The sequence below is a fragment of the Zootoca vivipara genome, chromosome 6, assembly GCF_965207765.1.
Source record: "Zootoca vivipara chromosome 6, rZooViv2.hap1.1, whole genome shotgun sequence".
Classification (NCBI taxonomy): domain Eukaryota; kingdom Metazoa; phylum Chordata; class Lepidosauria; order Squamata; family Lacertidae; genus Zootoca; species Zootoca vivipara.
The window spans coordinates 8782598-8884497 of record NC_142589.1 but is presented as its reverse complement, the minus strand read 5'-3'; the positions used below and the strand labels follow the sequence as shown (position 1 = coordinate 8884497).

The 101900-nt window shown below is 50.0% G+C and overlaps 1 protein-coding gene, 1 long non-coding RNA gene and 1 pseudogene across 5 annotated transcripts; 2 read left to right on the top strand and 1 right to left on the bottom strand.

The window, feature by feature from the left end:
• The first annotated feature begins 20950 nt into the window (after positions 1–20950).
• Positions 20951–99437, top strand: RAP1GAP (RAP1 GTPase activating protein). Of its 4 annotated transcripts, XM_060276292.2 has the most exons (26): positions 20951–21076; positions 29042–29077; positions 52313–52412; positions 62508–62543; positions 64205–64252; positions 65160–65198; positions 66480–66665; positions 70654–70757; positions 71614–71692; positions 72406–72459; positions 73735–73818; positions 76982–77082; positions 77270–77399; positions 77653–77808; positions 79045–79116; positions 79621–79707; positions 79886–80026; positions 81671–81802; positions 84601–84678; positions 86895–87004; positions 88415–88528; positions 90081–90204; positions 92053–92155; positions 94938–95041; positions 96620–96668; positions 97381–97470. In XM_060276292.2, exons 1-25 carry the CDS (start codon positions 21033–21035, stop codon positions 96626–96628), a joined length of 2271 nt encoding a protein of 756 aa, XP_060132275.1. In that variant the 5' UTR covers positions 20951–21032; the 3' UTR covers positions 96629–96668; positions 97381–97470. The 4 variants fall into 4 exon arrangements, with proteins under 4 accessions (XP_060132275.1, XP_088527617.1, XP_034976138.2 ...); XM_088671491.1 differs by lacking the exon at positions 96620–96668 and having other exon boundaries at positions 97381–99437; XM_035120247.3 differs by lacking the exon at positions 84601–84678.
• On the top strand, positions 43211–43536 carry LOC148685242 (ATP synthase peripheral stalk subunit F6, mitochondrial pseudogene; annotated as a pseudogene).
• LOC148685241 (uncharacterized) lies at positions 67341–68974 on the bottom strand. Its single transcript, XR_015950428.1, has 2 exons — positions 68589–68974; positions 67341–68115 (listed from the first exon to the last, which is right to left on the bottom strand). It is a non-coding gene; the product is annotated as an uncharacterized LOC148685241 (long non-coding RNA).
• Positions 99438–101900: the final 2463 nt, after the last annotated feature.

Genomic DNA, 101900 nt, shown 5'->3' with positions numbered 1-101900 from the left:
GGTGACCAGGATGTGATGGATCTCTTGATATGTCTAGTGCTTTCCTGTGGCACCTGGTGATATAGATTTGTTCTAAGGTGGAGAGTGAGCAGCCAATACTCTCCGCTGTTTTAATAATTCTGCACAACCCTATCCTATCCTGGGAAGTACAGCTTCCATACCACACGCATAACCCATAAGTGAGCACGCTCTCAATGGCACAGTGATAGAAGGCAAGCAGCAGCTTTTGCGGAAGGTGTTTTTTCCTTAGAATTCTCTGCTGCACTTTCTTCACAAGCCCCCTTGTGTTGACACTCCAGGACACATCCTCCTGTAACTCAATGCAACTCAGGAATCTGAACGTTGTAACCCTCTCCACGCAGATTCCGTCAATCAAAAGTGGCTAGACATCGTTCTTTTGTCTCCTGAAGTCCACCACGAGCTCCTTTGTTTTCTTTGTATTTATGAGCAAGTTATTAACTCTGCACCACTCTTGTCAGCCGTCAGAAGAAATGCCATGGTGTACCCGTAGCAGCAAAATTCTCCCCACCTGCAATAAAATGGGTCTCCTGCATCAGTTTCTACAGCCACAGCAGCCGCTGTAACTCTCCCAATGGTTTGATTCCCCCCCCCAAAGGTCCACTCCATTGTCTCTCGAGACAGATGGAGGTCAACAATGTCTGGGCCTGATGGGAGTTGTACTCTAACATTGAGGGAAAGCCTGGTTTCGTTTCTGCTTGTTGGTTGTAGGTGACAAGGAGACTTGCCTCCAGACAAGTCTTTTTAGACTCTCTTAATCACTCCATCCTAGTAGAAGATTGCATGCATCAAGCGTGGCTCCTGTGCTGCCGAGATGCTTAAGCAAAAATCAAAATGACACAACTTATTCTGTTGGCTGTTTTGCGATGCTGCTGTTGTACCTTGCCGATTGGAGTTAACTGGTTTGTGTTTCGTGCACTTTCCTGGAAAACGTTTTGGGTGTTGTAAGCAACATACATATACATACCCAAGGCAAAGATCACGCCTGAAAGGGGGAAAGAAGCAGCTTCTCTCATCCCTGTCGTCCTGCCTCAATGGTTTGTCAGCCTGAGTTACAAACTGCCATGTGTGGATGAAGCAAAAAAGCTGCCTCTTCTTCTACCGGTATGAATCCCTTTCCAAGCGTGAAGGTCACTTGCCCCCCTCTCTCTGATCCATCCATGGTAGCCACAAGTCAACAGCAAAGCCCTAGCGAGGGGTGGGGTGTTGTGTGGCCAGGATTTGGCACGGATTGGTAGGAGTAAATGCAAAAAAAGGTCATGCTGTCCCTTTTTAATAAACAGAATAACATCCAGCACCATTTTGCTGTCTGATGCTGAAAGATTCCAGCCTCTGGCGCCATTATTTCCTCTTGACATTTGCCCTTTCTAGATGGTACCTTCTCAGAGCCTGCTCTCTCCGTTTTTTTCCTCTCCTCTCCTGCAGTAAAATTCCACTGTGATAGGACTTCCACGGATGACCTGCATTATGTCTTTTGTTGCAGGGGCTGGTTTTTTTTTTTTTTTTGGAGATTAAAAGGGGGATATTTGAAGCATTGTCTGTGTTTGCCTGCACAAAAGAAGCCCCCAGTATCAAGCTGAAAAAAAAAATTACAGTACTATTGACTGGCAGCAAGTGGTTCTCCGGGGTTTCAGACAGAAGGGTTTTTTTTTTCTCAGCCCTACCTGCAGGAAAAACAGGGACATGCTTAGATGCAGAGCAGGTGATCTGCTGAGCTGCAGCCCATCCTTTAAGACAGGAAATTTCCTCATACTGAATCAAGCCCACTGGTCTGTCTTCTACACTGTACTGTCTACACTGGCTGGCAGCTGCACCCCTGGGTTTCTGGCAAGGGCCATTTCCAGCCCTACCTGGTGATCTCAATAGGCCAGAAGTCTCTGCTTTTGCTGAAATGGTGCAGTGCTTAGCCTGTTAGACTAGGCCCTGGGAGGGCAGGGTTCAAATTCCCATGCAAGCGTGAAGCTCGCTGGGTGACCTTGGACCAGTTGCTGCCTTCTCTCAGCCTTGCCTACCTTGCAGGGGGGTTGTGGGAAGAGAGGATGGGGGAGCCATGTACACCACCTTGGAGGAAAAGTTAAGATCAAAATGCAATGGAATAAATAATTTGCATGCAGAAGGTTAAATCCCCACGAGCACAACCAGGTAGAGCTGGGAAAGTGCCCTGCAGGAAACCCTGGTGTGCAGTTGCTGCCAGCCAGCGATGACAGCACTGATCTAGATGGGCCACAGGTTTGCCTCGGTATAAGCAGCTTCCTGGGTTCATTCCCAAGTTGGCCGGCAGATGGTTCAGACGGGGAGCAGCTGGCTGTGTGCCGCAGGGGTGACATGTTCACCCACCGAGGGAGATGAAATGGAAACAGGTCCCTCCTCCTGTTGATTTGGCCCGGCAGCCTTTTTCTGCTTGCGGGTGCCGCAGCTTCCTTGCTTCGAGTGGGGGCTTGCCACCCCTTCAATGCAGCATATTGAGATCAGATGCTTTGGGTTGAAGCAGGAACGCCGCACAGCTGCCTTGGGAACAGTTGAAAGCGATCTGCCCGTGATTTGCATCTCATGAATAAACCAGTGCTCGTTTGCATGTCTCCTCTCCCACCTGACTGTCTCCCTTCCCTTCAAAAGGGCCCAGCATTCCCATTCTGAAAAGCTTTGAAGCTGTTTTTTTTCCCTCCTTAAGCCTGCCAAGTGCTCTCCGTGTGGTTTTGATGGAACATCCAGGCATCTTTGAAAAGACTGCCAGCGGGCTTAAGAGAGGCAGGAGGATATATTTGGCCCCAGCTGAGGCTTTGGTACAGGGTGGAGAGAGGAGGAGACAAATTGACCATTTGCTCAAGAGGAGCCCTTTGATCTGAGGCTGTGGATAGTTGCAAAGTGCGCATCTGCTTCTGAGAGCATCAGGAGTGCCTGGTTGCAACTGGGTCACATCAAATTGGATACCACTTAGCCCAACCTCCTGTTCTCACAGTGGCCAGCCAGATGCCCCAGTTGGAAATCCCCAAGCACGACCTGGGCATAGCAGCAGCAACACCCCATCTGGACCAAATGGCTGGGAGGTTGCCTGCTCTTGATAGGGATACACTCCCTCTGAAAGAGCAAGTGCACAGCTTGGGGGTCTTCTGGATCCTTGGCTGTCACTTGAGGTCCTGAAAGACCTACATGGGCTCCCAGTACGTTTCCGAGCACAATTCAAAGTGTCAGTGCTGACCTTTAAAGCCCTAAACGGCCTTGGCCCAGTATACCTAAAGGAGCATCTCCACCCCCATCATTCAGCCCAGACACTGAGGTCCAGTGCCAAGGGCCTTCTGGCAGTTCCCTCCCTGCGAGAAGTGAGGTTACAGGGAACCAGGCAATGGGCCTTTTCGGTGGTGGCATCCATGCTGTGGAACGCCCTCCCATCAGATGTCAAGGAAATAAACAACTATCTGACTTTAGAAGACATCTGAAGGCAGCCCTGTATAGGGAAAGTTTTAAATATTTGATTTTTTAATTGTGTTTTTTATATTTTGCTGGGAGCCACCCAGAGTCAATGGGGAAACCCAGCCAGATGGGCAGGGTATAAATAATAATAATAATAATAATAATAATAATAATAATAATAATAAGCCATTGTGTAGTAAGGTTAACGCTTACTGGGAAATGATGTACAATGAAATGAAAAGGTTGTTTAAAATAACCTTTGTAAAAACAAGCAAACCCAGAAGCTTTTCTTGTTTTCTTATAGGGACAGAACTTATAGGGACAGAACTACCCAAACTGTATAGAAACGTATTCATGTATGCTACTACAGCGGCAAGAACGTTACTTGCCTCAAAATGGAAAAGAAGCAGAAGTCCCAGCAAAGGAAGAATGGATACAAAAACTTATTGAATTATTGAAAATTATTGAAATGCATAAACCTGAAAAGTATAAATATTTTTTTATTATTAAAGAAAGAAAGAGGACAAATAGCTCAGTGGTGGACCTCAAAAAGTTCCAGGTTCAATACCTAGCACCTCCAAGGAAAACTGGGAAGGAGAGAGAGCTTCTGAAATGCTGGACAGCTCCTGACAGAGCTCAAGACCCAATAATGTGTGCTATGAGGTCGTTTATTCGCAGTGAGGGTTGATGACCACTAGAGCAGGGGTCAGCATCCTTTTTCAGCCATGGGCCTGTCCACCACCCCTCAGACCATGTGGTGGACCGGTCTATATTTTTTTGGGGGGGGGGGTGAACTCATTCCTATGCCTCACAAATAACCCAGAGATGCATTTTAAACAAAATCACACATTCTATTCATGTAAAAACACGCTGATTCCTGGACCGTCTGTGGGCCGGATTGAGAAGGCGATTGGACCACATCTGGCCCCCCAGGCCTTAGGTTGGTGACCCCTGCACTAGAGCTTGTGGGACTGTGGAAAGGGGCAGCTGAGGGTTGGGGGGCAGAGCTAGGAGGGGGTCACTTCAGTCAGAGTCTGCTTATTCGGGTTTTCTCCCCTTGAAAAACAAACAAACACACACACACACATCAATTCTCAGATCAAGAGGAGAGAAAGTGGATACGCAGAGACCTCTCGGGTATCTCGGAATCAGCATTGCAGGGGGTTAGACTGGATGTCCCTTGGGGTCCCCTCCAACTCTAGGATTCTAGGATAAATGCCTACACACACCTGTAGTTATTTGGTTACTGCTTATCTGAAAAGAGGTGGACAGGAAATGCCCCAACGAGTCTCAATATGACTCTGGGTCCATGTTGATTGGTGTCTTCAATGCTGACCTCTGGCAACCCTCCAAGACAGGCACACCCAAACTCTGCCCTCCAGATGGTTTGGGACTACAATTCCCATCATCCCTGACCACTGGTCCTGTTAGCTAGGGATGATGGGAGTTGTAGTCCCAAAATATCTGGAGGGCTGAGTTTGGGGGTGCCTGCTCCAAGATGTCGAGATGGGGAAGTCTTCCCAGCTCAACTGGCAGGTCCTGCAAGGTGTGTGGGTGTAACTGTGGAAACACAACCGGAGCAGGAATCAATAGCCCAGATGGTGCCTGTATAAAAAGCTTAATGGGGATCATTATGATTGTAAGGCGAGCTAGACTTTGTCCCCGTTATAAACCTGCCATGAAATGAAGGGGAAGGAAATCTGGGCAAAGGCCCATCTAAATGAACTGCAGGTTTTCCAGTGGTGGAAGCAAAACTATAAAATTCAGGGGAGGCTGGTCACGAGGACGTGGCTGGTCAGAGCCCCATGCTTGTTTCCTTCTGTCCCCTGCTACTTTTGGCACCCCTTTCTATCCCCAATGAAAGCCAGAAAAGTTCAGAGCCTTGGCAACTTGTTCATACTGATAGTATATGTGGTCCAATTCAACCGATGTCCGATGATGGGGAAGAGCAACAAAATGGAGAAACAGCTTTTCTGCTTGTATATGTTGCTAATATAAATTTGGTCATGGAGAACAAGCAAGATTGTACAAAACTTGTCGAATTTTTAAATGAGAAAGTTTAGAGAGTTTACATGCTGGATGAAAATTGGTTGATTCAAATTTGACACATTGAGAAGGGTATTGTAAGTAAAATACCCTCTTTTGAATAGTAGAGTGCTTGGGGCCGAGTGTCTCTTCTTGTTTCTTGCCTCAGGTTGCTGTATTTCAGGGGTCAGCAAACTTTTTCAGCAGGGGGCCGGTCCACTGTCCTTATGGGGGGACAGCAGACTATATTTTGGGGGAAAAAGAAAAGAACAAATTCCTGTTGTTGTTTAGTCGTTTAGTCGTGTCCAACTCTTCGTGACCCCATGGACCATAGCATGAATTCCTATGCCCCACAAATAACCCAGAGATGCATTTTAAATAAAAGCACACATTCTACTCATGTAAAAACACCAGGCAGGCCCCACAAATAACCCAGAGATGCATTTAAAATAAAAGGACACATTCTACTCATGTAAAAACACGCTGATTCCTGGACTGCCCATGGGCCGGATTTAGAAGGCGATTGGGCCAGCTCCGGCTCCCAGGCCTTAATTTGCCTACCCATCCTGTATTTCAGGCATCCCCAAACTGCGGCCCTCCAGATGTTTTGGCCTACAACTCCCATGATCCCTAGCTAACAGGACCAGTGGTCAGGGATGATGGGAATTGTAGTCCAAAACATCTGGAGGGCCGAAGTTTGGGGATGCCTACTGTATTTCGTTTATCTCATTATATTATTTTGTTACAGTTTTCTTTATTATTAAAGTCAAAGAAAAATTCATGAGTGGGCTGGCCTTGCCTGAGGTCAGCATGGGCACCTGTTTACCTGTAAGCACATACCTTTAGTTTATCTTTTTTAATAATAATAATAATAATACAATGCAAGTTTCTCAATCTACCAGCTTTGCAGAAAACAGCAGCCATGTGTCCCTGGGTGTGGGTGGGTATGTTGCTCCAAGTCAGGAAACCTGGAATCCATGGGTTCACATGTGCACATACACCTTTTGTGATCTACCATGCTTGCACAAAACAGCAGTCCAAAATAAAGGTACTGTAAGCGGTGCCTTACTTCAAGCTAGGCAAGGATGTGGAGTTGTTCACACGAAAGGCTACCTGTTGCTTCATTTCCTCCCCCTTTCCTCTAGCCATGGGCGCAGCCAAGGGGTGACAGGGGGTTCCACAAATCTTGTGGGAAAAGGCAGATTGCAGCCTTTCCCTTGGGCTGATGGAATCAAAATGGAAGTAAGGGGCATGGAGGGAGACAGCACCCACAAAACATCACCACAGGCAGGGATTTTTTTTCACCCTAACTCGCAGGTCGGGCACCTCTCAGGTGGGCACCATTGCCGTTGTAAGAGAACAAGGGAGGCGATTGTGGTGATTTCTGGTACCTCTTATTCTGGGAAAATAGCACTGACCACAGGTACATAAATATTTTTAAAAAACCAATAACTCACAAGCAGGAAGTACCCCAATCAAACAGCTCTTCCCCACAAAACACCCAACTTTCACAACATAGGGGTAGTGTGGGTGGGGGCTGGGTGCATCATATTGGAGACCCCAGGTGGGTGTAGTAGTAGGGGCAATCTCACATCCTTTACTTCCACACTGTAGCTCCAGACCAAATCATCTGTCAGGATATAGCTATGTGGCGGTCATGGTTTCACCAAAAAACCGACGCCGTCCGATTCACTCGAAAGCGGCGCCAAACACTTGCAAAAGACGACCCCTGGAAACATTTGGCAGTGAAAACCCCACGTTCCGCGGTTGTCCAAAAATGAGCCCCCAGCACCGTAACCCTCTGGGTCATGGTTTTGCCCCAAACCCGTCATCGTCCGATTCACTCGAAAACGGTGGCAAACACCTCCTGCAAATTGTCCCCTACAATGTTTGACGGTGCAAACCCTAACATGCTGGGCTCACGATTTCAACAAAAAACTGAAGTCGCCCGATTCGCTCCAAAACGGCGCCAAACATCGGCAAAAGCGGCCCCCGCAGAAACCTTTTGCGGCCCAAATGGTGCCAAACCAAAACGAGCCTCTGGCACCCTAATCCGCTGGGTCACGGTTTCACCGAAAACCTGATGTCGTTGGATTCACTACAAAGCAGCGTGAAAAACACGTGCAAAAGGACCCCTGCTGCATCATTTCACTGTGAAAACCCCACGTTTCCTGTCCCCTGTCCCCTGCCCCCCAAAATCCAGAATTAGAGCCCAGTCCTGTGCTGCTGCTGGAGGAGGGTTGGAACTCACGGGCAGAACACCTGCCTGGCATGCAGAAGGTCTCCGGCTCACCCGGAAAGCCATTGCTGCCAGGCACTAGGCAGAACTGAGCTCAGGTCCACAATAAAATATTTGAGGGGGCCGGATCCCCCAAAGTTGATGGGCGTTGTCATTCAAATGGTGTCCGTGCGCCCCGTCATGTGAACGATTGTGCAAGGCAGGGGTTACTCCCCCCCCCTCATATTTCATTCAAGTTGGCAGCCTACCTCGCAGGGCTGCTGTGGAGATTAAATGACGGGGGGAGGGGGAGGATCATCTACTCCACGTTGAGTTCCTTGGAGAAAAAAGGTGGGATATCAATGCAATACAATGCAACAAATGTGCGCGGCTGCTGCTGCTGCTGCTAGAAAGTGCGCGCGGCGGGCGCGCATCTCCTGATTGCCGCCCGCGATCTGGGGATTTGCCTCCCCGCAGCGCAGCACCGCCCTCCTTCCGCGGGCGGCCAATGGGAGCGGCGCACGGGCTGGTGGGCCACGTGACGCCTCGCCTCGTCTTGCCTCGCCCGGCGCTCACTCGGCTCGCCAGTGCGGCGGAGGCGAGCTGCAGGAAGGCGGAGAGGCGCCGCTCCGGTAAGCGCATCTCGGAGAGCGGGGGAGGCTCGGACGCCTGGGTCCTGCGGTCGAGGCGGCGGCTTGGGCGCCTGGGTCGCTGCGCACAGGTGGGCTGGGGGAGACCTTGCCGGAGAACGGGAGACACCCCTCACCAAGGTCTAGCTCTGTCGCTGTCAGCGTTCACACGTGCAGTCGCGAGCGCGTTCCGCAATCCCGTGTTTTCTGTGGCGAGCGGGGACTTGCAAGGGGCACCCCTCCCTCCCTGCGCTCTCTCATCTAGGGTGCTTCCCTACACGCCTCTCCTGGCCTTTGCCAGCGTCACGTCGGAACGTGCGGGCGCGGGGTGAGCGGGTCCGGTCAAGGAGACAAGCCCGTCGGCCTCTTCCCCCCTCCCCCGCTGCCTTTGAGCAGGGGGGAGGGATCCACTCTGCATCACGGGGCTCATCGTTCCAGGATGGGGTCGGAGGGGGAGTTGGGCGAGAGGGTTCCTGAGCTTGTGCCAACCGCCGCGGTTGGGAAGAGAGAGGACGGGGTTGCCTCTGTCCTCGAGGCCAGGGCTGGCAAGGGGTTGCATCCCCCTCCGAGTGGACCTGAGCGAGTCGTGGTCCATTCACTCCAATAGGTCTACTTTGAGTAGGGCAGGCGTCGGGTACCAGCCAGGGCCTCGCACCCCCCCCCCCTCGCTAGAGATGAGCTCTTGGCCGTTTTCCCATTTACAAATTGCCGAAAACCAGCTTAAGACAATGTCTTGTGTGCGGAAAGGTCTTCCCGAAGCTGGAAATGCGCCAAATGAATCAAATAGCTGGCTGTGACTATGGAGGGGTTGCTTGGAGGGAATGTTTCTATTATACCCCCCCAAAATCCTTCCTCATTTCTTTCTCTTTCTCTCTCTCTCTCTCTCTCTCTCTCTCCCCCCCCCACCTTCAAGTGGTCCTCAAAGTCTGTCAAATCTCATTAAGGCTGAGGGGAGGCCTTAAGAATGAAAGCTCCCCCCTCTTCACCCCCCCCGCCCAGCTCCTTCTAAGCTGCAGTCTCCTTGCTGCAGGGAAGGATGGAGAGAGCTGGGAGGGATGCATTTGGGGGGGGTGAGAAGCTGGCAAGCACTTCTCCATCCCCTATGGGGGTCCGGGGGGGGGGCTTTGCCTGACCTTGATTTGCAGGCCGACCTGCCTTGCTTTCCAGACGTCTTTTGCTTGCAGTGGGGGGGGGTCGATGCTCAGGGGGAGATGGCTCCTTCTTGGACAGTAAAGCCCCCCAGCGTGACCTCCCTTTTGTGGGGGGCGGGCAGCTGGTGGACCGAATGGGGTCTGTGACCAGAGAATAATATTTGTTTTGAGGTGGACGTGTTGTTACTCGGTGGTGGAGCACCTGTCTTGCTTACAGTTTCAATCCCAGGTAGGGCTGGGAGAGACTCCCTTCCGGAAACCCCAGAGAGATGCTGCCAGTCAGTGTAAGCAGTATTAGAAGGACCCAGTGGCCTGACTCTGTATATGGTAGCTACCTGTGTTGTGATGATGATGGGGCAAATTGTATACGGTAGCTACCTGTGTTCTGATGATGATGGGGCAAATGTCAACAGATGTAGAAGCGGGAGGACATTAGTTGTGGTCTCTAGGTGACAACTTCTCCATTCTCTTCATTCTACAAGGGACCCTCTTTCTAGTTTTTTAAAAAAATGTATCACATTTCTACCCACCTTTTTCTCTAAGGCAGCATACACTGTACTCTCCCTCCTTGTTCAAATCTACACAACAACCCTGCAAGGGAGGTTAGGCCGAGAGAGGCAGTGACTGGCCCAAGGTCACACACCCAGTGAGCTTTGTGACAGTGGGGGACTTGAATCCTGGTCTCCCCCAGGTCCTTGTCTGGCACTCTAACCACTATGCCGTCCTTCCCTTTAGCTCTTCCAGCTTCTGGTGGCTTTGGAAGGAGGCTGTTGGGTTGCGGAAGCGACGGCAGTGGCATGCAGGATTCTTGCTGGCTCATCGAAGCCACGTGTGGCTTCTGGTGGTAGCTGCTTCTCGTGAGCCTGTGCAGGCCGAAGTGGCAGAGAGGACAAGCGGGGCCAGCTGTACCATTAGGTCTCTCGCAGCTGATTCTTAGTGTCGTGACTGGGCAGCACAATCAATTCATTCTCATCATCGTTCGTTGAACTGGCTGCATGGGTGAGTCTCTCTAGGGCGCCAAGGGAACCTGTGGTGCTGTGCATTTTGAGGTGCATGTAGAATTGCCCAGGTTATTCCCCAAGGGCAGCATCTCTGTGCAGGGCTCCTGCATGAAACCCTGACGAGTCATTGCTGCCAGTCAGTGCAGACAATATTGAGCTTGATGGACCAATAGGAGGCAGATTCCTTTCCTCCCATTCTAAGCAGCCCGTTAAACAAGGATCTAGTCCTCAAGGTTCTGCACAAAGGGCTGGTTTTATTAGAAAGTTGGAAAGCTTATAGCAAGTTGTGCCGATAGCTTAGCATCGTCAGCAACAATCTGCAGTGTCTTTCTGAGGTTTGGGGAGGGGTTTTTTACCCCAGCCCTACCTGGGGGAGATGCTGCTGGCCCTGTTCACCCCGCACCCCTTCAGCAAAGGTCAGGACTGGATGCTTTCTGCTGCACGGTTCCCCAAAGAGAGCCATTTCCATACAGGTTAGGCTGGGAGCCGTATACGCCTCTCGTAACAGGCAGGTAAGGGGTTTTGCTACACGTGTGTGTGTGTCCCCATTGCATGCTGCAGGCAAGCACACGCCACGGGCATCAAAGCACGTACAGCCTATATTTGGCTGCATTGTTTGGCCTGGGAATGGCAAGAGTCCCCAGTGACTCATGTCTACGACGTGGGCAGGAGTGGGAGACTCAGGGAGGGGGCGGCGTGGTGTTTGTTCCAGCCGATGGCTATGGATGCGGGAGAGATGGCTCATGTGAAAGAGAACTGTGTCTTTCTCTCTCTGTGTGTGTGTCCCTCCATGCCTGGGTTTGCTCTGCCTTGTGCCACCACAATTTTCAAATCCCAGTTGAAACGGGGCTCTCTGCCTCCCCCACCTGCCCTCCTCCCTCATACCCCCCCCCCGGGGAACATAAGAGGAGTCTGCTGGATAAGTCCCCTGTCTCCAACAACCCATAATGTGCCTCTCCAAGGGTTCAGCTCACTTTCAGGCCACTGGTTGGAAGGCACAGAGGGGAGGCTCAATAGGTTTGGGGGCTCCAGAGCTCAGACAAATGTCTGGGCAGAGACACCGTGCTCCATTTCTAAATGGGGGGAAAGACCCGGGGGTTCAGACCTGTGTCAAATCCAGGCAATTTGAGCCAGGGGCCTGATTCTTTAGTTTGCAACACCTTGGGAGGAGGAGGAGGAATTTTTTCAGCAGCAAGGGGGAATGCATTCTGCACATGCACGGAAGCCCTGCCATTTTTTACTAGGACATGTTGCAGGGGCTGATCTCGGTGCCGGAATAAGGTTCCCAAACAGGGGTGGGCTACATCTCTGTGTGTGTGCCTGAGGCCCGTTGGCAGTCATACAGGGGGCAGTGCTTGGTCATAAGAGTCATAGGATTCTAGAGCTGGAACCGACCCCCAGGGGTCATCTAGTCCAACCCCCTGCAATGCAGGAATCTCAACTGAAGCATCCATGACAGATGGCCATCCAACCTCTGCTTAAAAACATCCAATGAAGGGGAGTCCACAACCTCCCAAGGGAGACCATTCTGCAGTTGAGCAGCTCTGACTGGCAGAAAGTTCTTCCTAATGTTTAGCCGGAACCTGCTTTCTTGTAACTTGAAGTCATGGGTTTGAGTCCTGCCCTCCAGAACAGAAGAAAACAAGCATTTGCTCCATTCAATTTTGTCTAATGCTCTTTTAAAGCTGGACAAGTTGGTGGTCACTGGATCTGGTGGGAAGGAGTTCTATAGTTTAACTATGTCAAGAAGTTGCTCTCGGTGAGAGCAATGTTGCAGCCTCTTAAGAATATACCAAGCTGCTTTGGATCAATTCAGAGCCCTGGTCTTGCCATCTCAGTGTTGCCGCTTTTCCAGAGTTCCAGGCAAGGGAGCCTTTCCCAGACGTACCTGGAAATGTCAGTGCTGGAACCAAGGGCTTTTTGAATACTAAAGATGAGTCTTTCCTTTTAAAAATAAACCAAGATTCTAGTCCACATGTTTCTGAACAAAGTGCTGATTTAAAAAAGGAACAGGGAAGGTGTGTTAAATTGGGTCACACGACTGGCTCACCTAACACAGGGTTGTCTACTGCGATTGGCAGGGGTCATTTCCAGCCCAGCCAGTAGAGGTGCTCCCAGGGACTGAGCCTACAGCCTTCTGCATGCAAAGCAGGTGTCCTGCCACCAAGTCACAGTGGCACTTTCCTAAAATGTTTTGGCATTGTTGCCATTTGTAAGTATGTGCCAAGTCTACCTGCGTTGTCCCTGGCTCTTGGAAATGACTGATGTCGCAAGGCCCGTGGCTCAGACGTGGTGGCTGCCTTTTCCCTCGTGTGTGACTGGGTGGCTCGTTCATTGCAAATGACTTTTGCTGGAGGGTTGGCCACTCTACAGCATGACTTCATCCTGGCAGTCCATCTCCCCTGCCTCTCCGCTGTCTGTTTGTTTATTTCAGCTCTCGGGAGTTAGGTTTTTCTCCCCCTCTGAACTGCACATTGCAACAGCTGATGCTGTAATTAATGGCTGGATCCCTCGCTAGCTCCCAACTCTGCCAGATTCCAGAATCTGGCGTCCTCCCACCCACCATCCTGAGCATGGCAAGATCTCGTTGGCAGGTTTTCTTCTTTCGAGAAGCTGGGTGGAAGCTGAAATATCCGTGCAAAGGGAATTGATGTGGCACAGTTGCTCTGTTCTGCGCGAGCCGAGAATGAGTGGCATCTCTCTCTGCACCTCAGTTATTCTCATCTGTGATATGGGAGCGGCGATACTAGCCTCCTTTGCATCGCTGCTGTAAACGTGTGGAAGGGTCACGCCAGAGTATCTGGAGAGAGTGGCGATGCTGGTCTTGCATCACTTTGGTGATCCATGCAGACCAGGGGAAATGGTGCTGTGTTTGAGGAGGTTAGCAAGGGAATTAGGTTGAAACTGCTCTCTACCGTCTGACCAGAGAAACAGCTTGCTATCAGTCCCGGATAGGCTGTGCAAGCACAAATATATATCAAAAGTAGGGGGAGCGAGTGGGCAGCAATAAGCAAGGCCACCAGTAGCCAGGAAGGGGTGGGTTGACAGCAAGCCTTATTAGATTCAGGTAGGTAGCTGTGTTGGTCTGATGCAGTTGAAATATATGCTGCATATAAATTTAAAAAATTGTCCAGTAGCACCTTTGTTGTTGTTTAGTCGTGTCTGACTCTTCGTGACCCCATGGACCATAGCACGCCAGGCACTCCTGTCTTCCACTGCCTCCCACAGTTTGGTCAAACTCATGTCTGTAGTTTCAAGAACACTGTCCAACCATCTCGTCCTCTATTGTCCCCTTCTCCTTGTGCCCTCCATCTTTCCCAACATCAGGGTCTTTTCCAAGGATTCTTCTCTTCTCATGAGGTGGCCAAAGTATTGGAGCCTCAGCTTCAGGATCTGTCCTTCCAGTGAGCACTCGGGGCTGATTTCCTTCAGAATGGATAGGTTTGATCTTCTTGCAGTCCGTGGGACTCTCAAGAGTCTCCTCCAGCACCAAAATTCAAAAGCATCAATTCTTCGGCGATCAACCTTCTTCATGGTCCAGCTCTCACTTCCACACATCACTACTGGGAAAACCATAGCTTTAACTATATGGACCTTTGTAGGCAAGGTGATGTCTCTGCTTTTTAAGATGCTGTCTAGGTTTAGAGAAGTTATGTTTTGCCCAAATGTGATCCACCTGGAGAAGGAACCGGCAAGCCACTCCAGTATCCCTGCCAAGAAAACTCCATGGACAAAGTAGCACCTTAGAGACCAACTAAGTTTGTTCTGGGTATAAGCTTTTGTGTGCATGCACACTTCTTCAGATACACTGAAGCAGAAGTCAATACAGGATCTCAAAGCAGCTGTCTTATTACAAAGGAATTTCAGAAATAGACTTGAAAGAGAAGTTGCTGAATTACAACTTATCACTAAACTGAAAACTATGGAGAGACCTGGTCTTAATAGAGATATTGGATTCCTGTCTCATTACATATGCTGATCATCTGCATACTATCCCTTGCTTTTTCCTGTAGGACTAATTCCAGTCGTTAACAGTTGTCAACAGAATAAAAAAAATCCTTCCAGTAGCACCTTAGAGACCAACTAAGTTTGTTATTGGTATGAGCTTTCATGTGCATGCACACTTCTTCAACAGGTTTACCATACCCATTGAGTCCATCACCCATCTCCTACTACCCTCCTGAGAAAAACCCCACCCTCCCACTATAAAGAAGGGTCTGGTGACTTCTGTTTCAGTGTATCTGAAGAAGTGTGCATGCACACAAAAGCTTATACCCAGAACAAACGTAGTTGATCTCTAAGGTGCTAGTGGACATTTTTAAATATATTTCAAGCCTTGTTAGAGTATGTAATGCCCTTAGTATGCCAGCCTCTGCCCCTGGCCCTTCCTTCCCATCTGGCAATGGATTTAAAGAGTATGATGCCTTGGCCTGTGGTCTTGGATCAGACCCTCTTTCAAGAGAGCTGAGTTGTCTCTTGATGTTTCCCATACAACACACACGCTCTATTAACTTGCACAATACGCATACAAAGTTGCCCTGTTTTTCACAATGTAGTTCCCTACAGCCAGTGGTTCGAAATTAGCCAGGCGCCAGGCGCATTTTGGACCTGACTTGGACCGAATGAAGATGCCTGGGTGCCAGGATGGCGCCTGACATCCCCACCATCTGGGGATCATTGAATCTGGACCGTTTTCACATGCTAATACAGTATTCCATTCTTTAGAATTCTATCAGTTATATTTTATCAGAATGAATTTCTGGAACCAAAATGCCTTTTTTCTGTGCAACCTGAGCAGGAGCAATCGCCATTAGGAAAAAGATGTTGGAATATAGGTCAATAGATATGTGGACTGTCCCTGGATCAAGTGACTTTTCTTCTTTAGGTTCTCAAAACTCTTAACCTAGCTCAAGGCACTCATCAGAACTAGCCAGATGTTTAACTGAGAACCAATCACAGTCAGTTCATCATTTGAAAATTAAGACTTTAGAGCCATCTTGCCCCCAAATAGCAACTAGACATTCTGTTTTGGCAACTGTAACCTTGGTTTAAGGAGCCATTTGGAGCCTGGCTTATATATCTGAGTTTCTAACACTGCCTCCAGCCCAGCTGTGGTTGCATTTTGACTAATTAGCCTTCCATGAAATACTACTCATCTTTTTCTGCAAGGTCCTCCATCACAGCTGTTTGCTGGTGCTCTCCAGATATTTTGGACTACAGCTACCATCAATCCCAGCCTGTGTGGCGGGGAACTGTGGTCCATAACACTTGGAGGCATCTATCAGCGGCTATACAATGGTTTAGGCAATCATCTTTCCTTGTCTTTCCCCCAGAGATGTAGATGCTTGGACCTCCAGCATGCAAAGCACCTGTGCATCTGCTAAAAACACTCCTATGCTCTGCTGCATTAAACCTTTGAGTCCATTTGGCTCTGTGTTGTCAGCACTGATTGGCAGCAGCTGCCACTTTCCATTGTCTCAGGCAGGGTCTCTCTTCCCAGCCCTCTCTGGAGAAGCTGCCTTGGGGATTGAACCTGGGACTTCCTGCAATACAAGCAAGATCCATTCTCTTGAAGATACTGAGCCAGATGCCCGGTCCATTTACTCCAATATGGTCTACACTGACTGGCAGCAGCGGATCTTCAGGGTTTCAGGCAGGAGGTGTTGCCAGCCCTACCTGGAGTTGAAGCCAGCATTGAATCTGGGACTTTCTGTCTGCAGAAACAGATGCTCCAGCACTCGACCCTCCCTTACTAAGAATTCACCTCCTGGTGGCGCATAGCATTTGCCCATCTAGCCTGGCACTGCCTGCTTTGAGTGGCAGCAGCTGTCCAGCAGAGAGAGCCCTTCTCCGTCTCCTCCTACCTGAAATCCTTTTTATCTGGAAGTGCTGAGAATGGGACCCATGCATCCCCCTCCCCATTAAAAAAAAATGCTGCTTGCTTGGTTTCCTAGTCAACGCGGATGCAACTTGACCTTCCAATATTGGCAGTTGAGCAGATGGTTGCGTTTGCTTGCCTGTTCTTTTTCGTGTCTCTTCCCCCCCCCCCATCTCCAATCTCTGAGAAATGCCCAGAGTTGCGGCATCACTCATGGAGCCCACAGAATCTGAGAGGATGGCTGTGTGTTGGGGTGGTGGTGGTTCTGTTGGCTTTGGTTGTACCGTGTTTCTCATATTATAAGACACGTCTTATATTTATTTTTTCCTCAAAAAAAAACACTATGGCTTATTTTCAAGGGATGTCTTATTTTTTTCCTCTTCCTCCTGCCACGGCCGGCATTGCTGCTGCGCCTATCACTATGTCTTATTTTCGGGGTATGGCTTATATTCCTTGAATGCTTAAAAATCCTGCTATGGCTTATTTTATGGGTATGTCTTAAAATATGAGAAACAGGGTATGTGTCATTGCCTTGTGGTTTATTCCAGGAGGATCAGGCCGTGTGTATGTGTGATGTACCCCCAGCCATCTGAAAGGGTTGCCCCACCCCGATCCTTTTTTCTCAGTGGCCCCTCGGATGCCCCACTGGGAAGACCCCCCAAGCAGGACATGGGTGCAACCACAATACTCTCCCCTGAAGGATTTAAGTGACAAGGAAGGAGATTCCAACAAAAACATTAGGAATAGCTTTTCTGATAATAATTTTTATTAGTTTTCAATTACAATCCAATGATGTTGTTGTTGTTTAGTCGTTTAGATGTGTCCGACTCTTCGTGACCCCATGGACCATAGCACGCCAGGCGCTCCTGTCTTCCACTGCCTCCCACAGTTTGGTCAAACTCATGTTGGTAGCTTCGAGAACACTGTCCAACCATCTCATCCTCTGTCGTCCCCTTCTCCTTGTACCCTCAATCTTTCCCTACATCAGGGTCTTTTCCAGGGAGTCTTCTCTTCTCATGAGGTGGCCAAAATATTGGAGCCTCAGCTTCACGATCTGTCCTTCCAGTGAGCACTCAGGGCTGATTTCCTTCAGAATGGATAGGTTTGATCTTCTTGCAGTCCATGGGACTCTCAAGAGTCTCCTCCAGCACCATAATTCAAAAGCATCCATTCTTCGGCGATCAGCCTTCTTTATGGTCCAGCTCTCACTTCCATACATCACTACTGGGAAAACCAATAATAGCCTCGTTATAACAATACCAATTTGTAATACAATTATTAATACCAATAGCTCAAATAGCAAATTATATCATTTACAGAAGGTGGCCCCACACGTGCTAGAATAGGGGCCACCTTATCTAAATTATACTGTATAATTCGGTATTTGTACTATTGGTAGGAATAGCTTTTCTGAGTGTGAATGCCATTTGACAGTGGAACAGATCCCCTCAGAAGGTGGTGGACTCTCCTTCCTTGGAGATTTATTTTCTTTTAAAAAATGTTGGGTGGTCACCTGTCATTGATTTTTTTTTAAAGCTTTGACTCCTGCATCGCAGGGTGTTAGACTATAAGACCCTTGGAGTTCCTATCATTCTTGTGACACCCGCCCCAGCCACAGTGTGTGTGTTTTCCAATCCTAAATTGGGACACGTGTGGCGCTGTGGTCTACATCACTGGGCCTCTCTTGGGCTTGGCGATCGGAAGGTCGGTGGTTCCAATCCTTGCGACAGGGTGAGCTCCCGTTGCTCTGTCCCAGCTCCTGCCAACCTAGCAGTTTGAAAGCACACCAGCGCAAGTAGATAAATAGGTACTGCTGTGGCGGGAAGGCAAACAGCGTTTCCGTGCGCTCTGGTCTCCATCACGGTGTTTTGTTGTGCCAGAAGTGGTATAGTCATGCTGGCCACATGACCTGGAAAGCTGTCTGTGGACAAATGCTGGCCTGAAAGTGAGATGAGCACTGCAACCCCATAGTCGCATTTGACTTAACCGCCCAAGGGTCCTTTACCTTTACCTTTTTACAGTTCTGTCATTCTTGTGACACCCGCCCCAGACACAATGGGCATAGTGTGTGTGTTTTGCAACCCTAAAAGGGGAACCCCCAGGATTGCTGTCCAGAGTGCTGAATAACCTACTGCCTGTTGCCCTGGCGAGGTTCCTGCTGAATGCTGTCCAGTAGGGGGCGCTTTCTGACCATGGCTCAACCACCCATCCTCTCCTGACAGCCCTCTCTCACCCTCCTTGTAAATGAGCAACCAATCCAATAGGCAAAGCTACTTTGGAAATCAACCAGGTACCGGTATCTCCAGGTGCTCATGTGTGTTTTGGTGCTCGTGTGTTTTGGGGCTGGATTGAACTACCATTGGTGCATGCTGGCAGACATTCCTGGCTGTTCTCAAGGCTTGGAGATATCTCTGCTAGTTCACGACGAGCTCAATCCCAAGGAAGCTGGTGGCAATTCTGAGTGCCATTGCCTGTTGGGTTTAGCTGATCTTTTTGGCTGCTCAGTCAAGCCGCAGGCTTGAACCAGGGCACATGTTATTATCTCATTTTTGGGTGATGCTCAGAGTTGGTGGCAGGCCCTGATTTCCAGCAGTAAGTGGCACAGGGGCTGTAGGCTGCTTAGAAGACATGCCGCCTGCCATTGTCTAGATGCACCTTGGCCAACACTGGGTGCTCTATATATACTTTGGACTGCAGATGCCGTCAGTTTCAGCCAGCACATGAAGGGAGTTATAGAATCGTAGAATTGTAGAGTTGGAAGGGACCCCCGAGGGTCATCTAGTCCAACCCGCTGCGTTGAAGGAATCACAGTTGTTGTTGGTAGCCATTCAAGGACAAAGGAAACACACTTTGTGCATTCTCAGAAAACACCTGTGATCTTTCATATGCCTCGATTGAATCCTGGTAGTAAACATGAGCTCTTTGAGCAAAATCCTGGTCTCCTCTGACTCCAATTAGGGCTTGTGGCGCTGTGGTCTAAACCACAGGGCTTGCCAATCAGAAGGTCAGCGGTTTGAATCCCTGCGAAGGGGTGAGCTCCCGTTGCTCAGTCCCAGCTCCTGCCCACCTAGCAGTTTGAAAGGACGTCAAAGTACAAGTAGATAAATAGGTACCGCTCCAGCAGGAAGGTAAACAGCGTTTCCATGCGCTGCTCTGGTTCACCAGAAGCAGCTTTGTCATGCTGGCCACATGACCCAGAAGCTGTCTGTGGACAAACGCCAGCTCCCTCTGCCTATAGAGCGAGATGAGCGCGCAACCCCAGAGTCGTCTGCGACTGGACCTAACGGTCAGGGGTACCTTTACCTTTACCTAATGTTGTTTTACTTATTTGTTTATTGCATTTGTATCCCTTTTTTAAAAAAATAATAATATAATTTTCAGGTTTATGCATTTCAATAATTTTACAGTATTTTAACATTTCAAAACCTGACTTCCTTCCCCCTCTTTCTGCAGTTCCTTAAATTCATTTTGAATATCTTCTGCATATCCAAATTAACTTAATTTGCTCATTTATTCTTCTAAGAACAACTCTGTGAGGTAGGTTTGGCCAAGAGTGAGCGATTGGCCTGATCAAACCACTGAGCTTCAGGGCCTGAATCCTGGTCTCTCCCATGTCCTAGCCCCACACTCTCTAACCACTATGCAGTGCTGTCTCCTACTGGGAGTTAATAATAAACACAACTACATTACAAATTTATTAATAGTTTCCCTCCTCCCTGTTTTATCCTCCCAACAAGCCTGAGAGGCAGAATAGGCTGAGAGGCTGAGTGACTAGCCCAAGGCTGAGTGGGGAGATTTGAACCCGGGTCTCTCCCAGCTCCGAGTCCGGCACTCTAACCCACTACACCACCACTGGCTCCTCCTAATTGCAATGAATATACTCTTGAGTAGAACTTAGTTCAGGGGTCAGCAAACTTTTCCAGCAGGGGGCCAGTCCACTGTCCCTCAGACCTTGTTGGGGGCCGGACTATATTTTTTTTGGGGGGGGGGGAAATGAACGAATTCCTATGCCCCACAAATAACCCAGAGATGCATTTTAAATAAAAGCACACATTCTACTCATGTAAAAACACACTGATTCCTGGACCGTCCGCGGGCCAGAGTTAGAAGGCGATTGGGCTGGATCCGGCCCCCGGGCCTTAGTTTGCCTGCCCATGGATCCACACCCCTCCTTTGCTGTGCACAGATTGCTTTTCAAGGGCGCAGAAGAGGCATGCCTTTGGTCCCCAAAAGGGGCGTTTTGGAACATCTCCATGAAGAGACTCTGCCTCGCTGTGCCCACCTGGCCGGCACCTGTTGGCACGCACTTGCAGGCTGGCACCGTGGCACTAACTAACCTGTCCCCGGGATGGGCGCTGGCACCAGCACCGAGTCCTTCTCCTTGCGCTGCCCTGCTGCCCTGCTGCCTGGCAGTCAATTTCCTGAGCTGCCCCGTGCCAGCTTGTGTGCCTTCAAGACCCACTCGGTTGCTGGGAGCTACCCAAGTGCCCTTCGGGGCCTGCTGGAGGAGTTTTTGCTCCAGCCTGTGCTGGTTGGACAGGTTTGGTGGGGAGGAGGCGGGGAAAATGCAGGGCTCTTCCTCCTTTTCCTCCCCAGCCAGATTCTGCATGCTTTTTGCTCCAGCCAGGCAGTGCCGGGCATCTCTGTTTCTGCTCCATGGCCGGCCTGATCCTCTGACTTCCCCTGCCCTCTGTTGCTGCCATGGGTTCCAGGAAGCGGAGCTTCACCTTTGGGGCCTATGGAGGGTGAGTGAGTGGCTGGGGGGGGCGGGGGCAGCTCTGAAGGCCAGTGGGAGGGAACTGGGGGCCAGTGCCGTAACTGGGAGAAGATTGGAGCAACATGGTGTGCAAAAGTGCATCTCAGTGTAACTTGCAGTTTCCTAATAGTATATATTTAAAGCAGATGAATAAATGAGAAAATTAAGTTAATTTGGATCTGCAGAAGATATTAAAAACAAATTTAAGGAACCGCAGAAAGAGTGGGGAGGAAGTCAAGTTTCGAAATGTTAAAATGACTGTAAAATTATTGAAATGTATAAATCTGAAAATCATAAATATATATATATATATATTTAAGTGCATCTCAGTGTGACATGATAGAAACTTGTAAAAAAGATGCACAGTGGATAGAGGAAAGGTTTTTTTTTCTCCCTCTCTTCTAATACCAGAAACTCCCGCAAAGCTGAAGCTTGGGAGGTTCAGGATATTAATGCAGCCCAAACTGTGGAACTCCCTGCCTCAGGAGGCAAGGATGGCTTTCAAAGAGGATGGCGCAAATTCGCGGAGTAGGAGAAGGCTGTTGATGGCCACTAGTTGCAATGGCTGTGCTTTGCCACCGGCAGCCCCCTTGCTATCTCAGTCTCTAACGACAGAATCGTAGAGTTGGGGGGTACTCTGAGGGTCATCCAGTCAACCCCTACAATGCAGGAATGACAGCTCAATAATTCCTGACAGGCGTCCTTCTAACCTCTGTTTAAAATCCTCCAGTGAAGGAGAGTCCACCCTCTTCTGTTCCACTGTCAAACATACTCCTTCCTTTCTCAGCCTGGAGTGCAAAATTGCTCCAGGTTGCTGGACTAAAAACCCCCACTGTGCAACATGTCCATGTGGAGACTGGCCATTTTTTTTTTTGCAGGATGCAGCAGGCGCTATGAATGGGGGCAGGTGTGTGCTCAGGTGCAGCTGTGCTGGGGATTGAGTGCGAGTCATGACCTCCAGTGCCCATCTGCCTGTTCCTCTTTCCAACTGCCCTCCGTTTTGGGTGAAATGCAGGCTTGGCCGTGTGAACGAATGAAGACTGCCTTGCACTGAGTCCGTTGCTTTGGTCCAGTGGAAGGGAACCTGTAGCCCTGCCCAACACAGGTGTTAGGATCATGGAATTGTAGAGTTGGAAGGGACCCCCAACGGTCATCTAGTCCGGCCCTGGCAATGCAGGAGTAGAATAATTGAATATGTTGAACTCCAACTCCCAGAAGCCACCGCGGCTGGTCGTCAGGGGAGTTGTAGAGAGTCACAAGTTTTTCCCCCACCCCTTCTTTAAAAGAAGGCAGAGATTCCTACATTTCAGGGGGGTTGGACTAGATGACCCTTGGGGTTACCTTTGAACTCTATGATTTGGATTTGCTGATGAGAGTCAGAGCGGAGGGACTTGGATTGGCGGGGGGAGGGGTCCTGGGTTCTAATCCCTCCTCTTCAATGGTCTCCTTGTGGGACTTTAAGTGAGGTCTGCTCTCTCGCCTCCATCAGTAAAATAGACTCTCAGCTAACAGCTTCATCAAGGTGGTTAGGGTTTGTTCGGTTCTGTTACCTTTAGCCTTGACCATGTCTTAGAAACCTGCTTTATACTGAATTAGGTTCTTGGTCCATTCATCCAATACTGTCTACTCTGACTGGCAGTAGGGACTCTCCAGGATTCCATGAAGGGAACGTTCTCAGCCCTACCTGGAAATGCTATTGGAAATTGAACCCGGAACCTTCTGTATGCCAAGCTGAGGCCCTCCTCCTTTTTTTTAGGGCAGAGGGGCTACTAATTCTTTACTGTCACCTGTCCAAAGAACGTGTGTGTTAGAGCAGGAGCATCTGAATGGAACACACACTTATTTAAAAATAGAATTCATAAACTGCTTGATTGTCAAAAAGAAAAATCAGAGTGGTTTCCAGAAGAAGAAGAAGAAGAAGAAGAAGAAGAAGAAGAAGAAGAAGAAGAAGAAGAAGAAGAAGAAGAAGAAGAAGAAGAAGAAGAAGAAAGTGATGAAATAAATACAAAGAAAAAAATAACTTGTAAAAAGTTAAAGTAGCAATAGACTAAAAACAAATTAAAACTCACACCGACCTGACTAAACATCTTTCTAAATGCCCCTCCCACAAGCCTTTAAAATTACAGAGAGAGAGAGATGCATTTTGCAAGCTGAAAGTCTGCATTATTCTCCATTCTGCCCACCCTACAAATCTCCCACCTCTGCTCAACTACATCATGGAAACATTCCCCTGTTTCTGTGGCTGCCTTGATCCTTCTGCCCACGGAGTGTGGGCTACACTCTGCTCCTCCTCTGTGCCCATGGACACTGCTTCCCTCCTGTGGCCGCAGTTGCCCCTCCAGGGCAGGGACAAGGCTGCTTCTGTCCCCCTGGCCTTTAGGCTCCCAGCTTAGGTATTTTCCTTGTGGGAGTAGGTTGTGACCTCCATGCTGCTGTGGCAGAGCTGGGAAGGAAAGCCCCCACCGCCCGGGAACTGTGGATGTAGCCGTGTCCTGGGAAGGGGCCAGCTAGTCCCCTGTGGCTTCCTTCTGTTCTGCTCCCTCTCAGGGAGGGCCTTCTAATGATGGTGTGTCGGGCGCTTCTGCAGCAAAAATTCCTGCATCATGGGGGTTGGAGTACCTTTGGGGTCCCTTCCAGCTCTACAATTCGGTAGAGTTGTAGTGGTGTTGTAGCAGCAAAAGAGCACAGGAGGAAGGCAGGGTCCGCATATATAAGCAGCAGCAACAGCAACAAAGACAAAAGGCAGCCATGAAATGAGAGTGATTTATCGGCTGCCTTCCAGGAAATAATTCCCGGGTTTCTGAAGAAGTACAGAGCGAGAGGAGATCCCAGAGATCTCGTCAATTATCATCGGTATTGTTTTGTAGAAAGGGGGCACAGCTTGGATACATTCTGCACTCTGTGCATGTAGACCCCCATCTGTCCCCACGGATGCTTCAATCATCACTTTCATTGTCTCGCGACCTCACTTTGTCTCTCTGCAACTTAGACCTGCAGCAAAAAGTCTTCTCTCCTCCGAATGTCAAATTTTAATTCATTTCTTGGTTGCATTTATATCCCACATCCCACCCCGCTGCAAGGAGTCAAGCTGCTGTGCACACAATTCTCCTCTTCCTCATTTAAACCCCCAACAACAACAATGAGATTCCTGCATTGCAAGGGGTTGCAGGACGCCTTCCTGGTCTACGCTTCTGTGATTCTACAAAGTGAGGCAGATGAGGCTGAGTGGCAGCGACCGGCCCCAGGCCACACAGTGAGCCTCATGGCCCAGTGAGGATTTGAAGCCTGGTCTCTCCCAGGTCCTAGTCGACGCTCTAACCACTACACCATCAGATCAGAGTTGGATCCACCCGTCACATGTGGCTCTCATTGCCTTCTCTGCATTTTAGATTTCCTTTCCAGAGAATTGCATGGGGAAGAGGGGTTTGTTTGTTTTTTAGCAGGGGCTGGAAAGAGTGCAGCAAAGGTGCCTGCCTGGTGTCAATAGGCAGGGAGTTCCCAAGATTGGGTGCCGCTGCACTAGAAGATCCATCTTGGAGATGCGCCACCACCGAATCCTTGACTTTCTCAATCTGCGTCGGGTATCCGATGCCAGGCGGCATCTTGCCACCCTGCCATTGCGCTCGGCTCTGATTGCTAAAACTGCAGCAGGTGGGAAACAGAAAGTAGAGTTGGACACGATCCCATTGAGTGCGTGTGCGCGTGTATGGGGGAGAGCTGGGCTCCTTCTGGGCTTCCATGGCCACTCCTCCTCCCTTCTGCGAGGCTGTTTGTTTAGATGGAATAATTCAATTAGGGGCTGGGCAGGACGTGCCTGGCACCAGACTGGAGGAGAGAGCCTGAGGAGGAGGGGGGGGGAGCCAGCTTCAGAGCAGCCCCAGCTCAGCTGCTTCCCAGCAAAGACTCCCTTGAGGGTTGAGTCTTCCTCTCCTCTCCGCATCCCTCCTCTGTCTCTCTCCACCTTCTCCCCATCTTCCTCAACACTAGCAAGTGGTTAAACTGTGAGACTGAGCATCATTGCCCTCCCTGACACTTGCCTTTTGCTGCATCCATCTTCCTCTGGAGTAAAGACGTAGGAGCCAGCTGTACCTCATCTGGCCTGTGTGACAGCTCTATGACCTTAAGCCGGGCTCCTCTAAGTGTTGGGAAAACCAAGGCTGAAACTTAATTTGCTCTGTGTTTGTGCGCTTAAGCCTAGATTGTTTTGGTTTTGTAAATATTGAATTTATTCTGCGATTGCCAAATTGTTGATATTTTTTTTGTCCTTTTTTGATTTGCTGACTGTCATGGGCCGGCTGGATGCATCAGGTGGGGAACCCCCAAAGGAAGAAGGTTCAGAGATGGGGGGGATTGGTGATGGGGCGATGATGAGTGGCCACAGGGAGAAGACTGGGGGGAGGAGGAGGTGTCAGAAGCTACAGAGGTAACAGGGTTTAGTGAGCAGGAAGAGGCTATGGCAGAGAGCAGTCCGGAGACAGAAGCAGTAGCAGAGGCTGGAGAGGAGGGGGACCATGAGGCAGGCTGCTGAAGAAGCCAGGGGGTCTCCCACCCCTGCTGCAACCAGCTCCGTTTCCCACTGGTCTCTCGGAACGTATAGAGAAACGAAGAGGGAGGAGCGAGGAGATACAAGGCTAAGGAGCCTGAGATTGCTTGGGAAGTACCCAAGGGAGTAGTGGTCTTGGAGAGCTGTGGGGCAAGATCTACTGTGCTCACTACGCCTGCACTGTTTTGCTTCCTTTGAATAAAGAGGTAACTTCACTGGCACTGGGTCTTTTATTGCTGACGTACTCCAGACTTCAGTTCCTGAAACTGACTTCAAAGCTGGAATCAGCTGGTCTGGACGCTAAAAGGTCTCCCAAGCAATTGCAATTTAGAACATGGAACAAGCCATTGTTGGTTAAGCCAAAGAGGGTCCATTTATCCCCAGTCTCCTGTTTCCAGGAGTGGACAGCCAGTGGGGTGTGAAGACAACAGCCCTCCCCTGTTTTTCCCTCCCTGTCCCCTAGTGGCTGGCGTTTGGGGGTAGACTGCCTCCATTTGGAAGCTTCATGGCATCTCTGATGGATCAGCCCAAAGGCCTCACCAGACCACCTTCCTGCTTCCAACAGTGGTCAGCCATGTGGAAGCCCCCAAGCAGAGCACAAGGTTGACTGGGGCGGACGGCGGACTGTGTTTTTCCCCTTTTCTTTTCTAAAAATAAATAAATTATCCCATAAAAAGTTATACTGAAAGGAAGACAGCTATACAATGCAATGATCTGCTCTACAGAAATATATTTTACACACTTTGAAAAAGCAGTTCTGGCATAGAGCGCTTCAGGGCTGTTGTTGTTGTGTCCTTGGTATCGGCGGTAGCCTGCCTCTGAACATGGAGCTTCCATCTCACTACCATAGGTTCCACAAATTTGTCCCTTTCCATAGGAACCGGGATGAATCAGGCAAAAGTAAATAAATGCTGCAGCCACCCATCTCATTCAGGGAAGCTCGCAAGCAGGGGCCCCCAAGCTAGCAGCCCTCCCTCTCCCAGCAACCGAGAGGCCATCTGAGGGCCACCATCGCGCCCATCCTCCTGTTCACTGCAGACTAGGGGGCTGCTGCCCCCTAGAAATGGCTGCATGAGGGCATAGGGGATGGGGGCCTCTTTTGTCCCCTGGAGGGCCTAGAAGAGCTGTGGGCAATGCTGGCTTGACCTCTCTCTCTCCGGTGATGAAGGGACCTGCTGCACAAGACAGGCCTGCCTTGTTTCAACCCCAAACACAGCAACCGGTTCCCCGGCCAGACAGACAGGTTTTGGACGGCACAGGGTGAATCCCCAAACAAGCCTTGTTTTTCAGTTGCCGCTCCTCACATTTGGCCCACTTTGGGGTTGTGGCTGTTTTTGGTGGTGGGGAGGGGGGACTTGGAGGTGGGGAGAGGCTGGGGGGGCGCGCTAGGGGCAGAGTTGTAAACTGTAGGGCAGAGCTTTCCAATCTGTGTCTCTGTGCTCCTCTAGGGGCTGGAAAGGGGTACAGTTTGTTAGTAAAGCCGAATTACTGCATTGCGGAATGATGCATGTCGAAAAAGTGCATCACCAAAATTAAAAGTTTGGAAAGCTCTACTGCAGGGCTAGCTAACAGGGTGCCCTCTGACGAAGCTGAACGTCAGAAGATTCGGGACAGATAAGAGAAAGTCCTTCTTCGCTCAGCGAAGTTGAACTGTGGGACTCTTCCCCTTTTCTAAATAGACCTGTTCAGGTCTATTTAGAGTTGGAAGGGACCCTGAGGATCATCTAGTCCAGCCCCCTGCAATGCAGGAATATGCAGCTGTCCTGTGCGGGGATCGAACCTGCAGCCTTGGCGTTATCAGCATCGTGCTCTAACCAACTGAGCTCTCCTTGAAGCTCTCCTTTTATTTAAAATGCATCTCTGGGTTATTTGTGGGGCATAGGAATTTGTTCATTCCCCCCCCAAAAATATAGTCTGCCCCCCCCCCAGGTCTGAGGGACAGTGGACTGGCCCTCTGCTCAAAAAGTTTGCTGACCCCTGGGTTAAATAAATGTTGGAAATGTAAAGAAAAAGAAGGTGCCTTTTATCATATGTGGTGGGAATGTAGAGAAGTTAAAAAAATTCTGGGAGATGATATACAATGAACTGAGAAAAACATTTGTAAAAAGAAACCAGAAGCATTTTTGTTAGGGATTTTAGGACAAGACCTGCCAAGGAAAACAAAGAGCGTATTCATATATGCTACAACAGCGGCAAGAGTCTTGCTAGCACAAGGATGAGGAAGTCCCAAAGAAAGAACAATGGCAAGAAAAACTGATGAGCTATGCGGAATTGGCAAAGTTAACATACAAACTACGAGAAAAGGACAATCCTGACTTTAAAGAAGAATAGGAACTTTTTACAAACTATTTAAAAAGACAACAAAAGGACTTGGACTCCTTGGCAGGTTTTGAATAAACATCCACAATTTATTAGTAGAACATAGCACAGATAAGGCAAGGATACGTATAATTTTATAACATGCAGAGAATAACATGTGTAAACAAACCGGGGGGGTATAAAAAGGGGGGGAATTAATTTGCTATATTGATTGATGGTATGTTGTTAAATTTGTTTAATAAAAACTTTTTTTAAAAAAAGTTTGCTGACCGCTGCAGTACCACTATGCCACGCTGTCTCTCCAGGTGGTCCTGTGTGGATCAGGCACTTGGTGCTCATGCTGGACTAAGATGGGCTGCTTTTGTCCTGATCCAGCCACTGCTGAGCTCTTCTGGTATTCTCACCTGTTCACACACACACTGCATTTCCGCCCAATGAAGCCTAGGACTGCGTGCAGATGGGCAGAATAACTGGGGCAATCATATATCCCCTAACAACTTGGGACCAGTTTACCTACGATATCGCAGGTACCCCATTTTCACCTGCTCAGTTGCTTCAATAGGTGGAACTGGCCCTGTTCCAGGTGCCACAAAACACCTGCTCCACATTTGTAAGAACTCGACTGTTTGGAACTTTGGAACTCCCTGCCCATTGACATCACTGTGCTCTTTTGGGTGCCTGCTTAAAAATAATTATTATTACTTAGGTTAAGCCTGTCTAGATGCTTAGAAATTCTGAGGTGGTTTTTAATCTGGTTTTTAGTGTGTTGACCTTTGTGTGTTTTAAAGCATGGTTGTGATTGTTTCTTGATTTTTCTTTATCCGAGTCTCTTATTTTTGCATTCTAGTGATGTGTCCATTTTATGAAATTATATATACACATGCATATACACGCACACTTTCAGAAAGACAGCAGGCAGGAATCATGTGGCCACCCACCCCTGTCACCCTTCCCCGAAAGCTCTGACAGAGGCAAAACTGTCTTTAACAGTTGGTGACAAAGTGAGATGTGTCTGCCTGGTTACTAATCTGCCTGCATCTTTTCTGTTCCCCCCCCTCTCCTCTCTCCTCTCCTCTCTCTGTCTGTCTCCAGGGTGGACAAGACAACCGTCTATCACCGGAGCCTGCGGTGAGTGCAAATTTTGCCTTTTGCCGGGCGGGGCGGGTTGGGAAGCTTGCCGGTGGAAAGCCACTGCCAGCCAGACAATGCAGAACTGCATGGTCTAACTTGGTCCAAGGCAGCTACCAACATCTTAAAGGCTGCAGCTCAGTGGCAGGGCACCTGCCTGGCATGCAGAAGGCCTTGGGTTTAGTCCCCTCTGCCTAGCACCTCCAGGTAGGGCTGGGGATAGACCCCTCTATCAGTCCTTACCCCATATAGTTGAACCAGTGGCAAGACTCATTACGTTTCTGGTTAAACATGAGGACTAGAATCTTAAGCTTTGATGAAGTTGTCGCAGGTCAGCAGTAGAGCACCTGTCTTGCATGTAGAAGGTCCCAGGTTCAGTCCCCGGCAGCAGCATCTCCCAGAATAGAATCAAGAGTTGGAAGGTGCCACCAAGGCTCATCTAGTCCAGGCATCCCCAAACTGCGGCCCTCCAGATGTTTTGGCCTACAACTCCCATGATCCCTAGCTAACAGGACCAGTGGTCAGGGAAGATGGGAATTGTAGTACAAAACATCTGGAGGGCCGGAGTTTGGGGATGCCTGATCTAGTCCCAACCCCCTGAAATGCAGGAATCGCAACAAAAGCATCCTTGGCAGATGTCCATCCAGCCTTTTGAATCGCCCCTGTCTGAAATCCTGGAGAGCCGTTGCTGCCAGTCAGTGTTGGCAATAGTGAGCTAGGTGAACCATGAAGGTCCGACTCCGTATATAGCAGGTTTCTTATGTTCCTGTGTGTTTCTGCCACCACAAGGCTGGTCTCTGGAACTGAGGACTCTGCCACCCTCCTTGGCACATGACTCCTGGGCAACCCGGCTGTGAAACAATAGGAGCCACTCAGAGTCCCTGCTGGCACAGCGCCCGCTTTGCTTGCCTCCGCCTGGCATGCTTGCCAGTCCTGGTCTGAAAGGAGCGTTTGTTGGCATGCAGGGCCCTTGTGTCTGGAGGGCTTCCCGCCCTGCCCTCAAGGGCTCTTTCTCTCTCCCCGCACCCCAAACACTGCCCCGTATAAATAGCAAGGCAGCAATGCTCCTCCACAGATTTAATTTTTGGCGGCACGATCCAGAATGCTGCTGTGAGAGACCCCCGCAAAGCCAAGGAGCTCCCGAGCGTCTCGGGGAAGGGGAAATGGGGAAGCTTCCAGGCGCAGGGGGACATTTCCTTCCCGATCACCTATTATAGAATTGTAAGGTTGTATTTCACCAGATCTTAAACTATTACAGTATTTGTAAGAACGGATTCCAAATATCATTGAATTTGTCCACAGCAAGTCTGCGTTCATATGCAAGCTGTTCCTGTGTTTTGCGAGTTTGTATAAGTCAGGCACCCCCAAACTCGGCCCTCCAGATGTTTTGGGACTACAATTCCCATCATCCCAGACCAGTGGTCCTGTGAGCTAGGGGTGATGGGAGTTGTAGTCCCAAAACATCTGGTGGGCCGGGTTTGGGGATGCCTGGTATAAGTCTTCTATCCATTCGTAGAAGGGAGCTGCATTTTTATTTTTCATCTTTTTGCTGTGGTAAGGGCACAGAGAGTCCGCTCATAGTGTCCTTTTGTAAGGTTCCATGTGCTAGGTATATAATTCAAGGTGAAGTACAATAACAACCTTGTGAAATAAACAGTGTTGGGTTTCTCCCCTCCCCCCCTTTGTTTTCCCTCCTGCGGGGGTTCTGTTTCTCTCTTTCTCTTTCTCTTTTTTTGTTTGCGTCACACCATGTCTGGTGCACATATCATTATGTACTTTTCAAACTTTCAATAAAGATGTTAATCAAAACAAAAGAAAAGAAAAAAAGAATTGTAGAGTTGGAAGGGACCCCCAAGGGTCATCTACTCCAGCCCCTGAACTTTTGGCCAGTTCCTGGATGTGAGTGGAAAGTTGGGTGCAATGAGTCCCTCAGCTCACATGGAGTTCCAAGGGCAGAGAGGAGCCGCGAGGCCTGCCTTGGGATGGGAGACTTTACACGTATGTGTGACATCCACTCCCCTGTGTGAGAGTGTGGCTCAGTGGTCAAGCACCTGCTTTGCATGAGAAACGTCTCGGGATCAGTCCCCAGAAGCATCACCCGGTAGGGCAGGGAACGTCCCCTGTGCTCGAAACCCTGGAGAGATGCTGCCAGTCAGTGCAGACAATACTGAGCTAGGAGGACCCTCCGTATAAGGCAGCCCCCCATGTTCCTCAAAGGCAGAGATGACATCTGGATAATTCAATGCCCAGGTAGAAAACTGCCTTATACCGAGTTGTTCGGCAGTGGAAAGGGGCTCCCTCGGAATCCGGCTGCCTGTTCTTCATTGGAGGTTTTCAAACGGAGCTTGGAGCGCCATCTGTCATGGATGCTTCAGTTGAGATTCCTGCATTGCAGGGGGTTGAACTAGATGACCCCTGGGGGTCGGTCCCAGCTCTAGAATCCTATGGCTCTTATGACCAAGCACTGCCCCCTCTTTGACTGCCAACGGGCCTCAGGCACCCACACACAGAGATGTAGCCCGCCACTGTTCGGGAACCTTATTCTGGCACCGAGATCAGTCCCTACAACATGTCCTAGTAAAAAAACGGCAGGGCTTTCGTGCATGTGCAGAATGCATTCCCCCTTGCTGCTGAAAAATTCCTTCCTCCTCCCAAGGTGTTGCAAACTAAAGAATCAGGTCCCTGGCTCAGATTGTCTGGATTTGACACAGGTCTGAACACCCTGGTCTTCCCCCCCCCCCCATTTAGAAATGGAGCACGGTGCCTCTGCCCAGACTTTTGTCTGAGCTCTGGAGCCCCCAAACCTATTGAGCCTCCCCTCTGTGCCTTCCAATCAGTGACCTGAAAGTGAGCTGAGCCCCTGGGTGGCACATGATGGGTTATGGGAGGGAGGGGAGGGAGGGCAGAGGGCAGGGACCCCTCTCTGATGCCCAGAGGCCGGCTGCAGTGAGCACGAGCCTCTTCCTCCACTTGGGATAAGAATCCTGCCTTTGCAAAGCATGATGCCCTGGGGCTGAGCTTCTGCCCGGGGGCTCTTGGAGGGGGGGGTGTCTTCCGGCACAGGCATTGCCCTCCTTTCAGGTTGGGGAAAGGAGAGAGTGAAAAAGGCAAAATCCACGCGAGGGATCATTAAGAAGGGAATTGAAAATAAAACTGCCAGCATCGTAATGTCATCACATACCTCCCTCGGAATAATGCTGTGTGCCGTTCTGGATGCCTCTCCTCAAAAAAGAGATTGTGGAGTTGTAAAAGGGCAATGGAAATATCAAGGGGGTGGAGGGACTCCCCTGTGAAGGAAGGGGTCAGCGTTTGGGGCTTCTTAGCTTAGCTTATGGTGCTGGAGGAGACTCTTGAGAGTCCCATGGACTGCAAGAAGATCAAAGCTATCCATTCTTAAGGAAATCAGCCCTGAGGGCTCACTGGAAGGACAGATCCTGTAGCTGAGGCTCCAATACTTTGGCCACCTCATGAGAAGACTCCTTGGAAAAGACCCTGATGTTGAGAAAGATTGAGGGCACTAGGAGAAGGGGACGACAGAGGACGAGATGGTTGGACAGTGTTCTTGAAGCTACGAACATGAGTTTGTCCAAACTGCGGGAGGCAGTGCAAGACAGGAGCACCTGGCGTGCTATGGTCCATGGGGTCATGAAGAGTCGGACACGACTAAACGACTAAACAACAACAACAAGCTTAGAGGAAAAGTGACTCGGAGGAGACAATACAGAAGTTTATAAAATTATGGAATAGAAAAAATGGAGAAGGAAGAATTTTTCCTCCCTTAATAATAATAATTTTTCCTCCCATAATAATAATAATAATAATAATAATAATAATAATAATAATTTGTTGTTTAGTCGTTTAGTCGTGTCCGACTAAATAATAATAATAATAATAATAATAATAATAATAATAATTTATTTATTTATACCCCGCCCATCTGGCTACACTTCCCCAGCCACTCTGGGTGGCTTCCAACAAAATATTAAAATACAATGGTCTGATAAACATTAAAAGCTTCCCTAAACAGGGCTGCCTTCAGATGTCTTCTAAAAGTATGGTAGATGTTTTTCTCTTTGACATCTGGTGGGAGGGCTTTCCACAGGGCAGGCGCCACCACCAAGAAGGCCCTCTGCCTGGTTCCCTGTAACTTGGCTTCTCGCAGGGAGGGAACTGCCAGAAGACCCTCGGCGCTGGACCTCAGTGTCCGGGCAGAACGATGGGGGTGGAGATGCTCCTTCAGGGAATACTGGACAGAGGTATACTGGACTAATGCTAGCACTTGCCTGCAATGAAGCTGAGTGTTGGAAGATTCAGGACAGATAAAAAGACGTCCTTCTACACAGGACACATAGTCACATTATGGAACTTTTCCCCGCAGGAGGCAGGGATGGCCACTAACTTGGATGGTTTAAAATGAGGATTAGGCCAATTCATGGGGGAGGGCGGCTATTGATGGCCGCAAGCCACAATGGCTATTCCCTGCCCCCAGAGTCTGAGGCAGCAATGCTTTGGAATACCAGTTGATGGAAATCTGGCAACATCTGGTTTTCAACAGTGTGATATATCACCAGCTAAACAGGGACATGCTGATGTATTACGATGTCTGAAATAAGGATGGAGGCTGTGGAGAGGCAGTGGCTGGCTCTACTTTTTCTTTTCTTTTTTACGCCAGCACTTGCTCTTGTGATTTTGTGCTCCCTGCATGAGGCCGGGGGAGAGCTGAGCCCACGGGGGCTGCAGGAATCAATAGAAGCATTGGCTGGCTTCACGGTCCCCCCCCCATTGTGATAGCACACAAACACACACAATAATTCATGATATGTTGCCGGGTCAAAAAATTATGAAACCAATATCACGATATGGACTTCAAACTGGTTTGGGGTGATGTATCGATATATTGCCCAGCCCTACGGGTTGGCCAGTGTGAGAACAGGATGCTGGATTAGAGGGGTTGCTGGTCTGATCCACCAGCCCATTCTCATGTTAAAAAGTGGCCTGAATTAGGGGCTGGTTTGGGCTCCCCCTCCCCACATTTGCAAAAATGCACAATCATTGATGCGCCAGCTCAAGGCCTTTTTGCTAGTTGCCTTCCTGGCTTATGCTTCCTGCCTTTTTGATCAAAGCACCCGTGGCAATTATAACCTGAAGCATGTGTGTGTGTGTGTGTGTGTGTGTGTGTGCGCGAGAGAGAGAGAGAGAGGGGGGTTTGACTATCTCAGCTATACATCAATCAAACCCACCTGCCAGGTGTCTCCAAAAGCAGCTTCTTCTCACGCGAAGGAACCTAGAAAGCTGCCGTATATCAAGACAGGTCACTGCCCCACCGAGCTCAGTAATGTCTACACTGACCGGCAGTCAGTGGCTGTCCAGGGCCTGAGACAGCATGGGTCACACCTGGAGATGCTGCTGCAGGTTGAGCCTGGGACCTTCTGTGCACAGGGGGTGGGGAATACTCTGCCACTGAGCGTTGGCCCTCTAGAAATAAAATAAGTTCCTAGTCCTCATGGTTCTGAGTAAGGGACTGATTTAAATGGGCCTTCTAGCAGCTCAAAGGATCAGGCCAGCCAGCCAGCCAGCCAGCGGGTCCCAGAGAGAGAGATGCTGCGAGCCTGAGACCTTCTGCATGCCCAGATGGTGCTTGTATCTACTGAATGGACTCTTGCCCAAAACTTCTCCACTTCCTGCTCCACCTTGGGCAGGTGCAAAGGAAATGGCCTGGGCAGGGAGGTGTGGGTGGGGTGTCAAATGCTATATTCAGAACCAAGGACAGCTCCTCTCCCAAGAGTTGCCTGTACAGCTCATGCAAACAGCATATACATAAATATATAAAATGTATTGCATTTCTATGCCACCTCTTTCTCCAAGGAGACCAAGGTGGCATACATGGTTCTTTCCCTCCTCATCTATTCTCCACAACAGCCCTGTGAGGTAGGTTAAGCCGAGAGATATAGCGTGGCTGGCCCAAGGTCAAACAGTGAGCGTTGTGGCAGAGTCGGGATTTGAACCCTGGCCTCCCAGGTCTTAGTCTGACACTCTAACCACTACACCATGCTGGTGGTTTAAAGTACAGTCGTACCTCGGGTTACGAACCACTCGGGTTGCGAACAGTTCGGGTTATGAACTCCGCAAACCCGGAAGTGTTTTCGGCGCGCGCGCGTTCCGCACATGCGCAGAAGCTGGGCGAGCGCTTTGTGTATGCGCAAAGCGCGAAAAACGTGCTTTGCTCATGCGCAAAAATGGCGCTCGGTTTGCGACCTTTTCGAGTTACGAACTGCGACCCAGAACGGATCGAGTTCGTAACCCGAGGTACGACTGTATTTGGCACCCTTTTGCACATGTTACCTCCACAGTCCTGAAAACAACCCTGCAATGTAGGCCAGTGGTATTTATCTCCATGCTGCAGGCACAACTCTATGAAAGAAAGGTGGCCATGTTTGGGACTTTTTGGTTTAGAGAAAAGGCAAGGAAGAGGCTATGATAAAGGCCTGTAGAATTATACACATCGTGGAGAAAGTAAATAGTGGAAAGTTCCCTCCCTCTCATAACACTGGAACACGTGACAAAGCTGAATGTTGGAAGATTCAGGGCAGATTAAAGGAAGTCCTCCTTCACACAGTGCAGAGTTAAACTATAGAACTCACTGCTGCAGGACCTAGTGATGACTACCAATCTAGACTGCTTTAAAAGAGAATTGGACAAATTCATGGAAGAGGAGAGGGTTGGCAATGGCTATTGGCCAGGATGGGGAGAGTTGCTCATGTGCTTGGATCCTGCTTCCTGGTTTCCCGCAGGAAACTCTTTGGCTACTGCGAGAACCGGATACTGGGCTAGATAGGCTGCGGGCCTGATCCAGAAGGCTCTTCTTGCATTCTTAGGTGTGGCAGTTTGGGGGTCCACTTCTGCATCGGCAGCCAAGGAAAGAGTTTGTTGAGAGGCTCTCAGAAACCAGCTGTGTGGCGCATTGTGCCCTTTACGCATGAGGAGCGGTTGGGATTGTTTTCAGATCGGCTCAGTGGGTTCTTGGATGCCAACTTGCATTGTGACACTCTGCCTTCTCGCTCTTGCCGATGCAGGCAATTGGCCGTCCAAATCTCACTGCTGCACCGGCCACCGTGCGACAAAATTGGCTGCCCTCTCGTGCTGTTTTGCATCGCTGGCGCACTCAGGCGCACTGGAACTTGTGTATGTGGGCCAGCCCGCTTTGGCAATGCACAGGTGCCCTTTTGCTGTCGCTTCCGCTCCTGTGCACACGCAGGGAGAAGCGGAGGGGCGGGACGGACCCTGTTGGTGCCCCAGTGGCAGCCTTGTGGCCGGGGCCCTGGGCTCGTGCGACCGAGTGGAAAAATTGGTGGCTGCTGCGCTTAGGAAACCGAGGCTCCCCGATGAATTATTCAATGCCAGCATAAATAATGGACAGCTACATGAGTCACTCGGTTTGTTTAATTTTGCAATTTGCTGCCTCGTCTTGGCTGGTTCCTCGACTGCAAGGTGCTCCGAGGCCCAGATCTTTGGCACCCGAGGGTGAGTTCGGAAGCGTGGAGAGTGGGTGCCTTTGCCCTGGGCAAAGCTGGCATAGAGACCAGGGAGCACTCCAGGATGTGAGCTTAATTGGTTAAAAGAGGCCTCCTTGGCTGGGGGAGGAGGACACCCCAGGAGCAATCTCTCCTGACCCCCTGTCCAAGCAGATGGGTAAGCATTGGGGTGAAGCCCCTGCCTGATCTTCCACAGGTCCTGGAATTGGAAGATTCACGCAGCACATAGTTAAAACCATGGAACACAGGAGGGGAGAGGGCTCTTGTGCTTGGATCCTGCTTGACAGTTTCCCATAATGGGCTTCTGGTTGACCGCTATGAGAACAGGTTGCTGGACTAGGTGGGCCATTGGCCTGATCCAGTAGGCTCTTCTTATGTAGGTCACGAGTTCAGAAACACAAGCCCTGTTTTAGGTGCCGACTTTGACCTGCTATGGGTGCTGCTAGTGCAAAGGGTTTGACTTCACCCCCAGAGGCGCACTCCATTGTCTCTCGAGACAGATGCCAACAAGAGGGAGCTGGGTGGCTTAGGGAGTTGTCTCTCTGTGGGTGCATTCTGCCTGCACTTTCTTCAGGTTATCAAGCTCCAAGGGTCTCAGGTTATCAAGCTCCAAGGGCAGTTCCCTCCCTGTGAGAAGTGAGGTTGCAGGGAACCAGGTAGTGGGCCTTCTCGGTGGTGGCGCCCACCCTGTGGAATGCCCTCCCATCCGATGCCAAGGAAATAAGCAACTATCTGACTTTTAGAAGACATCTGAAGGCAGCCCTATTCAGGGAAGTTTTTAATGTTTGAAGTTTTATTGTGTTTTTAATATTCTGTTGGGAGCTGCCCAGAGTGGCTGGGTAGAAATAAAATTATTATTATTATTATTATTATTATTATTATTATTATTATTATTATTATTTCCTCCTCATTTGGAAGCCACACTCACTTCACAAACTGGAACACTCACTTCCAGGTTTGTGGTGTTCGGGAACCAAAACGTTCATCTTGTAAGGCGTTCGACTTCCGAGGTACGACTGTATTAGTATAATATATTAGTTGTAGGACTAAAGACCTGGGTGCTGCATTTTGCAGACCCTTTGTGAAGACCAAAAGTCACCTTTATCAAGATCACTGGAAGAGGCCAATGATTCTTTTGAGCAGGACTGGTTGGAGGGTTTCCTGCTTTGGAGGGTAGGACTCGAACCCATGGCTTCAAGTTACAAGAAAGGAGATCCCGACTAAGGATCAGGAGGAACTTTCTTACAGTCAGAGCTTACAGTGGAATGGTCTCCCTCGGGAAGTGGTGGACTCTCCTTCCTTGGGTCGTCATCTGTCAGGGATGCTTTTAGCTGAGATTCCTGCATTGCAGGGGGTTGGACTAGATGACCCATGGGGGTCCCTTTCAACTCTACAATTGACCTTTGACCATGACCTTTTCTGGCTTAGCAATCTACAGGTAACCAGTACGTACATGAGACTGGTGTCAATTACCCAGGATTTATATACAATTACTGATTTATATAGCAAGTGATGGGTTTAAAAAAAAGAAAACAGAGGAAAAAGCAGGACATTAAAGAAAACATCTCCTCACATTAATAATACAGTGACAATCAATACATCCATCTCAGAGCAAACATATATAAATCGATACATATTGCCATGCGAAAAGTCCGGATAGGCGTTCAAAATAAATGGCCATCTGTAAGAAATGGGCTCAGACGAAGGAAGGGCAGCAAGTGTCCTTGATCTATGGGGTGAGAGAGCTTGGCGGTTTGTCCTTTGAGGTTCAAGGCAAAAGTCTTGGGGCCACCAGGAGGGCTTGCAGCCCCACCATTACCGTTGCCCAGCCCTCATCTCCCAGAACCGCAGGAATATAATTTGAAAAGATGACGATACTTGCAATTGTTGAGGATTTCTCTTAACGCAAGGATTTATCCCATAGTCCGGCCCCCACGACATCGCCAGGGGCCGCCCCCAGGTCGCATGTCTGGGCCCTGAAAACTCGTGGCCTGGGACACTCCACCCTAGTGGTGAGGCCAGTCACTGCATCACAGCCTGACCTACCTCTCAGGGTTGTCGTGAGGATAAAATGGTGATGAGTACAGCCAGGTACACCGCCTCTAGTTCCTTGGAGGGAAAAGTGGTGTATAAATGTAATCAATAAATAGTCCTTAGTTTTGGAAGTGTAGCAGCTTTCCATCTGCTGGTTACAAAGTTTTTTATGCTGTTTGCTTTGGTCTCCTAGATGTGGCTTATTACTCTTCCTCTCTTTTTATCATGAGGTTTCCAGAGAATGGAGGTTATTGGGCAGCCTGAATAACTGCAGCAGCAGTAAAACTATCAAGAAATTATTATTATTATTATTGTTGTTGTTGTTGTTGTTATTATTATTATTATTATTATTACCACCATTACTATTTTCGTCAACTGCGCAGATACATTTTTAGGCACGCAAATCTTTTTGTCTGGGGTTGCGAGAGTGGAGACGGTGGGTAAAGGTAAAGGTACCCCTGACCATTAGGTCCAGTCACGGACGACTCTGGAGTTGCGCGCTCATCTCACTCTATAAGCCGAGGGAGCCGGCGTTTGTCCGCAGACAGCTTCCAGGTCATGTGGCCAGCATGACTAAGCCGCTTCTGGCGAACCAGAGCAGTGCACGGAAACACCGTTTACCTTCCCGCCGGAGCTGTACCTATTTATCTACTTGCACTGGTGTGCTTTTGAACTGCTAGGTGGGCAGGAGCAGTGACCGAACAGCAGGAGCTCACCCCGTCACGGGGATTCGAACCGCCAACCTTCTGATCGGCAAGCCCTAGGCTCTGTGGTTTAGACCACAGCGCCACCTGGGTCCCTCCTGACGACGGTGATATCATCTGATAAATTTAAACGATGTCTTTGTTGGGTGTCCTCAGAGGGGGCTTCTGGGCTTCTGATGGAGGGGACAGTGACCCCCTCCTCACTGGCTCTCTCCAGGCTCCTGGCTCCCGAGAAGCGATTTCCACCCAAGTGAGGAAATCTCTATCAGTTCTTTAATCGGGGGAAACAGATCTCTTCATTAGGCATTAGGCACTGCTGCTAAGATGCTATAATATTTAGTCAGCAAACTGATGAGTTGGCTGCAGCGATGATAGGAAGGGGTTGAGAAGCTGTCTTTTGACTTACTCTTGGCTTCACAAACATTTGAAAGATGCTGCGTGTTCGTGCACACACTTAAAGAAAGAAATCCTCGCAGGGCTAAGGTTTTTTGTCGGGTGGACTTGCTCTGTTGGCAAGATGGGGCTTAGGTCTTCTTCTTCTTTGGCGATCACTCGTAGCCGAGGAAGATTGTCTTCCATGAACACAGTTTTAACAGCGAGTCCGTAAGTTACTGTGGAGGCCAATTCTGGATCCACACGTCCTTCCGCAGTGGAGACATAAGTTTCCAGGCAGGAGTTGATCATGGTGAGGGTTTGCCAAGCATGCCTTCCTCTTAGCACATTTCTCCCTTTTGTCCTGAGTTTGAGCATCTTCAAAGTCCATGACACCTTTGGTAAAGGCTGTTCTCCAACTGGAATGGTCGCAGTCCAGATTTTCCCAGTTGTCGGTGTTTATCCTACTTTTTTTAGATTTACCTTGGGAGAGTCTTTAAACCTCCTTTATTGACTGCCAGCATTACGCTTTCCATGTTTAAGTTGGGAATAGAGTAGTTGCTTTGGAAGGCGATAATCAGGCATCCTCGCAACATGACCTGTCCAACGAAGTTGATGTTGAAGAATCATTGCTTCGACACTGGTAGCATACAGCAATGGTGGAGGGCAGCATGATACCCCCACAGATGTTGGGTGTAAGGGGAAGAGAGTATAGAGAACCTCCCCCTCTCATCAGAAGCAGCTCCTCCCCAAGCAGCGATGGCAGCAAGGACGCTGAGGAGACCAGTCAGGAAGTGGAGAGAGAGGGCCAGGGCTCTGGCAGCACGGGAGAGCCCCTGCTACACAGGAGGGAGGAAGAGAGAGAGGGGGGAAGGGGGGAGAAGGAAAACATGGAGCGTAGACCCTTTCCTCTGGTTCCGGAATTACGCAGGAGAAGGAGGGGAAGGAGGTTTGCTGTCCCAAGACTCTTATGTTGGAGGAAGTCACGGGGCGGTTCAGTGCCGGATTCTGCATCGGAATAAGCAGACATGCTTTTACACACCTGTCTCACTGTAAATAGACTGCACTAATAAAAACTGTTTAAAAACCGGCATGCGGAATGTCGTTACTCTAGAGTAGTCGCAAGAACCCCTGACATTGGGCTTCAGATCTGCCAGGCCAGGCCACTGGGGCTGATGGGAGTTAAAGGAGTCTGACAATATCTGGAGACCAGCAGGTTTCCCTGTGCTGAACTTGACCATCACTTGCCTTTACTTTGCTTCTCTTCCTCCATCACAACTCTGCCTTCTTTTAATGTATAAATGGTGAACCTGTGACTCTTCAGTTGTCAATAGCCATGCTGACTGCTGGGAGTTGAGACACTGGCTGGCAACTGCAGCAAGCTCTGGGGAGGTTTTTGATGTGGAGTCTCTCCCCTGTCCCTTCCTGGAGCTGCAGCTGTTGGGGATTTAACTTGGGGCCTTCTGCATGCCAAGCAGGTGTTCTGCCGCTGGGGCATGGCCCTTGCCCAGTGCAGGGCTATTTAAGGGCCTGGCTCTGCAGCTAATACATTTTTAGGTAAAGGTAAAGGGGCCCCTGACCATCAGGTCCAGTCGTGTCCGACTCTGGGGTTGCGGTGCTCATCTCGCTCTATAGGCCGAGGGAGCCGGCGTTTGTCCGCAGACAGCTTCCAGGTCATGTGGCCAGCATGACAAAGCTGCTTCTGGCGAACCAGAGAAGCGCATGGAAACGCCGTTTACCTTCCCGCCGGAGCGGTCCCTATTTATCTACTTGCACTTTGATGTGCTTTCGAACTGCTAGGTGGGCAGGAGCTGGGACCAAGCAACGGGAGCTCACCCCATTGCAGGGATTCGAACCGCCGACCTTCTGATCAGCAAGCCCTAGGCTCTGTGGTTTAACCCACAGCGCCACCTGTTTACCCCAACCCCAAATCATGCAGGCACACATGCTGCAAATCTACCCACCCACGAGATGCCCTCAACCTCTTCCCCAGCATAAAAGCACTAACTAACTTGGGAATAATATGGGAATAACACTAATTTTGGCAATAAGGATCTGGGGATTTTGGACCTCAAGATAAAGCCTTATTTGTTTGTTGTGCTTTTTTAATCCCGCCTTTCCTCTGAGGAGCTCAAGGCAGTATGCATAGTTCTCTTCCTCCCTTCTTAGTCTCACGACAACCCTGCGAGGTAGGTTAGGCTGAGTGACGGGCTCCCAAGGACACACCCAGCAGTGTGGCTGGATGGGGATTCGAACCCTAGTCTCTCCCATGCCCTAGTCCAACACTCTAACCAATACACCACCGCTGCCTCTCTTAGGAATACACGCCAGGAGACACCCCTTCAGAGGGGAGCCCAAGCTTTGGTCTGTTCTTCTGGAGAAGTTACTTCTTTATCATTCCATTAACTTTTTCTCCCAAGAAACTCCGCGCGGCGTGCATGATTCTCTTCTCCCTGTTTCCCCGCTTTAATCTCACAACAACCCTGCGAGGAAGGTTAGGCTGAGTGACTCTGGCAGGCGCCAGGTCACCCACCAGGCCCTCACAGCAAAGCAGGGGATTTGAACCAGGGTGTCTCCCATGTCCCAGCCCAAGCCTCTCTTCCCACTATACAGCGCTACCTCTCCATACGCCAGCAGTGCCAACGCTGTGCCACATTGCTCTTCAGGAAGGGAGAAATCCGCTCCTGGCATTAAGCAGACGATAGATATATCTATCTATCTGCCTCGAAGAGAAGAACGGACTTTACTCTCGTTTCTGGGTAACGTTGGCCAAGAACTGATTTTTTCCCCTCCCCCTGTGGGCAGATGATGATGGTAATTATACATGATCTGTAGCCATTTCCTGCCCCCCCCCACCTCTCTCTTACACACACACACACACACACACACAGAGAGAGAGAGAGAGAGAGAGAGAGAGAGAGAGAGAGAGAGAGAGAGAGAGCAAGATTTTCTGAAGAAAGTAGGAATTGTGCAAGAAGGCTCCAGGCCTGGATTTGAGATGTTCTGACGGAGCCCATTAAGGCTCGCTGCTTCCGATCCACCGCACTTCCAAAATCCTTTTAGGTGACTCCTGGAGGGTATGTTTCTAGTCCCCAGAACTTCTTCCATTTCTGTGTCTTGAGATGTGTTTTGTGTGTGTGTGTGTGTGTGTGTGTGTGTGTTTGTGTTTGTTTATCACCAACTCTGAAATGAAGGCGGCCCTTGCACCAAAGGTGGTTTTTGCGTAAATTGCCGCCATGGGCGGTTGGGCTAGCTCCCTTCATCCCGAATTGAATTCTCCTATTCTCCCCCTTGGATGCTCTCAATTTTAGCTGCTCTCAGGTCCAGACAAAGAAAGCTTTCCTGCTGCTCCAGAGGGTAGGATCCAAGTCGGGGGTTCAAATTGCAAGAAAGGAGATTCCGACTAAACACCTTGAAGAGCGGTCGTCGATCCGTTTCCGGTGGAGGAGCAGGGACAGGAAGCAAGGAGCTGAAATTTCTACAAATACATCATGATTCTCCGACAGCTCTCCGGGTTTTCTTCTTGCTTTCCGTTCCGCAATCTCCTTCCACTTGCATAGAAATGTTGGCTTTTGGGCCATTGCTTTTAGTAAGTCAAAGGAACTTAGTCCTGTGCAAGAAACTCTTTTCGGACAAGATCAGAGAATATAGCACAAAGAGCCAGAAAAGGGGTGGCCCTGTTGATGCCAGTCCAGAATATGAAAAAGGCTTACATGAACAAATGGTCAAGCTCCAGCGGTTGTATGGTGGTCGAGATATGACCAAATTTCCAGAATTCAAATTTCAGGATCCCAGACTTGAAGAGGAACAGAAGTGATGTGATAGAAGGTGGGGCCTGCCTTCCCTCTCCCCCTAATTAAGCTTCAACTGCAGGGGGCATCGACCTCCTTGGGGCCTGTGACATCACTGCCCTCTTCCGTTCCTCTCTCCCAATTAACCACCTCCCGCAGCTACCCCCCATGACATAGTGCCTCACAAATAACCCAGAGATGCATTTTAAATAAAAGGACACATTCTACTCATGTAAAAACATGCTGATTCCTGAACCGTCCGCGGGCCGGATTTAGAAGGTGATTGGGCCGCATCTGGCCCCCAGGCCTTAGTTTGGGGACCCCTGGGTTAGAGTGTTGGAGGGACGCGGGTGGCACTGTGGTCTAAACCACAGGGCCTCTTGGGCTTGCCAATCAGAAGGTTGGCAGTTTGAATCCAAGCGACAGGGTGAGCTCTCATTGCTCTGTCCCAGCTCCTGCCAACCTAGCAGTTCAAAGGCACGCCAGTGCATGTAGATAAATAGGTACCACTGTGGCAGGAAGGTAAACGGTGTTCTGGTTTCCGTCACGGTGTTCCATTGCGCCAGAAGCGGTTTAGTCATGCTGGCCACATGACCCGGAAAGCTGTCTGTGGACAAACACCTGCTCCCTCGGCCTGAAAGCGAGATGAGCGCCGCTACCCCATAGTTGCCTTTGGACTTAACCGTCCAGGGGTCCATTACCTTTGACCTAGAGCAGGCATCCCCAAACTGCGGCCCTCCTGATGTTTTGGCCTACAACTCCCATGATCCCTAGCTAACAGGACCAGTGGTCAGGGATGATGGGAATTGTAGTCCAAAACATCTGGAGGGCCGAAGTTTGGGGATGCCTGACCTAGAGTGTTGGATGATGACCTGAGAGAGAGAGACCAGGGTTCAAATCCCTGCTCAGCCATGCAGGAAACTGGGTGACCTCAGGCCAGCCACTGGCTCTCAGCCAAACCCACCTCACAGGGTTGTTGTGGGAATGGGGTTGCCAGACTCAATAGAGGACAGGACTTCTGTGCCTTTAATTGCCCTGCTCTCTTTTGAGTCTGGAAACCTTAAAGAGAAACCAGCAGACCCTTTGCTTGGAAATTAAACAAAGGGTCTGCTGGTTTCTCTTTAAGGTTTCCAGACTCAAAAAGAGAGCAGGGCAATGAAAGGCACAGAAGTCCTGTCCTCTATTGAGTCTGACAACCCTATGTGGGAATGAGGAGGAGGAGAGCCACAGACACTGTCTGGAGCTACTTGTAGGAAAGAAGGTGCGATATAAATGCATTAAATGAGGAGGGGGGCTGTTGATTGATTAATAAATAAGCCGTTAACCGTCTTGCTTTTCCAAAAGGTTTGCTTTCCAGGTCGTGATGGAGGTTCTCCCCCCAGAGGGAAGGGCCTTCTCCGAAGGTAGCTGTGCACCACAGCATGCATCCTGCAATCCTGCAGTGGGTTGGTGGGGGGGTTGGTCCCTCTCCACTCCCCTGTCCCTGGGTAAGGTGAAGCCTGGGAGCACACGGCCAATTCTGGCTGCTGGGAGCTGCAGTCCAGTGTGTTGCAGGCTGGCCAGGAGGCTGCTGAGTTTCTCAGAGCAGCCTGGCTGTTAATGCCAGAGGGTCCTGGTTTTATTTTGCTTTTGGCTGAGCAATTGCTGTTGACATTTTAGAATTATTTTCCCCAACCTTCAGGTTTGGGGTGGGGGCGGGGACGCCACCTGGTGGCCTCTTGTGGCTACTGCAGGGAGTGTTTTTCAGGAGCCGGAAGAGATTTTACAGCCACTGAAGCTTTTGTGGAGTTTGCCTGTGTTTATCCTCAGTCCACACAAGCAGCTCTGGAGTGCAGGCCTTTCGACCGCTGCAAACTCGGCTCTTTCGCCACAGTCAGAAAGGCCCAGCAAGGCTTCCGATGATCAGTTGCTGGAAACTGTAGGAGGGGAGAGTTGCTCTTGTGTTCGAATCCTGCTTGCAGGCTTCCCATAGGCCTCTCGTGGGAGAGAGAGAGAGAGAGAGAGAGAGAGAGAGAGAGAGAGAGAGAGAGAGAGAGAGAGAGAGAGAGAGAAGGGATAAATATAAACCCTCTCAGCCTCCTTGAAGGGCTGTGTCTTTCTGCTTCTCTTTCACTCCTGTCACCAGCAGTAACTAAATGCATCCATCTCCCCGCTTCTCTGCATCCAACATCCTCCTTACAAATTATAATTCCCCCTCCAGGATATATATATATATATCTCTCTCTCTCATGTCTTTGAGGGAGCATGCCTGGTCAAGAGGTTGTAGCCACAGCTGTTTGCGGCCTTTGCAGAATTAGCTCCAAATTTGCATGAAATTTGAGTGAGTGAGTTTTATTTAATGCAGATTGAAACAGCAGCGGCTCTGACTCCATCAGGTCTTTTACTTGTTGGTCTTTCCAGGGGAGGGGAGACTTCATGGTGGTTTCTGAACACATTTCCCACCCCTAAGTTCCTTTTTCTCCTCCACCCTGTGGATTTTTTCTTCTTCAAATCTCCACCACCATTTAAGAGCTCAATTCACCTTCAGTTTTATTAATATAGAATCATGGAATTGTTGGAAGGGATGCAGTGCAGGAATAGATTATTATTATTATTTTAAAAAAAGAGGATTAGAGAGATTCATGGAGGGGAGAGCTATTGATGGCTACTAACCACAATGGCTGTTCTCTGCCTTCACAGTTGCGTTGCTGGGAACCCCATGAAGGGAGAGTGGCCTTGTGTTCAAATCCTGCTTGTGGGTTTTCCTTTGGGGCACCTGGTTGGCAACTGTGAGTAGATGGACCCAGTAATCAAAAAACAAATTAAAACACAGCGTTGTCTCCAGCTAAGCTCTTGGGCTAGATGCCTTGAAATGAATGACCTAAAGAAATCATGTCCATTAATTTCAGTGGGTCTACTCTGAGTGCAATTAACACAACCCACTGTCAATATAGTATTTTGGATGAACACCAGGGCCAGCTCTAGGTAGACCCCTGGTGGTGCAGGGCACCATGGCGCCGGCCCGCCAGGAGGGCACCGCGAGCTGCGTCCGCCGGTTCGACGTGCAGCTGCGCCCGCCCACCCGCCCACCGCGCTGGGAAACGGGGCGGGGGGGCGCCGGAGGGATCCGTCGTTCCACGGCACCAGGGGCGCTTAAGACGGCCCTGATGAACACAGTAGCGTGTATATATTTGTTCTGTGTTGTATTGTTTTAATTATGGCCTGATTTTATTTTCTTGCTAATGCAAATTGAACTGAAGCCTCCATCGGCTGTATAGGAGATGGGCAAAATTAATATTTGTTGGAAGCCGCCCAGAGTGGCGGGGAAAACCCAGGCAGATGGGCGGGTATAAATAAATAAATAAATAAATAATAATAATAATAATAACCTTCCCAACTCAACACTCTTGCTGCCCAGAGATGCAGGCATTGTCAGAGTTGCGGGTCGCCTGGCCAGCAGGTTTAACTCTGAAGGTGTTCTCCCAATGAACATACACTTCTCCCCCTGAGATAAGAGAGGCTCTGGGTTCAAGAGGTGCCTTTGCTGTGCAGAAACTTTTTGCAGGCTTGGGGAGGGGCTGGATTGGGCCTGAATGAGCTCTGGGGCGGGGAAGCAATGTTACGGGGCGAGAGCCTGGCTCAAGGCGAGGGAAAATTGCCTCTTCCTCTCCTCAGGGTCTGAATATTTTGTCTGTCTGTCTGTCTGTCTGTCTGTCTGTCTGTCTGTCTGTCTGTCTGTCTCTCTCTCTCTCTCTCTGTGTGTGTGTGTGTGTGCCTGTGTGCCTGTGTGCCTGCGTGTCTGTGTGTGTCACTGTGAGGCTTAAATCACATAATGTCATAACAGAGTGTCCCTGAGCACATGCGGATAACCTTTCGCTTGCAGTCGGAGCCTTTAAGCTGTGATTCCTGCATTGCAGGGGGTTGGACTAAATCAGGGTTCCCCAAACTTGGGTCTCTGGCAGCTTTCGGACTACAACTCCCATCATCCCTAGTGGCCTAAGGATGATGGGAATCGTAGTCCAAAAACAGCCGGAGACCTAAGTTTGGGGAACCCCTGGACTTTTAGATGATCCATTGGATGACCCTTCCGATTCCATGAATCTTTGGTTCTGTTGATCTGGGACTGGGTGGCGAGCTCACACAGCCTAGGGGCAAACTTTGACCCAGGCTGTGTACATTGAAAGCACAAGACCTTCGCTCCCGGAAGACTTCTGGGAACTGTAGCTTGCTGAGGAAACTGGACGCTGCAACTCTTGGGGTGTGTGTGTTAAACTACAGTTCCCAGCAGCCTTTGCGGGAAGCCACATGCTTGGAAGGCTCACCCCTGCAATTACGCAGCCATTTCCAGGAATTAAAGCAACAGGAGCAGCAACCCAGTGCGCAAGGATCTGTTTTGATCCGATGATGCTGAGTGCTTGAGTGAAAGGAGAAAAGGGAAAGGGCTTGGCCACCTCCCCCTCCGCAGTTCATGATTCTTTGGGAGAAGATGGCACCATGATGGACATGAAGGCAGAAACCCAGGAGGCAGTTTTTAAAACAACAAATAAATGTTTCCCGCCCCCCAAGGGCATCCCTTTGCTCTGGCTGTCACTCTGCCACCCTGACAGTGTGAGCAAACAAACAAGGCTCTCCTGTCAAGCTCATCTACATCTGCTGCATATGCAGAGCAGGCAGCTCTCCTGTTTTGCAAAAACAGAGTGGGGGGGGGTTGATGCTGGGGGGAGTCAGCAGAGGATGCTCTGAGCAGCCCCAGGAGGAGGGGAGAAGCCCAGCTGGTGAGAGGCAGGTCTCCTGTGAGCAAAAGAGGGAGGCAGCCTGGCTGGAGCCACACGCACAAAAATTTATGCATTCGCTCAAATGATTTTAACAAAAGATCGCAGCAATAATAATAATAATAGGACTCTAAATCAACAACAGTCAAATTTGTGCAGGAGGAAGCTATCCGTGGCTACTAGTCAGAATGGCTGCGCTCTCCCTCTGTTGCCAGAGGCAGTGAATGCCAGTCGCTGGAAATCAGAAGCTTGGGAGCGTGACCGTTGCGTCCAGCGCCGCTTGTGGGCTCCTTCCCTTTGGGGGCATTGTGAGAACAGGATGCCAGACAAGATGGGCCAGTGGCCTGATCCAGCAGGATCTTAGTTTCTTTTGATTCCTAAATGGAGCCTCCATGGACAGAGTCAGTCTACCTTAGAATGGTGATCAAGAATGAGAGGTGGCTATTGCTTGGGAGCTTCCCAGAATGGACATCTGGTTGGCCTCTGAGAACAGGATGCCTTGGATGATATAATAATAATACGGTAATAATAATAATAATAATAGTTGTTGTTGTTGTGTGGACAAAACTCTGAGCTCACGTAACTGGGACAGGACAATGGTGGCTGCTGCTGTGCCAGCATAGGATTTTTGGATGTGTCAGATGCTGGTGACATCCGAGACCTGCAGGTTGGTTTATGCAAAGGCACCTACTGCCTGCCCCTTGGTCTCTGAAGCCCGAGGCCTCTGCCTCCGGATAGGGCCGGCCCTGATGGTGGGCGACAGGAACAGCAGGCACCCAGAGCCTTTGGAGCGAGCGGCGGTTTGAGGGCTCCCCCTGGTGGACACAGGGAGAGCCTGGATTGCCAGGAGAGGATTCATATCACCTCCTCCCTCCTCTGTGCGGGAGGCGGGAGTTTGGAGCACGATTTGTCACCATAATTACCCGATTACCCGATGGTAATTGCCAATCAATTACTTGAGCCGCCGCCTCCTTGTCCCTCTCTCCCCAGCATCCCGTTGCCATGGAAACTCTTGAAGTAGCATCGTGTCTCTCTTCTGCCTCTCTCTGCCACGTAGGCCACAGTTGTTGCTGCTGCTGCTGCAACGCCAGGGGCCTGCCATGGTTGAATCCTGAGCTTCAGAGGGAGGGAGGGAGGGAGGGAGGGAGGAAGAGAGAGAGAATGTGTGAGCTTCACATTATATCAGGCAGCCTCCGATGTCATGGACTGGCTGGATGCGGAGGGGGGAGGCCTGAGATGCAACATGCACCCCACCACCCCCAAAATGAAAGAGTTTAGTGTGCATATTCCTGCCTTGCAGTGGGTTGGACTAGATGACCCTCAGGTTCTTTTCCAACTCTGCAATTCTATGATTCAGTCTATGGCATGCAGCCTGAACTTTGAATTTCTCTATTGCTTGATGTTTATTGGTGCCACTGGGTGGCGTCCCTTTCCCAGTTAGGAATCTCTGATGAAAATCCAATTAACACAGGAGAAAACCAGTTGAGGTGAGGTGTTGTTTTTTTTTTTTTTAAGAACTGCAAGTGCTTCTTAGATACATGTCACAGAATCGTAGATTTGGAAGGGCCCTCGAGGGTCATCTAGTCCAACCCTCTTCAATTCTAAAGATTTAAACCTTAAATCTCCTTTTTTACAATTTCAAATACTCATTTTACATCCTTAAAGTATCAATGACTTCTCTTTCCGTGGTTCATTTTACATGTCTTAAATCCCTGCATATTTTACAAAAAAACTATACCAACCGGTTTTCCATTATTGCATCCATCAAAACCTAATTACACTGCTGAATTTATCTTAATGGAAAGAAGATAAAGTCCCGACCAGAGATGAATGGCAGATTAAGTTGATGGATTATGCCAAAATGGCTAAAATGACCGGAAGAATCGTAAATCAGGAAGATCAAAATTTTAATAAGGAATGGGGGAAATTTATAATCTATCTAAAAAAACCATTGTAAACAGCTAAAACTGTTAGTAGGATTGGAATAACACATGTAGTTTAATAGTGAATTTTGGACACAATGGAGAGGTAGAAGATTTGGATTATCATAAAAGATGAGGAGGAAATGATTAAGAGTAGGACCCACAAAGGGGAAGGGAAGCCCAGGAGATTCTTTGGCATATTGTTTCTATGTTGTACGTTGGATATGTGATTGTAAAACTTTAATCTGAAAACCAAATAAATTTATCTTAATGTTGCCTGCGTATTCAGCTGTATACAGTTATTTCCCATATATTCCATAAACGTTTTCCAATCTTCTTTAAACATATGTTCTTCTTGTTCTCTTATTCTATATGTTAATTTTGCAAGTTGTGCATATTCTGTCAATTTAAGTTGCCATCCTTCTTTGGTTTGGACTTCATAAAGATTTAAATCTTGGTGGGGTCACATCTGTGTGCCTCCAGATGTTGCTGGATGCCCCGGCCGTCCCTGAGCATTGGCCATGATGGCTGCTGTACATTGCAAAAGGGGGTCCCCCAAAATCTGGAGTGCCATAAATGATCCCCAGCACTGATCTAAGACCTCGCCAAACCCCACACCGAGAGGCTGCTTCATGTTTTAAAGCCGGGGATGTCTGACCGGGCAATGGCAGTGCTCGCCTGAGCATATGCAGAGTGCCTTTTGCCGAACCCCTGTGAGCGCTCCTTCACTCTTCCCATAATCCTTTGCCCCAGCTGCAGGCAGGCTCCAGAGCAGCAGAAGTAGCTGCAAAGGATTCTGGGAATAATCTGATCGCCCAACGGTCAGTGAGGTGGGGTTGGTCACATGGTTCCTCCCCCCTCCCCTCTTCCGTTTCCGAAAATTGGAAGCTGTTCTTGGTGGCCCACAAAACTCCTGATTCAGCTTAATAGCCGGGATGAGAAAAATAGGAAATAAAAATGGCCAGTGCTGGCAGAGCTACCTGGACGCTCGGATAATTTCTATATAGAGTGGCTTCTTTCTGACGCTAACTCTAATGTGTCAGCGAAGGTAGCCAAATTCTGTGCTAGAGTCATAAAAATTCGGCCTAATCTAATTAGCAGAGTCCAAATATCTTCAGAACATCTTCAGGACTAGCTAAAGAGGACCCAGTGTTATTAATTGCTGTAGTCTACCTCCCTAAGTAGTAACACTCCTTTTAATCAGTTTTCTTTTAAACAATTGTTAAAAACTATATTTATTGCCTATTTTTAGATTATTACTGTTTTTCTTTTATTGTTTTATGTATTGCATATTTATGTGTGCTGGTCAAGAACCGTAATCAATCAATCAATCAATCAATCAATGGCCAGTGTCTCAGTGAAGGGGAGAGGTGATTGGCCGATTGGAGTTGGGACGATTGAATTGTAGTTGAAAGGATTTTCAACTATGACGGCTGCAATTCTATGATTATGCTCCCTGCTGCCTTCCTCCTTGAGGTGCTTTTAGGAGCCAGGAAGCTTGAAACTTCTGGAGAGCGGCTGCCAGCCAGTGTAGACAATAATGAGGCAGAAGAACCCACTGTCTTGGTAGAAGGCACCTTCCTGTGTTTTAAGGGAAGGGCCCTAGCTCAGTGGAAGAGCATCTGCTTGGCATGCAGAAGGTTCCAGGTTCAATCCCTGCCGGCAGCCTCCCCAGGTAAGGCTACCTATCTGAGACTCTGGGGAGCTGCTGCTGCCAGTCAGTGCAGACAGTACTGGGCTGGATGGGCCCAATGGTTTGACTTGATAGAAGGCAGCTTCCTAGGTTTCTATCCAAATCAGCCCTTGATTCAGAACCATGAGGACTGGGTTCTTATTTTATTTTTAGAGGACAGAAGCTCATGTGCCTTTGCTTCTAGAAGGTTCCGGGTTCAATCTCTGGGGAAGAGACTCCTTGTCTGAAGCTGCTGCCAGTCATTGCAGGCAATACTGGGCTAGAGGAACCAATAGTCTGGCTGGGTGAAAGGTCCATCTTCCCCCAGGCTCGCCTCCACGCTCAGATCCTCTCCGGACAGCCTGGACGTTTTCCATCTCTTCTGAACTCGAACCCGTGACCCTTGGGCTCCTGGATTCTGTCCCCTCTTCTGACAGGACTTTCTCTCTTTCCCCAGCAAACACAGTGATGGGCCGGCCGGCATCTCCTTCAGCGGCCCCTTAGAACTGCCTCCTGTGGGCGCCAACCCCCCTCACGCTGCTCTCCACCACCCCAAGGTAAGAGACCCCATCACTTTTCATTTTCAGGGGGAATCGTAGAGTTGGGAGGGACCCCCTAGGTTTCAATCCGCTGAAATGCAGGAATCTCTTTACCCAACGCGGTGCTTGAACCCGCGACCCAGAGATTAAAGAGTCTCATGCTCTACCAGCGGAGCCATTTCACCAGCTCAGCGAAAGTGCCCAAGAGTAGCGGGGCTGCCAGTGGGTCTTGTTCTCTGCCACCAACCTGCCGCTTAGGCAATGAGCTGCAAGGAACAGATCGGCTTTATTTAAAGCCTCTGCCCCACCCTCAAAGTGTGGGGCGAGAAGATGGCTGGTCCTGCACCCAGGCATCCTCTCCCGTCCTGGGCAAGTGTCGCTTCCTGCCATGGGGCTGAAGGAGTTCCTTGTGCCCTAAGGGAGCTGTGGGGCCTGAACAGCAGAGGAAGGCAGGGAGGGTGGCGGGAAGGGAGGGGAGGACCAGGAGAGACCCCTATAGAATCATAGTTGTTCAGTCCCAGCTCCTGCCCACCTAGAAGTTCGAAAGCACGCAAAGTGCAAGTAAATAAATAGCTACTGCTCCGGCAGGAAGGTAAACAGCGTTTTCGTGCGCTGCTCTGGTTTTGCCAGAAGTGGCTTAGTCATGCTGTCCACATGATCCGGAAGCTGTCTGCAGACAAACGTCGGCTCCCTTGGCCAGTAAAGCGAGATGAGCGCCGCAACCCCAGAGTCGTCCGCGACTGGACCTGACGGCCAGGGGTACCTTTACCTAAGGGGTCCAGGTGGGTCATCTAGCCTAACCCCCTGCAACGCACTTGCCAGTCAGCACAGAAGGCCCCAGGTGCCATTCCCTGGCAGCATCTCCAGTCTTTCTCCTGCCAGTCCGTGTAGGCAGTATAGTGCTAGGTAGTCTGACTCAGCATCAGGCCCCTAAGTATGATGATCAGCCCTTGACTCAAATCCATGAGGACTAGAATCTTGCATTATTTTGTGGGTGGTAGACCTGGAGTACTGGAGGTGGGCACCAAGCAGCTTCTGGTTACGAAGCAACCCCTTGAGGCCCAGAGCACCCACCCACCCTGCTCCCTTCTCCACAAAGCAGGGTTCCCGGCTTGGCAGGGGGTTGGACTGGATGGCCCTTGTGGTCTCTTCCAACTCTATGATTCTATTCTAAGCTGAGTAATGCCAAGGGAGACCTCTCTCTCTCTCACCCAGCAGGGCAACCTGGAGAAGGTGCCTGCTACCTCCACCTGCCTCTGGTTGCATAAGCTGAAGTTCTGCCCCCTCCCTCCCTCCCTCCCTCCCTCCAGCTCACCCCCCTTCTCCTCCCCTAAGGTGGGGGTCTTGTTACAAGGCAGGTGGGGGAAGGGGCTTGCTGATTTGTGAGGCTTGCAATGCTTTGAGTCGTCCTCCATGCGCAACTCCCACCCCCCCCGCCCGCCCTGTGTGTGATGCATAGCTCCCGCTTGTGGGTGGTCCCCATGGCAACCGAGGCGCCCCCGCAGGTCTCTGGGGTGAGGAGAGCCTGAATCATTAGGGCTCCGGAGGAGGAGGAGGAGGAGGCCGTGCCCTTGGCCCAGTGAGGGGCCACTTTGGCATTCGGGGCAGGATTCCTGCTTGCCCTCGGCCGCCTTGCTGCCTGGCAGCGATGGGCACCGTCTCTCCTCCGTTGTTCGAGGCAGATGAGCTCGTGGGCACCCCGTGGAACTGAATGGGACGGAGGAAGAAAGGGGTTTCTGCACACAGCGCAGACTTGAACTGTGGAACTCCCTCCTGCAGGAGGCAGGGATGGCTGCCAAACCCAGAGAATTGCCCAAACCCACATAAGGCTGTCAGTGGCTACTGGGAGGTACTAATGTTGACTGTTGCTGTTGCCCTCAAGGGCCTGCTTGTGGGTTTGGGCAATTCACAGGGTTTGGCCCCTGTGAAAACATGAGGATGGACCAGATGGGCCATTGGCCTTATCCAGCAGGTTCCTCTGACATTCTTAGCATCTTTGCTTCCATGCACTTGGAATTTATCCTCCAAGGGTGGTGGGGAGTGCAGAGCAGGAAATTCATAGAATCAGAGAGTTGGAAGATTACCCCCAAGGGTAATCTAGTCCAACCCCCTGCAATGCAGGAATCTCAACTAAAGCAGCCATGGCAGGTGGCCATCCGACCTCTGCTTAAAAATCTCCAAGGAAGGAGAGTCCACTACCTTCCAGGGGAGAAAGTTTTTCCATATATTTAGTTGGAATCTCCTTTCTTGTAACTAGAAGCCATTGGTTTGAGTCCTATCCTCCAGAGCTGGAGAAAACAACCCTGTAGATATTTGAAGATGGCTATCATATCTCCTCTCAGCCTCCTCTTTTCCAGACTAAACATACCTAGCACCTTCAACCATTCCTCACAAAGCTTGGTTTCCAGACCCTTGATCATCTTGGTCTCCCTCCTCTGCACACATGCCAGCTCGTCAACTTCTTTCTTAATTTGTGGCACCCTGAACTGGACACAGTATTCCAGGTGTGGTCTGACCAAGGCAGAATAGAGTGGTGCTATTACTTCCCTTGATCTAGAATCTGGACACTAGAATAACTTTCTTTCTTTCTTTCTTTCTTTTGCTTCTGCATCACACTGTTGCCTCATGTTAAGCTTGTGGTCCACTAAAACCCCTAAATCTTTTTCACATGTACTACTAGTAAGCCAGGTGTCCCCCGTCTTACATTTGTGCGTCTGGTTCTTCTTGCTGAAGAGCAGAACCTTACATTTGTCCCTATTGTAATTCATTTTGAATTTCATTTTGAATCCCGATTCTGTCTTTTGCTACCCCTTCCCGTTTGGTGTCATCTGAGCACCCCCTCAATTCCTTCAAACAAGTCATTTCTAAAGACATTGAACAACAACGGGCCCAGGACAGAAGCCTGCTAACTTTTTTTCCAGGATGACGGGGAACCATTAATGAGTATTCTTTGTGTTCAGTCAGTCAACCAACTACAAATCCAGGGCCGTCCCTAGGCCCGGGCTGGGTGGCGCAAGGCGCCAGGGCGCCTGGCCATCAGGGGCGCGGAACGCTGGTGTCTGCCTCCGCGCGCCTCTGCTGTTGAGCGGCTTCAGGCAGCTCTCCGGAGGCGCGCAGGGAGCGCTGGCCTGGGGCCGCCTGAACAGCTGAGAGGCACAGCACGACGACCCCAGGCTCACGCTCCCCGCGTGCCTCTAGAGCTTAGTGCAGGGAGCGGGAGCCTGGGGCCGCCTCCTCTGCGCCTCTCAGGTTTTTTGCGGCTTCAGGCCGCTCTCCAGAGGCGCGCAGGGAGCGGGAGCCTGGGGCTGCCTCCTCCGCGCCTCTCAGCTCCCCGCGCGCCCTTCCTGCCTGCCTCACTCATTGGGGGGGGGCCCCGCCGGAGGGATCTTGGCACCAGGGCACCAGATATGGGTAAGATGGCCCTGTACAAATCCACCTAATAGTTATCTCACCCGGTCCATATTTTACCAGCTTCTCTGCAATAATGCCATGGGGGACTTTGTCAAACGCCTTACTGAAATCAAGATACACTATATCCGCAGCATTCCCCTGATCCACCAAGCTTGTAACTCCATCGTCTGGCATGTCTTCTCTTTGAGAAACCCAAATTATAATGTAAAAAAAACACTGGAGTGTGTGTCCTTGAGCGTGTACCACTTCAGGGCCTGCCTGCCCGCCTGGGTGTTGCTTCTCATGCCCACCTCCAAATCCTTGTTTTAGACCAGGGGTCAGCAACCTTTTTCACCCGTGGGCGAAACTGTCCCTCAGACCATGTGGTGGGCCAGACTATATTTTGGGGGGAAAGAAGAAGAACAAATTCCTATGCCCCACAAATAACCCAGAGCTGCATTTTAAATAAAAAGACACATTCTACTCATGTAAAAACACGCCGGTTCCCAGACCTTCCGCAGGCCAGATTCAGAAGGCGATTGGGCTAGATCCGGCCCCCGGGCCTTAGGTTGCCTACCCCCCCCCCCGTTTTAGACTCAGTTTCCCTCCTTTTCGAAATGGGGAGAGCAGGAACAGGAGGCAGCCTCTGCAGAGACCCAAAGGCTTGCTTCTCTTCTCCCTCCCTCTCTCCCGCCTCTGAGATGCAAATGAGGCACACAGAGAGGTGAAAGGGCTCCTTGTTTGCGGCTGCCAATGTCAATGGAGCAGAGTCCTTCGGCAAAGGAAGTGCCTGCCTGGAATCTCCTGCCCCCCTCCACCTTCCTCCTCTGGGAAAACCACCAGCAGAAATGCAGGGAGGAATCCCAGCCCCAGCCTATGCCGCCTTAGCGAAGTGACTTCACAAGCCTGGGCAGTGTGACTCTGGAGGTCCTGGGCTGCCCAGACAACAGGACTCACTGATGGGGTGCAAAAGAAAGCAGAGCAATATGTTTGGTACCATCGTGGCAGCAGGAGTTGCTGGAAGGAGGCATGCAGAGCACCACCCAACCACCTTAGGGACCCCACTCCAGATTTGTGTGGGTTTTACTCCCGAGCCTTCTTTTCTCTCAAAGTAAGGCAGCGGAGGTTTTTATTTATTTTTTATTTTCATAGATTTCTTTATTGGGTTTTTCAAATTAAAGTTTTACAATCACAAACACCCACCATACAACATAAAAACAAGATTCCGAAGAATCTCCTGGACTGCCCTCCTCCCCTTTGTGGGTCCTACTGTTAGTCCAGGCATGTCCAACAGATAGATCGTGATCTACTGGTAGATCACTGGACGTCTGTGGTAGATCACTGGCTCGCCCCGAAGAAGCTCAACAACTTTGGCAAATCTGCCCTGCCCTCCTAAAAAAAATGGGGCTTTCCTCCCTAAAAAAGCTTAACATTGCCCTGAACCCCCCAAAATGGGCCTTCCTCCTCCCTAAAAAAGGGGGGTAGATCACTGCCAGTTTTAAACTCTGTGAGTAGATCACAGTCTATTGGGAGTTGGCCACCCCTGTGTTAGTCATTTCCTCCTGCATCTTTTATAATAATCCAAATCTTTTACATCGCCATTATATCCAAAATTCACCATTAAAACTACAAGTGTCATTCCAATCCTGCTAACGATTTTAACTGTTTACAATGGTTTTTAAAGGTAAATTATAAATCTTCCCCATTCCTTATTGACATTTCAGTTTTCCCAATTTCTAATTCTTCTGGTCATTTTAGCCATTTTGGCATAATCCATCCACTTGATCTGCCATTCTTCTCTGGTTGGGACTTTGTCCTCTTTCCATCTCTGGGCTAGCGGAGGTTTAGGGTCAGAGTTTTCCTTCTCCTAGATGGGCTACCTTCTCCGGTGGATGAGCGCACCTGCCCCTCACTTCCTTCTATGGCATGTGCAGAAACTGCCTTCTGACAGCTTCTAGGAGCCACAGGTGAGTGCTGAGTGCAGGGTGGGGGACAAAAATGGACAAACTACCCCATAAAGGTAGGGACCCAGGTGGCGCTGTGGTTAAACCACTGAGCCTAGGGCTTGCTGATCAGAAGGTTGGTGATTCGAATCCCTGTGACGGGGTGAGCTCCCATTGCTCTGTCCCAGCTCCTGCCAACCTAGCAGTTCGAAAGCACATCAAAATGCAAGTAGATAAATAGGTACCGCTACAGCGGGAAGGTAAACGGCGTTTCCATGTGCTGCTCTGGTTTGCCAGAAGCGGCTTTGTCATGCTGGCCACATGACCTGGAAGCTATACGCCGGCTCCCTCGGCCAATAATGCGAGATGAGCGTGCAACCCCAGAGTCGGTCACGACTGGACCTAATGGTCAGGGGTTCCCCCCCTACCCCATAAAGGGGATGACATGTCGCTTGCCAGAGGTAACACCCTTCCCCTAACACCCCATACACCTTCCCCAGGATTTGAATCTGTGTTTCCTTAGAAACCAGCTTGCCTTTCTTCCAAGCTGGGGAGAGCTCAGAGCAGCTGCTTGGCATGCAGACGGCCCCGGGCTCGATCCCCAGGTAGGACTGGGAGAGACTCCCCAACTTGAAATCTTGGAGAGCCTTTGCTGCCGGTCTGTGTAGGCAGCACTGAGCTAGATGGACCTATCTCCTGTCTCAGTCTAAGGCAGCTTCCTGTTTAAGCCAGCCCTTCAGAACCGTGAGGTCTGGGATTTTGATTCATTTTTTAAGAGAAGGACCACATCTGCATGGTGGAGCCCCTGCTGGGCCTGCAGAAGGAAGGCCCCAGGTTCAGTCCCCTACTGGCAGCATCTCCTGCCTAAATCCCCGGAGGGCTATTGCCGGTGTGGGGCAAGACCTGCCACTGGGCATTGGCCTAATCGACACAGGCACGACACCGACATCTCTATGAAACAGAAGGTTTAAGAAATGAGTCCTCAAATGCATGCTTGTTTGGGCTCAAAGAAAGGTGGAAGACTCCTAGTATTTAAGACAATATTGCCCTGGACTCTGCACAAAGCACCTTCCTATGTTTGTCTCTGGAGGGCGGCTTTGCTTGCTGGTGGTGAGGGAGGCACTCGGCGCATGCTCAGAGGGCCATGCCCAATCATGACTCCGTTTGTGCCGGGCTTAAGAATCCCAAGATTTGAAAGAGATTCTGGCCCTGGTGTGTGAGAGAATCAACTCCACTCTGAGAAGAGGGGGAAATGAGGGAGGGGTGGTGCGTGGTGGTCTTGGGGGTATCATGAGACACCCCTCCCCCCTGGGCTTCAAGGACCTGAGAGTCTATTGAGCATCTGCTGTCCTCACTTTCCCCATATCAATTAAAGGATCAATTAACTGGTTAAAAGAGCACACTTAATTCTCTCTAATTAACTTGCTTTGGTAGCCTTAATTGCAAATACAGACGAGGTGGTTGGGGGCGAGGGGAGGGGGAGAGAAGGAGAGGATTATTATTATTTCCTCAGTTCTGCTTTCACAGAGTTATGGCTGGAGGGTGTGTGTGTGTGCGCCCCCCCCCCCCTGTGTAACTGAGAGATCTTGGATTCCTTAAGAGAGAATGAAGGTCTGTACGTACCTTTAAGAATCATAGAATAGCACCATTATTACCGATAAAACAGAAACAGCTTAAAACATGGGGGGAAGGCAGGCATTAGAAAGCAATCCTAATAAAATCAAAGCACACAAACATATATCATACTTATTTAAAAAGTATAGATAATCACAATAAAAACACCACAGCCTTCCCTTAAAACACAGTTGTAGTGTTGGAAAGGGGACCCATTGGATTATCTGGTCCAACCTTATTGTCATTTTAGGCCTTTATGCCAAGCATAAAGGAGCCAGTGTGGTGTAGTGGTTAAGAGCGGTAGACTCGTAATCTGGGGAACCGGGTTCGTGTCTCTGCTCCTCCACACTGTTGAATTTATCTTAATGGAAAGAAGATAAAAGTCCCTACCAGAGAAGAATGGCAGATTAAGTTGATGGATTATGCCAAAATGCCTAAAATAACCAAAAGAATCAGAAATCAGGCAGACCAAAATTTTAATAAGGAATGAGGGAAATTTATTATCTTAAAAAAACACTGCAAACAGTTAAAATCGTTAGTAGCATTGGAATAACACTTGTAGATTAATGGTGAATTTTGGATATACAGTGGTACTTCTACTTACGAATAACTGTACTTACGAATGTTTCTACTTACGAATAGAGCTCCGTCCGCCATCTTGGATGCTGTTTAGATAGGATTTTTTCTACTTACAAATTTTTAGATAGGATTTTTTCTACTTACAAATTTTTTCTCCCAATGCATTCCTATGGGATTTGATTTACAATTTTTTTCTACTTACAAATGTGCGTTCGGAACGCATTAAATTCGTGAGTAGAGGTACCACTGTAATGGAGATGTAAAAGGTTTGGATGTTTATAAAAGATGCAGGAGGAAATGATTAACAATAGGACCCACAAAGGGGAGGAGGAAAGTCCACGAGATTCCTTGGAATCTTGTTTTTATGTTGTATGTTGGATATGTGATTGTAAAACTTTGATTTGAAAAAGCAAATAAATTTAATAATAATAATAATAATAATAACAACAACAACAACAACAACAACAACAACAACAAAAGACCCCCAAAATATAAGCACTTAAGTAAAACAATTTCTTAATGCCAAATGATAAATTTTGAGAAATGATGTGAGATGCTCTTCCTTCTCCTCCTCCAACCTCTTCTTCGCTGCTTGTGAAACTTTCCTTTCTCCAGATGTGAGTCCTGGAGAGAGAAGCTCTTTTTCCTGTTTGGAGGTGAGGGGAATCCTAGCAGCGATGCGCCTCCCTCCCCCCCCCCGCGCACCTTCCAGACTCCCTCTCTCCTCCCATTCATCCCCCTCAAGTGTAGGCCAGTTGCTATGGCGACCCCAGTGGTCCAGGCCCCAGCCAGCCAGCTTCCCTCCCTGCCTCCCTCCTCCCATCTCTCTCTCTCACACACACACACACACACCCGGGAAGGGTTGCATCCGGCTGCAGGGACCTGCCTCTCCTCCGGCAGCACCTGGCTCCACGCCCAAAGAGTACACACAGCGCAGCAGATCCCCGCAGATCCGCCAGGCAGGCAGGCAGGGGAGAGCCCCTCGGAGGCTGCCGAGCTGGCTTCCCTCCTCTCCCCGGACTCCTGCGAGCAAGGAGGCGGAAGGGAGCTTTCGCCATGGAAGCTGCCCATCCCGCGGCAGAGGCACAGAGCCTCCAGCGCCCCGGGCCGGGTGTGGGCAGGATCTGAACCCGAGACCCACGAAACAGCAGCAGCAGCAGCAGCAGGAGGAAGGCTGATGGCCGAGTGGCAAACCCTCCCGGGGACCCCCGGGCTGCCTCCTCTTCCTCCTCCTCGGAGGGAATCCGTAGGGGATGGCTGGAGCGTGAGTTAACCCCTCTATGGGGGGGGGCCTGTGTCTTGGCTTTAGGGGGTGGCGGCTACCACAGCCTCTGGGGGGAGGTGTCTGGGGGGTCCCTGCTCCTGACGACCCTTGACTAAGGGGAGCAAAGAGAGCAGGCCAGAAAGGTGGGTGGGTGGGAGATGGTGGAAGGGGGTGGGGAGGCAGGAAACATACAGGAGTTTGGTGGTGGTAGAGGGGGGGGCTCTATCTGGTGTTGGTCCTACCCAGAGTAGACCTACAGGGCTTCCCACTGGGTGGCCGCAGTGAGGGCTGGGCTAGAGGGGCTTCCTTTGGCATGATCCGGCTCTTCATGCACTTTCATGGAACCTCCAGGTCCAGAAGCAGTCTATCGAGATTCCTAGGTTCTTAGGGGTCTTTGGCGAGAACGCTGGACTAGATGAGTCGCTGGCTGTTTTCACTCATTCAAGTGGATTATGTAGGGCCATTGATTTCAGTGGGTCTACTCTGAGTAGCCAGATCTTAGGCAGGCGGGCCCAAGTGGCGAATTCAGAAAGCAGAGTTGTCTTCCCCGGGTCCCTCTCTCTCTCTTCCTCCCCCTGCCAAGCTCTGACCTCCTTCCAAGATAAAGTCATCAAGCCAGCTTTGTGAGGAGAGGGCCTGTTAACCCTTTGTGCGCTGCACTTCTGGGCTCTCTCACCTGCTGCTGCTTTGTGCAAGGGGGGGGGGGCAGGGCGACACTGAGCTTCTCCTGGGTCCTGGTGAAGCAGCCGTGTTTGTGGGGCACGGGGTATGCCCGGGACCCTACAGATTTGACAGCTGGGGAGGGGTGAAGGAGATGCGGCTGTGGATTCGCTACATAGACCCTCTCTCAGACTCAGTGCCACCTCTGTGAAATGGGAAGAAGGCCAGCCCACCCCGCAGGGTTGTTGTAAAGGACCGTTAACTACCATTATTGCCAGGGTTGCTGTTAGGGGGTGGTTTGAACCCTTGGGGTGTTTTTCTGGTTGGCGGACGTTGGCTGGGCCCAGATCCACTAACCCTCTGACCCCCAGTGATGCTCAGACGCGCACCCCACCACCTTAAAATTTTCCTGGGTGACCAGTCACTGCCTCTCTCAGCCTAACCTACCTCGGAGGGTTGTTGTGGGAAATTGCCCACAGTCTTTTGAATATCCCTGATTCTTGCAGAGTTTTCAGGTGCCTGTTTAAGAGTGGATCTTGCCAACTCGCAGGCTGTATTTAAAGCCTCTTTTGGGGGGGGGAGGACAGGTTTTTTTTTGGGGGGGTGACCCCCCCATGCAGCCAACCATCACACATTACTTCCTTTCTCCCTGATTTCTTGCAGAACACAGAGCTGTTTGAAATGATTGAGAAGATGCAGGTGAGTCAAATTTATCTGGCAAGACCTGCCTGGACTTGCACCCGGGTCTGACAGAGGTAGACCGGAGGTTGACCAGACACTCGGGGCAGTCTAGGGAAAATGTGGGCAGGACAGGGGATAAAGGTGCTTTTAGGACAGGGAGATCTTTGGGCTGGAAGCAAGGAAGGCAGGGTAGGGAGAGGCAGCTTTCGAGAATGGCCTTCCTCAATTTGGCGGGGTTTGTGTGTGTCTGTTTTGTACTGCAACTCTCAGCAGACAACGCAGGATATGGTCAGGACTCTGCACTTGTAGAGTCGGAAGGGCCCCCTAATGGTCATCTAGTCCAACCCCCTGCAATGCAGGAATCCCAGCTCAAGAATCCCTGACAGGTGGCCGCCCAACCTCTGCTTAAAAACCTCCAAGGAAGGAGAGCCCACCGCCTCCCGAGGGAGTCCGTTCCACTGGAGGGACATGCGCAAAAAGGCATCTCTTTGTGCGACGTGATGCAAATTTATACAATTAGTCATAGCACAAAGATGGTGGATAGAGAAAAGTGGCTTCTATGGAAGCTGAATGATAGAAGATTCAAGACAGATGAGAGTCCTCCTTCGTGCTGTGCACAGTTAAACTGTGGAACTCCCTCCCACAGGAGGCAGCGATGGCTGCCAACCTGGATGGCTTTAAAAAGGAGAATTAGACAGATTCACTAGCCTTGACGGCTATGCTCTGCCTCCACAGTTGAACCCCAGTTGCTGGAAACCACAGGAGGGAAGAGTGCTGGGATGCTCAGATCCTGCTTACAGGATCCCCGTAATATGCACCAGGTTGGCCGCTGTGGGAATAGGATGCTGAACCAGATGAGCCGCCCCCTTCGGCCTGATCCGGGAGCCTCTTCTTACATTCTCAAGCTGGCAGAAGCTGCTCTGGGAAATTCTTTCACAATAAAACGCCAAATGACTCACAGGAGCCTGGCTGGTTGTGGGGCAGGACAGGGTGGGGGGCCGGGTGGGAGACGACTTTGGTATTGCTCAGTAAACAGAAGAAAGGACCCCAGATCTGTGCATTTGTGAGAGAGAATCAACAGTTGCAAAGGGAACAGACCTCTCATTTTCTCTGCCTCCACCCGCCACCTTTTCAGGGATTTAATCTGCAGGAAAAGGTGGTTTTGGAGGATTCCTGGCCGCCTTGAAATCGCAGCTTCCTGGAAATGGTAGCTGAGGCTGTGGCATGCTCTGTGTACGCTCAGAGGGGGTGCCCTCCAGGGGTTTTTCAGAGAGGGGCTGCCCCAACTGAGAGAGAGGTGATCCTTGATGTCAATTCTAGGCCTGAAATGTGGAGGAGCTTTGACCTGAACTCCCCCCCCCCCAAAAAATGCCACAAACCTGGCTGTTTTTAAAAGCAGGGAAATGGACAAGCGGCTTCAATTCCACGTACAGAAGCGTCCTCTCAGAGGGCGCATTTCAGAGCCGCCTCTCTGTCAACATACTCCTTTGTCCTGCAAACATCATTGTCCCTTCCCGCCTTGCCTGTCCTTGTGCCAAGCAGGATGTGTTGTCCTCCTCCTCCTCCTCCCACCTTCCCCTGCCTGTTCTCCAAAGCAAAGGTGCTCTTGGCTTGCATCCCCGGGGGGTGTGTGTGGGCATGGCCAGGGGTTGGCTCTGACCCTCCCATATCTCTTGCAGGGCAGCAGGATGGATGAACAGAGATGCTCCTTCCCTCCTCCGCTGAAGGTATGTCCCTCCTTTCCTCCTCCTCTCGGGTACCTGTTGAGTATTGGGGAGGAGAGGGCAGCCCCAGGCAACCCGGGCCTTCCCGAGCGCTGCCCCCCATCTGCTGGGAAATGGGGCCTTGCAGCCTAGAATGGGTGGGCGTTTCTGCAGTGGGTCTCCTTCAATAGGCCAGCCTTCCTTTTCGCTCAGGTTTTGGGGGCTCCACAGCTGGCAGAGGCCCCTCTGTCCCCCTTCCCCTGCTCACCTCTGGGAGGTCTCTCCAGCCAGGAAATGCAGGGATGATTGCAAGCCGCTGTGTGGGGCTGTCACCCGGTGAGAGAGATCTGTCTTGCCTCAGATACTTCCAAGGAGTGGGGCTGGGGTTGTATCGCCTTCAGGCTTAGAGCCACTGCTTAAGGTCCCGGGCTCGATCCCCCACTGGCAGCATCTTCAGGTAGGGCTGCTTGAAATCCTGGAGTGCTGCTGCCGGTCAAGGTTGGCAACACTGAGCCATATGGCCTAGTGGTCATAAGGCACTTCCTTGTTTAAATCAGAAACATGAGGACTAGAATCTTACTTTAATTTGTGGGGACAGATGCTGCCGGCCAGTGTTGGCATTGCTGAGCTAGATGTTGGCAGCTGCTTACGTTCTGGCATCCTGTTCTCCCCACCCCTGCAACACACACACACACACACACACACACACACACACACACACACACAAGTCCTGCGACCTTTAGGTAGAGCACAGCTGGTACCTCATTCTGCCTCGTTTCACCTCCAGATCCTTGTGGCAAACCCATGTGGCACAAGTCAAGGTGCCCAGCACCCATCCATGTGGCTGGCAGCCTTTGAGGCTTCCTTCAAATCATGCAAGGAGCCGAATTTTTACAAGTTGGTTGACCCGACTCCACTTTGTGTTTTGCAGACTGAAGAGGACTACATCCCCTATCCCAGCGTCCATGAGGTGAGGAGCAGGCCATGTCGCAGGGAGAGGGGGAGGTTTGTCTTCTGTGGGCTGTGGTGGCTCTTCCACAGGCAGGAGCAGTCTACCTCTGGAAGGGCAGTTGCTTGGAGCAAACAGAAATAAGTGGGCGGGTGGAAGCCGTCGCACCCGGAAGCGTCGAGTTGGAGTTGGCTGCTTCTGGGAGAGTGATGGGTTCTACCCAGCTCAGTTTGGCTCATGGAGAAGATTTGGAAGGAACGGCCCTACGCTAGTGATGGCCCTCAAGTCTGCTCTGAGTCATACTGGTGCGGGATGCTGCCCAGTAAGTGGGGCATTGGTCTGAAGCAACGGTAGCTCGCTGTGACTTGTCTGCTGAGCATTTTGAGGATAAAATCGCTTGCATCCACCGGGATCCTGACTCGGGATCTAGTCTAGTCCTGTTGTGTTGGATGAGTTTCAGTTGGATCAGGCCTGAGGATGTGGACAAGGGCCTCGGATCGGACAGGGTGACCACTTGTGCCCTGGGCCCTTGGTAACGGTTGATAAAAACTAACAGGGAGGGAACAGCTGGCTGGGCCAGGGAGGTGATTAATCCCTCCTTGCGAGAGGAAGTGGTCAAGGAACCCGTCCACCAGCTTCGGCTGGTGGCCCAGTTGTGCCCCTATCTGGACAGGGGTAGCCTAACTTTCAAGGTTAGATTACTGCAAGGTGTTAGACATGGCGCTGGAAACTTCAGCTGGTGCAGAAATCAGTGGCCATTTGGCTCACCAGGGCAAGAGAGTTTGGCAGTATAAGCAACTGCACTAGCTGCCAATTAGTTTCTGGTCCCAATTCAAAGTGCTTTAAATGGCTCCGGACTGCAACACCTCTCTCCATATGAACCAACCCAGCCCCTGCAATCAGCATCTTTGTGTGTTCCTTCCATGAGAGGCCCAGATGGTGGAAACACAAGAACAGGGCTTTTTCTGTGGTGGCTCCCGTTTGCAGAATGCTCTCCCCAGGGAGGCCTGCCTGGCGCCTTCATTGCATATCTTTATGTGGCAGGCAAAAATTGTCCTCTTCCCCTTTGGCTAATGAAACAAACCTTAAAACTGTGGGGAGGGGTATTGTTTTCATTTGTTACTATGGCATGCATTTTTGTGTTGGAAACTGCCCTGTGATCCTCAGATGAAAGGTGCTACAGAAAATTAATTTTAAAAAAACTAAAATTAAATAAAGAACGAGGCACTTGAGAGGCAAACCCCCAGTGGACCATTCCTGGTTATCTACAGGCACTTCGGTCTTCTCTCACCCCTCTTCCAGGTTCTGGGCCGAGAGGGCCCCTTCCCCCTCATCTTGCTGCCCCAGTTTGGGGGCTACTGGATCGAAGGCACCAACCACGAGCTGTCGAGCATCCCTGAGACAGAGCTTCTCCAGTCCCCGACCTGCAAGGTGAAGTTGGAGAGCAACCACACAGCCCGGCTGTATCGGAAGCACTTTCTGGGCAAGGCAAGTCTGTGCCCCCTCTCCAGGTGACGACACCCTCCCTAACTCCTTACGGCTCCCACCCGCTTCCTTGACAAAACACCTGAGCAGTTCCGATTGGCCAGTTTCCATTCAGTTCTAAGCTGCAGACACACCATGCATTTGAAGCATGTGATTCCCCACTCCCTGACCATCAAAAAATCATAATCGTCATTGTAATAATAATAATAATAATAATAATAATAATAATAATAATAAATAATTACTTATACCCGCCCATCTGGCCGGGCCTCCCCGGCCACTCTGGGCAGCTTCCAACAGAATATTAAAAGCACAATAGAACATCAAACATTAAAAACTTCCCTAAACAGGGCTGCCTTCAGATGTCTTCTAAAAGTCAGATAGTTGTTTATATCCTTGACACCTGATGGGAGGGCGTTCCACAGGGCTGGCGCCACTACCAAGAAGGCCCTCTGCCTAGTTTCCTCACAGCAAGGGAACTTCCAGAAGGCCTTTGGAGCTGGACCTCAGTGTCTGGGCTGAACGATGGGGGTGGAGACGCTCCTTCAGGTATACAGGGCCGAGGCCATTTAGGGCTTTCAAGGTCAGCACCAACACTTTGAATTGTGCTTGGAAATCATATTGTTAAAAATGCTAGGAATTGTAGCCTGATGAGGGGGTGAACTACAGAACCCAAGGTTTTTATTTATTTTGCTTCGTTTATTGCCACAATTCACCCTAAGGTCCCAGGGCGGGTTTAATACAATATGAAAAACAATTCAAAGCAACTTGCAATTATAAAACCAAGGGGGGCCCCAAATACGATTTGATTGTAAAACAATAATAATTCAAAGCAGTTTACAAAGAAAATAAAACATTGAAAATTTCAGTAGGAACAATTAAAAACGATTTAAAACATTTTCAAAAAATAAAGTCAGCAGTACATTAAAAACAGATTAAAGCACACATCAACATTCTACGTGCCTGGGCAGGCTTTGCCTAAACTAATATGTTTTTAGCTTCCTGATGTCAATAGGCAGGGAGTTCCAAAGTTTTTGCACTGTCATACCGAAAGATTGATTCCGACTTGCAAGCTTCTGTCAGGTCACGTGGTCCACAGCACGTTTGTGGATTTGTGTCCAAAGACAAGGAGACGGCACATCCTTTGCATTAAATTATATTGATTTTTAATTGCATTTTTATTGCTGCTTTTAGTTTTAGTGTATTTTGTTTTGTTGCAACTTAAATTCTGGAATTCAAAATGTGAAATGCAATATATAAGAAATCAAAGGGGCCGTTAAAAGCACAAATAGAAATCCTACAAGATCCGGCTCAACTGGTTACAGTTGCTCTGACAGGCAGCCAAATCTTTATGTGGTTCGTCAAGACCCTTCATGATTTCCACATGGTCCATGGCCCCTTGGTGTGTGTCCCCAAAGCAGGCAGCGATAGGCGCACATAGCAATTGGTCAATCTGTGGGAAAAATAAACAATCCAAGCTAAAAAATTCATATCAGGGAAAGATAGCCAGTAACAGAATAAAATAAATTCTTTGATAACCTCTGTACGAACAACCTGACAGCCGGGCGATTGATAAGCGTCAAGGCAGGGAATGTTTAGCGCCGAATGAATAAGTTAATGCAAGGCATAAACGTTTCCATCAATAGATCAAAGTCAAGCGGGGAGATTAGGTGCAGAGTCCCACCTGAGGGCCAAAACTAGTTGGGTTGTTTTTTTTGGGGGGGGCAGGAGGAGGACACCTCAACTTGGCATCTGGAGCCTTCAGCTAAGGCAGGTGTGGGGAAGCTTTGCTGCTCTGGATATTTCCGGACTACAGCTCCCATCATCCTTGACCACTGCCTGGGCTTCCTCAGGCTGATGGGAGTATGCCACAGGTTTCCCCATCCCTGAAATAGACCCATCACTCGCGTTCACTGCCCCGGTTACCTTCCTCGGCACTGTGCCTTCTCCTAATGCTCGGATGGACAGCCTGTGACCCTCAGATGGTGCTAGACTCCAGCCCCCATCATCCCTGTTAGCCATACAGCTGGAGGACCAAAAGTTGCCCATGTCGGAGGTGAGGCTTCCCTTCCTGTTCTGGTCCACTTTCCATGTTCTGTTTGCCAACAAATTGTTTTGGAGGGCTTTCAAGGGCTGCGGCACCCAGCTGGCAGGCTGGCCGGGGTCACCTTCCTGGTCCAGCAGGTCCGCGGCAACATGGGGGTGAGCTTGTGAGGATTGCCCTCCTCCTCTGGGCATCGCCAAAGTCCTCTGAGCAGGCTAATTGCATTCCAACCTGTTGTTTTCCTTCTTTTCTCTTTGCCGTCTTCGCCAAGCGGGAACTGCTCCTTGTGTGCCAAGGGCGGGGCTCCGGGCTGTGCCAGGGACGGCCTGGGTAGCTTTGTGCCACCCTGGGAGTGCAGAGCGTTTATCGCTCCAATTTCCCCTTTTCCTCCTCTCCTCCAGCAAACATAGGTCCCAAAGTTTGAGGCTGATTAGAAAATGCCCACGCTGTCAGAGGCAGTAAATACTCCTGGATATCACTTGCTGGAAACCACAGGAGGGGAGGGGGCTCTGGCAGGTTCCCTTTGGGGGCAACCTGGTTGGCCAATTTGAAAACAGGACGTGGCGGGACTTGGTTGCACCCCCCTTTGACCCGAAAAAAGTTTGATAATAAAAAAAGTTTTATGAACACTTTTCACAGTGCAACAAAGGCCAAACTAATTGCAGAAGAAATAAAAAAAAATATATTTTTTAAAGAAGAGAATAAAAGAAGAAAGTAAAGGTAGAAGAGAGGGGAAATTCAGGGTCCTCTCTCACAAATACGTCTTAACTTTTCTCCCATACAGGAAAGGGTGTGTCCTCCCGGTTCTCGCCTGGGGGGCAGCCCCTCTCATCTCACCCTGAGGGATTTCCTCTTCCCTGTCTCTCATACAGGGACCTGTTCCTTCTGTTCAGCTGCTTCATTTGCATGCCGTTAAATGAAGCGAGATAAAATATTAAGAGAAATGATAATAGAATATTGAGAGAAAGAAAAGGGTAATAATAACATGGAAACCTTCCCTGGTCAGACTAGATGAGCCTTGAGGATCCCTTCCAATTTTATGGTTCTATGGCTCTCTCTTTTTCTCTCACAAAAAAACATATCCTTCCTCCCTGCTCTGCACCCCTCCTCCAGCTTGCCTTTACGCAAATCTGTGTGCTGTTATTTATCTGTGTGCTGTTCTTTAGTAGTGGAAGGAGTAGTAGTTATTGAATTTCTGGCTGGGGCCTTTCCATGAAAGGGTAATGGAGAGCAGGGCCGTCTTAAGTGGGGCAGGCGCAGCTCGCGGCGCCCTCCTGGCGGGCCGGCGCCATGGTGCCCTGTGCCACCCAGCCTGCACGTAGGGCCGGCCCTGATGGAAAGATGGAAAAGTTGCCGAAAGGGGCAACTGAAACAATTGAAATATGATGGTGATGATGATGATGATGATGATAATAATAATAATAATAATTAATTTATTACTTATACTCTGCACATCTGGCTGGGTCTCCCCAGCCACTCTGGGCGGCTTCCAACAGGAGATAAAAAATACATTAAAACATCAGTCATTAAAAAAACTTCCCTAAACAGGGCTGCCTTCAGACATCTTCTAAATGTCAGATAGTTGTTTCTTCCTTTGACATCTGATGGGAGGGCATTCCACAGGGCGGGAGCCACTACCAAGAAGGCCCCCTGCCTGGTTCCCTGTAACTTTGCTTCTCGCAGTGAGGGAACCGCCAGAAGGTCCTCGGTGCTGGACCTCAGTGTCCGGGCAGAACGATGGGGGTGGGGACGCTCCTTCAGGTATACTGGGCTGAGGCCGTTTAGGGCTTTAAAGGACTTTAAAGGAAAGACAGCAAAGGGCGGCTTCCTGCTTTGTCAGCTTTCCCAGAGAGCACCTGGTTGGCCTGTCACGGAGCTGGGAGCCTGCATGGCGGGGTTTTTCCTCCATTCTTATAGTCACCTTTTCCCTCCCCACCACCAACCCAGGAGCACTTTAACTACTACTCTGTGGACGCGGCGTTGGGGCACCTCGTCTTCTCCCTCAAGTACGACGTGATCGGAGATCAGGAGCATCTGCGCTTGCTCCTGCGGTGAGTGGGAATAGAGGGGGAGCTGCGAGGGCAGGGCGGGAACAGACTGGTCATGCGCCCGAAGGTCTCCGGTTCAATCCTCCTAGCCAGGAAAGACTCCTGCTTGAAAGCCAGGGCAGCTGCTGCTGCTGCCAGTCAGAACAGAGCTCAATGGACCAAGGGCCTGACTCAGTGCCCGGCAGCTCCCTGTTTAACTCAGAACTTCATTCTGAATCATGAGGACTAGAAACTATTTTTTAAGTATGTTATCTTTCTTTCTTTCTTTCTTTCTCTTGAAACTTACCGGGAAAATAAGAAATCAAGATAACAAACTTTTTATAAAAGAACGGAAATGGTTTATTTAACAAACAAGTTGTAAACAGATAAGAACATTGGCAGGATTATTGTAATAACCTGCAGCTTTTCATAAGAGTATACATTTAAAGCAGATGGATAAATGAGCAAATTAAGTTAGGCAGCTGCGGAAGATAATTAAAAATAAATGGAAGGAACCGCAGAAAGAGGGGGGAAGGTAGTCAGGTTTTGAAATGTTAAAATGATTGTAAAATTAGTGAAATGTATAAACTTGAAAAGTATAAATAAATGAATGAAATGAAATGAAAGTAATAATAAAAAATCCCCGACTGGCAACTTTGCCTGGTAGGCCTGGGAATTTCCTCTACCTGAAATACGATGCTATTAGCCACAATGGCTTCTGAAATCCCATTTCTCAAACTTGGGTCTCCAGCTGCTTTGGGACTTCCCATTAATGCTGGGGTGAGGGGGAATTCCCTCTCTCTTCCCTTGATTTTTTCTCAGGGGTGGGGGGATCTTCTGCTTGGCTTCCTCCCATCTCCTCTGCCCTCTTCCCCCACAGGACGAAATGTCGGACTTACCACGACGTCATCCCCATCTCCTGCCTGACCGAATTCCCCAATGTTGTCCAGATGGCAAAGGCAAGTATTGGGGGTAGGGGTGGAAAGGGTGCAATGGGAGGGAGAGAGGTGCCCTCGGACCCTTGCCTTGCTAAAACACTGATGGTGTGACCCTTGGGTAGGCAAACTAAGCTCCGTGGGCCAGATCAGGCCCAATTGCCTTTGGATCCGGCCCAGGGATGGTCCGGGAATTGCCACTTGGATTGCCAGCGTAGGCGTTCTTTCCTCCTCCCTCCCTCTCCCTAACACGCCGGCAGTGGCAGTGGCAGTGCCTCCTCCTCCCTCCCTCCTCCTGGCTCCTCCTTGCCCTGCCTAGAGGAGGAAGGGGGCTGGGCTTTGTTGGTGCCAGCAGCAGCAGTGCTTGAGCGGCCACCATTTTAAGCAGCCCCTCTCTGGAGCCCTTTCGTGCGCTGCTAATCATCCTTCCGCCGCCGCCAGCCCCTGCCACTCGCAAGACACAGGTAAGCAGCCACCAGGACTTGTGGTGCTCTTGAATCTCCCCCCCTTCAAAATATAGACCAGCCCCCCACAGGGTTTGACAGTGGACTGGCCCCCTGCTGAAAAAGTTTGCTTACCCCTGCGGCACCACGATGGCAGAAGCTGCAGCTGTTGCCCCAGAAAGGAAAATGGCTGTTGGATTGGATGGAAATTCCTCTTGTGCCAGTTCCTTTTGTGATCTTAGCATCTTAGTATCTTAATGTCTTAGCGAGCTTCTCTGTCTCTCTTGGCCGCAGTTGGTGTGCGAGGATGTCAATGTTGATCGCTTTTACCCCGTGCTGTACCCAAAGGTAGGAGTGGGGAGGAAACTCACTGAAATATAGGCATTTATTTGTTTTCTTGGACGCCTTCTCCTGAAAATCAGTCTTGAGGTGATGCTCAACAACCTGGATGCAGTCTTAAGGGAAGGCTCTTTGGCTGCCTCAGAGTTAATTTATAATAAATGGCTCAGGACTGCAATACCTCAAGGACCACCTCTCTCCATATGAACCAACTCAGACCCTGAGATCAAGAGGTCCGGAGGGTGGCAGCACAAGAACGGGGCCTTTTCTGTGGTAGCTCCGCATTTGTGTAATGCTCTTCCCAGGGAGGCTCTCCTGGCGCCTTCATTATACACCTTTAGGCGCCTGGCAAAATCATTCCTCTTTAACAAGGCCTTTGGCTGATTGACATCTAATGCCCTTTTAAAATGTGTTTTGGAAGGGGGGGTAATGGATTTTCTTTGTTTTTATTGTGTATTTTGTACCATGGCTCACAATCTTTCCATCTGTGTGTTTCAATGTTTTTATCGCTTGAGCATTTGCCATCCTGGGCTCATTTGGAAGATATTATTATTATTACCTACCAGTTTGTTCTTGGTCAGGGGACCTTATTTTCCTCCCATGCCACAGAACCAGAAATATATATATATATATGCAGAAAATATTTAAAAATTTAAAAATAAATTTAAGGAACCACAGAAAGAGGGGGAAGGAAGTCAAGTTTTGCAATGTTAAAATGACTGTAAAATTATTGAAATGTATAAAACTGAAAAACAGAATTTTAAATTTGCCTTCTCCTTTCATATATATGAAAAGCAGTTTGTTGTTGTTTAGTCGTTTAGTCGTGTCCGACTCTTCGTGACCCCATGGACCAGAGCACGCCAGGCACTCCTGTCTTGCACTGCCTCCCGCAATTTGGTCAAACTCATGTTCGTAGCTTCGAGAACACTGTCCAACCATCTTGTCCTCTGTCGTCCCCTTCTCCTAGTGCCCTCAATCTTTCGAAAAGCAGTTTATTCTTACCTAATAAAATACTTCAGCCAGCTTTTCTGAAGCTGCAGAGCAGGAAGGAGAGAGGAGAAGGCAAATTTAAAAGAAACACAAAGGAATTTTTGGTGGGGGGTGGGATGTGTCGGGAGCCAGAGGAAACAGGGTTTCCTGTGGCTCCCATGTCTAAGGCAGGATCTGGGGGAAACTCTAGTTCCCAGGGAATTTTTGCACCAGGTAGTTGTGGTTGATGCCTGAGGCTCCACTCACTTAACTCACCAGTTTTCCCCCCCCCAATCCGCTCCGCCCCACCTCCAGGCCTCTCGACTCATCGTGACCTTTGATGAACACGTCATCAGCAATAACTTCAAGTTCGGTGTCATCTACCAGAAGCTGGGCCAGGTGAGTGGGTGGGCTTCTTGCCAGGGACGCAGGTGAGATCTGGGGTGGCGGAGGCGGGGGGAGAGAAATACCCAGGAGGTCCTGGATCCAGAGGAAGGCACCTTCTCTTAGGAGGAAGCAGTGGCAGGAAGACACCAGAACAGGCCTGCAGCTGAATCATTCCAAAGGGGACCCTTATACTGTAGTTTAGCATCTTTTCCCCGTGGTGGCTGGCCAGATGCCGCAAAGGGAATCCCGCAAGGATGACCCGAGCGCAGCAGCCCTCTCCCCTCCTGTGGCTTTCAGCAACTAGCATTCAGAAGCATCGCTGCAGAGCATAGTCCTTTACTGCAATTTTACTTTCTTTTGTTTGGAAGTCCCTACAGCTTAGTGGCAGAGCATCCGTCCTGCCTGCAGAAGGTCTCAGGTTTGATCCTGCGATCCCTGCTTTGCATGGGGTCAGACTAGACAGCTCCTAAGGGTCCCTTCTCTCCCTCTCTTTTTTAAAAAGGTGTTTTGGTTTTTTTACTCCTTTTCAGGACGTTCGACTTCCGAAACGTTTGAATTCCAAGGCACAGCTTCCGATTGGTTGACAGTTAGGCTTTTGTTGCAGATCGGAAGCCGCATTGGAGGTTTGGGTTTCGAGGAACGTTTGAAAACCGGAACACTTACTTCCGGGTTCTCGACGTTCCGGAGCCAAAACGTTCGGGAACGGAGCGGTTCGAGAACCGAGGTTCCACTGTATGTGGACTGCCCTGCCTGTTGGGTTTGCTGGCTGGAGGGAGTCGCTCTGCCCCAGCATTGGAGGACCCCCCCTTCTTCTCCCCCTGAACAAACGGCAATACCTCTGTGATGCCGGATTCCTCCCCATCCACCTCCCCCCCCCTTCACACCTGAGCAATCAGCTCGGAGAAGGGGAGGGGTACCCCCTCCCCAGAGGCAGCACGCAGCCGCCTTCCCCCTCTAGAGCATGCAGGAGGGCCTTTTCTTAAAAAGCTGAGCTAAACTGAGTGCTCCGTGCCTCCTGCGCAGCTTTTATCTTGAGGAAGTCATGAAAAAGGAGCAGTCAATTGTCAAGTGATTCTCAGGGGATGAAAAGGGAAAGTTGGGGGGGGGGAAGAGACACCATGATCCAGCTTTCACAAAGCCACCCACCAGCCTCTCTATTTAAAATGTTTGCATTTTTTAAAAGCCTGTTAAATGTATGATTTTGCCAGGTGCTGGGAGCTCCATCTAGCGGCCCAGGTTGGGATCGTGACCTCTTGAAATTAATGGACTGAAACCGTTCCCCCTGATATAGACACACGCTTTTGCAAGACATCGCCCTCCCCCATGCGTTTTTGGATGTTGTTTTTCCACTGGCACATGCATTTTATGTCCACTTTCTCCTAATATCCTACTGTATATTTTTCACGCCCAACAATTTTATCCCCACCCCTCTTGGAGAGCTGCATTGCAAAATTTAGAGAAGTGCGAGCTTCAAAGGATAGCTGAGTTTGGCATTATTCTTTCAGAGCGTAAACTGCCCCTGCTTGGTCTAGAGATTATTTGACCTCTCAGCACCCCTCAAAAGGGTGCAGCACCCACAGATTCAAACCCAATGAATTGCAACCGGCATGACTTCAGGTTTGTGGGGATTTTCCTGCAACCGTGAGACCTTCCAACCTGGAAATGAAATGAAATGACAGTGTGTCCTGTACAATCTGGGCGTGGGTTTTTTGTTTGCCATTCCAGAGCAGAACTTGAACTGGTCGTTCTTTCGCACTTGCAGGCTGCATTCTTCATCTCAGCACCCCGGTTTGAAAATTGTAAGCATGGTGGGGGTGGAGAAGGAGACTAGTGTTGCTGTTGCGACCCACTTGGGAGCCTGTGATAATTGCCCTCCTGCAGATCCCGCAAGGTCTACCAGTTGATTCTGATCTACTTTCTGCCCACTCCTGAATTTGGACTTAAGAGATTGCTGCCTGATACTTTTCTCATTAATATATCTCAGGGTCAGCAAACTTTTTCAGCAGGGGGCCGGTCCACTGTCCCTCAGACCTTGGGGGGGGGAGGGCGGACTATATTTTTTTGGGGGGGGATGAACAAATTCCTGTGCCCCACAAATAACCCAGAGATGCATTTTAAATACAGTGGTGCCTCGCTAGACGAAATTAATTCGTTCCACGGGTCTTTTCTTATAGCGAAAAATTCGTCTAGCGAATCCCATAGGAATGCACTGAATTTTTTTGACTTTTTTTTGCCCATAGGAACGCATTAATTGAATTTCAATGCATTCCTATGGGAAACCGCGATTCGCTAGATGAATTTTTCGTAAAGCGCATTCGTCTAGCGAGGCAACCTCCGCTCGAAAAATCCTTTCGTTAAGCGGAAATTTTGTTAAGCAGGGCATTCGTTAAGCGAGGCACCACTGTAAAAGGACGCATTCTACTCATGTAAAAACACCAAGCAGGCCCCACAAATAACCCAGAGATGCATTTTAAATAAAAGGGCACATTTTACTCATGCAAAAACACGCTGATTCCCGGACCATCCGCGGGCCAGATTTAGAAGGCGATTGGGCCAGATCCGGCCCCTGGGCCTTAGTTTGCCTACCCATGGTCTATATCATCCCTCTCTCTCTCTTTCTCTCTCTCTCTCTCTCAACTAAACTACCCTAAACTAAAACTGAAGCACATCCTTCTCCTTATAAGCAAAAATGGTTCCCCCCCCCCGCCACCTTTCTAAAGGAGTGCAGAGGTAATCCCCCCCAATATGGATTGTTTTAGAAGACGATTGGACAAATTCATGGAGGGGTGAGGGCTATTGCTGGCTGCTAGCCACAGTGGCTGTCGTCTGCCTCCACGGCCGGATGCAGCAATGCTTCTGAATGCCACTTGCTGCTGGAAACCACAGGAGGGGAGAGAGCTCTTGTGCTTGGGTCCCATTTCAGTAGCTGCTTGACCACCTTGAGGACAGGATGCTGGAGCCCCCATTGGCTGAATCCAACTAGTGCAGGAGTCTCTTAAGATAATTGGGATGCTAACGGGAGAGGGCTGTAAGCTCTTAGTCTGGCCGGTCCTTTCCCCTTCAAGGTGGTCCTCCGGGTTAGGGATGCACAGAGACCTCCCCACCTCCCACCGTGGCTGTAAGCCAAGCCCTCTCTTTGAGCATCAACACACATAACTCTGCCTCTTCTCTGCAGACTTCAGAAGAGGAGCTCTTCAGCACCACGGAGGAGAGCCCAGCATTCGTGGAATTCCTTGAATTCTTGGGCCAGAAAGTCAAGTTGCAGGACTTCAAGGGGTGAGTAGAGTCGGGACAGAGGGAGAACAGGGGCCTCCTTTACGTCTGCTCCCCCCCCCCAAGACTCATCTGCATGCCGGGAGGAGGGCACAGTTGTTGTTTTTCACTCCTGAAAATGCTCAAAGCTGTTGGCAGCACAGACCTCAAACTGGTCTCAGGCCTGTGTCTTTCTGTGGGGGGGGGGCAGGTTTCGAGGTGGCCTCGATGTGACCCACGGGCAGACGGGGACAGAGTCGGTCTACTACAACTTCCGAAACAAGGAGATCATGTTCCACGTCTCCACCAAGCTGCCCTACACGGAGGGGGATGCCCAGCAGGTAGGGACGCGGCTGCGATGGCGGAGGAAAGCGCAGCCAGGAGGGCAGAGGAAAGCCATAGCCGGCAGTGCACTGGTGGAAGCACCGCCTTACGAGCTGCTGGATCTCACAGCTTGCCTGGACTTGTTGCCTCCTGGCCTGAAACCCCCTTTGTGTGTGTGTGTGTTTTTCCCCTCTTCCCTCACCTCCCGGGTAAGCAAAAGCTAGTGGGACTGAAACAATGACCCTCTCCTCTCTCTTCTCCTGCTCATAGCTGCAGAGGAAACGGCACATCGGGAACGACATCGTGGCCATCATCTTCCAGGACGAGAACACGCCCTTCGTCCCGGACATGATCGCCTCCAACTTCCTGCACGCCTACATTGTAGTGCAGGCCGAGAATCCCTGTATGGAGAACACTCTCTACAAGGTGGCTGGGCTTTTCTTGGTGGAGTCATTTTTCTCCGGGTGCCGGAACCTGGAATGGTGATGGGTAGTTGGGGGGACTTTACTATTATTACCATTAGAATTATTGATTCAATTGATTACCCACCTTTCACCAGCAGGTAATGGGCAGGAATTAAAAAACTGAAAACAGTTTAAGCAGGCTACAGTCTCAGAAAGAGGGTGGGCCCTAAAAACACCCAGGGCTGTCAGAGGCCAGGGGGAAACGGTGTGTTGTACTACAGTGAAGGTGCCCGGCGGACCTCTCTGGGGTGGGAGTTCCACAACTTAGAGGGTGCCGGCTTAGAGAAGGCCCGCCACCACCCAAACATAAGAGGGATGTGGAGTGACAAAGGGGGACCCCCTCTGCTGATACTTCACACCCCGGAGGGTCCGTAAAGAAGAGCTACCGGGCACTCAGTGTTGCTGTTAAGCACAGAATTATAGAATTGTTGAGTTGGAAGGAGCCCCCCCCCCCGGGCTCATCTAGTCCAACCTCCTCTGCAATGCAACTAAAGAACCCCTGACAGGTTCAACCTCTGCTTTAAAATCTCCAACGAAAGAGGGACACCTGCCCCCTTGCAAAGGAGTCCGTCCCACCGTCGTACAGCACTTATGGCTGGAAGTTCTTACTAATATTTTGTCGGAATCTCCTTTTTCCGCCATCTTAATCCACTTGAGTTCTCTGCTCGGCTCTCAAAAAGGAGAGGGACAAATGCATTTAAAAAATAAATTTATTTCTTAAATCAATTTATTCATTTGGCTTTTCAAATTAAAGTCTTACAGAGATATATCAAACATAAATCGTAAAAACAGGATTCCAAGGCATCTCCTGGACTTCCCTCCTCCCCTTTGTGGGTCCTATTATTAATCATTTCCTCCCGCATCTTTTATGGTGATCCAAATCTTTTACATCTCCATTGTTTCCAAAATTCGCCCTTAAACTACAAGCGATATTTCAATCCTACTAACCATTTTAGCTGTTTAAATGGTCTTTAAGATAAGTTATAAATTTTCCCATTCCTTGTTAAAATTTTGGTCCTCCTGATTTCTGACTCTTCCGGTCGTTTTAGCCATTTCGGCATTGTCCATCAACTTCATCTGCCATTCTTCTCTGGTAGGAACTTTATCTTCTTTTCATCTCTGGATAACTTCTAGGCAGCTTCTGGAGCTTCTTGGTTGCATCTCTCTCCCCCCCCCTCCTCCCCCTCTTTCTCTCCAGGTCTCTGTCACTGCCCGGGACGATGTGCCTTTCTTCGGACCCCCGTTGCCCAACCCGGCTGTTTTCCGAAAGGTGAGTTTTCCTGCAGCCGATCAGCAGGGCTTCGGCCCTCCTTCCTCCTTCACCTCTAAGCTGTCCTGGTGCACAACTGGGTCTCTGCAGACCTCCCCCCCCCCCAAAAAAATAGCAAACCTTGTGAGAGGAATCATGTGCAACCCCGGCTCATGTACTGAGCCTGGTGCATTCATGACAATACCCTCTTTAGTTTGAGATTGTAATTTAATTACCACATGCAAAATTTGACCCAGGTTAATTTTATCCGGAGTTAACAGGAGTTGCTTGCGACTTAAAACCTAGGCAGAGAGAGAGAGAGGTGTTATGTCTGAATCAGGCCAGAGTGTTTTCCTGCGCAGTGTTTTCCAGTTTAGTATTTTCTATCCAGGGGATTGCCATCAGGGAAGGGGCCATGGCTTGGTTGCAGGAACACTTCCTTTGCCTTTGCAGAATGTCTATGGGTTCAGTCAGGGGTGGCGGGAGTTGCGTTCCGTTTCCCATCTTCCCATTTTCCTTGCTCAGGGCCCCGACTTCCAAGAATTCCTCCTGACGAAGCTGATCAACGCCGAGTACGCCTGCTACAAGGCGGAGAAGTTTGCCAAACTGGAGGTGAGGAGATGTTCGGCTGGCAGCAGTTCTACTGCTTTCTGCCAACTTGCGGGCGGGCGGGCGGGGGGGGAATCAGACTAGTCTGGACCTCCCCGCCCACCTCTCCTCCAAGCTTTCCCCGTCCCTCTCTCCGATCAGCCCTAAACCCCACCCCACCCCGGTTCCCTCCTGGCTGCAGGAGCGCACGCGGACAGCTCTGTTGGAGACCCTCTACGAGGAGCTGCACTTGAACAGCCAGTCCATGATGGGCCTCGGGGGAGATGAGGACAAGATGGAGAACGGCAGCGGGACCAGCGGGGGCTTCTTTGAGTCCTTCAAGGTGGGTGCGTGTGAGCAGGGGCCGTCCCTAAGGTAGATGCCTCAGGTGGCGGAATCCAAGGGGTGGCTCTGTACCCCCCCCAAAAAAAAAAATCTCCGGAGAAGAAGTGGCTGCATCAGCTTCTGTGTCTGGCAAGATGTCACAGAGGTCTCCGCTCTAGTGAAATCTTGCCGGAAGCCGCAGCTAAATGAAGCTCAGCGGAGGCGGCAAGGGGTCTGTGCATGGCACACGCACAAAGCAGCACTTTCCCGTGTTGCCCCAAGCTGTGAGACAGGATGCGCCACCCCCATCTGTGCGAGAGAGGTGTGGGGAGCAGGTGATGTCACCAAGGGCTGAGAGGCACCTCCCCCCCCAATGCCTCGTTTGGGGCATGGGGATTTCTGCACATGGTCGCTGGCTTTGGCCGGCGGTTCCCAAACTTTTGGGGGCCCCACTGCCGCCTTGGTTCCATAAGTACATCCCTATAACCTCCTACCCCATCAGAAGCATCACGATAAAATCCAATACAGTACCAATACAGTACCGAGTACCTCGGCTCCCGAATGCCTTGGGAGTCGAACGTTTCGGCTCCCGAATGATCGAAAACCGGAAGTGAACGTTCCAGTTTTCAAATGTTCTCTTGGAAGCCAGGCATCCGACGGGGCTTCTGATTGGCCGCAGGAACTTCTTGCTGCCAATCAGAAGCCGCGCTTTGGAAGTCGACCGTTTCAGAAGTCAAACAGACTTCCCGGAACGGATTTTGTTCGACTTCCAAGGGACGACTGTACAGTGATGGTCGATCGCATGCGTATTCCTAATCCAACTATTTGATTTGATTAATTCAGCGCTGGTTGGTCAGCTGGTTCCCGCCATACTAGATATTGCACAAAAATATTTTTGTGCGTTCTTGCTAACCCAAACAAAAGGGCGAAAGAAATTCGGGGCATGAAATGATTTCTAAGTAAGCTGCAGAAGCTTTTCCCTGCCACAGATGTATGGCAACTACTTTGCAATAAAATCAGTAGCTGTTTCCAGTCTTCTCACCACTCTGAATCCTTAACAGCCTCTTTAGTTAGGGCCAGGGATGTCCCCTACCTGAAACTCTGGCGGGGAGTCATTACAATCCTGAACTAGATAGACCCAAGGAGGCTGGCGCCATACGAAGCAGCGTCCTCTATATAGCTGCCTTTTTCGGGGGGGGGGCTGCAGCTCGGTGTCAGAGCACCTGCTTTGCATGCAGAAGGCTCCAGGTTCAATCCTCAAGGGCAGCATCTCCAACTAGGACTGCCTCTAAAACCCCGGACAGCCGTTGCTGCCGGTCAGTGTAGGCAATTGCTGAGCTTCATGGGCATTCCCTGTAAAGCAGCTTTGTAGGCTGAGTCACATTGAATTTCATCATAGGATCATAGCACTGTAGAGTTGGTGGGAATCCCCAAGGGTCATTTAGGGCCCCCCCACACCCCCGAAGGGCAGCAGCTAAAGAATTACGAAGTTTCGGCGGGCGGGAGGGAATATCTGCCTCTGGGCAAAGGCCTCCCTCTCCCCCAGCCCGACCCCTCTCAGTTCCCTGCACCATTGCCCCAAGGGCTGTAGGGCCAGGAGCCTGGCTGCGAGGGTGAAGAGGGAGGGGCTCCGGTGACACGAATCCCTTTCCCCCCTTTGCAGAGGGTGATCCGCAGCCGCAGCCAGTCGATGGATGCCATGGGGCTCAGTGGCAAGAGGCAGAACACTGTCTCCACCAGCCACAGCGGGAGTTTTGGCCACAACAACCCTGACATCGCCAAAGCCGCAGGCATAGTGAGTGGTGCCCCCCTCCCCAAACCCCCTGGTTCCCTCCCAAGTCCCTGTATTCCCCACCCCACCCTTCTCCCCTCCCGCCACATCTCCTCCCTAGTAACTCCCGCCCCTTCTTGACCTAGCCGCTCTGAACACCTCATTCCTCCCCCTCCTTATCTGTGCCCCCCTAATTAAAAGCCATTTCCCGGGTTGACCTTCCTGTCCCCTTGCTTCCTGCGCCGAGCTCTCTCAAAACGAGTTCATTCATAACTGGCGAAGTTTGCCAGCTCCTCACTCATTCAGCAACGCATCACCACCTTGGGGAGTGAAATTGACTGGACCAGATTGCAAACAGGGTTTTCTCCCCACCCTTCCCCTCCCGGAAGTGAAATTGACTGGACCAGGAGCTCCTGGTTATCCGGTCCAGTCAATTTCATTCTTGAAGCGGGAGGAGTTGCTTAGGATGTGGCCCAGTCAATTTCACATGTGTACACCCTTATTTGACCTTTATGGACTTCTGTAAGGGGCTTGGCTCGGTACTAATGCTATCCTGGAGCCATAGAATCATAGAATGTAGAGTTGGAAAGGACCATAAGGGTCATCTAGTTCAACCCCCTGCAATGCAGAATTTTTTTGCCCAACGTGGGGCTCGAACCCTTGACCCCGAGATTAAGAGCCTTGTGCTCTACCGACTGAGCTACTTGCTTTGTGTGCAGAAGGCCCCCAGGTTCAATCCCCTGCAAGCATCTTTAGGTAGGCCTAGAAAGCTGCTGTCAGTTAGAGCAGACAGTACTGAGCGAGGTGGACCCCAAAAGCCTGGCTCAGTACAAGGCCGTTTCCTATGCAAAGAGCAGCCGTTAAGAATGAAGTGGGAGGGGAAGGGACAGACTGAATGTGCTTCTCCTCCAAGCAACCCCTGCACTGAGGTTTCCATAAATCCTTTTGTCTCTCCCAAGCAGCCGGTTCATATTGGGGCTGGCGGCAAAGTCATTGCCAAGAGCAGGCACAGTTTGGGTGCCACGCTTGCGAGTGGCCAGTAGGTGGCGCTCGCACTCCAGAGCTGGGGCAAAGTTAAGAAATGAAAACAGCTGGGAGTCACCAAGCAAAGACCATGATATTTCCCATGCGCCTCCACCCCCACCCCCCACCCCAAAAATGAGCAGGAGGGGATGGCCTGTTTGGTTCTTATTTTATTTCCGGAGACCTTGCACGTTCCGTTCTGTTGCTCTGTTGCTCTGAGCTGACCGGCACGAGATAACCTTAGGCACACGCGGCCCCCCCCCTCCCTTTCATGTACTTGCAATTGTTAACTCAAGTGCGTGTACCTCCGAAAGGGTGCAAAAGTCCAATTATTCCACCTCCCGTCTGGGTTGCAAGGCCTGCTATTGCGTGGTGAGGGTGGGGGGGTGGGCCTGGAGCAAGGCGATCACCGCCACTTTCCTGCCCTAGCTGCAGAAGAGGTGGGATGCAGGGGGGGGGGAGAGAGAGAGCTTTGACCCTCCAGATGCTGCAGAGCTCCAACTCCCATCATCCCTTGCGGTGGCTCCTCTTCTGTTAGTAAAGTGTGGGTGTTCCAGCTGCCTCTGGGTGCCCCACTCCTGTCACATTGCAGCGGGGCTGGACTCTTATTCTTATTCGTCTTTGGCGATCCCTCGTAGCTAAGAAAGTCTTCCATAAATACGGTTTTAACAGTGAGTCCGTCAGTGACTGTGGAGGCCAATTCTGGATCCACATGTCCCTCTACAGTGGGGACAGAGGTTTCCGGGCGGGAGTTGATCACGGTGAGGGTTTGCCAAGCGTGCCTTCCTCTTAGCGCATTTCTCACTTCCGTCCTGAGTCCGAGTGTCTTCAAAGCCCAAGACACCTTTGGTAAAGGCTGTTCTCCAATTGGAGCCCTCTCAGGCCAGTGTTTCCAGTTGTCGGTGTTTATCCTATTTTTTTTTTAGATTTGCCTTGAGAGGGCCTTTAAACTCCTCAACTCTACAATCCTATGATTTATGACCCCTGGCCAGGGACCATGTTGTTTGGAGCTCATGGGAGCTGGGAGTCCAACCTGGAGGGCATAATCTTCCCTGTCCCTCGACTAGACTGTTACTTGCCTTCACTGCCCAGACCAATTTCCATCCCAACTCTACCTTCCTCTAATATAGGGATGCAGAACCTGTGGCTTTTCAGCCGAGCTTTGGCTCCCCCAACTGGTGGCAGGGGCTGATGCGAGATGTACCGGTGGTTCAGCAGCCTCTGGGGGGCCCGAGATTCCCGGCCTTTTTTTCCCTAGTGGGTTGGGTGGGTGGGTAGCCCAGCTTAGCAGCGGACCAGAGTCCTACGGAGGCACCATGAACAAGGGCGCTGGGGTCAGGCAGAAGGCTGGCCGGACACAGATCAGGACGAGGAGCTTGGCGTATGGGGCAGAGAAAAGGGGTCCCTGCTGCCCTATTCCAGACAAGACCCGCAGCTGCTCCCCATTGCAGACCGCGGGGGAAATCCAACCAACGCAACACACCCCCCCCAAAAAAGAATTGCTATTCATTCCCCAAACTGACCTGCTGTGACCCAACACGGGGTCCCCCCCAAATTGCAGCATTTTGCTCCCTGCTTTCTACCCGTGCCATGGCCGATTCCATGCCCACCCCCTCCATCCGGGGACCCTGGCCCGCCTTTTAGCTTTAGCCATTGTTATGATGACCTGGCAACATTTTGTTTTGCATGACCTCTCTCTCTCTCTTTCTTTCTCTTTCTCTCTCATTCCTTTGTTCCCCCTCCCTTTCCTCTCCCTGTCCTTTTTTTATTTCTGCGCTCTCTCTGCCCGCTTACCACAGTCATTGCTTGTCCCCGGAAAAACGCCAACTAGGTACGGACGACGAGGCAGTGCCATAGGCATAGGAACCATAGAAGAGGTGGCTAGTCTTTTTTCTCTCTTTCTCTCTCTCTCGGTGTATCTCTCACTGCCTCTTGCCCTGTGGCTGCCCCCTACCCCCCCTGCATGTTGGAGGGGCACCCCCCACCCCTGGTACTCCCCACCGTCCCTCTAGACCTCAGATGGGGGGCTGGGGTGCAGGAGGGAAGACCCAGGTTAATAATTCTCGCTCCCTCCTGCAAAAGTATTTTGGTGAAATTGAAAGCTTGCTCACTACAGGGTAGCTTTTCAGGCGGTCCTAATAAAGGAGCGCTGCTACCACTGCTGTTTTGGTTTTACTTATGTTTTAATCAGCTTTCGGGGGGGAAGCAATTAACAACGATTTCTCAAAACAGGATGACAGTACTATTGTTATTGTTGTTGTTGCCATACCATAATTATTCCGCCCTCCTTCTGAATAAGATAAGGGGAACCTTCTCGGGAGGGCCTTCTTGGTCGTGGCGCCCACCCTGTGGAACGCCCTCCCATCAGATGTCAAGGAAATAAACAACTATCAGACTTTTTTAGAAGACATCTGAAGGCAACCCTGTATCGTGAAATTATTACTGTAATGTCTAATGTTTTGCCATTTTTTATGTGCTGTAAAAATGTTATAAAAATGGTATAAAAATGTTGTTGTTGTTGTTAGTTGTTATTGTTGAACTACAGTTCCCATAGGGATTGCCCACCCTCTGCTAGCAATGGAGGGAGCTGTAGTTCAGCAACATCAGGGCAAACCAAAGGTTCTCCACGCCACCCAGTCTCCCAAGTTTTTCTTGTTAATAATAAATAACTAAATAAAAGGATTGTGTGAGCTGGTGGTGGCATGAGGAGGATGCCAGCCCCACAGAGCACACTTGTGTCCACCTTGCCATTCTTTTCCATTCACTTGAGCCACACACACACACACACACACACACACACACACACACACACACACACACACCATCCTGCCTGACCCTCACCCTTCCTCTTTTCCGCAACCGGGGAGTTCCCCGTTGTAAAAGGAGGCACTCTGCTGTGCACCGTCAAAGTGAATTCTGGGTCCATCTTGCATGACTCCCGGTTTCCCCACCTCAAAAGTGTCGCGGAGGGTGCTAAAAAAATTGTAGCTGTCTTCGCATATCCTTCCCCGTATATTCTGCACCGAGCTTTACCCATATGCCTTTACTCAAGGATGTTGGGTTGCAGGGACCTTCCTTGGCCTCGGACTGGCTGAAGAAGACATAGACAGCCATCTACATTGCAGCCTTAAACAGGTTAAAACTACAGTGGTACCTTGGTTCCCAAACTTAATCCTTTCCAGAAGTCTGTTCCAAGACCAAGGCGCGCTTTCCCATAGTAAGTAATGCAAACCGGATTAATCCGTTCCAGACTTTTAAATTAACAACAACCCCTAAAGCAGCCATTTAACATGAATTTTACTATCTAACGAGACCGTTCATACATAAAATGAAAGCAATAATCAATATACTGTACTATAAAATAAATAAGACAGTATTGTAGATAATATTTTTTAAAAATTAAATTGTTTTTACCTGCACTGGTAATAGTTATTGTTTGGATGGGGGGCTTGTATTCATTTCCGCAGTCACACAATCAATCAATCGGTAGTTGAACTGGGTTCCACACGGTCACAAAAACAAATGAACCGAAAAAGCCTCAAAATACGAAAAAGCAAAATAAATAGCAAGAACGAAAGCGCCAAACTTAATCCGTTCCGGAAGTCCGTTTGACTTCCGAAATGTTCGAAAACCAAGGCGCAGCTTCTGATTGGTGCAGGCGCCCCAGAAACAATAGCCGACAGCCACATCAGATGTTCAGCTTCCGAAAAACGTTCGAAAACCGGAACACTTACTTCTGGGTTTTCGGCATTTGAGAACCAAGGTACCACTATAGTTCCCATGGCTCCCACGCCAGAGAGCCATGGGAACTGCAGTTCTGGGAGAATACCATTTTGGGGTCCCTGCTGGGAAAGATGGTGGTAGTTATCCCTACCTATGACTCTAGCATAGAAACACCTGCAAAGGCCCAGAGTGGTGGCACCTTCTTGCCCATGAGCTCAGACTCTACGGCAGCCACTTTGTGGTGGCCCACTCAGTCCCGGTCGCTTTCCCTTTTTGCACCCTTCTCTGCCAGCGCTCTGCTTCCCTCCTCTTACAAGCGCATTGCCAAGTTTCTCTTTCTCTTTGCCTGATGGGCTTGCCTCTCTTCCAGTCCCTGATAGTCCCTGGAAAGAGCCCGACACGGAAGAAATCGGGGCCCTTCAGCTCCCGGCGGAGCAGCGCCATCGGGATTGAGAACATCCAGGAGGTGCAGGAGAAAAGGTGGGGCGCAGGGAGGCCAAGTGAGGTGGAAGGGGTGGAGGTGGGCAGTTTTGCTGCTGCTTCTATTTTACTAACAGATTCTTCTCGTCTTGTCATTTTCTTAACTATTTTTCAATCTAAACCTTCTGATTCTTTTTGTGTGTGCAAAAGTTCATTCAGGTTGCACTTTCCAAAGCAATACAAGAACTGGAACACAAAACCAACATTTAAAATTTAGTTGAGATTCCTATATTGCAGGGGGTTGGACTAGATGACCCTCCAAGTCCCTTCCAACTCTGCAAATCTATGAAATCCTCAATTCTCCACATTTTGCCAAGGCAGTTCTCCAGCCAAGTAATGTGTACGGATATATTCTGTATATATTCAGAGAACATAGCAGACAAAATTCATTGCATTAGGAGACATCACTTTGGAAAAAGGTGTATATTGGGCACAATTGTGTACAAACGTGTATATTTTTGGAGAAATTCACAGTAACTGCTGTGCCAACTTTTAAATGCCCGATGAAAGCCTTTCTATTCTATACAGTCATACCTCCAGTTGCGAATGTGATCCGTGCAGGAGGCACGTTCGCAACCCACAGCGTTTGTAGCCTGAAGCGCCACGTCTGCGCACACATGTGACGTGATTCGGCGGTTTGGCCCATGTGCGCCACATCATTTTGTGCTTCTGCGCATGTGCGACTGCTGAAACCCGGAAGTAACCCGTTCCGGTACTTCCAGGTTCGGCGCGGTCTGCAACCCGAAAACATGCAACCCGCAGCATTTGCGTGGAACCTCGGTTTTTGAACGTAATCCATTCCGGAAGACTGTTTCGAGTTCCGAAACGTTCGGAAACCGAGGCACAAAGGGCGGCCTGCAAATTCAATAGAGAAAATGGAAAAACACTCAGCAGAAGCTGTTCGACTTCCAAGGCGTGTTCGAAAATGGAAGCAATTACTTCCAGGTTTTCGGCGTCCAGCTCCCGAAACGTTCGGCTTCCAAGACGCTTGAAAACTGAGGTTCCGCTGCACATCCTTCTGCAATATTTAAATTATGCCTTTTTTAAAAAAAACAAAAACTTTTAAATACTTTTTTATTGCAGTTTTATGATTTACTGCTGTAAACTGCTATGGTGCTTTTTAATGACGTAGCGGTATATAAATATATTTTTTATTTTTAATACCCCCACAACTTTTCGAAATAATAAAAATTCCCAAACGTGGAGAACTGACCTTAAGAGTGCAAAAAAACGAGAAAGCGAGGAGGGGTCCCAAAATTGACAGTGACTGTTTGCCTACTTCCAACTCCAGCCATGCTCCCATCATCGCCCCCCCCCCCCAGCATCACATGATCGTGGCAACCAAGCCCTCCTCCCCACTCCCAAATTCTTTTGACTTGACCAGCAAAGCCAGCTCTATGTGCCCCACAGGGAAAGCCCCACTGGGACCCAGAAGACTCCGGACAGCGGCCATGTATCTCAGGAACCCAAGTCTGAGAACTCATCCAATCAGAGCTCACCAGAGATGCCCACCACCAAGAACAGGTTGGCATATTTCTCTTGGCATAAGTTTGGCTTGTTGGGGACGACAGGAGGGGAGCGTTTCTCCTGTGCTTGGGTCTCGCTTGCGGGCTTCCAGTCGGGGCATCTGGTTGGCCACTGCGAGAACAGGATGCTAGACTGGGTGGGTCATTGGCCTGACCCAGACAGAAGGCTCTTCTGCTGTCCTTAGGTTCTTCATGCAGTGGGACACGGGTGGCGCTATGGTCTAAACCACTGAGCCTCTTGGGCTTGCTGATCAGAAGGTCGGCGGTTCGAATCCCCGCGACGGGGTGAGCTCCCGTTGCTCTGCCCCAGCTCCTGCCAACCTAGCAGTTTGAAAGCACGCCAGTGAATGAATGGATCTTTATTTGTGTCAGCCATCGGCCATAGCAATAAAACGACAGTGCAATATACAAAGAATAGAAATAATTCAATTATATAAAATGCGGTACATTTTAGGGTTTTGAATCAATAGTCAAATAGTGGGTCTTTTTCTGATTGCCCCAGCTAAAAACCTTGCAACCTTCGCTGTCACCTGCTCATCTTGATTTGCCAAGAGAAAGGACACTGTGGCAGTGGTTGGGCGACCCGGAACGGACAATAAAAGAGGGGTGATAATCTCATTCCTCAAGTCTTCATAAAGAGTGCAAGCCAGAAGGGCATGCGCCACTGATTCGGGACTGCCATCTCCACAGGGACACAAGCGTTTTCCGTGTGGAATCTGTTGGAATCGCCCTCAAGTACAGCCGAGGGCAATACATTCAATCTTGCGAGATTAAAAGCGCGTCTATGTTTTTGAATTGCTAGGTTATGCAGATAGGGTGCTAGAGAGTCGAAATGGGAAGGTGGAAAAGAGTCATACCATGGGTAAAATTTCCTTATTGTGGCCAAGTTGTTCTAATGCTCGATTTCATTTAGGCACTGACAAATTATTCTGTTTGCTTTACTAAAACCCAAAGTGAGTAGCTGTTGTGGTAATAAACCACAAGAGTAAAGATTTTGATAGACAATTTTAGTCCAGGCACTCTTGTGACAATCTTGCAGCACTAGGGATATTAGACCGGGAGCAGCAATAATAATAATAATAATAATAATAATAATAATAATAATAATAATAATAAATATATTATTTATACACCACTCATCTGGCTGAGTGTCCCCAGTCACTCTGGGCGGCTCCCAACCAAGTGTTAAAAACAATACAGCATTAAATATTAAAAACGTCCCTAAACAGGGCTGCCTTCAGATGTCTTTTAAAAATAGGATAGCTGCTTATTTCTTTGACATCTGCTGGGAGGGCGTTCCACAGGGCAGGCGCCACTACCGATAAGGCCCTCTGTCTGGTTCCCGTAACCTCAGTTCTCGCAATGAGGGAACCACCAGAAGGCCCTCAGAACTGGATCTCAGTGGAGGATTTGAGTTTAGGCGAAGCCAATACTGTACTTAAGTGTCCTGCGCCAGATCCGTAATTATTCCAAGGGAAGATTAATCTCTAGGCACAATGATGCGTTTGGGACACAGAGAAAATGGGCCTTCTTTCACTCTCTCCTTGCAGACCAGATCCTGTAGCCCCCAAACCAGACATCCTGCGCGATTTCTCACGTTCCTCCTCCAGCGCTAGCAGCTTTGGCAGCGTGGCAGAAGAGCACGAGGGGGGCCGCGACGAAGACACCGGCATGGTAAGAGGGTCTCTGTACATGCGGGGAAGCTGCGACGGTGCCCACAGCTGTTAAGGCTCAGCAAAGCCCCGCTGCCCCTCCGGCTCACGAGGAGACCCTCCTTGGAGCCCGAAGAGGATGTCCTTTTCAGATTCTGGGGTGGGTCTCCTCACAAGCCACTAGGACTCTCCAGGTGGCTCCCCATCTCCAGGTTCCACTTCTGGGTTCCCGGCATTGCGTGGTATGCGCGGTTGTGCACAAATGCATAATGCATAAATGGGGAGTTGCTTGGTTTTAAGCACTGTGTGCTTGTCAAGTTGTCAGTAAGCCCTTGATTTACCGTATTGGCCTGAATATAAGCTGCACTCTTTTTTCCCAAATTCGGACCGTGAAAAGTTAAAAGCGTGGCTTAAATCCGTGACCTTACGAAAATTTGCTTTTATGATGCCACTGCTGAAACAGACATGCAGTAAAACGGAACAAAAAAATGTTTTATTGCCGATTTGCGAGCTTGAGACTGTTCATTTGCCATTTACGGGTTTGAGTGCCTGCGGAATTGTAGCAACTGAATAGCGATTTGCGATTTTAGCGATTGTAGGGTAACTTTTGCGGGCTTGAGAGAGCAAAGGCTTAAATTGGCTCAGAGTTACAATTCTACCAACCGCAGCGATTTTCAGCCTGCAACCCAATTTTAAGGGAGCGGCTTATATTGGGTAGTGTCTCCCCACTCCACCCCGAATCCTCAAGGTGCAGCTTATTTGTGAGTGTGGCTTATATTCAGACCAATACGGTATATTGTTTATTAAGAATAGTGCAGCAATTTCCCTTCTGTCTCCGGTCAAAGCAGCCTCTATGGAGAAACTATCTTAACACTCTAGACCAGTGGTGGCCAACTTCCAAGAGACTGCAATCTACTCACAGAGTTAAAAACTGGCAGTGATCTACCCCCTTTTGGGGGGTTCAGGTCAAAGTTGTTGAGCTTCTTTAGGGAAGAGGAAAGTGTTGTTGAGCTTTTTTAGGAAGGAAATCCCTGTTTTTGGTGGTTCAGGTCATTTTAGGGGTGCAGGGCAAAAATGTTGAGCTTTTCGTAGGGCAGACAAAGTTTTTTAGCTTCTTTGGGGGAGCCACTGATCTACTGGTGATCTACCACAGATGTCCAGTGATCTACCGTAGATCACGATCTACCTGTTGGACATGCCTGCTCTAGACTGAGGTATACCCTGTGGTATACCTCATTTTTATATAATAACATTTTTCAAGTCTGTTTTGCTGCCATGTGGATAACTGCAGACAAGGCTTAACATCTGTTCATGCATTTGTCCTGGAAGACAACACTTTGCGATGGGTAATTGTTTTAAACGTTCATAATAAATTAATAAAAAAGTAAGCACTGAGATCACAAGGAAATGAACTGGCGAACACACAGGAGGACGTTTGCGGAATAAATGTCATCAATTACAGGTGATAAAATGATCAGCTTGGCAATGCTTCTCAGGGCCGTCTTAGGGACCTTTGGCGCCCTGGTGCCGTGGTGCGGCGGATCCCTCCGCCGCCCCCGCCGCCCCGTTTTCCAGCGCGACGGGCGGGCGGGCTCAGCGCGCAGCACGACCGCCGAGGGCGCTGCTGCGCGGCGGGCGGGCTTGGCACGCAGCGCTTAGTGCTGCGCGGCGGAGCGGGCGGTGGGCGGGAGCAGTTGCGTGGCACCCCCCCCCTGGCGGGCCGGCACCGTGGCGCCCTGCGCCACCCAGGCTGGCCGTAGAGCCGGCACTGATGCTTCTCTCTCTCTCCCGTGCCAAGGAAAACCCGGCCCCCTTCTCCCCCACCCACCAACACTGTGTCTTCCTTTTTGTGTCTGCCCCCCCCCTCCAGGAGAGCCAGTCCTCATCAGGCACCCCCCACAAGCGGGACTCCTTCATCTACAGTACCTGGCTGGACGACAGCCTCAGCAACACCAGCGAGGGCAGCTCACCAGGTACCAGATTCCATTTTAAAACACCCTTCTCCGTTCTGCCCCATGCAGTCCTTGCCTTGTCCACTGCAACACCCCTGCAAGGTGGGCCATGCGACCCCCATTTTGCATGCGTCGATCAGTATTAATCACCACTTAATTATCTCTGTTGACAGAGTCTCGACAGAGACGACTAACCAGCCATGGTGCCTCCCTGGAAGTCCTTAGTGCTCATATCTCCTAATATACACATTTTTGGCAAGCTAATTTTTAGCCCAACCCTTTCTCTCAGCCTAGCCTACCTCATAGGATTACTGTGCGGATTAACTGAGCTTTTTCTCCAAGGTGGGATATAAGTGCAATAATTAAAACAAATAGATGAAATTTATGTTGGATGGTAGTCCTACTCAAAGGAGACCCATTGAAAGTGATGGACGTGGCTGACTTTGATTCATTAATTTCAGGGTGTCTGCTCCGAGTAGGACTTATTTGAATGAATTTCCATATGATACATTCATTAATGTCTGTATACGGATGCCCATTTCCCCCAATATATCTTGATTTATTCTTTGCATTCATGTCTCACCTTTCCCTCCCCCTCCCCCACAAAGGAGCTCGTTATTTAATCCCTACAACGACCCTGTGGTATAGGTTAGGCTGAGAGGCAATGGCTGGCCCCCAAAGTCACTGAGTGAGCTTTATGGCTGTGTGGGCAATTCGAACCCGGCTCTCCCAGGTCCTTCATTTCACCGGCTCTTTGTACACATTGTCTGGCTGGAGAGCTGAATTTGGAGAAGAGCAAAACCCAGAGAATAGCCGTGTTTTCCTTTCACGCATTGTTGAATTTGGTAGGCTCGTTCGTAAAATGCAAACCAGACCGAATTTCTCCACTGCTCCCATCCGGGTTTAATTAATCAACACTAACGAAAAGGAAGCCTTAACGAAAAAGAAGCCTACAGGTCTCTCTGTGTGTTATGTGTTACAACCAGATGTTAATGGGTCCTGATGCTGCTGTGGTTGCCTAAGGCACTGAGCTCATTGCGCTTCCTCTCCCAGGGATGGGGGAAGATGTTCTGCTCACAAATAAAAGCATCCTTTGCCTGCCTCTTGCTCTCCTCTTTGCCTCTTATTCTGGAGGATCAATGTCAACTGACCGTGAGCTGGTTCTGCTCTGCTGTAAAACTTTAAGGCAGTGAAGCTTCTGAATACCCGCAGCTGGAAAATGCAGGGGAAGGGAGTTGCTCTTGCACTCGGGTCCTCTGTGCAGACTTCCTGTAGGGCAGAAGTCTTCAACCTTTTTGAGTCCATGGCTCCCTTGACCAACTACATCCTTTCTGTGGCACCCCACTGGGGCTCAGGAGCCCAGTTACGTCACACCTTGCCTGCCGAGTTGGCAGCCTCTCGCCCTTTTTTCAAACACCTTCCCTCGTGGAGTGTCCCCTCGGCCTCCTCTCCTCTCCCCTCTCCTTGGGAGTCATCCAGGCAGCCGCCACAGCCGTCCCTGGTCTCTGAGCCACCTCAGCTCCTGGCAGCCAGCTCTTCTCTCTCTTTGGCAATCCCTTGTAGCCAAGTAAGATTGTCTTCCATAAACATGGTTTTAACAGTGAGTCCGTCAGTGACTGTGTAAGTCAATTCTGGATCCACACGTCCTTCCACAGTGGGTGTGGAAGTTAGAGTTGATCACTCCGGGTTAGAGTTGATCACGTTGAGGGTTTGCCAAGCGTCCCTTCCTCTTAGCACGTTTCTCCCTTTCATCCTGAGTTCAAGTGTTTTCAAAGCCCAGGACACCTTTGGTAAAGGCTGTTCTCCAACTGGAGCACTCGCAGGTCAGTGTTCCCCAGTTGTTGGTGTTTATCCTACTATTTTTAGATTTGCCTTGAGACGGTCTTTAAAACTCTTTTGTTGACCACCAGCATTACGCTTTCCATTTTTAAGTTCGGAATAGAGCAGTTGTTTTGGAAGGCGATAATCTGGCATCCACACAACATGACCAGTCCAACGAAGTTGATGCTGAAGAATCATTGCTTTGACCCCTGGCTAGCCCCAGAGGAACCACTTGCCTGCGGAGCTTGAAGCTGGGTCTGCTGCAACAAACAGCCGTGCAAGCCTTTGGGAGGCAGAGACGCAAGAGGGCATCCGAGAAGAGAGGGAAGGAAAGAGGGACAGAGGCCAGTGTTGCCCGCGGCATCCCTGACCATCATTCAAGGCATGCAACATGGCACACTGGTTAAAAATCACTGCTGCAGGGGAATCCGGTTGGCCACTGTGAGAGCACAATGGGTCCCCATTTATATTGTTCCTGGTAAAGGCTATACAGTACTTAAGTTATGTTATGTATTCTGCTCTGGTCAGACCTCACCTGGAGTACTGTGTCCAGTTCTGGGCACCACAGTTCAAGAAGGATACTGACAAACTGGAACGTGTCCAGAGCCATGTTCAAATATATGAAAGGATGTCATATGGAGGAAGGAGAAAGATTCGTTTTCTGCTGCTCCAGAGAAGCGGACACGGAGCAATGGATTCAAACTTCAAGAAAGAAGATTCCACCTAAACATTAGGAAGAACTTCCTGACAGTAAGAGCTGTTCGGCAGTGGAATTTGCTACCAAGGAGTGTGGTGGAGTCTCCTTCTTTGGAGGTCTTTAAGCAGAGGCTTGACAGGCATATGTCAAGAATGCTTTGATGGTGTTTCCTGCTTGGCAGGGGGTTGGACTGGATGGCCCTTGTGGTCTCTTCCAACTCTATGATTCTATGATTCTATGTCCATCCCCCACCCCTCACCCCTGTCCCATTCTCCATCTTTCCAGGCCCTTCTCGTTCTCCGCAGCCAGACCCCAGGAAATCTACGGACCCCTCTTGTCCAGAAATAAAAATCCAGCTGGAACAGTCCGAGCGGCAACCGCCCCACCTGGTAAGTGTGAGAGAGGGCCGCGTTTTGCCACAAACACATTCTTCCGGATGCAGGGCAGAGGAGGCCACCTGCGAGTGTCCGAAGCCGGGATATGGGTGGAGGCGAGAGGAGGCAGTGGCATAAGGTGGGGGGGGGTGGATTATTTTCCTGTGGGTGCATTAGGAAAAGCGCACCCTTCTGGTGTCTGTGGGACAGGGACAGATTAAAGCAGTGGCTGACACAAGCAACACAGAATTCAACTACGGAACTCCCTCCCACTGGAGGCAGTGGTGGCCACCAACTTGAATGGCTTTAAAACAGGATTAGACAAATTCAAGAGCTATCGGTGGCTACCAGACACAATGGCTCTGCTCTGTCTCCACAGTCGGGGGGAGCAGTGCTTCTGAATCCCAGTTGCTGGAAACCACAGGAGGGGAGAGTGTTGCTCTTGCACTGGAATCCCTGCTTGCTGGTATTGCATAACGGGCAACTCTTCAACCACTTTGGGAACAGGATGCTGGACTAGTTGGGCTATTAGCCTGATCCAGCAGCCGGGCTTTTTTATGTTCTTATGCAGGCATCCCCAAACTTCGGCCCTCCAGATGTTTTGGACTACAATTCCCATCTTCCCCGACCACTGGTCCTGTTAGCTAGGGATCATGGGAGTTGTAGGCCAAAACATCTGGAGGGCCGCAGTTTGGGGATGCCTGTTCTTATGGAACCTCCAGTTTCAGAGACAGTCTATCTAGATTTCTAGCTTCTTAGGGTTATTTGGCCACTGTAGCAACAGGATGCCAGACCGAATGGACCGTTGGCCTGATCCAGCAGGACAGTTCATGTAATAATAATAATAAATTATTATTTATACCCTGCCCATCTGGCCGGGTCTCCCCAGCCACTCTGGGCGACTTCCAACAGAAAGATAAAACACAATAATCTATTAAACATTAAAAGCCTCCCTAAACAGGGCTGCCTTCAGATGTCCTCTAAAAGTCAGATAGTTGTTTATTTCCTTGACATCTGATGGGAGGGCGTTCCACAGGGCAGGCGCCACCACCGAGAAGGCCCTCTGCCTAGTTCCCTGCAACTTGGCTTCTCGCAACGAGGGAACTGCCAGAAGGCCCTCGGTGCTGGACCTCGGTGTCCGGGCAGAATGATGGAGGTGGAGACGCTCCTTCAGGTATACTGGACCGAGGCCATTTAGGGCTTTAAAGGTCAGCAGCAACACTTTGAATTGTGCTTGGAAACGTACTGGGAGCCAATGTAGATCTTTCAAGACCGGTGTTATGTGGTCTCGGCGGCCGCTCCCAGTCACCAGTCTAGCTGCTGCATTCTGGATTAGTTGTAGTTTCCGAGTCCCCTTCAAAGGTAGCCCCACGTAGAGCGCATATGTTCCTAAGCAAGAATTGATAGCACTTGCACCCATGGAAAAGTGTGTCAGTGGGCAGAAGGCACGAGGATTGGGGCAGGCTGGGAGGAGGCTGTGGGGCTCTGCCACCGAGGTTCCCCCCTTGCACGAGCTGATCCATTCCGTGGATTCCCTCGACTCCCCTTGCATGTGGCCTTAATGTTCTCTTCCTTTCTGTGTGTCCCCCGCAGAGCTGCTAGCCCTCCCTGCCCAGCCTCCATGGATGCCTCTCCCCACAAGGTCAGACCTTCTTTTGGTTCTCGGGGTTCACCCTGGCTCCCAGGGCAGTGAGCAAGCCAGCAGACTTTAGGCAAGTCTTCCTGGCCCCTCTCAGAGCAAGGGGAGAGGGGCACCCCCCCTCCTTGACCTATATTGCTCCAAGTCGTAAAAAGGGGAGGGCTGCTTCCTCCCTTCCACTTCCTGCCTTAGTGGGGCTGGCATTTCCTGCCCCGAAGTACCCTGCCCCTCCCCAGGGGCACCCCATAAACATCCTTGTGCCACCCCCTTGTGGTGCCATTCTCTGCTGGACCATGTGCACGTAAGGCATGCTCTCCAACTTTAACCATTTCCTCCTTCATGTTTCCTGCCCCTCACCCCACCCCGCCCAAAATAGCTCCAAATAGCTCACTGGTATTTAAGCAGAGGTTGGATGGCCACCTGCCAGGGACTTTTAGCTGTGGCCACTGCATGGCGGGTGTGGGTGGGTGGGTGGGTGGGTCAGACTAGATGTCCCTTGGAGCCTCTTCCATTTCTACAGCTCTATGATTATGTTACCCTATTCCTTGTGGTCCCCACCCCTCTGCAATTTACCCCCCCCCCCCAATCTTCCAATCCCGTTCCCCGTCCTAAAAGGGTGAGGATGCCTTTAGGGGGACAAGTACTGCATTTCCCGTCTTTCCCAAACTGACTTCCTCCTCTTCCTCGTCCGCCCTCCCCCCCCCCCCCGCCACAGCACACGGCGAAGAAGCACAAGCTGAAGGAATTACGGAAGGCCGCCATCTTCGTCACAGCACAAGACTACTGCCCAGCCGGCAAAGTTGACCTGCCCAAGCCGCCGTCTTAAGCAAGCAGCAGCCTCCCCCTCCTGTCTCTTTTGGCAGGGCAGCAAGGCATGCTGGGACTGGCCAGGCCTTGAGAAGAGGCTCTCAAGGTCCCTGCCTAATCCCCGTCCCCTCCATGAGCTGTGCTCGACACCCCCTTGTCCCCCACCCCATTATAAGCTCTGGCCCTCCATGGACGATGTCTCGCAGCCAGCAGTGATGGCTGCCAGGCCCAAATGTGAAGCCAAACTGAGGACGTGGCGCTCTTTGAATCAAAACATGGACAATCACCCACCCACACACCCAGATCCCCCCGGCCCTTTTCTGCGGCGGAGGTGTCTCTTTTGCTTGTCTCTAGAAGCAAGGGCCAACAGGGTGGCTCTGCGGCTCTCGCTTCGCCATCAAACTACCTTGGGAGAGGGAAACCAGCGCAGAAAACGAACCAAGAGCTTGGCAGTCTGGGTGCTTCGAGGGCACGTAAGGGAAACCTTGGGAAGAACTTTCCAACGGGGAGCGCCATTTGACAGTGGAGCAGACTCCCTCGGAAGGCGTCGGGTGGTTTAGCTGGGATTCCTGCATTGCCGGGGGTTGGACTAGATGAGCCCTGGGGGTACCGTCCAGCTCTGCAGTTCTTCGATTCTATGACTTCCGCTCACTGCCGTGCCAATTCTCCAGCATTTTGGCGCACCGGGGGAGCGGAACCGGAGACCCTGTTCCGGAAGCGCTGTGGCCACGGAGTCTAAGCCGTTTTGTGGCTCACTAGAGGCTGGGACAGATCAACCACAACTCTCTCCCTTTGTAAAACAGCCATGCTCCCCGTTCGTCCTTCTGTGTATATATCCTGCCATCAGCTGCTCTCCATCAGAAGTGGCACTGTGAATCACACATACACCCTACCCCTAAGCCTTGCTGCTGTGCTCATCCACACAGTCCGAAATCCTTTCTTTCCCAGTGGCACATCTGGCAATAATGGGAGCCAGGGCAGAATCAGAGGCGGCGTCTGGGTAACTTCGCATAACGGTTCCCAAATATACAAACCCCCATAACGGGGTGGATTGGCAGGGTTTGGGGGAAACCCTCATCCTCCCAGGCAACAGTGTGACTCTCTCTCTTTCTTTTACTCGAAGTTTATCCCAAAGAATAATTGACAATTGACTCATTTATTTTTTGTTGCCGCGGGACAGCCAGCATCCGAGGCACTTAGAACAGCAGCCAGTGAACTGCTTCCGTCCCATTTATCTCTCTTTTTGGTGGGGGGGGAGCCGCCCGTTCCACAACAACACCCTCCTCCTCCTTGCATGCTGTGTGTCCTCTCTTCATCAAGAAAAACCAGATAGAGCCAGACAGAGGCTGCCCTGAACAAAGGGGGAAAGTCGGGATACGGGATAGGGGTTGCCTCGCCATATTCCCGAACGGGAGTTTATTGCTCGTGGCAGGACCCCCCCCCCAGCTGCCTTTGGATTGCTCCCTCCAAACTACGGCCGGCCTGCATCCATGCTGTACAGTTTTTCGGGGTGGGGGGGTGGGGATGCATTGTGACTTTGCAACCCCCTTTCCTGGCTCTCTTCTCCTGAACTTGCCAATGTGCAGGACCAAGGAAGAACATGTGCCCAGATCCCACAGTACTCAATTTCAACCTGCCTTCTTGTGACTAGATAAATCCTGTGAACGTCTGGGCCCATTTGCCATCTGTGTCACGTGTGTGTGTCCTGCCGTCCTCTGTTTTCGTTACTTTATTTTTAAAAGATGCACAAAAATCCATGAATTAATGTTCAGGAACTAAGGTTTCCCCCCCCCCCTCTCTCTTAATTTTTAAGCTCCAAGGTTGTGTTGGTGTTTCCAGTGACCTATGTATAAAAAAGACAAAAATGAAAAATCTATTTATCGCTATTGTAAGAAGACTCTATTTGTAAAATGCTTTTTAAGATATACAGGCTGTAAAATAAAATGAGAAATCCGTGCATTTCAATCGCTGACAGAGCTGGTGGGGCCTTGTGCATTGTGTGTGTTTGTGGGGAGAGGGCAGGTGTGGGGAGGGAAACATACTTATTTATTTTATTTCACCAAAAATAATAATAATAACATACTGCTTGTTAGTAAATAAAAATAAATAAAAAACAAAAGTCCTGAAAGTGGTTAACAAAAAAAGAATAAAAACTATGAACTTATCAGTTAAAAACAAGGGCAAGCTAAAAAAAAACATATTAAAACACATGCCAACATTCTACATTGTTTGGATGTGTGTTTGCCTAAGCAAAATTGTTTTTAGCCGACCCTAAAAGCACAGCAAAGGCTAATTGCCTAATGTCAATAGGCAGGGAGTTCCAAAATGAGGCTGCTCCCACACTAAAAGGATTGGTTCCTTACAAAGGCAGAATGGGCATTTCATGGCAACTTTAACAGGGCTTGTTCTGCAATTCCAAAGGGTTTGATGAGATTGTGCTGGGTTGCCACAAAGAGAGCTTGTCACTACAAACCCAAAACCCCGCTCAGTCAAGCAGCCACCCCTGGAAGTCCAAAGGGGAAGCTGGGGGTGGTCATCATCCCCCGTGGTTTGTCTTTTGGGGCTAATAATAATAATTTATACTCTGCCCATCTGGCTGGGTTTCCCCAGCCACTCTAGGCGGCTCCGAACAGAATATTAAAAACAGAATAAAACACCAAACATTAAAAACTTCCCTAACCAGGGCTGCCTTCAGATGTCTTCTAAAAGTCAGATAGTTGTTTATTTCCTTTACATCTGACGGGAGGGTGTTCCGCAGGGCGGGCACCACTACTGAGAAGGCCCTCGGTAGTAATCTCACTTCTCACAGGGAGGGAACCACCTGAAGGCCCTCGGAGCTGGACCTCAGTGTCCAGGCTGGACAATGGGGGTGGAGATGCTCCTTCAGATATATTGGACCGAAGCCATTTAGGGCTTTAAAGGTCGCACCAACACTTTGAATTGTGTTCAGAAACAAACTGGGAGCCAATGTAGATCTTTCAAGACTGGTGTTATATGGTCTCGGCCGCTCCCAACCACCAGTCTAGCTGCTGCATTCTGGATTAGTTGCAGTTTCCGGGTCACCTTCAAAGGTAGCCCCACGTAGAGCACATTGCAGTAGTCTAAGTGGGAGATACCGGTAACTAGAGTGTGCACCACTCTGACGAGACAGTCTGCAGGCAGGTAGAAAGAGTGCCTCTGAGCATATGAAGTGTGTGACTTTCCACTGCACTGGATAATCGCACATGTCTTTAGTATGTATTTATGTATTTATTTACTACACATTCATACGTAAGACATTACAGTAATGTTCCCTGAACTTGGGTCCTCTTGCACCATCAGGGGGTACAATTATCCTTCGTGTCCCTTCCAAGATATTGCCAGCCCTAGCTGGGGCAGTTGTATTCACCTGGGCTGAAGGTGCAAATTGTAGTCCCCAAACATCTGGATGGCAAAGGCTGGTTTGGGAGAGACCAGTTAGCCTTAAGGCAGCAGGAGGTGGGGAGAGACGCCTTCGGCTTCCCCCAGGACTGAATCTCAACCAGCCAAGGTGCAAAAAAGCAGACAGAGCCTGCAGAAACTTTCAAACCTTGACAACAAAGCAAGCAATCGAAAGGCATCGCTCAGGTAAGCAATGAGCCCAGCGGTGGGGAACTTTTTTCAGACTGAGGGGCTACATTCCCACCTGGGCAGCCTTGGGGCCGCATGCCCATAGTGGGTGGGATTTTACCTGTGCAAAGTAGGGTAGTTTATACAGACATCCATCCCAATCTAACCTCAAAGGAAGGGGCACAATCAGAGTTCAGAGGCATGCCCCACTCAGGAAAAAATCATTTTATTTTATTTTATTTGAATTTTAAAGTCAGTTTATTTGTAAAACATACCATCGATACTGATTTATGAATTCTGCACATAACTGAAGGTGCTCAGTTTTTTCTTTTTAATTTTAATTTTGACAAAGTAATAATCACAAATAAATAAGAATAAAAATGTGCACCCCACCCCTGAGACCATGGGTTGGCAAGCTAAGACCCCGGGGGCCGGATCCGGCCCAATTGCCTTTTGGATCCAGCCCACAGACGGTCTGGGAATCGCCGCATGGATCGGCGTGGGGATTCTGATCATTCGGGCTGCACCATTCCCCCCCTCCCTCACACACACACCACAGTGGCGCCTCCTCCCTCCCTCCTCCTGGGTTCTCCCTGCCCTGCCTAGAGGAGGAAGGGGGCTGGGCTTTGTTGAGCCACGGTTGGCTGAGCGCCATTTTAAACAGCCCCTCTCCAGAGCCAGCCCTTTCGCGCCGCTCATCATCCCGCCGCCGCCAGCCCCTGCCACTCGCAAGGCACAGGTAAACAGCCACCGGGGCTTGTCTAGTGCTGTGGAGAAGGGAGGGGAGAGTCGTGGGGGGGGGGTTTCACCTGTCCCCATCCAAGCTGGTTGCGGAGGGAG

What these genes read in the sequence shown, in the direction of transcription:
- RAP1GAP (XM_088671491.1), top strand. Translation starts at nt 21,033, where the DNA reads ATGGGTTCCAGGAAGCGGAGCTTCACCTTTGGGGCCTATGGAGG. An exon ending in AAATGATTGAGAAGATGCAG is followed by an intron (nt 62,544 to 64,204) that starts GTGAGTCAAATT and finishes TATCTCTTGCAG; the next exon opens with GGCAGCAGGATGGATGAACA. An exon ending in TGGAGAACACTCTCTACAAG is followed by an intron (nt 77,809 to 79,044) that starts GTGGCTGGGCTT and finishes CTTTCTCTCCAG; the next exon opens with GTCTCTGTCACTGCCCGGGA.